The sequence below is a fragment of the Muntiacus reevesi genome, chromosome 9, assembly GCF_963930625.1.
Source record: "Muntiacus reevesi chromosome 9, mMunRee1.1, whole genome shotgun sequence".
In the NCBI taxonomy this organism is placed as follows: Eukaryota; Metazoa; Chordata; class Mammalia; order Artiodactyla; family Cervidae; genus Muntiacus; species Muntiacus reevesi.
In genome coordinates, this window is record NC_089257.1 from 41,617,945 (window position 1) to 41,729,254 (window position 111,310).

A 111,310-nucleotide genomic window follows, 5' to 3' on the forward strand; every position below is an offset into this window, starting at 1 on the left:
GAGAATTACCACCATCATGAAAGTGGATTTACTCCACACTACCAGGAGGCTATCATCTTAATGATGTGAAAAGACTGGAAGAGCTCATAGGAAGGGCTACAGTGGCGTGTGTTACTATTACAGCTTTCCTTTGATGTAGTCCACTCCCTAATAAAATTAGAACTTTTTTGGTCCCTTTACTCAATATTGTATGAGACTTCAAATCACTGTGCAGAACAGCTACATTAGACAGATAAAATGTATTAGAACAGTATTTCTGGGGATGAATGTGTGTGTGCATGTGTGTGTGTGTGTGTGTGTGTGTGTGTGTGTGTGTGTGTGTGTGTTTTGAAAAGGTGTCTTGTAAGAGTTTCCTAGTGGTCCAGTGTCAAGTCTTGGTTTCCACTGCAGGGGGGTGTGAATTTGATCACTGGTGGGGAACTAAGGTCCCGCATGGGCAGGGTCAAAAAAGAAAAGAAAAGGGTTCATTGCAGCTTGAGTTTTGACACATAATTAAAAAAAAAAAATTCTATAAAGGAGAATTTAATCCTCCATGTGGGAGAGAAGATAACAGATGTGAGTTAACATATTTAGTCAAAGGTAAAAATAATGATAATAGTAATTACTCAACTGAGAAAAAAGAAGTGTTTCAAGAAAGAAATAAGAATTATCTAGAAAACTATCCCTAATTTGAATATGGATGACTGTATGCAAGGAGTGGTTTTTAAATTGAAGGAATTTGGGAAGGAGATGAAGTAGAATACTATAATCATATTTCTTTTTTATGACTTAGATTCAGCTAATTTAGAGTTTAGTGTGTGGGAAACCTCATAGTATTTAGATGCATGCATTAGAAAGTAGTGTCAAGTTCTGCTGGTCATTGCCATGTAAATTTGATTAATTTCCCTTCTGTAAGTCTGAGATTTCTCACCTAAGAAATGAAGCTAAAATGCCTACTTGCTGGTGGTTGCAAGGTTTACATAACTTAAGATGGGTCAGCAAAAATATAGTTACTGGTTAACCTGTTGATAAGAGAATGATAAATTAGAAAGCTGCAGTGAACTTGGTTCTGACATATCTCAGCTTGTTGGCTTACTCTTACATCAGGAATCAACAGACTTTACATCCCAGTCCTCACTGCATATGAATGTTTGGATGAGTGTATAATATTCATAATGAAGTGCATCTGTTACCCTTATCCTTAGATATTTTCACAGACATATACATTACATATTTAGAGATTACACCATTCTAGAATGATTTAGGACTGCCTTCTGCTTAAAGGAAGAAAACAAGTGATATGCTTGTGTTTACTAGGTTGTAATTGGTGAGGATAATTTCTGAATAGTTTAAGGTAAGTTCAGTTACCTTTCTCTCTCTGTGCCAAAAATAGGCTTAGGATAGGACATTTATCCAACCTTTAAATTTGATTAGAAAGGACTGAAGAAGAGGTAAAAGTGAGAAAGAGAAAGAAAACATGAAAAAAAGAAAGCTTGATAAATCAGTAAATAGGATATAAGACAGTAAAGAGTTCAGGTGCATAGAAAGAATAGCAAAGGTGTCAACAGATTTGTGAACTGCACATAGATTATATAGAATATATTAGAAAGAATTAAGGTAGCAGTTGCTCAACTATATTCAAAAGTTTATGCCAACACATTCTTACAGTCAGTTCCCTTATCCCCTCCCCTCAGTCACAAAGTTTTCCTTTCTTCTCCCTATCCTACCAACTTCCACTCTTTTTTCCTTGTTCTCAGCTGGCCACATAAAGGATCTGCATTTCTAAAACCTGACAGGGACTCTTGGAGAAGTTAGTAAATCTCTCCTAACATCCTTCTGAACTCCATTTGATTTGACGGGAGGTTTTTTGGTAGCATGGACACAGTCTCCAGAGTGAGACTTTGTTGTACTGGAATACTCTAAAGGATAGGGGACAGAGAAACAACAAAACTCTGAGACTGAATCAACTCCTTGTCTGGTGAAATAATGTAGAATGTCCCCAAGCATAAATAGTCCATCTAAGACTCAAACTTTCAAATTTAGGATTAGCTTATTTCCAGGGAGGGAATTATTATTATTGTTAGCTTTATAACATCTTTAAACATTTTTTTTTTCCTGCTAAGTTTCCTGGGATTGGTCCTAGGCTTTTAATCCTTAACTTCTCAAGGTGGGTGGTGCTGTTCCAGTTCTCATAATGTATATATACACACTAATGACTACATTAAATTTGGTATATCTTCTTACTGTTGTGCACCAGCATATTAGCTCAATATTTAATATAACTGAAGAGCTAAAAAGTAAAAAATGTACACTGTAATTTCATCACAGTGACTCAATATCTAGTCTAATTGCACTGTCCTACTGTGCTTATGGCAGAAAGTGAAGAAGAACTAAAAAGCCTCTTGATGAAAGTGAAAGAAGAGAGTGAAAAAGTTGGCTTAAAGCTCAACATTCAGAAAACTAAGATCATGGCATCTGGTCCCATCGCTTCATGGTTAATAGATGGGGAAACAGTGGAAAAAGTGTCAGACTTTATTTTTTTGGGCTCCAAAATCACTGCAGATTGTGATTGCAGCCATGAAATTAAAACTGGAGCCCATTATACAGACTGAAGTAAGCCAGAAAGATAAAGACCAATACAGTATACTAGCACATATATATGGAATTTAGAAAGATGATAATGATAACCCTATATGCAAGACAGAAAAAGAGACACAGATGTACAGAACAGACTTTTGGACTCTGAGGGAGAAGGCGGGGTGGGATGATCTGAGAGAACAGTATCGAAACATGTATATTATCAATTGTGAAACAGATCGCCAGTCCAGGCTGGATGCATGAGACAAGTGCTCGGGGCTGGTGCACTGGGATGACCCAGAGGGATGGGGAAGGATGTGGGAGGGGGGTTCAGGATGGGGAACACATGTAAACCCATGGCTGATTCATGTCAATGTATGGCAAAAACCACTACAATATTGTAAAGTAATTAGCCTCCAACTAATAAAATTAAATAGAAAAAAATAATAAAATAAAAACAAATAAAAAGACGCTTACTCCTTGGAAGGAAAGTTATGACCAACCTAGATAGCATATTAAAAAGCAGAGATATAGTAAAGAACAGACTTTTGAACTCTGTGGGAGAAGGTGAGGGTGGGATGTTTCGAAAGAACAGCATGTATATTATATGTGGTGAAACAGACCACCAGCCCAGGTGGGAGGCATGAGTCAAGTGCTCGGGCCTGGTGGGCTGGGAAGACCCAGAGGAATCAGGTGGAGAGGGAGGTGGGATGGGGGACCGGGATGGGGAATACGTGTAACTCTATGGCTGATTCATATCAATGTATGACAAAACCCACTGAAAAATAAAAAATAAAAAATTTAAATAAATAAATAAATAAAAAGCAGAGATATTACTTTGCCAACAAAGGTCCATCTAGTCAAGGCTATGGTTTTTCCAGTGGTCATGTATGGATGTGAGAGTTGGACTGTGAAGAAAGCTGAGCACCGAAAAATTGATGCTTTTGAACTGTGGTGTTGGAGAAGACTCTTGAGAGTAACTTGAACTGCAAGAAGATCCAACCGGTCCATCCTGAAGGAGATCAGTATTGGATGTTCATTGGAAGGACTGATGTTGAAACTGAAACTCCAATACTTTGGCCACCTCATGCGAAAAGTTGACTCATTGGGTAAGACCCTGATGCTGGGACAGATTTGGGGCAGGAGGAGAAGGGGACGACAGAGGATGTGATGGCTGGATGGCATCACTGACTCGATGGACATGAGTTTGAGTAAACTCCAAGAGTTGGTGATGTACAGGGAGGCCTGGCGTGCTGTGATTCATGGGGTCACAAAGAGTAGGACACGACTGAGCGAATGAACTGAACTGAACTGAAAGTGAAAAGAAATGCATGTAGTTTTCCATCATAATGAAGTCTATGATGTCTTCCCTGGTAGCTCAGATGGTAAAGAATCTGCTTGCAGTGAGGGAGACCTGGGCTCCATTCCTTGGTTGGGAGGATCCCCTGGAGAAGCGAATGTCTACCCACTCCAGTATTCTTGCCTGGAGAATTCCATGGACAGAGGAGCCTGGCAGGCTACAGTCCATGAAGTCTATGATGGATTACAATAGATGTTTCCTGTCAGTAATGGAAAACAGGGGTGAAAATCCAGAGAGAAACTTGTCACTTTGTCATCACTCTCCCACTAACTACTTATATGAAACCATGAAATATGGTTTTACACCCCATTCCACTATGAGGGAGGAGAGGTTTTCCCCACATACCACCAGCTGGGTGTCCCACAAATTAATTAAATTTTGACACTGTCTACCTGGAGATATTTTCAAATTCCACAGGTCAAGGGTTCAGTCCTATAAGACTTACTACCATGGCCCCCTGCAAACCAAGGTATCATCTGGGCTTCTGTCTGATCAACTGTACATTGGCAGTTCCAATGAGCCCTTCCTTGGGATTGATTATTTTGCTAGAGCAGCTCACAGAATTTCAGAGAATTATTTTACTTAACTCGATTACCAGTTTATTATAAAAAGTTATGACTCAAGAACAGTCAGATGGAAGAGAGTCCTAGGACAAGGTAGCCAGAAAGAGTAGGGATCTTCCACATCCTCTGCAGGCATGTTCACCAACCCAGAAGCTCTCTGAACCTTTTTTTTTTAATTGTTTTTTATGGAGACTTCAGTCTCCTCTCCCTGGAGGTAGCAGGGGGAGGGAGTGAAAGTCACATCTCTTTAATAACATTATTGGCTCCACTAGCAACTAGCCCTGTTCCTTAGGCTGGGTCCAAAAGTCACCTCGTTAACATAACAAAAGACTCATTTCTTCCTCTCACCTTTCAAGAACTTTCAGGAGTTTTAAGGGCTCTGTGCCAGAAACAGAGACTAGGAACAAATACTTATTTCTTATTATAAAACACAGTATCACATCTATGTACAAATTGCCTTATTCTCCCACTCTCAATTATTTTTATTTAATTATAATTGACATATGATGTTCTGTAATTTCAAGTTGTCCAGCATGTTGATTAGATTACATTTATTTATATTGCTTACTCTTTCCCTTTGCGTGAATTTTTTTCCCTAAATTTTCAAAAAATGTTTTCATTATATTTCAGATCACTTCTCAGAGACAATGTGATCACTCCATCTAGAGTAGCCTTAACTTCTGTTCCCTCAGAGTGCCTCATATATATATATTTTTTTAAGTTGGAACTTTTATTTATTTATTTTTTCATTTATCTTCACTAGTTGGAGGCCAACCACTCCACAATATTGCAGTGGTTCCTGTCATACATTGACATGAATCAGTCATGGATTTACATGTGTTCCCCATCTCGATCCCCCCTCCCACCTCCCCCTCCACCCGATTCCTCTCATATATTTTTATATCACATTTTCACAATACAAAATTATTTGCTCACTGTGTGTATTAAATAGTTCATACAGCTTCCCAAATGTCCCTTCCTTTCTGCATACACATTATATAATATAAGGAATCTGTATGTTTCATATCAGTCTTGTATGTTACTGCATCCTAAACACATGAGGTCATATCTGGGCTGTAGTAGAGTTTTAGTGTATATTCACTCATTCAATCTTCTTTAATTAGGCAGCTGGCTGAACCACAGTGTGATTGGTAGCCTAGGTTCCTGACTACTCCAGGATATGTGTTGGCATCCCTCTAGAAATAATCAAAGATATTTTTCAATATTAATTATAATTCTCACACATAAAAAGCTTTGCCTCTGAGGGTTGATCCATGAGCCAAAAGCATTAGTTTCTTCTTAAGACTTGTCTGAATTCAGTATAAACATAACTATGATAATGATTCTAAAAACTCATTAGCTTTTCTAACTGGACTCTTCCTATTTCTTGAATCTTCCTGTTTTCTATTCGCTGGCAAGTTTTTATTGTACATCATCAGAATTAGTGAAAATAGACCTTAAATGGTCCAATTTTTCCAGTTTACCATACTGGATTCCAAAGTAAGCAATTTTGCTGGATAATGTTTCTTAATTCCAGGCTTTCACTTATCAAGCTCTTGATAAATTAACTTCAATAGAAACAAATCACATCCCCATCCCATCCCTCTGGGTCTTCCCAGTGCACTAGCCTTGAGCACTTGTCTCATAGGCATATTCTTAAATGTCAGGATTACTTTCTGAAGTAATTGCTGTCGATATCTCCATTTTACCATTCAAAACTGAGAAAGACAGATAATGTAACTTGATGAGAATCAACATAGTTAGAAAGTAGTTGTTTTTGGATTCAAAACTGAACAGTATCACTTGAGAACCAGTTGTCTTAAATAGTAAATTTTTGCTTCTCTTAGAATTTAGAATATTCAGGTAATTTTTGTACTAACCAAGATAAGATGAAATGGATGACAATAAAATAAGTTTATACAACCAAATATGAGCACAGAGTTAACACTTTATTACTGAGGGAGGAGGTATGAAATCATAGGGTAGTCAACAGAAAGGGGTCATGTAGACCTGATATCTGATAACCCACTTGCTCAGAAAGAAGAAAACAAAAAGTAAAGAAAATAAGTAATGTGATTCTGAAGACCTGCTAACTGAGAGGGGTTACAAGAATTTGGTAATATATGCTACTATGACCTCATGACAAAACTGCTTAGGTCATTATCAGGAATAGTGTATATCTTAAAGAAAAGCACTGTATTGTATTAGGTACCTGTAATGACTTGGTATGCTCCAAATGAGTTATATACCTATGATAAATGCACGATATTCCATACAAAAGTTTAGTCTGTTACTAAACTTCAGAGAGGAAGAGGAATGAACAATATCACAGTCAAGAGTAACTAGAAAGATGACTTATAAGGAAACATCAGAATACAACGTTTCTGTTTTATAATACATATTGTGAGTAAATAGAGTATGCAAGATCACAAAAGAATGGTAGGGAGAACTATATATATTTTCAGTGAATCAATTGAATCAGTTTGAACCAATTGAAATAAAAGGGAAAATGGTAGGATAGTATTGGATTAATTAAGTATTCTGGAGAAGTTTTTGTGGGACTAAATATTATTTAGAAAATTTATAAGAATTCTAGGTAGATTGAGGAAATAGTAATATGCCACACAAAATTCCAGGAAATAATCTGGAGGGAATAGTTTCTTCATCTGTTTTCTCAGAAGATATTTAGCTAGAACTATCCTGGTTTCTGAGGTTTTAGATTTAAAATATTTTCAGTTTTCTTGTCTATGAGAAATAGACAATTCCATTAATTAAGCTTAGTGAAAGTAAGAATAATGAATCAATACTAGTGTCTCTTGAAGTTCATAGTACTGAACAACAGAATAGTATTGTGGAAGCAAACATAATGAAAAAGATCACAGAAATGTGGAGAAATTGAATTATCAAGCAGACATGTTAAGAATAAACACCTAAGTCAATCAATCATCTTCTAAGCAAGTTTCCTGAGAAGAATGACATTAAATCAATGCCAATTAATACTTTATATTGCAAGTAGAATATGTAGGGATTCAGACTTCTAGAAAGAAGGTTAATATCTTTTTTTTTTAAATAAGTCTTAGAAACTTATTCCATAAAAGCTGATCGTTTTAGAATTTGTGAGAAGTCAAAAGTTGGAGAGGTCGTTCTCTGATCCTCTTGGTTTTTATGCCATAGATTGTTGGGTTCACCATGTGTGGGATGAGGACAAAGGTGTTAGCCAGAAAGATATGAATATGAGGAGCCACGTGGTGCCCAAACCTGTGAGTAAGGAAGGAGAAAAACGCTGGAGTATAGGCCACCAGGATCACACACATATGGGATCCACAAGTGCCCAGGGTCTTGAGCCGAGCAGCCTTGGATGGAAGATGGAAGACAGTGTAAAGGATGACAACATAGGAACAGAGGATTAATATGAAATCTAAACCTCCAGTGAGGAAGGCAACAGTTAGGCTGTATATTCTGCAGATCCTGGTCTCTGCACAAGCCAGCTTGATCAGAGCCATAAATTCACAGTAGGTGTGAGGGATGACATTAGTTCTGCAGTAGGGAAGCCACTGAAGCATAAAGGGTTGAGGACTGTAAAGCACAACTCCACGGAAGACAATAGCCAGCCCCAAGTTCTGGATGACTCTGTGTGTCAGGATAATGGAATGTCTCAGAGGATTGCAGATTGCCACGTACCTATCAAAGGCGGTGAATGAGAAATACTTGGACAAGGCGGGCATCAAAATAGATCTCCATCATGAAACCAAAAATTGCTGAGGATTTTGGACATAGCAGTAAGGATCAAATCGGCCACAGAGAGCACACAGAGGAAGAAGTACTTGGGCTTATGCAGGTTGGAGTCTGTTCTGATAATAAATAAGGCAGAAGGGCATTAATATCCAAGTGTGAATGGCCTCCATCCCTGGAATGTTGAGGAGAAGAAAGGTACTGGGATGAAAGCTGATGTTGTTTTTTGCAATGACATGATGAAAAATATGGGCTGTGTTCAGTTGCAGAATATGTGTATGCTTTTGTATTCATATGACCATTTATTTACTGATGACTTCATTTATTAATTAATATCAATCTTGAGAATGTTTTATACTATAAAAATAAAATGATAAATAGGACCTAATTCCTAATTTCAGATTGACATTCTAATGGGGAGAAACTGATATAAACCAGTGATTAATTTCCCATGTGAGCAATGTAGTAAAAGGTTTATGAACAAACCATTTTATGAACAAAGAGGTAGAGATATTTATTCTACTTCTGTGAGTCAGAGGATTCACAGATAAGATGTTTAGTCTTGGTTCTGAAGCACTCTGGACCTTTAAGATAAAGAAAAATTGTAACATAAGTAGATTCACAATCAGACAACTTAACCTTAAATGTGTTAGCCCTCTTGAAAATTAATCTGTTCAAGACTATTTGTGAAATGGGTCTTCCTTGGTGGCTTGGATGGTAAAGAATCCTCTTGCAATGCAGGAGACTTGGGTTTGATCCCTGGGTCAGGAAGATCTCCTGCAAAAGGAAATGGCAACCCACTCCAGTATTCTTGCCTGGGAAATCCCATGGACAGAGGAGCCTGCTGGGCTCTAGTCCATGGGGTCACGAAGAACTGAACTCATGACTAAGTGACTAATACTTTCATTTGTGAAATACAGTGTTCCCTCGGTATGCATGGAGGATTGGTGCCAGGACCCACCATGGATAGTAAAATCCTCAGATGCTCAAATCCCTTAGTCAGCCATCTGTATCCTCAGTTCCACATCTGTACATGAAACCAAACCTGAATCATGTACTAGTATTACATGTATTTATTGAAAAGAATCAGTATGCAAGTGGACTTCTGCAGTTCAAACTCATATTCAAGTGTCAATTGTCCCTTGAAATGGCAGTGGCATTGCAGAATGAAGAGAACATAAGACTCTGTTCTAAATTTCACTTGACTGTCCACTGTGCCACATCAGTTAGCATGCTTTGATGAATACTTTTAATTGCACATATTCTAGACTCTTTTTCTGTGGAATGAGAACTATAAAAGTGATAGCAGAAGGTTCTAAATTAGGACACATTCTGCATTTGTCTCCTCAGATTATGTTAAAATTAAGAGGCACCCTCCTCCTATGGAAGGTAACTATTTTGAACCAGGTAATAATCATCCTCTTTCAACCAATATCTCATTTCTCCTTCAAACATCGCCTCTTTTCTCCATCCTTTTCATCTGATAAGTTCAAACTTCAGAGTTCTGGAGGTATCAGAATTTAGCAATATATAGCTAAATTGTGTCATGCTGACAAGTACCACTGTTAATTCTGAGGACAGTTTATAGACCAGATATATAAGGGCAACAATGGCAGCACGTTGTACCCATGGAGAGATATAAATCAAAACAAGGACAAACAGCTGAAAATACAGGGAGTAGAGCCTGCAAAATAATAAGTGCATATTTTATCACTCATATTCCAGTATGACCAGAGAGCTAATTAAGCAGATAAGTACGCTTCTGTTAGGAAATATATAGATGTATAACTTCTCATAATTGTGCTGTTTGCCTAATTCAAATGTAGGCCAGGGAGCTAAAAAGGACTAGAAGTCCTAACACCTAGAAGATGGCATGGGGGCAGAAATAAACATATCTCTCAGTTTTGGACTTGGCAACCACTGAGGAGCTTTCTCATTTGAAATTGAATGAGATAAGAGAATAAGGGAAATCTAAAATTATTTGCTAATGAAGCTGTAAATTGTCTTAATACATATGGTTTAAGATTTACTTTGAATAATAGCTTTACTTCAACAAATAAAAGTTTAGAAAGTAGATATTAGCATGTAACGGATAGGCAAAACACATACATTATTGTGCAGTTAAGTTTCCTCTTCAGAATAGCTCATTTAAAGAATAAATCAAGTTCAGAGCAACACCCCCTTATGTAATTATAAAATATGAAAACATAGCATCTGCATGGCCTAATTCCAGTTCTAAAATTTGTAATAAATTCCTGGACAGCATTGTTTTTGTTATAAAATGATAGAATCAAATAACAAAACTTTGAATTAAGAATTTCAAAATAACACCAGTAATAATTTTGAGTAAATAGGAGAAAGTAAATGATGAGAAGAAAGAGAAAAAAATAAAAAGTGGGATATAGCAAAAAAGTGAGAGAAAAAAGCAACAAAAAAAGTAAGAGCAAGCCCATACATACTTGCTTGGAATTTTTATTTTTCCTTTGTCCCATTGCCACTATAGGAACTGAGTTTTCTTCAGTGGATCACAAAGCTCCTGCTTCTCACTTCAGTAATAATAATATATACTTAGATTTCATGTGCAAGTAGCATCCCTGTTGCAGAATCTGAGAAGAAAGTAATACACAATTTCTGTCCTCCCAGGTACCTCTTTCTGTAGCACAACCTAAATTTCTTCAGTCTTAGCTCCCAGATAAATACATTCGATAGCATGGCTTATTCTTGAGTTTGTTGTACAGAACAAATGCTGATGTGGGTATTTGCCCTGGGGTTTGATTGAACAGGTCAAGGAGCAGTTACTGTTATGTCTTCCCTTTTCAGTGGCATTACTTATCCTTAGAGAACCTCAACTGAGGTTCTACAGATATGATCAGATAGGAAGACCAAACTCCTGGAGAAAAGGAAAATCCTAGAGGAGTAAGATCTAATGGTCAAGGAATAACAGCTTTGATACAAGCCATGAATTGATAGAAATAAGGAGAGAGATGTAATAAAAAATATTTTATAACATCTTGTCAATTCAATGAGGATGTTTATTTATAGAAGATACTAATCATCATTCAATCCTTTTCTCACCACCTACTATTCTAGAGCATTAATTTTAAATTAAGTTTAATATCACTGTCATTGAATTTTAATATCACTCTGTGTTCTGATCCCTTTGGCCTTAATGAAAAACCCAGGGCCTCTTGCTCCACAACTCTAGTTGTGAAGAAAGATGCTGAGGTGGTTGTATTATCCTTCACCCCACCTGTCCTATATCATCAGAACAGGTTTGTCAATATTCAAACCTACTTCTTCTCATCTAACCTCAGTTATATTAATAGTGCTAAGATTACAGGCTCCCAGGAGCCAAGAAAGTGGCCCAGGTGTGCATGGGTTCCCTGTGGAACCTAAGATACTACAGAGCTGAGCTTCTTGAGTAGGGAATAGGGTTATTCTCATACCATTTTCATAAGAGCCAGGAAGATAAGAATAAACAGATATTTTTTCAATGGATTATGTCTCACTGTAAAACTAATTTCAACAGGGATATATTGATTGGTCACAAATACTTAAAGATATGCTTTTTTCACAAAATTCTTTCAAATTTTTGACAACATTGGCTTTATGTAATAGGTTATAACTTGTTTGAGTACACGTAATTCCTAATTTCCTCTGAGAAAGCATAATGGAACAGAGATCTTTCTTAAAAGAAATGATAGAGTTTTCATAATTGTAATTTTAGTGGTCACAAAATATGTCATTGAATTTTCTTGCATAGTTTACTTAACCATTCTCCAGTACCTGAATATATGTATTACTTTATTGTTTTATTAACTAGGAAAAATTATCAAGATTAGTTCTTCATGTAAGTATGATAGAAATAATAAAGAAAAAATTTACAAACCTTGTGCATCAACTGCTCTGAACATTGCTGTGCAAAGAAACTTTATGACCTCTAGCTCCAACATTATACATATGGAAATTTTTCACATTACTGAATTTATTCATTAAACCAAATCTTTTATTTATCAAATCAACTCTTTTATATGTACTAGGACATAGTAATATTCTAGAGACTGTAAATGTAATAAAGCAGACAAGATCCTTCATATTAGGAATATTTCATGTATTGGTTAAAATCAACAATAAACAATAAGGAAACATAATATTTCAGGAAATAAAAAGTTCTTTTCTGACATGAATTTGCTGTCTAAAAAACTTAGAATTTTTATCTTGAGTTTGATAGCAGTTAATTTTTTTAACATTGAAATTTTTTAAAAATCTATTTTCTTTGCTATACCATGTGCCCTATAAATTTGAATTTTTTTATGTTTCCCTAATTCTAGTAATTATCATTCATTTTAAAAGTATTTTCTCCTCTCATTTATTATTTACCTTCTACCTTTCTTGATATATGTATTTTTGGCCATTCTAGTTCACTCTTCCAACTATTCAGATTTTTCCATTTTCTGATGATTATTAATTAGTAATTTCATAATTACTTTATGATCTGTTACCTGACAGCTTTTTGGTGTGTGTGTGTAAAGTAAAATTGTAATATTTTATGTGCAATTTCATAAATAGTGACTAGATCAATTCTACTAACTATCTTTTTTCTTCCCAAATACTCTTTAGAATCTTATCAGAGTTAACTTTCCTATTGCTGCCATAGTAAGTTATCACAGATTTCATGGCCTGGTGGTGGTGGTGGTTTAGTCACTAAGTCATGTCTGACTTTTGTGACCCCATGGACTGTAGCCTGCCAGGCTCCTCTGTCCATGGGATTCTCCAGGCAAGAATCCTGGAGTGGGTTGCCATTTCCTTCTCCAATTTAGTGGCTTAAAACAGCATAAACTTTATTTAATTCTGTATGTTAGAAATTCAGCACATGTGTCACTGTAATAAAGGTTTCATTCTTTCCCAGAGGTTTTAGTATAGAATCAATTTTATTGACTTTCCAGCATTTAGAGGCTGCTCCTTGGCTTAGAGTCTCCTTGCATCTTCAAGGCTGACAATGGATAATTAAGTTTTTATCACCCACCATGTATCACTAAAACATTAATTTCTCTGCTACTTCCAACTTCTACTTTTAAGGACCCTTATGATTACATTGGACCTGCCTAGATAAGCTAGAACATTTCCATATTTTAAGATCAGGAGATTATTAGACATCAGTAACTTAAATACCTCTTTACCATGTGAAGTAACATTTAAGTTCCTAGGACTCAGATGTGGATATACTTAGGAAGCCACTATTCTCCCTGCTAAAGGGGTTGCTTTTATTATTTTTTAAAAGTGTGTTTATGTTTTATCTCAAGTAAGATTTTAAATATATATGTATATGTATTAATAATTAATAGATATAGTATAATATATATTATATATACTATATATAACATTACTTATATATTCCATAAATATGTATATTCAGTTCAATTCAGTCACTCAGTCCTGTCTGACTCTGCGATGCTGTGAACCACAGCAAACCAGGCCTCACCAGCACACCAGGTCCATCACCAACTTGCGGAGTCCACCCAAACCCATGTCCATCGAGTTGGTGATGTCATCCAACCATTTCATCCTCTGTCATCCACTTCTGCTCCTGCCCTCAATCTTTCCCAGCATCAGGGTCTTTTCAAATGAGTCAGCTCTTCCCATCAGGTGGCCAAAGTATTGGAGTTTCAACTTCAACATCAGTCCTTCCAATGAACACCCAAGACTGATCTACTTTAGGATGGTCTGATTGGATCTCCCTGCAGTCCAAGGGACTCTCAAGAGTCTTCTCCAACACCACAGTTCAAAAGCATCAATTCTTCGATGCTCAGCTTTCTTTATAGTCCAACTCTCTCATCCATACATGAACACTGGAAAAACCATAGCCTTGACTAGTCGGACCTTTGTTGGCAAAGTAATGTCTCTGCTTTTTAATATGCTGCCTAGGTTGGCCATAACTTTCCTTCCAAGGAGTAAGCATCTTTTAATATCATGGCTGCAATCACCATCTGCAGTGATTTTGGAACCCAGAATAATAAAGTCAACCACTGTTTCCACTGTTTCCCCATCTATTTGCCATGAGGTGATGGGACTGGATGCTATGGTCTTGGTTTTCTGAATGTTGAGCTTCAAGCCAACTTTTCACTCTCCTCTTTCACTTTCATCAAGAGGCTCTTTGTTCTTCTTCACTTTCTGCCAGAAGGGTGATGTCATCTGCATATCTGAGGTTATTGATATTTCTCCCTGCAATTTTGATTCCAGGTTGTACTTTCTCCAGCCCAGCGTTTCTCATGATGTACGCTGCATATAAGTTAAATAAGCAGGGTGACAATATAAAGCTTTGATGTCTCGTTTTCCTATTTGGAACCAGTCTGTTGTTCCATGTCCAGTTCTAACTGTTGCTTCCTGACCTGCATACAGGTTTCTCAAGAGGAAGGTCAGGTGGTCTGATATTCCCATATCTTTCAGAATTTTCCACAGTGTATTGTGATCCACACAGTCGAAGGCTTTGGCATAGTCAATAAAGCAGAAATAGATGTTTTTCTGGAACTCTCTTGCTTTTTCAATGATCCAATAGATGTTGGCAATTTGATCTCTGGTTCCTCTGCCTTTTCTAAAACCAGCTCGAACATCTGGAAGTTCACAGTTCACGTATTGCTGATGCCTGGCTAGGAGAATTTTTAAGCATTGCTTTAATAGTGTGTAAGGTGAGTGCAATTGTGTGATAGTTTGAACATTCTTTGGCATTGCCTTTCTTTGCGATTGGAATGAAAACTGACCTTTTCCAGTCCTGTTGCCACTGCTGAGTTTTCCAAATTTGCTGTCATATTGAGTATAGTACTTCCATAGCATCATCTTTCAGGATTGAAATAGCTTAACTGGAATTCCATCACATCCACTAGCTTTGTTTGTAGTTATGCTTTCTAAGGCCCACTTGACTTCATATTCCAGGATGTCAGGCTCTAGGTGAGTGATCATACCATGGTGATTATCTGGGTCATGAAGATCTTTCTTGTACAGTTCTTCTGTATATTCTTTCCACCTCTTCTTAATATCTTCTGCTTCTGTTAGGTTTCTACCATTTCTTTACTTTATTGTGCCCATCTTTGCATGAAATGTTCCCTTGGTATCTCTAATTTTCTTGAAGAGATCTCTAGTCTTTCCCATTCTATTGTTTTCCTCTATTTCTTTGCATTGATCGCTGAGGAAGGCTTTCTTATCTCTCCTGGCTATTCTTTGGAACTCAGCATTCAAATGGGTATATCTTCCCTTTTCTCCTTTGCTTTTCGCTTCCCTTCTTTTCACAGCTATTTGTAAGACCTCCTCAGACAACCTTTTTTTTTTTTTTTTTTTTTTATTTCTTTTTCTTGGGGATGATCTTGATTCCTGTCTCCTGTACAATGTCACAAACCTCCATCCATAGTTCATCAGGCACTCTTGTCTATCAGATTTAGTCCCTTTAATCTATTTCTCACTTCCACTGTATAATCATAAGGGATTTGATTTAGGTCATACCTGAATGCTCTAGTGATTTTCCCTACTTTCTTCAGTTTAAGTCTGAATTTGGCAATAAGGAGTTCATGATCTGAGCCACAGTCAGCTCCCAGTCTTGTTTTTGCTGACTGTACAGAGCTTCTCCATCTTTGGCTGCAAAGAATATAGTCAGTCTGATTTTGGTGTTGACCATCTGGTGATGTCCATGTGTAGAGTCTTCTCTTGTGTTGTTGGAAGAGGGTGTTTGCTATGACCAGTGCGTTCTCTTGGCAGAACTCTATTAGTCTTTGCCCTGCTTCATTCTGTACTCCAAGGCCAAATATGCCTGTTATTCCAGGTGTTTCTTGACTTCCTACTTTTGCATTCCAGTCCCCTATAATGAAAAGGACATCTTTTTAGGATGTTAGTTCTAAAAGATCTCGTACATCTTCATAGAACTGTTCAACTTCACCTTCTTCATCGTTGCTAGTTGGGGCATAGACTTGGATTACCGTGATATTGAATGTTTGCCTTGGAAATGAACAGAGATCATTCTGTCATTTTTGAGATTGCATGCAAGTACTACATTTCAGACTCTTTTGTTGTCAATGATGGCTATTCCATTTCTTCTAAGGGATTCCTACTCACAGTAATAGATATAATGGTCATCTGAGTTAAAGTCACCCATTCCAGTGCATCTTAGTTCACTGATTCCTAGAATGTCAATGTTCACTCTTGTCATTTCCTGTTTGACCACTTCCAATTTGCCTTGATTCACGCATTCCTGGTTCTATTGAGAGAGTTAATTCCTAGGCAGATTGATAAGAAGTCCAGGGGTCCCCAAGGAGAGAGAGGTCTGGAATTCTCACTCGAGTTAAGAGGTGACACCCTGACCAGAACTAAGTGACTTCATTTTATGTCTTTACTTTCTATGCTCTGACTTTGTACTTTTCAGATGGGCCTGATAATCTATGTGAGCCTAGTTATGCTGACTGCAAAAATCCTGAGTCTGCCATTTGGTCCTCAAGACAATGCCTTCGTGTCCTGGGCTCACTGCTATCCAGCATTTCACAATCAGTCTAACTGCTGGGTCTGTGGCGAGCTCCCCTCTTCATCAGTGGAAGGCTTCCCATGGTGGACATCTCCATTTCAAGGAAAAGACTGTCTCCAAGTCTGGGAATACCTTCGACAACAATCATATGCAATGCTTCTTCTTCATCTGATGACATCTAACAACCCTAAAATGGACTAGTGCAACACGTTGTATTTTAACTATGGACATAATGTGACTTTTAATTTTGATTGTACATTGTATCAGTTCAGTGACTGTTTTGCAACACATAAGGTAAATAGGTCTAATCTAATGTGTTTTTACCTGGCGTTTATCAAATATGGGATGAGGTTATATGGTTAACTCATGAAAAACGACGTCTAATATCTACTGCCCCTATATGCTGGGAACAAATAGAGCCATCCCAGAAATTAGTCAACAACTTAATTATAGTGATTGGAAACACTTGGGATTTTTGCCTCAGGAAATATGCAATGTAATCATTCCTGTGTTTTCCAACCCCAATTCAGGTCCTCCCTTTGTCTGGCCAGGCACTTATTGGGACTGGATATCTCAATCATGCTGACTTGCTCCAAACGGGACTTATTGGATATGTGGTTCTTACCTATGGGCATGGCTCCCCCCTGGTTGGATAGGGAGATGCACCCTGGGTCTAGCCTTTACTCATGCCTTTATATTTTCAGAACTTCCAGAAAAGCCCACTAATTTACCCCACCTTAAAACTCAGTGGGCAAGGTCTGTATTTCACTGGTATGATTATTTGGCTGCAGTGTTTGTTTCCTCTTTGGAAACTATAGATGTTATGCTACTAGTGGATTCTTTGATTAATTTTACTCAACAGGCATTACAAGATTCTCAAAAAGCTATTTCAGCTCTTAATGCAGAACAAGGATAAATTCTAAAGGTGGTTTTACAAAACAGATTAGCTTTGGATATTCTGACAGCTGCGCAAGGAGGAACTTGTGTATTATTCATACCCAATGTTGTACTTGTATATCTGATATGAGTACTGATGTTACTCATTTTGCTAAACACATGACCAAGATGACTAGGGCTATGGATACTCCTGAAGCCTCAATTGCCTCACTTTGGGAGACGTTAACCAGTTCCCCATGGTGGAGGACTATCTTAATGACAGTAATTCTGATTGTTCTATTTTTGCTGTTTGCTCCCTGAATCTGTAACTGTGTAATTGGATTTGTTTCTAGTCGCATGAAGGCTTTTAATTTACAAATGGTTGTCTGAGCTCCGACGAGTGCCACAGCCTCCTCCTACTATTACTTGGGGCCCCTGGATCAGAGACCCTAAATATGAGGGTTAGAAGAATATGTTGCCCTAACAATTTAGGGACCATGCCCCTAAACAGCAGGAAATAGTTATGGAATGAAAACAATGCCCCTTTCCCTTGGCAACATAATTCTCCTAAAAGAAAAGGGGGGTATGAAAGAGTCATTTCCTAGGCAGGTTGATAAGAAGTCCAGGGGTCCCCAAGGAGAGAGGGGTCTGGAATTCTCAACAAGGAAGAAAGGACAAACTTTTTTTGTCCCTCTACATCCCTTAGGCTTATATAACAATAATGTACCCTGCTTGAGGATAGTCTCTGGAAAAAACTTTCTGGCTAATCCTGTTATCTTAAGGTATAAATTATAGGAATAGGTCTAGTAAGGTCTTTACAACCTCCAGACATTCTTTTGATTCACTGTAATTAATTAGAGAGTATATAACTTCATGGCTAAAACTAGCAAGGGACTACTCTTTCTGCCCCCTTCTGATGCCTATGTCAGAAGCTTTCCCTATCTCCTTTATACTTTAATAAAACTTTATTACACAAAAACTCTGAGCTATCAAGCCTCATCTCTGGCCCCAGATTGAATTCTTCTCCTTTGGAAGCCAAGAATCCTGGCATCTTTGCATGATTCAGCAACAACCTTTCAGAAGGACTTAGTTGAAGCTGAAACTCCAGTACTGTGGCCACCTCATGTGAAGAGTTGACTCAATGGAAAAGACCCTAATGCTGGGAAGGATTGGGGGTAGGAGGAGAAGGGGATGACTGAGGATGAGATGACTGGATGGCATCACCGACTTGATGGACATTGGTTTGGGTAGACTCTAGGAGTTGATGGACAGGGAGGTCTGACGTGCTGTGATTCATGGAGTCGCAAAGAGTCGGACACGACTGAGCAACTGAACTGAACTGAACTGAAGTGATCCACATACTACATAGAAAAACAAGCTAACTCTATCGATCTTTGTGACCAGTGACTTTCATTTTCTCTCCATTTCAAAAGGCTCTAAATCTCTACATTTATTTTCTTCCTTAGAAACTTAGAGTGTTTCTCTGTTACTCTCTGGCTTACATTTATGCTTTTTCTCTTATGTTATTGTTCAAGTAAAATTTCTGAGCAATTTGAATGTTCTGAAATCTCCAGTTAACTTTCAAATTTTCATGTTCAATCCAGATACCTTTTCTGAACAGGTGTTCAACTGATACAAAGACATATCTAGCCAGTTGCTTCACCGGAAATTAAAATATATGCCCTAAGCATAAGAGTTAATTTAACCCTTTCCAACCCATACAACTTTTTCATGTATTTTATTAAAAAATATCATTGATGAACTATGTTCTCAGTCATGTCTGACATTTTGTGACCCCATGTACTGTAGCCTATCAGGCTCTTCTATCCATAGAATTTTCCAGGCAAGAATACTGGAGTGAGTTTCCATTCCTTCTCTAGGGGATCTTCTTAACAGAGGGATCAAACCCAACTCTCTTGTGACTCCTATATTACAGGTGGATTCTTTACCACTGTGCCACTGGGAAGCCGTAGTATTGATGAGACTATCATAAATGTAATGCTAGTTTATTTTACTGTTGGTAATGTAGCTGTGAAAAGCAAAGTCAGGAGCCAGACTGTCGAGTTCAATAAATGGCTCCATTCTAACCAGTAGTTTGTCTTTGGCTGTGATCTGTCTGTGCTTACTTCCCTCTTTGTGTAGTGAGGATATCAGTATCTACTGTCCATAAGGTTCTAATGGGAAATGAATGAAAAAAATGCCTCACACTATAAAAGAAGCATCTTGCAATGTAGGACACCCAGGTTCCATCCCTGGGTCAGGAAGATTCCCTGGAGAGGGAAACGGCAACCTACTTCAGTATTCTTGCCTGGAAAATTCCACAGACAGAGGAGCTTAGCAAGCTCCAGTCCATGGGGTCACAAAGAGTTGGACATGACTAAGCGAGTAACACTTTCACTTTTTTCACTTCATATATATAGACCTATATACATATATATGTATACATACAGATACATCTATACATAAATAAGATAGGATTAATTTCCAAAATATACAAGCAGCTCATACAACTCAATACCAGAAAAAGAAACAATCCCATCAAAAAGTGGGAAAAAGACCAAAACAGACATTTATCCAAAGAAGACCTATAGATGCCTAACAAACACATGAAAAAGATGCTCAACATCACTCATTATTAGAGAAATACAAATCAAAATTACAAGGAGATATCACCTCACACAAGTCAGAATGGCCATCATCAAAAAGTCTACAAACAATAAATGCTGGAGAGGTTGTGGAGAAAAGGGAAGGCTCTTGCACTGTGGGAATGTAAATTGATACAGCCACTATGAAAGACAGTATGGAGATTCCTTTAAAAACAAGGAATAAACCCACCATATGACCCAGCAATCCCACTCCTAGGCATATACCCCAAAGAAACCAAAATTGAAAAAGACATTTGTATCCCATTGTTCATTGCAGCACTATTTACAATAGCTAGAACATCTAATCTAGATGTCTATCGACAGATGAATGAAGAAGTTCTGGTACATATACACAGTGGAATATTCAGTTCAGTTCAGTTTAGTCGCCCAGTCGTGTCCGACTCTTTGCGACCCCAGAATCGCAGCATGCCAGGCCTCCCTGTCCATTACTCAGCCATAAAAAGGAAAACATCTGAGTCAGTTCTAATGGGGTGAATGAATGTAGAACCTATTATACAGAAGTCAGAAAGTGAAAGATACATATCATATTCTAATGCATATATATGGAATCTAGAAAAATGGTACTGAAGAATTTATTTACAGGCAGCAATGGAGAAACAGACATAGAGAAGAGACTTATGGACATGGGGAATGGGGAGGAGAGGGTAAGATGTATGCAAACTTACATTACCATACGTAAAATAGATAGCCAACAGGACTTTGCTGTATGGCTCAGGAAACTCAAATAGGGACTCTGTATCAACCTAGAGGTGTGGGATGAGGGAGATGGGAAGAAGGTTCAAAAGCGAGGGGATATTTATATATCTATGGCTGACTCACGGTGAGGTTTGACCCAAAAGAGCAAAATTCTGTAAAGCAATTATCTTTCAATAAAAAATAATTTTAAAAAATCTTCCTCTGCTTCCTCATATATAAAACCTACTCTGTCTAACATTTAAAATTTACCATGCCAAAAGGCCATTTGAAACACTCAATCAGCCAGCATTAGCTGAAAAGGGATAACATTTTTCTAAGCCTGAAATCTTGACCATTAATTTCTTTGGCTTTCAATCACTCAACAATGATATCCGCTATGAAGATTTGTCAGCTGTCATCTCATGAATCCACAAATTTAGCTGCTGTCCCCTTTACTTCAAGCTTCATGATGTACTACAGATGTTATTCTAGCACTTTCTGGAGGGTCCTTATATATGGATGCACGTATTTTCTCTCTCTTTTTTTTTTTTTTTTCCTGGATGTAATCTATTGTGGATTCATTGACTTTGAACTCACAACAGCAGTATGAATCACACTTGAAGAAAGGTTGTGTAACACACACATTTTCTCTGTAAGGTACATCCTAGCCTTCTTGCTGTTATACTTGACAGCACTATGTTTGGAGGCATTTCAAGCAGAAAATTTATCATCAACAGTTCAGAAATGTTTAAATGATGGTACAAAATAGATCATGAAGATTATTTGCAGTATGAGAGCTGAACCAAGAAAGGAGAATATTACATCAGGGACATGTATTTACATCAGGAGACTCACTCTTCTCCCTCTGAGCATGTCCACAAATAACCACAAAATCTCTGAATACTAATTTTGGGTAAAAATTGGCCCCCTCTTTCTTTTTACTATGTCATGTTCTACCTCATCCATGATAGTTTTCACTGTTCTGAAATCAATTTTGTCTGAAAACGATGTATTTAATTCAGATTTCTTTTTATCAGTGTTCATACAATGTTGTTCTTTAACTTGTAACCTGTGCTTTTTTCTTTTCCATTTATTTTTATTAGCTGGAGGTTAATTACTTTACAATATTGTAGTGGTTTTTGCCATACATTGACATGAATCAGCCATGGATTTACATGTGTTCCCCATCCCGATCCCCCCCTCCACGTCCTTCTCCATCCCATCCCTCTGGGTCTTCCCAGTGTACCAGCCCTGAGCACTTGTCTCATGCATCCAACCTGGGCTGGTGGTCTGTTTCACCCTTGATAGTATACTTGGCATTGAGACAAGTAACCCGTGCTTTTAAAGTGGTATCATGTAGACAACATGTAATTATATGTTTTTAAAATAGACGCTGACAAGTTATCCCTATTACTTTTGATATTCAGATGTTTCACACCTAAAGTGATCTTTGATTTAATTGGATTAAAATCAACCATGTTTGATATTGTTTTCTATAAGTTATACTTGATCTACTTTTCTTTCTTGTTTTTGTTCCCTTCTTCTTCTCTTTTTTCCCCTTCCCTAGTTTTAATTGAGCACATTAGATGATTACTTTTTATCTGCTTACATATCATTTTTACCTATTTTGCATTTTTGTTTAGCGAGTGCCTAATCCAAGTTCACTTTTACACAATAGTATATCATTTTATGTGCTTCCCTGGTAGAGAATTCTGCAGCAGTAGAGCATCTACCAGCTATGCAGGAGATGCAGTTTCAGTCCCTGGGTCTGGAAGATCCCCTAGAGAAGGAAATGGCAACTCACTGCAGTATTCTTGCCTAGGAAATCCCATGGACAGGGGAACCTGGCAGGCTATAGTCTACAGGGTTGAAAATGAGTCAGACATGACTTAGTGGCTCAACAACATGCCACTTTATGAGTACCGAAGGTAACTTACATTAGAATATTCCCAACTCCCAATTTCTCTTTCCTATGTTTTATAACATTGCTGTTAATCATTCACTTATCCATATAATCATAAAATATATTCTTACAACTATTTCTTTGAATAAATGGTTATCTATTACATCAATTAAAAATAAAAATCTTTTAGCTTCATTATTCCATTTCTGATGTTTTTTAATATGGATATAAATTTCTGACAATATCATTTTTCATTACTTTGAGAAACTTTTAAAGTAATTCTTGCAGTGTCAGTTTATTACCTATTGATTCTCTGTTTCTGCACATCTGAGAAAATATTTCTCTTTCACTTTTGAAGTATAATGTCACTACATTTAAAATTTAGGCTTTTTTTCCCCCTTAGAATGCTCAAATATTTCATTCCACTCTATTCTTGCCAAAGTGTTAAATATCTACCATATGATCTAGCTATTTCTAACCCAAGATCAAATGCAGACTTTGGACTTTACAGTCTAAAGTGCAGGATTTATATTTTATAGAAAGACATAAAAAGTAAAAATATTGAGAATGTCAGAAAAGTTAGAAAGCTTTTAACAGGATAAAGAGATACATGAACATAGAGAAGAAAAATAAAGTACAACTAAAATCAGTAAATTATTAGAAGCTAAGCAGTGTGGAATGCACCACACAATTCTGATTCCACTTATTTTGTTAGATTTATTTTGGCTAACTTTAGTTGATGCAAAGTTAGGTTACTTTAACAAGTGTATCTCCTTTGGGATCTTTTGATACTTTGGTGATAGTAAAATGATCAGCTGTTCTACCCAAGGGAAAAATCACACATGCTTTTCACATTTTCCCAGTGGTGCTGCCAGCCATGGCAGCATATGCTCCTATGTTCATATATTATCTTCCTTTTGAAATAAACAGAGATCCCAGAAGTGTATCCCCAACCGAGTCCTATGAGCCTATTAACATTATTGTTTCTGCATAAAACCCTCTAGTCTTCTGACATTCTTAGTCACTAGTACTGGAATAGCTATGTTTAGACAACTGGTTCTTGACCTAAAGAATAACAAATCAGATCTCTATTTTGCTGAGTTCATGATACTTGAGGAAACTGTATTATATTTTCTTCTCAAAAGCAGACAAACATTACTAGAAATTAAAGGGTCATAAAGTGATCTAATTTTTAATACCTCTCTAGAAATATTTTTGAAGAAGGCAATGGCACCCCACTCCAGTACTCTTGCCTGGAAAATCCCATGGATGGAGGAGCCTGGTGGCCTGAAGTCCATGGGGTTGGTAAGAGTCAGATATGACTGAGCGACTTAACTTTCACTTTTCACTTTCATGCGTTGGAGAAGGAAATGGCAACCCACTCCAGTGTTCTTGCCTGGAGAATCCCAGGGACAGGGGAGCCTGGTGGGCTGCCGTCTATGGGGTCGCATAGAGTCGGACACAACTGAAGCGACTTAGCAGCAGCAGCAGAAATATTTTTAATCCTCTATTAATGTCTGCTAGTTCCAGATTTACTCTCCCTGGTTTTCCTGGCTTAGAAGTTGACTACCTCTGGCTCTCCATCCCTTTCGCCTCCATTTATGCCATGGTTTTCCTGGGGAACTGCATGGTGCTCCACGTGATCAGGACTGAGCGGAGCCTACACCAGCCCATGTTCTACTTCCTGGCCATGCTGGCCCTCACTGACTTGTGTGTGGGGCTGTCCACTGTGCACACAGTGCTGGGAATCCTATGGGGGGTCATTCAAGAGATCAGCCTGGATTCCTGCATTGCCCAGTCCTATTTCATCCATGGTCTGTCCTTCATGGAGTCCTCTGTCCTCCTTACTATGGCTTTTGACCGCTACATTCCCATTTGCAACCCATTACGCTATTCTTCCATCCTAACTAATGACAAAATCATGAAGATTGGGGTGGCAATCTTATGTAGGAGTTCTATGCTCATACCTCCAGTCATTATTCGCCTAAAGTTCTTAAATTATTGTCACCCCCACATCCTTTCTCACTCTTTCTGCCTACACCAAGACTTAATTCGAATGGCCTGTTCAAACATCCGCTTCAATAGCATCTATGGTCTGGCCCTGGTGGTCAGCAACCTGTTGTTGGATGCAGTGCTCATCATTATCTCCTATATCATGATCTTGCATGCAGTCTTAGCAATTGCATCACGAGAAGAGAGAATCAAGTCTTTGCAGACCTGTGTATCTCACATCTGTGCTGTTTTAGTTTTTTACATCCCAATCATTGGTCTGACCATGGTTCATCATTTTGGCAGACACCTCTCACCCTGGGTTCATGTTCTCATGGGCAATGTCTATGTTCTTTTCCCACCCTTGATGAGCCCCATTATTTATAGTATCAAGACCCAGCAAATACGAAGAAGAGTCCAGAGATTGTTTTATGTGAAAAAATGTAAGTCTTAATATCAAATGTGAATGTATTTAAAAGTCAACAAAGGAGTTCCAAAGGATAAGAGTCAGTGAATATTTAAAATATGTTTAATGACTTTCATTTGAATGAGGCTTTCCATTTTACAAATACCTTCCTCTGCATTTTCCTTGAAGCTGTCATATCAGTGAAATTGACATGTTATGCTGCCAATGATTTTTGTATATCTGAAAATACACATATAATAGCTTCAGAATCATAATAAAATCTGAGGCAGATTAGCTATTAAAATTCATCTCACTATGACCAGTTTGGGATTCATTCATTATAAAAAGATACATTTTGCTGATTAAAATGCCCCAAGTAATTACTTAAGGACCAAAAATTATCTTACTTATTCTCCCTATTCTAAACGACACTCTTGCTTTTTGTCTACCCATTTTCCCAGTTTAGCCACATGGCCAGTTCATTGAATAAGCATAATAGAGAATTTGACCTTTTTGAATAAATTAAAAAAACAATGAAACATGCAAACAAACAAAAAAAATTAATCTTGATGCTTTTTGCCCGCCAGCCAATCTTCCCCACTCCCACCCTACTGAACTGGAGATAGGGACAATCAGTAATTGCCAGAGTAGGGAAAAAAAAATAGACTTTTGTGATTATTTTTATTTTCTTAATCCAAAGAACAATACAAATAGCTACTCCATTTGAAAGCCATTTGAAAATATTTCCTATGAACCTATAGATCATATAAATCCAATGGGGATAGAGGGTTACTGTGATCAAAGAAAAATGTTTCTAATTTATCTTATCATCAAGACTCTGTGGTAGATGCTATTTTCTAATACATATATGATTTGTGGTTTAAAACACACAAAGATTAAATGATACATCAAGTTTTTAGGTGGTATTAGGTAATGTGACTTGAATATATACTCTGTTGTATTTTCAAATCACATGAAAAGTCTTTCTTTCCTATCTCCCCTCTGTGCTTTTAAACATGAAGTTTGTTAAATGGTTCCACAACCATCATAAGATTTTATAAAATAAATAAAGTGAGCAAAACCACAAATAATCATGGGTAGCAAAATAATGCACACATTTGGACTCTTGGTATGCGTAAATTTCCTTAAGATATTACTGTTGCAGGGATATTTATATAATCTTCTTGATATGTTTAAGGCATGTTCTGTTAATGCATACTTTCAAATAGTAGCTCGCTCTGTTTAGATGTACGTGCACTGTCTGATAAATTCTCAAAAATATTTACAGTCATGAAATCACCACCACAATCAATCAAGATATGGAATATTTCCTTCACCACACAAGTGCCTTTTATCTCTTTGCAGTCACTGTTCTCCCACAGCCCCAAATTCTCCACGGCCTCCAAACTAATTTCTATCATAGATTTTGCCTTTAAGAGAGCCCCTATTTGTGTGCTCATTTGTGTCTAGCTCTTTTGCAACCCCATGGACTGTAGCCCACCAGGCTCCTCTGTTCATTGGATTATCCTGGCAAGAGTACTGGAGTGGGTTCATTTCCTACTCCAGGAGACCTTCCTGACCAGGGTTTGAACCCTCATCTTCTGTGTCTCCTGCATTGGTAGGCAGATTCTTTACCACTGAGCTACCTGGGAAGCACCTTTTAGGGAAGATCCCATTAATTGAATCATAACTAATGTAATCTCTTTTAGTCCAGATCCTTTCACTTGCAATAACACTTTTGAGATTCACCTTGTTGTTCTTGACTGCATCCACAGCTCATTTTTATATTTGAGTTTTATTCCTTTGTACTACATAGGGAAAGCTATTCATTAATTGATTGGGTTAGAATTTTATAGTTTTGATTTTGAAAGAAGCAGTTATAAACAACTACACCATACAATTTTAAAAATGACTCCCTAATAATGTATTTATTTTTAATCATCACAATAACAATAATGATCATAAAATAATAATTCGTTTATATTTATCAGATTCCTACTATATGCCAGGCACTGTGGATGGACACAGTAACAATTCTCACTGTTGATCTTTAGACCCAGTCCATGTGTAAATCATAATCAGTCAATTTTGGAGATGAGGAAATTGAAGTAAAGGGATTTTTAACAAGTAGAAAATAATTGTGGGGCACTTTAGTTTCACAGCACTTTTACCACTGCCATTACTCTTCCATTTTACACTGCAGTTATCTCCCCATCATTCTATTTGTTTTCATTGTTGGTAGTGTCCATGGTGTGAATTAAAAATTTTAAATTGTGTGTTGCTGTAAATATAAATTTTCAAATGCATTAGCTCTTGAAATAATCATTTAGTAGGCCATTCTTTTGTCAGCCAGTGTTATGATATATAAAATTCTAATGTAACAGGTTTTGTACTTTTTACTCAAATAAATAATAAGATGTGATGAGTTTAGTTTTTTTTTAGTCTTATCTGCTCTCAAAGAGCCAATGGTTCTTCCACTTAAAACATCAATTAAAGTTTTCGAGCTTAAAAATTATGTTTGTTGTGGTGTCATATTTTTTGTCAATTGGAAACTAATATTCTCTGCCAGGATATTTCCTTCTTCCACAGGTCTCTGCCACTAACTGTCACCTCCCTACAAACCCCTCGTCACTGCATTGAAGGGGAAGCTGACATGGCCCTGGATTCAAAAACTGGATGGGCCTCTCTTCTAAGTCTGTAACACTTGGCAGACCCTTGCTGAATGAATCTTATCTTACCTCCTCACTCTGTATAGAACACTGATTTTTCTCATCCTCTGCTGCATTTTGACTGATTTTCTCTGCAATCTAGTTAGCAATCCAACTGTAAATGGCGCTCAGTCTACAAGCTCTGAAAACAGACCCATTTTCTCTTATTCCCCTGACTCTAAGTTGTTTTTTTAATTTGTTTGTTTGTTTTGTTTTGTTTTTTAGCCTTTGGCTGCAGAATCACTTTTTCCCAGGCATTAACAGTTCCCTTGACAACTCCACTAGTCAGCATTCACCATGATTTCTGTGTCCCCCACAATGCTGTAAAGAACACCTAGATCCATGTGCTGCATGGTGGAAGAGCAAGAAACTGGTTTCCTCTCTGAATATGCCATGTGCTAGTTTTTACCCTAAAGCTGGTCTCTGATGATGGCATGAGATAGTTTGCATGGAAATCTCCCTCAGGTGATAAGCAAATATTAGGTTATTAATCTCCTTCTGCTTTTAACTTCTCCCTCAAAAGACATTGGGTTTCTAGCTTCTCATGTCCTGACACTCTGAGTGAGGGCCAAAGAACGTGCAGCTGAAACTGAGATCTTGAAGATTATTTATTTCTGTGTTTCTGTATTATCTGTGTTTCTCTTCTACATCTCATACTGAAAGGGGTTCCATTACTCCTCTTTTGTTTTAATATCTAAAAGAGACTTCCTCTACATCCCAAACTCTTTGCTTTCTATCCTTGTTCTAGCTGGCACCCTCTAACAGAAGTAGCTGATAATAGTAGGATGCTAGTGAAAGAAAAGAAAAATCAATAATATCCAAAAGGCAAAATATTGCATACATTATATTATATATTATATTTTTTTATATTATATATATATAGGCACACACATATATACAAATACACACACACATATATATTCTGAATGGTTTCAACTACCTCTTTTTTTATGGTAATACATATGAATTTTAGCAAATTCTACTTGTTATAAAATAATGCTAATACATTTTGGCATAAGTTAAACACTTTTTTCCACAGTACTACATTTAAATCAAGTCCCAATACCAACATGACACTGCAAAAGTGCAAACTAAATTTTACTATTATATTTGTAAATAATTATTGACATTTCAGTTCAGTTCAGTCACTCAATTGTGTCTGACTCTTTGTGACCCTATGGACTACAGCATGCCGGGCTTCCCTGTCCATCACTAACTCCCGGAACTTGCTCAAACTCATGTCCATTGAGTCGGTGATGCCATCCAACCATTTCATCCTCTGTTTTCCCCTCCCGACCGGCCTTTAATCTTTTCCAGCATCAAGGTCTTTTCTAATAAATCAGTTCTTCGCATCAGGTGGCCAAAGTATTTGATCATCAGCTTCAGAATCAGTCCTTCAGTGAATATCCAGGACTGATTTTCTTTAGGATGGACTGGTTGGATCTCCCTACAGTCTAATGGACTCTCAAGAGTCTTCTCAACACCACAGTTCAATAGTATCAATTCTTCGGCTTTCAGCTTTCTTTATACTCCAACTCTCACATCCATACATGACTACTGGAAAAGCCATAGCTTTGACTACATGGACCTTTGTCATCAAACTAATATATCTCTGCTTTTTAATATGCTGTCTAGGTTTGTCATAGCTTTTCTTCCAAGGAACAAGCAATTTTTAATTTCATGACTGCAGTCACCATCTGCAGTGATTTTGGTGCCCAAGAAAATAATGTCTTTCACCGCTTCCATTGTTTCCCCATCTGTTTGCCATGTATTGCTGGGACCAAATGCCATGATCTTAGTTTTCTGAATGTTGAGTTTTAAGCCAGCTTTTCACTCTCCTCTTTCACGTTCATGAGACTCTTCGCTTTCTGCCATAAAGGTGATGTCATCTTCGTATCTGAGGTTACTGATATTTCTCTCTACAATCTTGATTCCAACTTGTGTTTCATCCAGCATGGCATTTCACATGATGTATTCTGCATATAGGTTAAATAATCAGGGTGACAATATACAGCCTTGACATACTCCCTTCCCAATTGAGAACCAGTCTGTTGTCCCATGTCCACGTCTAACTGTGTCTTCCTGACGTGCACACAGATTTCACAGGAGGTAGGTAAGGTGGTCTGGTATTTCCATCTCTTGAAGAATTTCCCACAGTTTGTTGTGATCCACATAGTCAAAGGCTTCAGTGTAGTCAATGAAACAGAAGTAGATGTTTTTCTGAAATTCTCTTGCTTTTTCTATGATCCGACAGATGTTAACAATTTGATTTCTGGTTCCTCTGCCTTTTCTAAATCCAGCTTGAACATCTGGAAGTTCTCTTTTCACATACTGTTGAAGCCCAGCTTGGAGAATTTTGAGCATTATGTTGCTCGCGAGTGAGTCTACCTCAATTGTGAGGTAGTTTGAACATTCTTTGACATTGCTTTTCTTTGGGACTGGAATGAAAACTGACCTGTCCTATGGTCACTGCTGAGTTTTCCAAATTTGCTGGCATATTGAGTGCAGCACTTAACAGCATCATCTTTTAGGATTTGAAATAGCTCAACTGGAATTCCATCACCTCCAGTAGTTTTAGTTCTGGTTATACTTCCTAAGGCCCACTTGTGTTCTGACTGCAGGATATCTGACCCTAGGTGAGTGATCACACCATCGTGGTTATCTAGATCATGAAGATCTTTTTTGCATAGTTCTTCTGTGTATCCTTGCCAGCTCATCTTAATATCTTCTGCTTCTGTTAGGACCATACCATTTCTGTTCCTTATTAAGCCCATTTTGCATGAAATGTTCCCTTGGTATCTCTACTTTTCTTGAAGGGATCTCTAGTCTTTCCCATTCTATTGTTTTTCTCTATTTGTTTGCACTGATCACTTAGGAAGGCTTTCTTATCTCTCCTTGCTATTCTTTGGAACTCTGCATTCAGATATATCTTTCCTTTTCTCTTTTGCCTTTAGCTTCTCTTCTTTTCTTAGCTATTTGTAAGGTCTCCTCAGACAACCATTTTTCCTTTTTGCATTCTTTTTCTTGGGGATGGTTTTGATCACCACCTCCAGTACAATATTACAAACTTCTGTCTATACTTCATCAGGCACTCTGTCTATCAGATCTAATCCCTTGAGTCTATTTGTCACTTCCACTGTATAATCGTAAAAGATTTGATTTAGGTCATACCTGAATGGTCTAATTCCCTATTTTTTTTAATTTGAGTCTGAATTTGGCAATAAGGAGTTCATGAGCTGAGCCACAGTCAGCTCCTGGTCTTGTTTTTGCTCACTGTAGAGAACCTCTCCATCTTTGGCTGTAAATAATACAATCAATCTGATTTGGTATTGACCATCTGGTGAAGTTCATTTGTAGAACCGTCTCTTGCATTGTTGGAAGAGTGTATCTGCTATGACCAGTGTGTTCTCTTGGCAAAACTCTGTTAGGCCCTATTGAAATTTCTGGACACTTATTATGTTCCAGGTATTGTTATAAGTGCCTTGTATATTTTTTCATTTTACAAAATATCCACACATATAAAATAAGCTTCCTAAGATTTTATACTTAGAAGCCATCTAACCAAGATTTGATTATTAGAAATCTGACTCCAGAGATTGTCCTCTTTAGTCACAAGCTTACACTGTGTCCTATGCTTCAAACTAGTAATTCCAATTAATTACATGAAAATGATTGCACACTTATTTTTTTTAACTTCACTCTTAATAAAAGTATTTAAAACCCTATGCTTTTTCATTCTTAAGTTTTACTATGATTCTATATAGTCTCTGCACTATATTGTCTTATAACTGCTAATCACAGTTACACTTTCCTGACTCCTCTATAACAGTTTCTTTTGTGATATACATTTCTTCAGTTTCTGCCTGATATGTCACATGCACATTCTTTTGTCAAATGTAGTAATTTATTTTTGCCACTCTGTGCTGCTTGTGGCAGGATCTTAATTCCCTGACCAGGGACTGAACCCAGGCTCTGGCAGTGAAAGTCCTGAGTCCCAAAACTGGACTGCTAGTAAATTACCCAGATACACATTCTAAAGTTCATTTTAAGTAACATGATATTCAGATATCTAGGAAGTTTTTTGAATGTTGTTTTAAGACTCCTAAGCAAGGGAAAGAGATTATTCTTAGTCATTAGCTTCTGCAAGAAGACTTACATAGTTCCAGAACACATTAACTGACCTTGTCTCTGTGAAGAACTCTTATTTTTTTCTGAACTCTTGCTGAATTTTATAGGGCTGGTGCTTTCCTCTTGGAATGGTAAATCCTTGCACTTGCTGGATCCACTCTGAGGCCTCATTGATTCTCTCATTGCATCATTAGTTCTCACAGCCCTCCCTGGGTCTATGGCTGCAAGGCAATTTTGGAAACAATCGCAACCCCATTGTTTTTAAAAATAAGTGTTTGGATGTTGGAATAGCTTTTTAGAATTATTGCCTTTGTAACTTGTAGTCTGTTTCTTTAACCTTGTCCTATATTATAATTCAAATGCATTTATTGCTCTTTTTACTTTTATTATCTTACCAGTGGACCATCATATTTTTAGATGTTTTGAGCTTCTTTACAACCTGGAGGTTGCTAAAGAGTTCCTGTGGACTCTTATCAATTTAAAGAAAACAACCAGAGTTCACACTGTGCCAAATATGCAGTATTTGACAGTGACCCATGCTTTATCTATTTATTTTAATCTTCAAAAATCCTGATATTTATGAGATCTTGAAGTTTGTGCCTGCTAAGTTGCTTTAGTTGTGTCCAACTCTTTGCGACCCTATGGACTCTAGCTCACCAGGGTCCTCTATCCATGGGGATTCTCCAGGCAAGAATACTGGAGTGGGTTGTCATGACCTCCTCCAGGGACCCTCCCCACCCAGAGATCCAGTCCACTTCTTTTGCACGTCCTGCATTGACTGGGGGATTCTTTACCACCTGAAAGTTCAGTTCATTTCAGTCGCTCAGTCATGTCTGACTCTTTGAGACACCATGGACTGCAGCACACCAGACCTCCCTGTCCATCACCAATTCCCACAGCTTGCTCAAGCTCATGTCCATCGAGTTGGTGATGCCAGCCAACCATCTCATCCTCTGTCATCCCATTCTCCTCTTGCCTTCAATCTTGCCCAGCATCAGACTCTTTTCCAATCATCCCCTGTGAAAAGGTACTTGCTATCACTGTGTAAGGCTGACAATGTGGCTAGAACTTAAATTTGTGAACTAATGTATGAGGAGGTGATCAGACCTTGTGAGGTACTTAACTCCACAGGAAGACATGTCCAAGGATTGCAAATATGGGAACGCTCCGTGATGCTGATCCAAAGAGGAAAAAAATCCCAGGATTAGTTTGGCTTTAAATATAGATAGCTGAAGGAAGAACAAATATATGTGGAAAGAGAGGGGATTTTCTTTATAAAAATATTGTAGTGGTTTCTTTATCTTGCATACTCGCCGTTATATAGCAGCATAGAGCTGCTCTTATTAAATAATTTGGGATGGGCTTTATCCCTTACCATTTTCTGATAAAAGTTTTTATGAAATCCATATTAGTTTCATTCTTATTGTTTGGTTGTACTCATCTAGTAAATTCATCTGGGTCTGGAAAATTCCTTGTTGGAAGGTTTCAAACTACAATTTCTCCAGTAAATATTAGAGTACTTAGATTACCTATTTCTTTCAAAATGAGCTTTAGTAGTTTGTACATAGCAAGGGATTTTCTCATTTGCCTTAACTATTAGATATAATGAAGTTAATTTTTATTTTGTAACTATATTTTCTATTTATTTCCTGATAATTTTGACTAAATTTGTAATTTATATTAATCTTTTAAAAAGTCAGTTCATACTCTCATTCTTGTAAATTTCAAGGAGATATGTATGATATCCACCAATAAATTAATAAAGTTATCCTTTGTAAACAGGTATTAATAGAACAATGAATCAAATTTCAAATCCTAAAGCAATATTTAGGCCAACTAACATTTATGAAATACAAGAATTCACAATCACTATAGTTGACTGTACATGAATACACTCACAATATGATTTGTAAAGTTTAAAAATGGACTTTAAAGATAAAAACTACAGAGTTTTTTCTTCTACAGAAGAGAAAGAATAGAACGTTTTACTGAATATAATATACTTAATAAGCTTAAAATCTTTTAAAATTTTGATGTTTATACATGCATGGGAAACAAAAATTTGCCAAAATCACTTCTGTGTATTCCTGTTTTCTTTCAATATCTGGGGGAAACAGCACAGAATTTAAGCAAAATAGTAAATACAGAAAGAATCAGAAACAATATAATTAATCAGTAATCATATAAAAATCTGGAACTCATGATAAACTTATATTTCTCTTCTTCACTGCTAACTTGTAGAATAAAATAGCAATTCTATTTTTACTTACCTGAAAATCTTAGTAGAAAAATGCTCAAAATATTCTCCATCAGAGTTAAAAAAAAAAAAGAATAATTTCAAGAGACAATTAAAGTAATTAAATATAAATCCTGGATACTTAAGGAATTAAGAAAATAACAGGGACATCTGCAGGGGAGGTAGAATAATATAAAGTCATGCTAATGCTAAATATCTCACCTTGTACAGGAAAGAATCACTAGATATAATTTAATTACTTATAATTTGTTTAATTTGCATGTTCTTTTAAAAATATACACACTATCAGGAGAATTCTACATATTCTACTGGATTTTCTATGCAAATACACTTGTGTGTAAGATTCCATACATTAATATGTGTGTGTGCATTCATTACTTATGATCATCTGATATGTTTTGTTCTGCAACCTGTGATTTCTCTCTAAAATGTTTTAAGCTTATTAGCACTTTGTAGTAACATATTTAGTAATAATTGCACTAAATTTTTAAAATGTATTGCAATACATTCATCCTGTGCATTTATATTTCTAGTTTTCACTTTTGTCATCAATGCTGTGAGGATATAAACATGTTCATTAGTTTTCATTTGTACTTGTACACCGAACATGTAAAATATTATTTATTATTTATTATTTTATAAGTCATTTATATTCTCAGACATCTCATTGTTTCTTTTCTTCCCTGATGCATACCTTTTGCTATTGCTAGTAAGAGTAATAATTATTACCACTATGGTAAAATAAATGCAGTCTATAATATGATTATAAAATGATCAAGAGGAGCATTGACAGTCATTTGGGGAGGAGATGCAGATTTTTGATTCATTCCAGTGCTTTTACTAACATATGGTGCTAGTGGTAAAGATCCCTTCTGCAAATGCAGGAGACCTAAGAGACGCGAGCTGGATCCGTGGGTACGGTAGATCCCCTGGAGAAGGGCATGGCAACCCACTCCAGTATTCTTACCTGGAGAATACCCATGGACAAAGAGCCTGGTGAGCTAGAGTCCAGAGTGTCACAAAGAGTTGGACACAACTGAAACAATTTAGCATGTACACATGCTAATAATCCGCAAATTTCTACCACTGGCAAATTTTTTTTCCTGTCTCCAGAGTGAAAATTAAAATAGCTTGATGCCTCAAGATCACCTAAAATCATTATGTCCCATAATGCCTGAAATTATACTTAGGAAAGAGGAAATATGGGCTTCCCAAGTGGCACTAGTGGTAAAGAACCCTCCAATCAATGCAGGAGATATCAGAGGTGGCTGGATCCTTGGATCAGGAAGATCCCTTTGGGAAGGGCATGGCAATCCACTCCAGTATTCTTGCCTAGAGAATCCCATGGACAGAGGATCCTGGTTGGTTACTGTCCATGGGGTTATGGAGTTGGACATGACTGAAGTTATATGTGTTACACACAAGGAGGAAATATAAAGGAGATTCCTTTCTCTGTCCTGTAAATCCAGTGTATGTAGGATGCAGACTGATTACAGTAGTATTACTGGTAATAGTAACAATAGACAACCTTCCTTCATTTTCATTACAGGCTATGCAGTGTTTTAGAAGCTTTATATAAATCATTTTACATAATAATTTTAACAACTTATAAGTTACATAATATTTTGTGCCTGTTATAAAGATAAGTGTACAGAATTCCAGAAAGAGTAAATGCACTCTACCAAGAACATACATCTGAAATTCAAGGCTTGAACTTAGAGCCCAAATGCTCAGCTAATACATCAGGATGCTAAATACGTGAGCATATTTTCTCTGATTTACAGCGGTCATATTATAGGAGAATAAACTAAAATCATGATAAGTTATTTGAGATTTTTATTCATTTTTTAAGTGTGTGTGGGTGGACTGTGTCTTCAGTTATCCTGTTTGTCTATATTAACATAAAATTGAAATTAGCTATTGAATTTCTTTGCTTTATACTTGTAACAAAGCTCATTATTACACAAACTATAAAATGTCCATGGTCTGACACTTTCCTGAACAAAAGCAGTGAAACAAGATTTTAACATGATCTGATTTACTCAAATCTTAATGCTATTGTTCTCTCTTAATGCTGGCATGATATAAGATATCCAATATAATTGTAGGTACTCTTCAATTAGTGGAGTTACATAGAGAATTGAAGAACTATGCTGTTTAAACTACATCAGCAAAATTTCTTGCTCAAAGAAAAGACCTGGATAAATTTCTCCTGAATTTGCTTGGTCTTAACTCCATAAATGATGGGGTTGAGAGCGGGAGGTACCACCACATAAAGATTGGCAAGAAGAATATGTATATGGAGTGGTATACTGTGGCCCCCAAATCGGTGAGCAAAGGATGAAAAAAAGGCTGGGATATAGAACAGTAATATAACACAGACATGGGAGCCACAAGCACCCAGAGCCTTGAGCCGGGCATCTTGGGAAGGAATTCTAAACACAGTACAGAGGATTAGGGCGTAAGAGATGATGATTAGCACCACATCCAGGCCTGTGGAAAATAGAGCCACAATCACCCCATAGTAGATGTTGACTTGAATGCTATCACAGGCAAGCCTGGCAATGCCCATATGTTCACAGTATGAGTGACGAATAATGTTCCTTCCACAATAAGTAAGCCGATAAACCAGAAAAACCAAGGGAAAACAGATGAGGAAACTCCTAATTATAGAAGCAATGCCTATTTTCCCAATGACTGAGGGTGTTAGAATGGCAGTGTATCTTAGTGGATAACAGATGGCTACATAGCGATCAAATGCCATGGCTAGCAGTATGGCAGACTCTGCCCCAAAGATGAAGTGGAGGAAAAACATCTGGGACACACAGCTACCAAAAGATATACCCCCTTCTTGGAACCAGAAGATTGCTAACATCTTGGGTGTGGTGACAGTGGAGAGAAAGATATCTGCCAAGGCTAACATGGAGAGGAAAAGGTACATGGGTTCATGAAGACTGTGTTCAGTGAAGATCAGAAATAGCAAGAGGGTATTTCCTACAACAGCAACTATGTACATGGAACAAATGGGGATGGAGATCCACATGTGTGCATCTTCCAGTCCTGGGATCCCAATCATGGTGTACCAAATGTCTCTAAGATTACTGTAGTTTGAAGAGGTTGTCATCTGTTACTCTGTCCTCTGATGCTTGACCCTGAAATAGGGTGAGGGAGAAAGAGAGAGTTTGAGAATGAAGGATCAGGGCTGTTTTATCAGATTAAGTTTGACTCTTGGCATTGCAGTAATTTAAAAAAGGATGGTAATAAGTAAAGATTCAAGGATGTAAACCAAATAGACTTCACTGACATGAAAGTTACCATGACTTAATAGAGCTAATGCTACTGGTAATGATAATGAAAATAACAATAAACATTGAATGCGCTTATAATTTCATTTAGTCACTGTGACCAATACATTATATTTATTGACTTGGCATCATACAAGAAAACTTCTTTATAAGCTCTTAAGTATCATCAGCTTTCCTTCTTGTCTGACTAGTCACTTCTAGTGATTAATAGACACTTTTTTTTCCCCAAGAGCTAAAGAAAAAAGTGTTTAGAATACTGACATGGTCTTTTAGGGAGCTCAGTAACAATCATTATTCTTATGATTTAATATGAAGACTTTCATTATCAAATGAGAAGAACTTAGAAAGAGAAATATAAGTGTAGACAGTCCTTACTTTGAGCAGTGTTTTTCTAACTTAATAGTGTGCATATTAAAACCATGTTCTCTCTTTGCATGGTCCCAGGATTGCATGCATTTCAGATGAACTAATCCTGTCAAAGCAAGGACTCATAAGTCATCATTCTAAAACAGTAGATATGTCCTCTCATCACTCACACACATTACCTTCCTCCCTCCATTCTCACTTGCCTTCCCCATGTTTTTTTTTTCTTTTCCCGTTTATTTCTCCCAGCTTATATTCAAATATTTCTCCTTTCCTTTTCTTCTTCTTTTTTTTAACTCAAATTTGAATACTATTTACAGAGAAAAGGAAAAAAAAAAAAAAAAGCTTGCAGATAACAAAATAGAAAATGAGTTTCAAGCACTCAAGAATTAAACACACAAACAAGTTAATGAATATTTCTTTAAGTTCATTCTGTATTTAATACCTCAATGAGGAAGGAATTAAGTATGGATCATAAATATTTTCTATTTCAAGGATTCCTACCCTTGTGAAGGTCATGAGATGTGGACAACAAAACACCTCCCTTCAAAGATCAGGATGAAATAATTGAGGTATTCAATCACATGTGTATGACACAAAGAAGCATAACCTTCACTAGAGAGATAATGAAAAGATTCGTGAAAGTGTGGTCATTATTCTGTTTCTCAGAAACAGAAAGCCTCAGGAAAGAACAACAAAGACAAACAAAAAGCTAAAGTAAGGTATTTAAGTTACTGTAAAAATAAGATCATCTAGCTTATTGAGAGCTTAGAGATTTAAGAAATATGACTGAGCAAGTAGATTGTGTCTTGAAGAAAAAGAAATTTAAAAGTCAAGCTAATGGCTTTGTGGCTTTGAGTTTACTTTGTCACACAAATAACTAATTTATTAGTCCACAATACTTACTGAGTCTACAATGTTTTGGCAAAGTTTTAAGAAGAACATAATATTATGAAAATTTATTTTTTCAGAGAAGCTTTTGCTAGTGGGCAAGTCTTTTTTGAACCTCCTGTCTCCCAGTAGAATAGCTAAACAATTCTTAATTAAAATGTTGTAATATATTTCACTAATACATTTCAATTTCCATGATAGGTATGAGTCTATCTTCAGCATACAGTATAATGCATTTTTGTTTAGTAAATATAGTTTAAAAGTTGGTGACATTTATGGAAATGAAGGATGATAGCTACCCAGAGTTGCTCTGGGAAATTTTGCAGCAGATCTAAGCAGCCAGGAATGTAGCCTTAACAGTGAAAGCAGAGTATAGAGAAATACGTCTAGAAAAAAAAAAAAATAGACTGCCAGGCAGTAGGTTAAGTGAGGGATAAAAAAAAAGGCAATAAAATATTTTGAGACATTTTTCTGGAAAGAATAGTGATATATGTAATCAATAAAGGGAATAAGCTAGGAGATGCAAAATTCAGAGAAAGTTAATGCAATTGTTCTGAAACTATTAATATTTAACATGTCTATGGAATGACTGAGGAAATCAATGTGAGTGACTGACCCAAACCTGCTTAGTACCCTGGAAAGAGAACTGGACTAGGTATGAGGCTCTAGCTGAGCTGTAGCCTCAGTTATGCCATCAACAGACTGAGATCTTGGTAGAGGCATTTCACCACTCTGAACTCTCTATACATTCTAGATTGGAATCAAATTAACTCATAGACGATTCCCTTCTAGATACAGAAATCTAAACTTCATTTCCCACTTGTGAACAATCTCTTCTTTAACTTTTCTTTGCCTTTGATTTCCTTGATCCCATTATACCCCTGTCTTTCTCCTACATTTCCACGGTTCTGAGTCTTTTCTCCGACGCTATTCTTACTCTGATTCTTTGCAGTGTTATCACTATTGCTGTTGTTATTATTATTGTTATTGCTCTTATTGTTCAGTGCCACTTCCAAATTGTTGTGTTGAGGGTAAAACATCAAATAAAAACATTAGACCTTCACTAGTGTCTAGTGAAAACCACTGGGCTTTCATTAGCATCTAGTACAATTTCAAGAAATTAGTGAGGATAAAGTCTGATCACAGACTGCAAGACATTGGATGTGTAACAGCTGAAAACAGCAGGTGTAGGCAACTCGAGGAGATTGGGACTGAGGAAAGGAAAGAGTAACTAGAAGGATCAAAAGGTGCTAGGAAGTTTTCTTTTGAACAAAAGAAATAAACATGATGCTTAAAGTCAATGGAGTCTGACAGTAAATAATTTGAAGCAAGAAAGTGAACAGCTTTTGAAACTAAGTTCCCATCATGGAAAAAAACAAATCATTCAAGCCACCATATGAGTGTTCTGCTTCTTCCCTTGAGGCAAAACGGAGTCAGAAGAATATGGGGTATAAGGAAAATTGTCAAAAGACTCACATTTGATCCAGATATTTATAATAAATTGAAAGGCAATGCTTATTAGGGGACTTCTCTGATGGGCTTCTCTTGTAGCTCAGTCGATAAAGAATTTACCTGCAGTGCAGGAGACCCGGGTTCGACCCCCAAGTTGGGAAGATCCCCTGGAGAAGGAAATGGCAACCCACTCCAGTAACCTTGCCTGGAAAATCTCATGGACAGAGGAGCCTGTTGGGCTGCAGTCCATGGGGTTGCAAAGAATCAGGCAGGACTGAGCAGCTAACATGTACTTACTTACTTTTGATGGCTCAGCAGCAAGGAATCCACCTGCCAATGATGGAGACGTGGGCTCAGTCCTCGGGTCAGGAAGATCCCCTGGAGAAGGAAATGGCGACCCGCTCCAGTATTCTAGACTGGGAAATCCCATAGTGAAAGTCGCCTGACTGGCTACAATTCATGGGCACACAAAAGAGTTGGACATGACTGAGCGACAAAACAACAATAACAAAATGTTTATTAGAGTTAGTGTCAAAGCTCATACAGAAAAAAAAATAGAGAGGGCGAGAGAGACAGAGAAAGATACTATTGAAAACAAAAGGTATGTAGAACAGAAAACAAATGAATAAGCCATTGTCCAACAGAAGTGAAGGCTATTGAGGTGAGAGGAGAGAAATATTTTATAACAGAGTTGAGGATACCCTGGCAGGAGAGACTATACATGACTAAAGAGTCAACTGATTCTTCTTCAGGAAAGTTCAACTTTTCAGAATCAAGAAAAATTAAACAAAAAGGAGACCTAATCACAAGAGAGCATTTGAAGGAAAGGCCAGCAGTTGAAGGAAATGGTGAATGAATGCACAGGGGGGTCCCTAAGATATACAGGATTCCAAGGGACCAAAAGAGAAAAAGCAGGTTTGGTCAGGGAAGGGGTGGAGGAGGGAAGAATTTTTTTCCTGTTCACCTGAAGCCAATCAAGCTCAAAATTCTGTCCTGGATCTTTCTAATCTCTTTTCTCACTAGCTACAGGTCTGCAATTATATTCCTTGTTCATATTTTTTTTTCTCTTATGCTCACTCTGTCCACTTTCCTTTCAGAAGTACTTTCATCTTTTAAGTGAAAGTGTACTAATATATTAAAATAAATCCATAAAGATACTGAAATGAGCTGATTTTGAAGACCAGCTTAGATATCAATTCAACCACAGTTTCTAACATAAGTAGATATAGCATGACCCTCATAGCCCGCTGCTTAGGCTTCAGAAAGAAGGCTTCAGCCATTCAGTTCTATTCTAGAGATCTTCTAGAACCTCAGCATTTTCCGTTGTAATTTCCATCATTTCCCTTCTCCCCAATACTCACTGGTTACCTCACTCAAAGCATCTTCTTACTGCAGCAGTGGGATCATATTGAGGAACTGTGGTAGAAGGAGATGCCATAAATAGTGAGCCTGCTGGTCTGAGAAACCTGGGAACTTTGTCAGACACATGTCATCCAACAGTGCTCGTAGTTTTGTTACTTACCAAGATGGAAGTTGCACTAAATGCTCTCCTTTGAATTTGTTTTCTCCTTATTCCCAATGACTTAATATCTTTCTTTCTCATGTTCTCAGCTTGTGATTTAAGTCATAATTTACTATTTTCATTTGTTTTCCATTCTAATTAAATCTTGTTCTAAATAGATAAAAATATACTTTCCCATCAGAAAAAAAAAAAAAAAAAAAAAAAAGAAGCCTCTGTATGTAAAAACCACTATCAGAGCCTCCTGAGATGCCTGCTCTTTCAGCTCTGAGAAACTGGCTTCCACACCCGCTATACCTAGCCTTGTGTCTCAATTCCTTTTCTATTTTAGATAAAATAAGACAAACTCCTTCTGCACTAAACTTTTCCATAGAGAGTTTTAACCAGCAAGCTGAAAATAAATAAAGAAAACCACACAGAATAGAATGTGAGATAGAATGTTAAAAAAAAAAACCCAAAAAAAACCTCAAGAATCTGTGACTGACTACAGTCAGAGTTAAAAAAGAAAACAAACACCAGATCCTTTTCTTCTGATGATCCTGACTTTAGATTTATCCCAGGTTTTAAATCCTGAAAAATGTCTTCCTCACAGACTGACTGTTGCAAAAATTATAAATCAACCTTCAATGAGCCCTTCATTAACTTGAAAGATCACAGTTTGGCCAGGTGGCCTGAGATTCTCATTATTAACAAATATCATTTCACAAGCATTGGGCATGCCTCCACTCCCAATCTTGGATCTGCTTAAATCATGGCCCTGGGCAGGTGCTATAATGTAAGCATATATGGCAGGAAAATGATCACAGGTTCTTTGGAATAGGAGTCAGACTAGTATAATATCTGAGACTCACAGGACCCCTTCAGAATTCATCAAACACTTACCTACTATCCAATATCGGACACCAGGTCCTCATTACCTCCTTTATTCTACAGCCACAGACTCACAGACAGCCCATAAGACAGGCTGTCTATCCTTGATTTCGGTTCCAATGTTGACTCAGAGGCTGGTTCTATAGTTTTATCTATCCCAGGAGAACTAAAACCCAAGAGAATTTGGGCATATAGAAAAGTATCTGTGGTCTTCTGAGTTCTTAATCCTTTTATTAAGGCCAAGAAAGACCCACTGAATGAATAAATAGGCTTATGGGAAGATCATACTTCTTAGACACCCCTGGGAAATTAACAACAGCTGTATTAGCGGCAGCAACCCATACATAGACTGCCCTGACAGACACAAAAATTCATAGAAATATAGGATGTTGTCAAGGTTTCCATTTATTAAATGCATGAACTGTCGTGAGAATTGGAAGGTCTATTTTTTAGTGTTGAGGGAACACAATCCTTAGGAATTTACTGTCTCTCAAGGAACATAAAAAAATCCATGGAGGGGTAGAGCCATCAAATATTTCTAAAACTGTTTTCTTATTAAATATGAGTCAAATATATTAATAGTTACTTGGGCAAATTTCCGCAGATGGTGAGGGGCAGGGAGGCCTGGAGTGTTGCAGTCCATGGGGTCACAAAGAGTCAGACATGAATGGGTGACTAAACAAAATGTAAAGCAATATATGGGGTTCCTTGGTGGCTCAGATGGCATAGAATCTGCTTGGAGTGCAGAAGACCTGGATTCAGTCCCAGGTTGGGGAAGATTCCCTGGAGAAGGGAATGGCTACCCACTCCAGTATTCTTGCCTGAGAAATCCCATGAGCAAATGAGCCTAGCAGGCTACAGTCCATGGGATCACAAAGAGGCAGACATGACTGAGCTACTAACCCTTTCACTTTCAAAGCAATATACACTCCTCAACCCTGCTAACTGTTTAGTTTGGGAAGGGAGATATGCATGTGGGGGACATTAGCCTTTAATATCAGCTACTAGTGCCATAATACTTAGCAAGTTTAAAACATATTTCTGATGTATCAGTACTTTTAAAAACACACTGGCTCCTGATATTATTATGTTTCCAGTGACTAGATGAGGGCATTGAAGTCCTGAAAGTTCATCTGCACATATAGTAAGAAATTGAGCTAAAAGTTGAATGTAGGTTTCCCTTTGTTCAATTCGATGCTCTTCTTAGCATTGTCATTAAAAATTTAGAGTGATCAAGCAAAAGAAGTGCTTTTCCAACAGAACAGAAATCATTAATTTTAAGTCAAACTGTTCAAGCATAGTTTATTATTTCTATATGGAAAATACTATGCAAATGATATTGGAGTGTATGGATTATACTTACACTCTATGCCAGGGATTCAATACTCCATCATGCACCCACCTCAACCAAAACTGCAATACTAAAAAAAAAACCAAAAAACAAACAAAAAAAAACCAAACTCCAATTTGAAAGGAGTGGGATAAAAATTGTGATAATAGATCTATCAGATCCTATCTATATTTCTCTATACAGTATCACTCTGGTATAATCAGCCAGAGGTTGTTTCTGGTTTGTGCATAACTCTACCCTTGGTTCTTTCTGATGTCCACCTGTGGTTTGCCCTCAGTAATCCAATATACCCCAGCAACACAATAGAAAATGCAGGTTCATGATTAACAATTTAGCCAATATGAACTTATGGTTTTAGGGAACTGAAGGGGCAACAAGATCTACAGTTCATCAACACAATGAAATTCTTAAAGAACTATAGCATTTACAGTTTTAACTGTTTTGCTAATTTTTCTTTTGAGGGCTCCCCAGGTAGTACTAGTGGTAAAGAACCTGGCTGCCAATGCAGAAGACTTAAGAGACACATGTTCAATCCCTGAGACATGAAGATTCCCTGGAGGAAAGCATGGAAACCCACTCCAGTATTCTTGCCTGGAGAATCCCATGGACAGAAGAGATTGGCAGGCTACAGTCCACAAGGTCACAAAGATTTAGACACACCTCATCCAAGGTAAGGAGCAGCAGTTGTGCTTTGCTGGAGCAGCCGTGAAGATATACCCCACGTCCAAGGTAAGAGAAACCCAAGTAAGACAGAAGGTGTTGTGAGAGGGCATCAGAGGGCAGACACACTAAAACCATAATCACAGAAAACTAGCCCATCTGATCACAGGACCACAGCCTTGTCTAACGCAATGAAACTAAGTCATGCTGTGTGGGGCCACCCAAGACGGTTGGGTCATGGTGGGGTGGTCTGACAGAATGTGGTCCACTGGAGAAGGGAATGGTAAACCACTTCAGTATTCTTGCCTTGGAACTCCATGAACAGTATGAGAAGGCAAAATGATAGGATACTGAAAGAGGAACTCCCCAGGTCGGTAGGTGCCCAATGTGCTACTGGAGATCAGTGGAGAAATAACTCCAGAAAGAATGCAGGGATGGAGCCAAAGCAAAAACAATACCCAGTTGTGGATGTGACTGGTGATAGAAGCAAGGTCCGATGCTGTAAAGAGCAATATTGCCTAGGAACTTGGAATGTTAGATCCATGAATCAAGGCAAATTGCAAGTGGTCAAACAGGAGATGGCAAGAGTGAATGTCAACATTCTAGGAATCATTGAACTAAAATGGACTGGAATGGGTGAATTTAACTCAGATGACCATTATATCTACTACTGTGGGCAGGAATCCCTTAGAAGAAATGGAGTAGCCATCATAGTCAACAAAAGAGTCCGAAATGCAGTACTTGGATGCAGTCTCAAAAACGACAGAATGATCTCTGTTCGTTTCCAAGGCAAACCATTCAATATCATGGTAATCCAAGCCTATGCCCCAACCAGTAACGCTGAAGAAGCTGAAGTTGAACGGTTCTATGAAGACCTACAAGACCTTTTAGAACTAACACCGAAAAAAGATGTCCTTTTCATTATAGGGGACTGGGATGCAAAAGTAGGAAGTCAAGAAACACCTGGAGTAACAGGCAAATTTGGCTTTGGAGTACGGAACAAAGCAGGGCAAAGGCTAATAGAGTTTTGCCAAGAGAATGCACTGGTCATAGCAAACACTCTGTTCCAACAACACAAGAGAAGACTCTACACGTGGACATCACCAGATGGTCAACACCAAAATCAGACTGACTATATTCTTTGCAGCCAAAGATGGAGAAGCTCTGTACAGTCAGCAAAAACAAGACTGGGAGCTGACTGTGGCTCAGATCATGAACTCCTGATTGCCAAATTCAGACTTAAACTGAAGAAGGTAGGGATAACCACTAGACCATTTAGGTATGACCTAAATCAAATCCCTTATGACTATACAGTGGAAGTGAGAACTAGATTTAAGAGACTAGATCTGATAGACATTAGAACTAACACCGAAAAAAGATGTCCTTTTCATTATAGGGGACTGGGATGCAAAAGTAGAAAGTCAAGAAACACCTGGAGTAACAGGCAAATTTGGCTTTGGAGTACGGAACGAAGCAGGGCAACGGCTAATAGAGTTTTGCCAAGAGAATGCACTGGTCATAGCAAACACCCTGTTCCAACAACACAAGAGAAGACTCTACACGTGGACATCACCAGATGGTCAACACCAAAATCAGACTGACTATATTCTTTGCAGCCAAAGATGGAGAAGCTCTATACAGTCAGCAAAAACAAGACCGGGAGCTGACTGTGGCTCAGATCATGAACTCCTGATTGCCAAATTCAGACTTAAACTGAAGAAGGTAGGGATAACCACTAGACCATTTAGGTATGACCTAAATCAAATCCCTTATGACTATACAGTGGAAGTGAGAACTAGATTTAAGAGACTAGATCTGATAGACAGAGAGCCTGATGAACTATGGACGGAGATTTGTGACATTGTACAGGAGACAGGGATCAAGACCATCCCCATGGAAAAGAAATGCGAAAAGGCAAAATGGTTGTCTGAGGAGGGCTTACAAATAGCTGTGATATGAAGAGAAGTGAAAAGCAACGGAGAAAAGGAAAGATATTCCCATTTGAATGTAGAGTTCCAAAGAATAGCCAGGAGAGATAAGAAAGCCTTCCTCAGTGATCAATGCAAAGAAATAGAGGAAAACAACAGAATAGGAAAGACTGAGATCTCTTCAAGAAAATTAGAGATACCAAGGGAACATTTCATGCAAAAATGGGCTCAATAAAGGACAGAAATGGTATGGACCTAACAGAAGCAGAAGATATTAAGAAGAGGTGGCAAGAATACACAGAAGAATTGTACAAAAAAGATCTTCATGACCCAAACAATCACAATGGTGTGATCACTCACCTAGAGCCTGACATCCTAGAATGTGAAGTCAAGTGGGCCTTAGAAAGCATAACTACAAACAAAGCTAGTGTATGTGATGGAATTCCAGTTGAGCCATTTCAAATCCTAAAAGGTGATGCTGTGAAAGTGCTGCACTCAATATGCCAGCAAATTTGGAAAACTCAGCAGTGGCCACAGGAATGGAAAAGGTCTGTTTTCATTCCAGTCCCTAAGAAAGGCAATCCCAAAGAATGCTCAGACTACCACACAATTGCACTCATTTCACACGCTAGTAAAGTAATGCTCAAAATTCTCCAAGCCAGGCTTCAGCAACACGTAGACGGAGAACTTCCAGTGTGGAGATTTCTTAAAAAACTGGAAATAGAACTGCCATATGACCCAGCAATACCACTTCTGGGCATACACACTGAGGAATCCAGATCTGAAAGAGACACGTGCACCCCAATGTTCATCGCAGCACTGTTTATAATAGCCAGGACATGGAAGCAACCTAGATGCCCATCAGCAGATGAATGGATAAGGAAGCTGTGGTACATATACACCATGGAATATTACTCAGCCGTTAAAAAGAATTCATTTGAATCAGTTCTAATGAGATGGATGAAACTGGAGCCCATTATACAGAGTGAAGTAAGTCAGAAAGATAAAGAACATTACAGTATACTAACACATATATACGGAATTTAGATAGATGGTGGCGATAACCCTATATGCAAAACAGAAAAAGAGACACAGAAATACAGAACAGACTTTTGAACTCTGGGGGAGAACGTGAGGGTGGGATGTTTTGAAAGAACAGCATGTATATTATCTATGGTGAAACGGACCACCAGCCCAGGTGGGATACATGAGTCAGGTGCTCGGGCCTGGTGCACTGGGAGGACCCTGAGGAGTCGGGTGGGGAGGGAGGTGGGAGGGGGGATCGGGATGGGGAATACATGTAACTATATGGCTGATTCATGTCAATGTATGACAAAACCCACTGAAATGTTGTAAAGTGATTGGCCTCCAACTAATAAAATAATATTAAAAAAAAAAAAATAAAAAAAAAAAAAAAAAAAAAAAAAAAAGAAAAGGCAGAGGAACCAGAGATCAAATTGCCAATATCTGCTGAATCATCAAAAAAGCAAGAGAGTTCCAGAAAAATATCTATTTCTGCTTTATTGACTACGCCAAGGCCTTCAACTGTGTGGATCACAATAAACTGTGGAAAATTCTGAAAGAGATGGGAATACCAGACCACCTGACCTGCCTCTTGAGAAACCTGTACGCAGATCAGGAAGAAACAATTAGAACTGGACATGGGACAACAGACTGGCTCCAAATAGGAAAGGGAGTACGTCAAGGCTGTATATTGTCACCCTGCTTATTTAACTTGTATGCAGAGTGCATCATGAGAAATGCTGGTCTGGAAGAAGCACAAGCTGGAATCAAGATTGCCGGGAGAAATATCAATAACCTTAGATATGCAGATGACACCACCCTTATGGCAGAAAGTGAAGAGGAACTAAAAAGTCTCTTGATGAAAGTGAAAGAGGAGAGTGAAAATGTTGGCTTAAAGCTTAACATTCAGAAAACTAAGATCATGGCATCTTGTCCCATCACTTCATGAGAAATAGATGGGGAGACAATGGAAACAGTGTAGACTTTATTTTGGGGGGCTCCAAAATCACTGCAGATGGTGACTGCAGCCATGAAATTAAAAGATGCTTATTCCTTGGAAGGAAAGTTATGACCAACCTAGATAGCATATTAAAAAGCAGAGACATTACTTTGCCAACAAATATCCATCTGGTCAAGACTATGGTTTTTCCAGTGGTCATGTATGGATGTGAGAGTTGGACTGTGAAGAAATCTGAGCACTGAAAAATTGATGCTTTTGAACTGTGGTGTTGGAGAAGACTCTTGAGATCCCTTGGACTGCAAGGAGATGCAACCAGTCCATCCTGAAGGAGATCAGTCCTGGGTGTTCATTGGAAGGACTGATGCTGAAGCTGAAACTCCAGTACTTTGGCCACCTCATTCGAAGCGTTGACTCATTGGAAAAGACCCTGATGCTGGGAGGGATTGGGGGCAGGAGGAGAAGGGGATGACAGAGGGTGAGATGGTTGGATGGCATCATCGACTGGATGGGCATGTGGTTGAGTAAACTCCGGGGGTTTGTGATGGACAGAGAGTGCTGGCGTGCTGCGATTCATGGGGTCGCAAAGAGTCAGACATGACTGAGCGACTGACCTTAATTGAACTGAACTGAAAGTCACTTACAACACATGCTTGCACATTTTCTTTCTCTCATGGTGGGAGATATGAAATCAGCAAGGGAGATGGTATGTTACAACAAAGAACACAGATAGTTTTTAGACCAGAAGAAGAAAAAACTAGAGCTTAAACACTATAAAAAACCTTCACATTCATTGATTTGGACAATATGCAACATATAAATACGTCTTCTCTACCCATTATTCTAAATGTTCATTGAGAAGTAACTATGCCTCATGTTGGATTTTGCATTACATTTTTCATCAAACAGTGAAAGTCTTTATCCTGACCAAGCCCTACATCAATTAAATCTACTTTCCTATGACCATCTCTCTCTTAGAAGAGGCCCTGATGAAACCATTGCTCTGAGGTTTATACCAGCCTCCAGAGAAAACAAGAAATTCCCTGAACAGTAAAATTCTTCTGTATAGGAAGGTCAGATACGAGGATAATCTGCTTGGCCAGTGGCTTGAACACTGTCAGAAATGGGATAAGGCTGTTGAGAAGGCAGATTGGGTTTAATTAGGGACAGAGAAAACTTTGAATCTACAATGTCTTACCTTCTTGATAATTGAGTCCAAATATCCGTTCATATTGTACTTTTAGGATATATGCATTTGAGTAAAGTGTAGAACCAAGCAGAACACTTTTCTTAGCACAATGGAGGTCCTCACAGAAGACTTCCATCAAATTTAAAACTTCCAAGGAGGCTTTACAGTGAAAGTCTAGATATGTTGAGTTTCTAAAAAGGTAGGTCAAATACTAAGGAATTTTAAGATATTGGTGTATGTTTTCCTTCCTGTTGTTTGTTTGTTTACTTCTATAGTAAAGTCCTGTGGATTGATTTCCCAGGGAAGAGTATGGTATATGTCCCTTAGAACAAAGCATAGGGGCAGAGTGGTTACTAGATAGGGAAATGCTTATCAGATCCAAAGAAAAAATAGAAGCCCTTCCTGTAAACAGTGATGGTCTGAAGTTTAGTAAGAAATGAAATGTGGAAGAAGATGAAGCCCAGTGCTCTCCTCTTATCTAGTCTTCATTCACGGAGTTGGTGAACATGCTGGTAAATATCTAAAATATGTTAAGGGAGGCACTGAATGCAAATTGTTCAGTTTCAAATAAGAAATTTGAAATAAAATTGATTTGCAGACAGCACTGTGCTAACCCGGAACAGTGCCTTAGACTGTAAGTGGCATGTGGCATGTCTAACTAGAGTATCTCGAAAGACATCTGCTGAATTTCCAACTTCCATATGCTGTTTATGTGAAGCAGGGACCCTTATGTGTCTCATTGAAGGTGGTTGACAAGAGCTGTGAGTACTGCACTAAACTTGTTAGGTGAATGCCAAGATGAGAAGAATGGTCTTAAAGTCAAGGTCTGTTAGCAGTATAGTCAATATTGGATCTTCATTGAAATCATTAGCAAGTCAGTAAAGCTACAAAACCAAGGCAAATAGTAGATTGATGACACTAATGTTTCTGTTGTTGTTGTACTTAGACAAGAGACACAAGCTACAGAAAATTCATCAGTGGGTACATTTCAGGATCCAAGAAAGTATAAACAGTTGTGACACTGTTTTATGTTGAATTTTTCTTTCAGTGTAGTGAAATTTTTAGAAGGAAAATGTTTCAATATAAGGATTCAATTTTGAGTTGATTCAAGATACTCATAGCAAGAATGTTTAAGTTTAACACAGGCTTTCTTTAACTCAAAAGACATGATCTACCCTTAAGCAAGAGATTATTTCATGGAAACTTCCAATTGCTATTACATATATATGTATTAACATAATAGTGATCAAGTTGAGAACAGCATTATTCGAAAAAAAGCCCCACAAAATTTCATGTTATTATTTAAGATGTAGTTGAACACTTTTGATACTGATAAATATAAAGATTTAGTTTATTATAAAGTTGCTACTATATTCTTAAATCAGGCTTCCCAGGTGGTGCTAATGGTAAATAACCCGCCTGCCAGTGTAGGAGATATAAAAGACAGGGTTCGATCCCTGAGTGAGGAAGATCTCCTGGAGGAGGGCATGGCAACCCATTCCAGTATTCTTGCCTGGAGAATCCCATGGACACAGAAGTCGGGTGGGCTCTAGTCCATAAGATAGCAGAGAGTCTGATATGACTGAAGTGGCTTAGCATGCATGCATACATATTCTTAAATCATTTGTTAAATTGGTAAGCCATTTGAAAATACTTAAGTGTACTGTATAAATTAGGATTTTTCATCATGCCGCATGGAAAAATGAGAATTATATGCCATTATAAGGACACAACAGACCTAGAAAAATAGGTGCAAAAGCTAGTTCTGAAGCCAGATTGCCTGGGTTAATATTCCTCTATCATCATTCACTAATGTTACTTAAACTCCTTGGTCCTTAGATTCTTTCTCTGTAAAGTACACATAATAGTAGCATAAATTTCATGAGGACTAATTGAGAAAAATGCAAACAAGTATAGCAGTGTTTAATATGCATGTGTATGCATGCTAAATAGCTTCAGTCTGTGTCCAACTCTTTGTAACCCTAATGGACTGTGACCCACCAGGCTCCTTTGTCCATGGGATTTGCCAGGCCAGAATACATGTAGGATTCTTTAGTATACCATTCTGTGTATGGGGTGGGGAGTGGGTATGGCTAATGCGCCTAAACATGGCGCTGGGTCCTAACAGTTGTGAGGAGGGTGCTTTGTGAGGGGTAGACTAGCATGGGACGTCAGAGCAAGAGAGAATGATAGTGATGTTCAGATGGGAGTGGAAGGGAGGGTATCAGCCGAGCAGGAAGTTGGATTCTAAATGTAGTCCAAGTGATGAACTCCAGAGCCTGAGCAAAGTGGGAAGGGTATATATCTGCGAGAGGTGTCCCAAGATGAAATGTGGACCTGTGTGAGCTAAGGAGGATGTTCTGGCACCCAGACATGGCAGCCTGACACGAAGTGCTGGAACACAAGTTGGTGGAGGAGTCCTCCACGTGGTAGGGGGAGCCGTACACAGGATGTCAGAGCCCATCTTGAGTGAAGAGGAAATCTGTACTGGAGAAAGTACAGCGTTACCAAACAGAACTCTCCACTATATACAGTAGTTCAGACTCAGTATTACTCCACTGTCTCTATTTAATTTGACATGCAGAATACAGTTATAACTATTTTAATGTCCATGTCTGCTGTTGCTAATAGTGTGCATGCATGCCCAGTTGCTAAGTCATGTCTGACTCTTTGTGACCCCATGAACAGTGCCTACCATGCTCCTCTGTCCAATGGGATGTTCCAGCCAAGAATACTGGAGTGGGGTGCCATTTCCTTCTCCGTTTGCTAATGTTTAAATGAGCTGCAGAGTGTGTTGGGGTAGCTCAGAATTTTATCTTTATAAGAGAGTCTCACATTAATGCTGTGAGGCGCAGTGTGTTGAATGCCTGTGGATAGTTTCTGTGGTATGATTGATGTCCTTTCTTACGAACCATGGCTTTCTTCTTCTCTTTTTTAAACATGAGTGACTCTGACACTTCATGTAGTCTTAAAAAATTATAAAACTTAAACTTCTAAGTCCCTAAGAAGTCAACTTCTTTACTAGTTATCTTTATGATAGACTCAGTCCCTGTCTGAAAACATAAGTAAAGAGTTGTAGAACACTCTTTACTAAGCATACTAAGAGAGAATGTAGGAGAATATAGAAGACATCACTGCCAAGAATACATGAATGGGTGGCTGACTGTAGACTGGATGACTAACTGTATAAGTATAGGTCTTGATACATCAATGGATGGAAATGTATACATTGTGATTCATCTGGGATCTGCTCTTCAAAGATAAATTTACATCTATAAAAATATAATTTTGTTTGTTCACATCAACATGATTTTAAAACATCACTATGGTACTAATTTTTCCTGAGGACAAAAACAGAGTATTGTTTTATCCCAATCCACCTTGTCTCTCACTTTCTTCCAGAAGGAATACTTTATTAATTTTTTTAAAAAAATTTATTTCTAGTGTTTAATTTTTGGCTACACTTTTAAGTAATATGATTTTATTAAAGAGTGTGTATTTATTTAATATTTTTCCAGAAAAGGTCAGTCATATTAGCTCCCTTACATTCTCCCCCATATCCAAACATAGTTGCTTCACTATTTTGCTGCTGCGTCCAAATTTAAAAAAAACACTTAAATATAACTATTTAAGCAATAATATATAATCTCTTTCTACTCATCTTTGGAGGATAAACACATAAATATTAATACCATTTCCTCCAATTATGCCATGCTTAAGATATTTATTGAAATGTGGTTTTTTATTATCTCCTAATATATTATATGAGTAGGGCATGGCAACCCACTCCATTATTTTTGCCTGGAGAATCCCAATGGACAGAGCAAGCCTGGCAGGCTATGGTCCATGGGGTCAAAAGAGTCAGACACAACTGAGCAACTAAACACACACACACACAATATATATTACATATGTGTTTTTGAAATAGAGATATTTCAGATTTATTCAAGAAATTATTTGTTAATGTTTGATACTACTCTAGCACCAATTAAAAAGTAATGACAATACTCATTTTGATGATTTTATCACTGTCTCATATTTTGAAAAAACAACATATCATTTTAAAAGAGCATATCAAATAACCTAGAAATTAATTGTGAAAATGAACAGTATCTCTTGAAGTATTTATTTAAATAGCTTGAGGTTTATGTGGTTTATTGAAATATCTTATTCTTTATTTCTGCAGGTATAATTAACAGGAAAATGTTCAGGTTTCAGGATGCTTAAATATTGTTTTTGTGTGTGGCCATACTGCATGGCATGCGGGATCCTAGTTCTACCACCAGAGATTGAATATGCACCCCTTGCAGTGAATGAATAGACTCTTACCCACTGAACCTCTGGGGGAGTCCCCAGATGCCTGAATATTTACAGGTGTGACATAGATGTGGGGAAGGTGCAGAAACTTCTTTCAGAGTCATCTTAGCCAAAGTAAATATATTCAACATAAGTGGATATATTAAGAAACAGAATCCAAGAATGAAATTTTTCTAAGCATTGGGATAAAAATAGAGAATAATATTCTTAATTTTCATTGCTACTTAAATCAATGAATGAAGCTTTCTAGACTGAAATAATTCTAGTAGATCTTACATTTAATAGCAGTTATTCATTGTCCTCACTCTGAGTAGTTATTTAGAAAGAGTTGAAAACATTCAAAAGATCCATTCCTTGATGTAAAGATGACTAGAATTAATGCTGCCCCACAAGAGGTAAATGCATTATATTCTGTGTTAAAAATCTGTGTTTTTCTCCCAGTAGAAACATTTAGAAACTGATTTGGGCTGTGCCCCCCAAGCATATCTTATGGAGCTTATAAACTGTAGCTATTTCCAGCCACCCACTCTCCTTTTAACAGGCATCCCTGGACTTGAAGCTGTGCAAATATGGATCTCTATCCCACTGTGTATCATGTACCTAATTGCCCTCCTAGGAAACAGCACTATCCTCTTCATCATCAAAACCACCTCCAGCCTTCACCAGCCTCAGTACATCTTCCTGTCCATGCTGGCAGCCACAGATATTGGTCTGTCTTTATCAACTCTGACTACAGTCCTCAGTGTCTTCCTCCTGAATCACAGAGAGATTGAGTTCCACTCCTGCCTAATGCAGATGTTCTTTATCCACACCTTCTCCTCCATGGAGTCAGCCATCCTGCTGGCCATGGCCTTTGATAGATTTGTAGCTATTCGCAACCCACTGCACTACACAGTAATCTTAACCCATTCTCGGATTATGGGGATGGGGCTTGCCGCCATGATTAGGGGTGTGGTGTTGATGGTACCTTTGCCAATACTGCTCAATCGATTGCCCTTCTGCAAGGACATCATTCTATCACATAGTTATTGCTACCACCCTGATGTTATGAAGCTGGCTTGTGGCCCTATCACAGTCAACATCATATATGGGTTGTCCCTTGTCCTGTGCTCCTTTGGAGTTGACTGTATGTTCATTGTCATTTCATACATCCTAATTTTGAAAACAGTGCTGGGTATTGCCTCCAAAGATGGTCAGCTCAAGGCACTTAATACCTGTGTTTCCCACATTTTCACTGTTTGCATCTTTTATGTGCCACTCATTGTGTTGGCTCTGATTCATAGGTTTGGCACATTCACATCTCCTCTTCTGCATGTCACCATGGCCAACCTCTTCCTCTTCTTGACTCCTGTTCTTAACCCCTTGGTTTACAGTCTAAAAACAAAACAGATAAGGTTCACAGTGCACAAGGTATTCAAGAGCAGGGAAAACTTGCTAATATAATCAAATATGAGTTATATAATAAAGCTAAACTGATAAAAACAGAGAGTAGAACGGTACTTGGCAGGGACTGGGGAGATGAGGAAATAGGAAACCTTTTGTCAGAGTGCACAAACTTCTAGTTATGAAATGAGTAAATTCTGGGTATCTAATGTATAACATGGTGATGTAGTTAACAATGCTACATTATATACTTGAAAATTGCTTAGAATACATTTTAAGGGTTCCCACCACGAAAAGGAAATGATAATTATGTGACTGTGTAGATTACAAAAAGCTGTAGAAAATTCTTCAAGAAATGGGAATACCAGACTACCTGACCTGCCTCCTGAGAAGTCTGTATGCAGATCAAGAAGCAACAGTTAGAACTGGACATGGAACAACAGACAGGTTCCAAATCAAGAAAGGATGTATATTGTCACCCTGCTTATTTAACTTATATGAAGAGTACATCATGAGAAATGCTGGGCTATTCAGCCCAGCAGAAGCACAAGCTGGAATGAAGATCACCTGGAGAAATATCAATGGCCTCAGATACGCCGATGACATCAAACTTATGGCAGAAAGCGAAGAAGAACTAAAGAGCCTCTTGATGAAAGTGGAAGAGGAGAGTGAAAAAGTTGGCTTAAAACTCAACATTCATAAAACTAAGATCATGGCATCTGATCCCATCACTTCATGGCAAATAGATGGGGAAAGAGTAGAAACAGTGACTGACTTTATTTTGGGGGGTTCCAAAATCACTGCAGATGGTGATTGAAGCCATGAAATTAAAAGATGCTTGCTCCTTGGAAGAAAAGTTATGACAAACCTAGACAGAATTTTAAAAAGCAGAGACATTACTTTGCCAACAAAGGTCTGTCTAGTCAAAGCTATGGTTTATCCAGTAGTCATGCATGGATGGACAGTTGGACTATAAAGAAAGCTGAGAGCTGAAGAATTGATGCTTTTGAACTATGGTGTTGGAGAAGACTCTTGGGAGTACTTGGACTGCAAGGAGATCCAACCAGTCCATCCTAAAGGAAATCAGTCCTGAATATCCGTTGGAAGGACTGATGCTGAAACTGAAACTCCAATACTTCAGCCACCTGCTGTGAAGAACTGACTCATTTGAAAAGATCCTGATGCTGGGAAAGATTGAAGGCAGGAGGAGAAGAGGAAAACAGAGGATGAGATGGTTGGATGGCATCACTGACTCAATGGAGATGAGTTTGAGTAAACTGCAGGAGTTGGTGATGGACAGGGGGGTCTGGCATGCTGCGGTCCATGGGGCCACAAAGAGTCGAGCACTACTGGGTGACTGAACTGAACTGACTGAATTATGTGACATAATGGCGGTATTAACTAACTCTACTCTGATAATTTTGTAATATATAAGTGTATCAAATAGATACATTATATGCCTTATACTTGCAGAATGTTATATGTAAATTCTAGTTCAATAAGACCAGGGAAATTTGTTTTGTGATTTTTAAAAAGAAGAAAAAAATAAGCCTAAACAATAGAATCAAGGGCACAATTGGCAGACAGCAAAGAGTCATAATAAAGTTCATGCTTCTTCAACAACAAAAATGGATATATTCAAATAGAAATTTTATATAAAATAAATTATAGAGTCCAAAAGTCTGTTCTATACATCTGTGTCTCTTTTTCTGTTTTGCATATAGGGTTATCATTACCATCTTTTAAAATTCCATATATATGCATTAGTATACTGTATTGGTGTTTATCTTTATATTTAGACTCTGTGGGAGAAGGTGAGGGTGGGATGTTCTGAGAGAATAGCATTGAAACAAGTATACTATCAAGGGTGAAACAGATCACCAGCCCAGGTTGGATGCATGAGACAAGTGCTCAGGGCTGGTGCACTGGGAAGACCCAGAGAGATGGGGTGGGGAGGAAGGCGGGAGGGGGGATCGGGATGGGGAATACATGTAAATTCACGGCTGATTCATGTCAATGTATGGCAAAAACCACTACAATATTGTAAAGTAATTAGCCTCCAAATAATAAAAATAAATTTTAAAAATTATAAAATACAGATACAGTCAATGTCCAAATATGAGGCAGACAAAAATATGTCATACTGTTGGAGTGCAAGAAAAAGGGATGATCTCACCTACACTTTAAACACTTTCCTTCAAATTGCACGGTAATTATGATATAAGATCCTTATAGGAGATAATCAATCCCTAGATAAATCTGACTTAGCTCTATCTAAAAGTATAATGATTTAAATGTGGATGTAATCTAGAGATTAAAATGGAGCAAAATTCATGATAAAAGAGATTAGAATTTACAAATACTGTGAGGTAAGGGCCTTGGAGAAATTCTTGATGAAATAACAATTGTTTGCTAGGCCAGCAAATATGCCTAATTAAGTGCATGCTGTCACTCAGTTGTGTCTGACTCTTTGCAGTCCTCTGGACTGTAGCCCACCAGGCTCGTCTGTCCATGGGATTCTCCAGGCAAGAATACTGGAGTGGGTTGCCATGCCCATCTCCAAGGGATCTTCCCAACTCAGAGACTGAACTCGAGTCTCCTGCACTGCAGGCAGATTCTCTACCATGAGTCACCAGGAAAGCCCCTAGTTAAGTGATACATATACAGTTCTAAGAAACAACTGGATGTCTTTTTGTTTCCTGTCAAGAATACTACTCTTTCCACTCCAGTCAAGTCATTTACAGGCCACAAAAGAAGCAAATGATAGCTAAGATATTAAGATGTGAGGCTTATAAAGATATGCTCAGATTATTACTAAATTCCATGTATTATTATGAGAGGATAAATGCTTCAGCACCCTGCACACAACCCTGGCCAAATACTGAGCTCAGAAGCTTGGTGTTTGTCTTCTGTCTTTTTTAAAATTTTTTTAATTTTTGTATATGTATGTTGTCTTATTCATCTTAGATAAAATTTTAATTTTAATTGTGCTTGCATATTTCTGTTTGAGAAACTGAGATGCTTTTTAATACATATTTTTTCTTGTTTGGTTGATTTTTTGGGTTTGTGATAATCCAAACATTTCCTCTGTAATTTTTTAGTGGAATTTATGAAGAGAATTTTCTCTCTTCTCATTCTCCAAATTGCTTTAGCACACAAAAATTGGACCTCCAAGTCTTTGGTGTTATACTGTTTTGTTTATATCTCATTTATGGGGAAAGCAGGATCCTTTGTCCCTTCAAAAGCAGACATAAAAATCTATCAACTCCTATCTTCATTTGCTGCTGCAGTAGGGGGTCTGTATTTAAGGGTTACTTCAAATATTCACTTAGCTTTTTGAAAATATTGAAAACCATAAATTGTATGCTTTAAAATGATATTATGGAATATGAATTACATATTTACTCTTTCATTAATAGTTATAAGTTTTTGAAGAATGCTTAAAACTGTATATGATTGAAACTATAATAAACTAAACTATTTACAAAAGGATGGAGGATGATACCAAGTGTGATAATAATTGTATTAGGAGTGGGGAGATTGTGAGTGATTCATGCACTTTTAAATGTTCTAGACTTTTAATAAACCTGTTATGTTTGTTCATATTTGCCCATCTAAAATTATAGTTATGTTATTTATAATAATTTAAATTTTCCATACATTTACACTTAAAATCTTAAGTTAAAATTCTGTGAGCAACCTAGAGTGGTGGGAAGAGGTGGGAGGTGGCAGGGAAGTTTAAGAGGGCGGGGACATATGTGTACCTCTGACTGACTCATGTATGGCAGAAGCCAATACAATATTGTTAAGCAATTATCCTTCAATTAAAAATAAATAAATTTACTTAAGAAGTCTGTAAGCCTAGTTTATAAAGATTCTAATAATATCACATAGTAAAAATTGTCATAAGTAATACCTTTATAGTCTTTGACCTATGTCAGGACATTTTTAAATATGAAACAAACTCTGTACTTACTTTAAAGGATTATGGCAAAGGCAGGAAAATTTGATCAATGGAGACAAAATAGCTCAGCTAATCATTTATGAGATTTTTTTCAAAATGGGGGTTTAAATGGCCTGTGTCTGGCCTTGTCACAGGTAAGGAAGAGGGAATCACTGAACCTCATCTGTGTCGTATGGGGAAGGGTGGTTACTTGCAGTAAGCCGCTTCCTAAACTAAAAAAAGTTAGAAAACTCTTAAACTGTGCTGTGTGCAAATTAATCATGGGAAACCTCACAAAAATGCAATTGGAAAGCCAAAAGGGGCAGCTCTCAGGCTTGATGTCAATACAGATCCTGACCTGAAGATATGCTTTGTGTATCCGGCAGGAAGTGACAGTAATTTATTATTAGCAAGAGGAAGAAATATTTTCTCCTTGCCTGGCAATATCTCAATCAATGAAGACTGTTACCACGTAGCCAATAAAAAGCTGCTATACTATAAATTCCTTTTCCTCCAATGTTTTTTTTGTTTTTAATACTCCCCCGTCCTGCCCCCGACTTCCCCTTCTCTGTAAAAGTTTCCTCTGTTTTGTGTTATGGGGATTGCATATTGTTTGCCATAATTTCAAGTGCATGCGTGTGCTCAGTCGTGTGTGTGTCTGACTCTTCGCAACTCCATGGACTGTAGCCCTCCAGGCTACTCTGTCCATTGAATTTTCCAGGCAACAATAGGGGAGCAGGGTGCCATTTCCTACTTTAGGGGATCATCCCAACCCAGGGATCAAACCCATGTTCTCCTGTGTCTACTACATTGGCAGGAAGATTCTTTACCACTGAGTCACCTGGGACACACTTAATTCCATGTAACCAAATTGCAATTCTTTATTGCTTCTGAATAAACCTGCTTTCCTGGTAAAATAACTGGTTACTTTATTAATTTAAATTAACAGCTGTATTCCATGGTCACTGGGCTCAGATAACATACATGCATGCTCATTCTTATCTGATTCTTTGTGACCCCATGGACTGTAGCTTACCAGGCTCCTCCGTTTGTAGAAATTTCCAGGCAAGAATACTGGAGTGGGTTGCCATTTGCCAAATATACTATACTCTTATATATATATATATATATATATATATATATATGTAAAATGCATTGCTACTCATAAATACCCATTTCATAGATAAGCAAACGAAGGCACATTTCATTAAAATAATTTGTTAAAGGACACCAAAGTTCCCCAGTTTAGTGGAGTTTTGACTCCAGGCAGTTTGGCTACAAAATCTTGGGTTTATGATTGAACTCAGTGACTCTATAAACTCAGTCAAAAAACTTGGACTTATATTTTTAAATATACTACAAATATATCTCATGAGCATGGACAACTCATTTTTTTTTTTTTTTTTTTTTTTTGCATTTAGCAAGTTCACAATTTTGTGAGTTTTTATGTTGTTGTTCAGTTCTCAGTCGTGACCGACTTTTTGCAACTGGATGGATTGCAGCATGCAAGGCTTCCCTTGCAAGTCCTTCACCATCACCCAGAGCTTACTCAAAACTCATGTCCATTGAGTCGGTGATGCCATCCAACTATCTCATTTTCTTTCATCCCCTTCTCCTCCTGCCTTCAGTCTGTCCCCAGATCAGGGGCTTTTTTAATGAGTCATCTCTTATTATCAGGTGGCCAAAGTATTGGAGCATCAGCTTCAGCATAAGTCCTTTCAATGTATATTCATGGTTGATTTCCTTTAGGTGTGATCTCCTTGCAGTCCAAGGGACCATCAAGAGTCTTCTCCAACACCATAGTTCAAAAGCATCAATCCTTTGTTGCTCAGCCTTTATGGTCCAACTCTCACATCCATACATGACTACTGGAAAAACCATAGCTTGGACTATATGGACCTTTGTTGGCAAAGCAATGTCTTTTCTTTTCTTTTTTTTTTAAATTTTTTAATTTTTCAGTGGGTTTTGTCATACATTGATGTGAATCAGCCATAGAGTTACACGTATTGCTTTTCAATATGCTATCTAGGTTGGTCATAGTTTTTTTTTTTTTTCCCCAAGGAGCAAGTGTCTTTTAATTTCATGGTTGCAATCAATGTCTGCAGTGATTTTGGAGCACAAAACAATAGTCTGTCACTGTTTCCACTGTTTCCCCATCTATTTACCATGAAATGATGGGATCAGATGCCATGATCTTAGTTTTTTGAATGTTGAGTTTTAAGTCAGCTTTTTCACTCTTCTCTTTCACTTTCATCAAGAGGCTCTTTGGTTCTTCTTCACTTTCTGCCATAAGGGTGGTGTCATCTGCATATCTGAGGTTACTGATATTTCTCCCAGCAATCTTGATTGCAGCTTTTGTTTCATCCACCCTGGCATTTCACACGATGTACTCTGCATATAAGTTAAATAAGCAGTGTGACAATATACAACCTTGACATACTCCTTTTCCAATTTGAAACCAGTCTGTTTTTCCATGTGTGGTTCTAATTTTTGCTTTTTGACCTGCATACAGGTTTTTTAGGAGGCAAGTAAGGTGGTCTGGTATTCCTATCTCTTGAAGAATTTTCCACAGTTTGTTGTGTTCCACACAGTCAAAGGCTTTAGCATAGTCAATGAAGCAGGTATTTTTCTGGAATTCTCTGGCCTTTTCTATGATCCAGTGGATGTTGGCAATTTGATCTCGGGTTCCTCTGCCTTTTCTAAAGTCAGCTTCAACATCTGGGAGTTCTTGGTTCCCAAACTGTTGAAGCCTAACTTGGAGAATTTTGAGCATTACTTTGCTAGTGTGTTAGATGAGTGCAATTGTGCAGTAATTTGAACATCCTTTCAACATTGCCTTTGACATTGCCTTTCTTTGGGATTGGAATGAAAACCGACCTTTTCCAGTCCTGTGGCCACCACTGAGTTTTCCAAATTTTATGGCATGTTGAGTGTAGCACTTTAATAACATCATCTTCTAGAATGTGAAATAGCTCAGCTGGAATCCATCACCTCACTAGCTTTGTTCATAGTGATGCTTCCTAAGGCCCACTTGACTTCATACTCCAGGATGTCTGGCTGTAGGTGTGTGATCACACCACTGTGGTTATCTGGGTAACTAAGACTTTTTTTGTATAGTTTATGTGTTTTCTTGCCACCTCTTCTTTGTATCTCCTTTTTCTGTTAGGTTCATACCATTTATGTCCTTTATTGTGTCTATCTTTGCATAAAATATTCCTTTGGTATCTCTAATATTCTTGAAGAGAGCTTTCGTCCTTCCCATTCTATTGTTTTCCTCTATTTCTTTGCATTGTTCATTTTACATTGAAGTATAGTTGATTAACAATGTTGTGATAGATTTAGATGTACAGCAAAGTGATTCAGTTATATGTATATATGTATCCATTCTTTTAAAAAATCATTTCCCATTTGGTTGTTACATAATATTGAGCAGAGTTTCTTGTACTATACTATAGGTCCTGTGTTTATCCATTTTAAATATAGCAGTGTGTACATGTTGATCCCAAACTCTGTAACTATCCTTTTGCCCTCCTTCCAAACCCACATAACCATAAATTCATTCTCTAAGTCTGTAAGTCAGTTTCTGTTTTGTAAATAAGTTCATATGTATCATTTCTTTCTAGATTCTGCATATAAGTAATATTATATGATACTTCACTTTGATTTACTTCACTCAATGTGACAGTCTCTATTTCATTCATTATAAAGGCTGAGTAATATTCCACTTTATATATGTACCATATCTTTATCCATTCCTCAGGGACTCATATCTATAAATGAGAAATCTATGATAATCTACAATTCAGTTTTGTTCTAACAGTCTATGTATGTATGGCTCTAAAGGAAATCTCATCAATAACTGAATTGGTATATTTTTGTCTGTTTTGGGATATCTTCTTTCAATAATCTTGAATTCTTTAATCTATCCAAAAGAAAACTAACTAGCATGCTTTAAATTTTCTGTCAAAATTGATCTGGCTCAATTTGCATTGTTTCAAATGTGTGACAGTGTTTATCACAGAGCATAATTGAGATTGACATTTTTAAAGAAGGTTCTTGAGAAACATATTTTTAACTAAAAATAATAAGTCCTAATTTCTAGTCCTCATACTACTCCATTCACAAAGGCATACACTCTCACACATATGCACACACTCAGACACAACACTGAATCTTATTGTGATCTAGCTATTTCCATTATCTCTTCACAGGAATGTTTGCACATTGAAACTGTTTTCTCTGTATGAAGAAAATGAAAGGATTTTTTTTTTCTGACCTGATTTCTTTTCACTTTATTGCCCCAACCTTATTCTATGAGGAATTCTGTGATCTCCTAAGACATTGTAAGACCCGGCCAATCCTCAAGGGATTTGGAAGAGCCAGATGGCTTTTTAATTGAGCTTTTCCACCTGGAACATGCTCCAGCATTGCCAAAACACTACAGCATGTGAATAAATGCTCCAACCATTGTCCAGAGTTCAGCTACCCTGTCGTAGGTGCTGTGGCCCCAAATGTAACCTAGGACTTTTCTGACTAAACTTTAAGTATGAAGACCTGAAGGCAGTAATTTATTACAACTCAGAGGAAGTTCACAGGAAAAGGTTGGTTAAAGCTGAAAGGAAAAGTATTCTCATAGTGGTTGAATTTAAGGTCAATGAACCATTAATATTGCTTATGCTCTTATATTACTTCCTGTCATGATTATCATGTTAGACTTTATTTTTCTCATCTTCTCACATCCTGAAGTCCTGCTTTGAAGCTGATATCCTTCCTATTTTTTGAACATCTCCATTTCCACAAGCTCCCATTATTAACTTTTTCTTTTTCTCAAATAGTTTTATCTTTCCCAACATTAATTCTCTACCATGGAAGGGACAGATACAAAGTTATCTAAATATTAAATGTAACATAGTTTATGATAGTACTATCTACCCTTCTATTATGAAAGGGAGGCAGATTCTCACATTCTTTATTCTGTAGGGATATTTGAGGATAACATATAGGATGAGAGTTACTAGGTAGTTTAGTCTTATTGCTCCTTGCACTGGGTCCATGGAGGCCTTTTGCCACTTCCAAAAACAAGTAAAGTCCTTCCTGTCTTCCTGCCCCAGGAGTAGTTCAGAGAGACCACTGCTCCACAGCTCTAAAATGACCTAGAAAAAATAAGATTCTATTCCTAAGTGTCTTCTTTGTTTCAGGTTCCCCGAGGGAAATTATATGATACCCTGTGTATTTTCTGAAATTTAGGAGAAAAAGCAAGCTCTCCTATGTGTGTATTGCACAGCATGACAAATGACAGAGTTGTGATTTAACAGTGCAGTTGTTCTTTTGTGTTCTACAGTGGAAGGACTTTACAAAACTAGGGCTTTGAAAGGAAGATGTCCTTGCTTTCCAAATCCCCCTCTTTCCTGCTAAGCCCTATCCACCTTCCTTCTTACAGCTCTCAGCTTCCAGCAGTGCACTCTTTGCTTATCTCCTTAGCTTAAAGTCTTACTTTAGTGGCAATGTGATAGGTTCCCTCTGGTTCATTTTACTGAGGAACCAAATGGTTAAGCTGCTAACCAAGATCACAAATCTAATATATTTTAGGCATGGTGGGAGCAGGAGTCAGATTTGGGGATTTCTGATTCCAGAGCTTAAGCTCTTAAACCCTGTTCTGAATTGTATTTTTTATCCCTGCTATCTTGCAAAACTGACTCATTGGAAAAGATCCCGATGCTGGGAAAGATTGAAGGCAGGAGAAGGGGATGACAGAGGATGAGGTGGCTGAATGGCATCACTGACTCAATGGACATGAGTTTGAGCAAGCTCAGGGAGTTGGTGATGGACAGGTAAACCTGCATGCTGTAGTCCTTGGGGTAAAGAAGAATCAGACACAACAGAGAGACTAAACTGAACTAATCTTGTAAAAATCTAGTGCTGTTCTTGCTGTAACTTATACTTTATAATTTATATTTTTCCACCACCAATTTTGCACTACCCATTAACTCCTAGACACCATCTCTCATACTTGATTCCTGGTGCTCTAGTCTAAAACCACTTTTACCAACAATCTTTCTAGCCATCAGCTACAATACTTAGGGTTTCCTCAGTTTTTCATCTTCAATTATAGAATATTTTTCTTCAAAAACAACTGAAACACTTTCGTTTTTTGATTCCTAGGAGAGTTGTTATTCAGTTCTCTTTTAATCTTAACTTACTACTATTATTTCTTAATAGAAACAGTTGATTACTCTTGCTCTTTTTCCTTCTCCTAATTCCTGAAAACTACAACTACTAAGCATTTCTAGCCCTAATTCTCTTGACTAGCCTTTCCATTATAGACATCACTTATTGCTAATGTTAGTGCTAGCTCTCAGGGCAGGCCTTCCCAAAATATGGCACAATGGCATATTGATTATTTTGAATTAAATTTACTTGAGAAACAGCCAATGTAAGAAAACCTTTCTGTCTGCCCCCAAAAGCAGGAAAGTCTCTGATGTGAAAGGTACCCTTTCCTCACCAAGAGAGTTATTCGATCCCCAGAGATAGGGATTCAGGGTGAGAAGACTATGTTAATAAAACTTTCCACTTCATTACTAATTTACCATCCCAAGCCCAAACTCTGTTTAGATTCTTCATTAATTAAGCAGTGAAGGCTAAATTTCTTTGCTCTGTCAATTCCTCTCAAAGGTACTGTTTCTTTGTTTAAAAAGTTTAAAGCTGCCTGCTGTGGCCACTTCTTATGTCCCATATCTACTAGACCTCTATACACAATTAATTTTTTTCTTGTTAATCTGATTTGTCACCATTTAATTGTTAGAACAGCCAAAAGAACCCAGAAATCAAGCAGTGAAATTTCCCCTCCTTGACAGTAGTTATGACCTCTGTGTGAATGATGTCCCCTTTTCCATAACCAAGTTCTACATCTGCCCAGTCCAGTCCTTCTAACTCTCAACAAGGAATTAAAGATAATGCTAGAAAATAAATGACTGATACAATGTTTTTAAGATGGAATTTTTTTTTAGCTGAACCCTCTCTCTGAAAAAGTTTAGTTCTTGTTATGAATGGTCTAAAATGTCCTTTCATGTCATTCCCTAAGCCCAGAAACCGGGCTCAAAATCTTGATGTAAAATGAGAGACAGGGAACTTCTCCTTTATCTTGTCATTTGAATCCTGTTTGTTTTTGTCGCTTGTTTTGTTTTGCCTCCACTTAAAACTGCCCTTGTCTATGTCTCTCTCTGGTGGATCAAATACAATTGTGTAGGTTCTCACCACTTGACCTCTTAATGGCTATAAATGTAGCCAAAAAGTTTGCAATAAATCCAAGCTGCCTTTAGCACTGATGATTTTGCATTCTGATACTCATTAAAACCCTAATTATACCACATCCTCTTTACCCCTGACACTATGGTTTCTAACAAGACTCCATACTACCTATTATATCTTATTTTATTTTCTTTTTCAACTCTTCTTTTCATTCAGAAGCATATTCCTTGTGTCCTGCCCTGATATGTCTTATTCTGATGGCCATACCTTTGCTATCTTTTGTTTGATCATTTTTGTTTTGTTTATTCCTTTGTTCATATAAGTGAGTCAGCCTGGAATTACTCAGCCTAGAACAAGTGACTTGTTCTAATTTAAATTTTTCATCACCCAAATACGAGCTCATATTTGATTCTCTACTTGAATTCTGCTATGACTCTACAACTCCTCATTTAGTACCCTGCCACTGTATGCCTACTATCTTTTTGCTTATATTTTATAACTTAACAAGGGTATTATTGAAGGAACAGAGTAGTAGGACAGAAAATTTAAGTTCTAATACTGACTGACTCAAAGTCACGTGAACTTGGGAATTTGTTTACCCCTCTAAGTCTGTTATAGAGACGGAAATGGCAACCCATTCCATAATTCTTGCCTGGGGAATCCAATGGACAGAGGAGCCTGGTGAGCTACTGTTCATGAGGTCACAAAGAGTCGGACATGACTAAGTGGCTAAGCGCACACAGTCTATTAGGATTTTAGTTTTTGCTTTCCTCTGTTTTCATTTTTGTTTGGGCTTTGAAACAATAAATCTGGCTTCCTCTTTGTTGAAGTCAAGTCATCAAATAAAATAATGTTGGAGGAAAAAATACTGAATAAATTTATGTAAATAACATAGTGAGAGATCATTTTATAATGTCTTTATTTGTTCCTAGTTTTGAATAGATGCTTTTTCCACCAAGTGTGTCATACTCTGCAAGGAACTTTAGAGAAGGGATCATAAGTTGCATATCATTTCTTTCACCTAGAGAGTCTATCAAATTTTATGGTATAAATTAAGTGCTCAACAAATATTTTATGGTACAAATTAAGTGCTCAACAAATATTTTATGGTACAAATTAAGTGCTCAACAAATATCTGTGTTTCTCAGGTTTCTATTGTTCTGTCTCTCATTGTACTTATTTGAAAGAGTTTTGGTCACAAACAGTTACCAATTTATTTCTCTTTTATCAGTTTTGTCTATGTCAATCCTTGTTTATTGTTTCTTTTGTTTATACAATTTTTTCTCTATCTCTTTTCAAGCAAGAACTTTCATATCCCCAGAAGTAGTCATGAATATTATGATTGGAAAATATCCAATTCAAGTATAGAAAAGAAGGCAATGAAGTAGATGAAAGCTATGATCTGCATTAAGCATAGATATTGAATAGTATAGTCCTTTTGAGATTTAGGTAGGATGCATGGTATTTGTGAAGTATTATTATGAAGAACAAACAAGTAGCTTATAAAACATAGGCAACACTAATAAGTTATAGTAAATATAGATAGTGGCTAAGTGGTAGGTCATGTTAGGACATGTTAAATACAGAATATATGAAATATATGATAGAACAAAATATGTTATTTCTAGATAGAAAAGGGAAAAAAATCAGAAGGTATGATAATGCCATGCCTAGAATGACAGTTATGTTATAAATACCTAAATCAATCACCCATTAATAACATTGATTGTGGTTATTCTCTGATCCCCCATGTTCTCAGCCCAAGAAATATGGGCAGAATTTATGCATGTCAAACAGCCTTAAGTAAAAAATTAAAGCTGTGGCCATGCATATATGATGCTATCATGTCCCTGATAGAGTGAGCATGAGTGTTGGCTCCAAGGAGTTTTCACTTGTGGGGTTCCCTTGCTCAGACCTCACCTCATCTTTCTAACGCCATCAGCAGAGAGATAGGATATATGGATATTGCATGATCCAGTATTCAGGTACTGCAGGCTTTCCTCCCATTTGTACACTGTTTTAAACATGCTAATGAACCCCTTCTGTACCCTCGTTTCCAATACATTGTTTTGTTTTGTTTTTTTATAAAAGAATTTTTTGATGCATACAATTTTTAAAGTATTTATTGAATTTGTTACAATATTGCTTCTGTTTTGTTTTTGTTTTGTTTTGTTTTGTGTCTTGCCACAAGGCATGGGGGATCCCAGCATCTTGACCAGGGACTGAACCTTCACCTCCTGATTTAGAAGTCAAAGTCTTAACCACTGAACCACCAAGAAAGTTCCCCATTGCATGTTTTAAAGTGACTAAATTAATTATGTGATTTGTGAATCTTCATTTGTAATGTGAAAGCTGTTTAAAATACTTTGGTATAGTTCACCTGGCAGTGTTTGGAGGTTACCAGTGCATCAACAAATATACTCACAAAACAGTTGCTGCTGCTGCTGCTAAGTCACTTCATTCGTGTCCAACTCTGTGCGACCCCATAGACAGCAGCCCACCAGGCTCTGCCATCCTAATTACCTAAAAATACTACATAGGCTTTTTTAATTAAACTAAATTTAACCCTATTCAATTTTCTCTTCATGCAACAGAAATTACCTTCCTCTGCCTCTAAATTATCTTTTCAGTTATGGAATGAAACTGAGTTAACTTTACTGCTTGAATTTCCACACATACTCTCTTTTTTCAGGTTTCACCATCATGTCTATGCTCAACAGCACCCACCATCAACCACCCTTCTTCCTTCTGTCAGGAATCCCAGGACTGGAGGCATCTCATATCTGGATCTCCATCCCACTGAGCATCATGTATGTGACTGCCATCCTGGGAAACAGCATCATCATTCACATAATACACAAGACTCCCAGCCTTCATGAGCCTCAGTATGTATTCTTGTCCTTGCTAGCCACCACTGACATAGGCATGTCAGCATCTACACTGCCCACTGTTCTTAAAGTCTTTATTTTCAACCACCGAGAGACTGAGTTCCATGGTTGCCTGGCTCAGATGTTCTTCATCCACACCTTCTCTTCCATGGAGTCAGCCATGCTGCTGGCTATGGCTTTTGATCGTTTTTTGGCCATACGCAACCCACTACGCTACACCACAGTCCTGACTGCCTCCCGCATTACTCAGATGGGCCTGGCTGCTGTGGCCTGAGGGGTAGCACTGATGATGCCCTTGCCCATCCTGCTCCAACAGCTTCCCTTCTGTAGGAATATTGTTCTATCCTACTCATTCTGCCTCCACCCTGATGTGATGAAGCTGGCATGTGGGTCTATTCGTGTGAACGTTATCTATGGGCTGGTCTTGGTACTCTGCTCCTTTGGGGTTGACTCCATCTTTATTGTTCTGTCTTACGCTCTAATCCTGAAGACGATTCTGGGAATAGCTTCCAGGGAAGGATGCCTTAAGGTGCTCAACACTTGTGTCTCCCACATTCTCACTGTCTTCATTTTCTATGTCCCACTTATTGCCTTAGCCTTGATCCACAGAATAGGCAGGTACCACTCCCCTCTCCCCCACATCACCTTGTCCAATATTTTCCATTTTATCACACCTGTCCTTAACCCATTGGTTTATAGTGTGAAAACAAAGCAGATTAGAAGTGCACTAGGTAGACTGTTCAAATGTAAGACAAGATAGAACAGAGTAGAAGTATTTTGAGTAAATGATCAAAAGGCCAGGGATATTGTAAAAAGAAACAGGAATAGACATTTATTTCTTGTGTGTTGAAGTCCTGGGGTATGTTTCTGTGTGATTTTGCTTCGTAGGTGACTCAAAATGGTAAAGAATCTGCCTGCAAAGCAGGAGACCCAGGTTCAATCCCTGGGTCAGGAAAATCCCTAGGAGAAGGGCATGGCAACCCACTCCAGTATCCTTGCCTGGAGAATTCCATGGACAGAGGAGCCTGGAAGTCTCCAGTCTTTGGGGTCGCACACAGTCCGACACAACTAAGTGACTAACACTTTCACTTTGTGTAATTTTACTACAATCTTTTTGGAAGTAGGAGATTCCCTTTTAGTTTTAAATATCAGATCAGGGAATATGTTTCTAAAGGTTCCTTCACCCTCACTTTATTTTTCTCCTCCCTAAAGTTCACATCACTTATCCAGGAGCCCCATTCCAATCCAAACAGTTTGACAAATATTTCCTATATGAGAATCCCTCATATATAGTTATGTGACTCAAATTTGGTTAAAAGCAAGATATTCATATTATTATACAGAGAGTTATTATCTTTGGTGGGTTTGAGATATTATAAAGGGAAATCGTTCAAATGGGAGACAAGGGGTTTTATTTTTACATTTTTTATTGAAATCTATTTTATGACTTTTCCTGAAACCACATTAATCTAAACTTCATCTGATACAAAAATATAATAAGATTAAAGCAAAAATATAACAAAGCTTCTGTACCTAAAATTTGCCATCTATGTAATCATACTTAATTTTCTCAGGTTGTATTAAATTGGATTTCACATTAATTTGAGGAAAATATGCATCAATTAAAGTAAAATCAGGACTCTATAATTTATCTGCTATGTATCCAGGGAACACGGTGAGTGACTCTTTATGTGCTTCAATGTGAAAAGGAGTTGATACTGATGTCTATCTTCTAAGGACATTGCAAGAAGAAATGTGCTATGCTCCACATAACTTATTTAATATGCTTACCACAATGTCTGGTATATAATAAATGTTCAATAACTATTAACCATTATATTACAAGCTAAAAATATGATAAGGACAAGGGTCAAGCCAGGATTTAAAGATAAATATGAAAAAATAAAGTCTTTATTGCTCAGATGGTGATATCAAAGATGACCAGCAAATAATACAGTTGCTCTGAAGTTCAAAGACACATTTAGAGGTTCATTTTAATATATGTTTCATATGTTGAAATATAAAATCTATGTATTTGTAAATGTTTACGAGAATTCAGGCTAGATTGCCTGTATTATAACTGTGCATATCATATATTTATCTATTCAGTATTGTTACCTTAAATCAAAGACAGACATTAAGTTATTTATTTATGCTAATGATGCCTGAAAATTAACTATCACAGAGTAGAGCCATATGTTATTATTCCATTCACTTTTAATTAGCTATGTGGACATTAATTCATGAATCTATTGATTCAATAGTCATGTATAATTGTTTTTACATATCACCTTCTGTCCTTTGTTTCTTACACTCTCTCATGTTCCCCCTTATTTCGTATCTTTACATAGCTATTCTTGGCATCCACTACATGACACACATTAGGGGACAAATGAATGAGACAAAATGCTCTCATTTAGATTATTAGTACACGGTGAGTGAGACAACCAAGGAATAAAATTGTCATACTTTAAGGCAACATTAAGACAGTTGTGCCATTAATTGCTTAATTATTTAACTTACACATAAAGCAATTTATAAGAATACCAGAATGGGTCACAGATTAAATTAAATAATCTTAGGGACCCAAGCTTTAGCACTCAGTGTCATTATGTCCTTTTTTTTCTTTCTGAAGCAATCCCTCATATCTGCTTTTATCTTGTTTTTCACTCATTTTTTTTCCCTAATGTAGATAATCACATAACTGGGGAAGATGTTCTGTAAATGGTTTTGTGTCCTTTCACTGTCCAGTAGAAAGGGTAATCTTAAACTCTTAATAGCATATTATGTAAAGGGGAAGAATTTTTTTCTTCAGTTTTTAATCTCTGTGGTTGAAAGGTCAGGAGAGGGATTTATTAGAATATTGTTATTATTGGTCTCACTCAAGCTGTACAGAGAGGTAAGGAGTTCCTCAAAGGAAATTTACCTGCAGTCTTCAAAAAATGGAACAATGTTGAGAAATGATCCCCATTTCCCTATCATTATACTTAAGAGTGTCAATATTAAAACCCTTTTGAATGGAAAGACTCAATAAAGAAAAATATTAAATCAGATTTTAAAACTTGTAGAAACATACTAAGAATCAGAATTTCATTTTATGTTTTGAAGGTACTCATGATATTTCTCAAATGACCTCTCAGTAAGATCAAAGATTATACATTTATATATATTTTACTCCCTCTATTCAGTTAATATACAACAGATTTCAGCTAGATGAATGCTTTTGAAATCGAGATAGAGGTTAAGCTTCCATGGTCTTTCTTTTCATGATTGTTTCAGTCTTGCAAGCAGAAGTTTCTAATAAACCCAGTCTTCACTGGCTCACTTTCCTCCTAATTTACATAATTTAAACCGAGTCTCCAATTCACTAATTATATATAGGTGCATGATCTACTGCTGTTCCATGATTTTCATTAATAGAATGGAAGCTATGTGAATATTATAGTTTTGCGTTCTGTATGACTCTGATGCTTTACTAAATATGCTAGACAAATATGAAAAATATTTTGATAACTTTAGAGATCATTTTGAAATTTACTTAGAACTTCCATAAATTAGTTTGAAATTCTTGTAAAACTACTGCATGTTTATTCATTGCCACTTACAATTAAGTCTTTTATTTGTTTCCTAAGCTAATTCAGCTAGACAGGTCTTCATTAGTTTATGACTAATCTCAAGAGTTGACCCAGGAGAATAATTCATTTTTCTTTTGGAAAGTTAGAGAAAGAAGTTGCATCCTTGTTTCAGAAACCAAAATGTAACCCTATATATTCTCAGTATGGAGTGGGACACCAAACAAAATCCAAATAAAGTATGAATTCTGAATGAAGTAGCACATTCTTATATATTATTTCTTTTCATACAGCTCCTTTATTTTTTTGTTAAAGACCATCAGATTGAGATATCAACTAGTTCTCCAACCTTAAGAAATGGTAAAAAAATATTAAGCATATAGTCATAAATTTATCACCAATTTTAAATTTTGTAATGCTTCCACTTAAACAACATGGGAAATTAAGAATCAGGTGAAACCTTGTTTTCTCAGTAAAATCAGCCCCTCTTTGATCTTTTAAAATCAAGCATCATACACTTCAGTTTAGCAGTTGTGAATGTATGATTTCATCCGATTCATACAGCAAAAACACTGAACTTGAGTTTCTATTGCCCTTTCTCCTTACCACTACCAAACTGGCATTACTCATGATCAGTTGTGACCATTTATTTAAGCCCTCTGCTTCTCTTTCCCTCCATAGTTAGATTAGCTTGAGGGAAAGGCCTGAGTCTTTTTATTTTTCAATTCATAGTGCCTAACATACTATTTGACACATAGCAGATCCTAAACAGCACTTTTTAAATTGGTTGTCTCTTCTGATATAGACAAAAATCTCATTCTCCAGCAATAACACGTTGCACCCAAAATCGCTTGCGCAGAGCAGCCTGGATCTGCCTGGATTTGAGACTGTAGACAAGAGGGTTGAGCAGTGGTGTCATGAGGAGGTAGGTATTACTCAAGCTGGTAAACAGAATTGGGGAAGTGTTCTGAGTGTAGCGATGCAGCACCGCCAAGCTGATGAGGGGCAGATAAAACACAAATACTGTGCATAGGTGACAGGCACAGGTATGCAGTGATTTCCAGTTTCTGTCTTGATTCTCCAGCTTTATAACAGTGGCCAAGATCTTCATGTATGAAGCTAAGATGAAGACAACATCTACTGCAAATGTGAAGAGCACAAAGACCAATCCATAGACACCGCTAAAAGTGGCGTCTCCACAGGCCAAGTTCAGGATATCAGGGAGGTAGCAGTAAGAGTGAGAGAGGATATTGGCCCCACAGAAAGGGAAGGTCCTGAGGAGGAAAGGCAGAGGGGCCACCAGGGTGGCACCGCGTATGACAGCAGCTCCACCAAGGCAGGCGACAGCAGAGTGGGTCAGGAGCCTGGTGTAGTTCAGCGGAGCACAGACAGCTACCAAGCGGTCAAAAGCCATGGCTACAAGGACTCCTGATTCTACTGAGGAGAGGGCGTGGATGAAGAGCATTTGGGTTAAGCAGGCATCGAGGCCAATGTAGTGGACATTGAACCAGAAGATAGCCAAGACACTAGGCATTGTAGACAATGAAAGGCCTAGGTCAGTAAGGGCCAGCATGGCCAAGAAATAGAACTGAGGTTCATGAAGAGTCTGTTCTGCTTTAACTAGGATAAGCAGAACAGCATTTCCCACAAAGGCTAGGAGGTACAGGAGGCAGAAGGGAATGGAGATCCATATTTGGGCAGCCTTCAGACCAGGTATACCAATGAAGGAGAAGATGGGTGAATTAGAAGCAGTGTGATTAAAAGACCACATGGAAAGGTGTAGGTAAGACTGAAGTCCAAGACGCTTCTCACCCTATAAAAGAGAGATTGCGTGTCAGGAAATCTGATTAAAAGCAAACTGATTACTTATACATAGAGTTACAAAATTAAGATATGAAGAACTCAAAATTGAGTTTATATTTATAACTTCATAATTATTCTTCTTGATATTATGAATGGCAACTAAGCACATGAAAAAATGTTCAACATCTTTATTTATTTGGAAAATGTAAATGAGAAGTACAATAAGATACCAATAGAATGGCTAGAATTAAAAATGCCTGAAAATACTGTGTTGGTGAGCATATGGAACAACTGGAATTTTGAAGGGATACAAATGGTCCAGAGCCTCTTTGGATATAAACTTGGCAGTTTCACATAAAGTCACATACAGGCTTATCAAACGTTTAACAGTACCCAGCAATTTGCCCAAGAAAAACAAAAACACATATCCATACAAAGACTTGTACATAATCAAATAAGCTTTATTCATGATAGCAAAAATAAATAAATAAATAAAAAGAAATAAGAAAGAAAGAAACCAAACATACACCCAGTGTTGAATGGATGAACAAATCGCAAAGATCCATAAGCTTTAATTTGAAAAGGAAATAATTCCTGATAGAGGCAATAGCTTGAATGGGTCATTTGTGCTCTGTGACAGAAGGTAAATACAAAACACCACATACTGTATCATCTCATTTGTATGAAATTTTGGAAAAGCCAAAATCAGTGATAGTGTATCAGAGATTTCAGAGATGGAAAGGAAGTATAAAGAGACTGAGTACAAAGAGGCAGGAAATGACTTTTTGAAAGATCAAAATGTTCCATATCATGGCTGATGTACTAATCACATGATTTTACATGTTATTTAAAACTCATCAAGTTGTAGTTCATTAAAATGCATCTCATTAGGGATATCTTCTCTAATTCTATCCTTTCAGTCGTTCAAAAAGGAAATGTCACTGTAGTTTGTGAAATAACTTGATCTCCACTACTAGAAATTGATTAATATCTGAGATGGGTATCAGGCTCTTTTATTTTATACATTCACCTATTTGATTCCCTCTAAATGGTCCAACCTAGGTAGCATATTTAAAAGCAGAGACATTACTTTGCCAACAAAGGTCTGTCTAGGCAAGGCTATGGTTTTTCCTGTAGTCATGTATGGATGTGAGAGTAGGACGGTGAAGAAAGTTGAGCACCAAAGAATTGATGCTTTTGAACAGTGGTGTTGGAGAAGACTCTTGAGAGTCCCTTGGACTGCAAGGAGATCCAACCAGTCCATCCTAAAGGAGATCAGTCCTGGGTATTCATTGGAAGGACTGATGTTGAACCTGAAACTCCAATACTTTGGCCACCTCATGGAAAGAGTTGACTCATTGGAAAAGACCCTAATGCTCGGAAGGATTGGGGGCAGGAGGAGAAGGGATGAAAGAGGATGAGATGACTTGATGATATCACTGACTTGATGGACATGGGTTTCGGTAGACTCCAGGAGTTGGTGATGACAGGGAGGCCTGGTGTGCTGTGATTCATAGGGTTGCAAAGAGTTGGACGCGACTGAGTGACTGAACTGAACTGAAATGGTCCACATACTACATAGAAAAACAAATAAACTCTATCCATTTTTGTGAGCAGTGACTTTCATTTTTTCTCTGTTTCAAAGGGCTCTAATTCTCTACATTTATTTTCTTCCTTAGAAACTTAGAGTATTTCTATGTTACTCTTTGGCTTACATTTATGCTTTATCTCTTATGGTTCATGGAATACTTCTGAGCAATCTGAATATTCTAAAATCTCCAATTAACTTTTAAATTTTCACTCTCAATCCAGATACCTTTTCTGAACATGTGTTCAACTGATACAAAGACATATCTAGCCAGTTGCTTCACAGGAAATTCAAATATATGCCCTAAGCATGAGTTAATTTAACTCTTTCCAACCCATACAACTTTTTCATGTATTTTATTAAGGAATATTATTGATGAACTATGTTCTCAGTCATGTCTGACATTTTGTGAACCCATGGACTATAGCCTATCAGGCTCTTCTATGCATGGAATTTTCCAGGCAAGAATACTGGAGTGAGTTTCCATTTCCTTCTCCAGGGGATCTTCCTAACCGAGGGATCAAATCCACCTCTCTTGTGACTCCTGTATTACAGGTGGATTCTTTACCACTGTGCCACCTGGGAAGTCCTAGGATTGATGAGACTATCGTAAATGTAATGCCAGTTTATTTTACTGTTGGTAATGTAGCTGTGAAAAGCAAAGTCAGGAGCCAGACTATCGAGTTCAACAGATGGCTCCATTTTAACCAGTAATTTGTCTTTGGTTGTGATCTGTCTGTGCTTACTTCCCTCTTTGTGTAATGAGGATATCAGTATCTACTGTCCATAAGGTTCTAATGGGAAATGAATGAAAAAAATGCCTCACACTATAAAAGAAGCGTCTTGCAATGTAGGACACCCAGGTTCCATCCCTGGGTCAGGAAGATTCCCTGGAGAGGGAAACGGCAACCTACTTCAGTATTCTTGCCTGGAAAATTCCACAGACAGAGGAGCCTGGCAGGCTCCAGTCCATGGGGTCACAAAGAGTTGGACATGACCAAGCGAGTAACACTTTCACTTTTTTCCCTTCATATATATAGACCTATATACATCTATGTGTATACATACAGATACATCTATCCCAGGTGGCACAAATGGTAAGGAACCTGCTTGAAAATGCAGGAGACTAAAGAGAGTTGGTTCTATCCCTGGGTCGGGAAGATCCCCTGGATAAGAGGAGGGCAACCCACTCCAGTTTTCTTGCCTGAAGAATCCACTGGACGAGGGAGCCTGATGGGCTACAATCCATGAGGTTACAGAGAGTCGTACATTACTGAGCATGCAACAAGACAGATATAAATGCTGTTTAAAAAGTGAAAGTGAAGTTGCTTAGTCGTGTCTGACTTTTTGTGACTCCAGGGACTCTAGCCTGCCGGGCTCCTTCATCCATGGAATTTTCCAGGCAAGAGTACTGGAGTGGGTTTCCATTTCCTTCTCCAGGGGATCTTCCCAATCCAGGGATCGAACCTAGGTCTCAACTGAAGGCTATTGTTATTAACTCTTAACATTGTTCTTCACCTTAAACAAACTAGTAATTTCTTATCTGAAAACTCTGTCTCTAGTATTTCTCCTTTAATACATTGATCCTACACTTTTCATAGTAAGTTTCTAAAAGGTCAATAAGACTACATTGTACCCTTTTACATGTTTTCCCATAAGCAACAAAATTAACTTATTTCCTTTGCTTCTTTATTATGAGGCACAATACGTTTACAAAACCGATGTGTATAGTTCTCTAAGTTCATCATTAATATAAATGACATCCCTATGCTCTGTATTTTGTTGCAATAATTCTGAAGGTGCTGGGAGCCCTAGCCTTATGCGTTATTATTCTGTGTCTTTATACCTTTGCTCAAGACAAGCCCTCTGCCATCACTTGCTCCTTCCTCTCTCTTAAATACCCAGTGAATTTCTATTTATTCCTGAAAAATTAATCTGAGATACTGCATCTTCTAGAAAGTATTTCTTATATTTCTGCCCTATTAACTAATCTGCACGTATTTGAGATCACATGCCTTTTTCTCTAGTGAGATTTTTTTCTGAAAATATTTTATGTACTATGATAAATTTTTTTATAAATGAGTGACTTAATAAAATGACTGAGGCAAGTTGTTTGATTTCAATAATTCCCAGCTTTCTTTTTAATAAATTTATAATACAGATCCTATATTAAATGTTGCTATGAGGATTAATTGTATAAGACAGAGCAAAAGCACACTGCATATTGCCTAAAAGTTAGTCAGCATTTGTTTTTGAGCTTTAATAGTATTCAGTTCAAAACAAATACATGCATAAGTAAATTGTAAGCATTATAAAATAAAGTCCCATGCTGATTTGACAAGAAAATACTAATTGGTAAGAAATTGTAGTTTATCAAGTCAATGTTCCAGCTCAATACATAGCAGCTTAAACATGTGTTGGATAAATGAAAAAAGCAGCAGAGGCAGCAGGAAAGGCAGAATAAGACAGTGATACAGGTGGAAAGCAAAACAGAAGAGAAGAATGGAGAGAGGGTGGAAGGAAGGAAGGGAGATGGAAGGAAGAAAGGTGGGAAACTTTTAGAAAAAATGATTAAAGAACATCTGATGCTCATTGCAGTGCTGAAACCAGAGCATGTTTCCTAGATCCTAGTACTTGAATTTCTATAAGTAAGGTACTTAATATATATAAAATATTGTATATCAAAATAATATAAGAATGTTGAGTGTTTTATGTGTGTGTGTTCACTTTTCTCTTCAAAGCCCAACCAGAAGCCAAGTTCTTACACACAGTTTTAAAAAGTGCCACTTTGATTTTAAGCATTCTACCTTATACAAGTAAAAATGACTAATGCCCTGGTAGAAGCAGGTTAAAATCACATAATGCATCTTGTTATAAAAATATCCTACATTTACACATAAACATACACATAAACACACTCATTCACATACATATGTCTTGCATATATCTTTGTTATTAGCATAAAATCTTCTTGCTTTATCATAATGTCAGCTTCAAACAGCTAATAGAATATTATCGTTTTGATTTCAGCTTTTAGTCCTGCTTTGTCTATTTTTTTTATTTCTTTATTTATTTTGGTCAAAGAAAAAACTTGGTTATAAACCCATCCTTATAACAGCTTCTGAAAGGAATATTCTATTTTGCTTGCGTTCCCTTTGAATTTATACTCTGTTGTGTCATGTTGTCATGTGATGTTATATTATACCTCCTTGTACCAATCATACAGTTTTTAATGAGAAGCCTCTCTTGTGTCAGGTACTATTCTAAACATTAGAGAGTCAAACACGTGTGAGAAATAAAGCAGTATTATGGAAGAAACTTAACCATTATGATTTAAAAATTAGCTTTATAATTTTTTTCCTCATATGATCCCGAGGGTAATTCAATCTTTCTGAGAACTAATATTTCTTGTCAAAATATGTGTAATTATACCTATTTTAATGGGTACTTAGAAGGATTAAACATAAAACAGAAAAGAGCTTATAATAATACCAACACAATTGGAAAACAAAGTTTACATAAAAGTTATTGTAATATATCAAGGTCTGATTTAGAGTTACATACCAAGTTTACATCTATATCTAGATAACTATATATATTTTAACTTGGGAATCTAGAGGAAGGTTTTTCTGATAAGTTGAAATATAGGAAGTCTGAAGAAGCATCAGTTGGGATAAAACCAGATATATTGTTTATGTGAAAGAATGACATCATTGAAATTACAGGAACTTTAAAGAGAACTTGGATAAAAAATATTGTGACTGTCAAATTTTATTACTGTTTCAAAATACTAGTGGAACAGTTCTTCACCTGGGTCAATTCTTTATTTTTTTAGTCTGGAAAATTAAGTTTGATTTTGAATGACTATTTTTGTAAAGCACAAATTCTCATTCAAACATCTTGGAACTTGTTTAAAAAAAGATGACAAATATTTCTAGTGAGCACAAGCTCAATTTAGAGTGGAAAAAAAAAAACAAACCAAAACCTCTTTTGTTTCATGGGTTCAGGTGGAGAGGACAAAGAAAAACCTCCAAAATTTGCAAAAGTATTTATGTTCTTCATGGTTTACCACCTAAAAACAAAATATGCTGATTTAGTTAAATCTAATGCATGTCTGCAAATTATATTTATGAGACTCTGGCCTCAGGACTCAGAGAAAGCTATCAAAACAAGAAACATAGTTTTAAAATTTGGAAATCTAAAAATGTAGCTTATGTAAACATATATGCACACATAGCATTAACAAATATCCTTTAAATTGGTCATGACTACAGTAATTATTAATTAGGAGAAAACAAAAATAAAATTAATCATTTAACTTTAAAATGTACTGATTATCAAATGAAGGATTCTCCAAACAATTTAATCCCACACATCCTAACTCATCAGCACTAGCCATTCCTGTTGGTCCTTTTATCCTGAAAAGCTGATTATTGTTGTACTAATTTACTTGAATGGACATCCTCAAGTTTACAATTGTAGCTGATATTATTTATGTCTGAAGGACTTTACTTACTGTGCAATGAATGACTTTTTCACTCTTGGGTGTGCCTGGTGGCAGGACTCCCTGTAAGGCACAGAAGCCCAGAGGACGTTCTCTATGAAGAGCCTTACGTCTAGTACTGGGCTGTCGAATGGCACTTTACAAATCACGAGAGGATCTCCTAGGGCCTAAACCTCTGCTAAAATTTAAGAAGCCCTGGGAATTCCCAACTTTCTGAGCCAGGGGCTTAAATTTATTTTCACCCCAAGGGATCTTTGAGAAACAAGTGAGCATGTAATAAATATTATACATCATAGAACACCTTCTGTACTGGAGAAACCAAAAGCTCTCATTTAATTGGAACCCATTGGCTCTGAGCCATTTCTTTCTATATTGTATGAAAAACAAATTGGAATGACAGCATACAAACAGAACTATATGATATTGACTGTTTCTGAAACAGTAAGCTATTTAGTAAATGAAATAATAAATGCCTAAAGAATATGCAAAGAGAAAAAGACAGTCTCTTCAGCAAGTGGTGTTGGGGAAGTTTCACAGCTGCATATAAAGCAATGAAGTTGGAACACATTGCCGTATCATACACAAAAATAAACTCAAAATGGATTAAAGGCTTAAATATAAGACACGACACCATAAAGCTCCTAGAAAAGAACATAGACAAAGCATTCTGTGCCGTAAATTGTCCTGATGTTTTCTTAGGTCGGTTTCCCAAGGCAATAGATACACAAGTAAAAATAAACAAACAGGACCTAATCAAACTTACAAGCTTTTGCACAGCAAGGAAACCATAGACAAAGTGAAAAGACAACCTACAGACTGGGAGAAAATACTTGCAAATGATATGACAAGCGAAGGCTTAAATCCCAAAATATACAAATGACTCATACAATTCAACAACAAAAAAACAAGCAACCCAATCAAAAAACACAGTCAGATATCTCTCTGAAGAAGACATACAGGTGGTCAGTAGGCACGTGAAAATATGTTCATCAATGTAATTTGCTAAAGTGCAAATCAAAACTAAAATGAAATACTACCACACCCCAGTCAGAGTGGCCAGCATTAAAAAGCCTACAAATCAGAAATGCAGGAGAGTATAAAGGGAATCCTCTTACACTGTGGATGAGAATGTAAACTGGTGCAGCCATTTTGGAAAACAATATGGAGGCGCCTCAAAAAACTGAAAATAGAGGTGCCATATGATCCAGCAATTCTACTCTCGGGTATATACCCAGACAACATTATAATTTGAAAAGATACATGCACCCCTACATTATAGTACAACTATTTACTTAAATGTACATTGACTGATGAATGGATAGAGATGTGATACCCACCCACACACAGAATATTACTCAACCTTAAGAAAGAATAAAATAATGCCATTTGCAGCAACATGGATAGACCTAAAGATTATCATACTAAGCAAAGTAAGTCAGAAAGAGAAAGGCAAACACCACATGATATCACTTATATATGAAATCTAAACATGACACAAATGAACATATCTAAGAAATGGAAACAGACTCACAGACACAGAGAACAGACCTGTGGTTGCCAGTGGCAGGGGTGGGGGAGGAAAGGATGGGGAGTTTGGGATTAGCAGATGCAAATTATTATATATAAGATGGATAAATGATAACATCCTACCATACAGCACAAGGAACTATAATCAATATCCTGTGATAAACCATGATGGAAAAAATATAAAAAATGTATATATATATATGTATATAAAAATGTATATATTTATATATATATATATATATATATATATATATAACTAAATCGCTTGGCTGTTCAGCAGAAATTAACACAACATTGTAAATCAACTTTACTTCAATAATATAAAAAATAATAACTAAAAGTATTCTGTACAAATATGCGCTTGCACATTGTCAAAATTTAAAATATGCAGGATTGCTTCATGTAAGTTAGGGGCAAAAACATCAATTATTTTCCCCAGAAATAACAAAACAAAACTCTCTAAATTTATTTTCCTGAGTAGATAATAAAATATATTAAAGCAATTTAGTACAGGACATCATTTTTATTCTTCCAAACCTTGTTTTTTTCTTCTCTCAAGAACTTATCATAGATGTATTTCCTGATAGTATAAAAAAAAGTCCCTGTGAGTTTTAAAAAGATACTAAATATTGCATAATAGGAAAGAAATATAGTGCATTAACTACTTTCCTGAATTTTAAATTGTTTCTAGTTCACTAATATGATAATTATGCCATCTTGGTACATATAATTTTTGTGCACTTTTTGTATGTTTCTGTGGGATAAAATGTTCAAGTTAAATTGCTGGACCAAAGTATATCCATTTTATAAATTCAATTTTTGTCCACTTTCCTTTCAAAATTGTTAGTTAACTTTAAAAAATATTAAAATATAGTATATACATAAGTATAAATATTTGTCTACTTTCTTTCACATTTGTCAAACTCTTAAATTTTCTATCATGCTAGACTGAAAATAATACAATGTTATTCCCTTAATTTATATTGTTGTATTGATTATTAGTGAAGGTAGGAATTTTTTGTATATATTGTTGGAGATATGTGCGTTTTCTTTTGTACATTTCCTGACCAGGCATTTCAAAAGATTAGTATGTATGGTTCAGCTTAGCTCAGGTCTACTTTTTAAAAATAATTAATTAACTAATTTTTTGCTGTGCTGGGCCTTCGTTGCTGCTTGCAGATTTTCTCTGGTTACCCTCTTCGTTGTGGTGCACGAGTCTCTCACTGAGATGCCTTCTCTTGTTGCAGAGCATGGGCTCTAGGCGCACGGCCTTCAGTAGTTGCAGATCATGGGCTCCCTAGATCGTGAACTCAGTAGTTGTGGTATACCAGCTTAGATGCTCTGAGGCATACGGAATCTTCCCAGAGCAGGGCTCGAACCCATGCCCTCTGCATTGGCAGGAGGATTCCTTTCCACTGTACCACCAAGAAAGTCTAGGTCTTCTTTTATATTACAAAATAGAGGCATGTCAATTATTTTTTTTCAAAAAATGAGTCCATGTACGTATTTGATTAGGGAGCATGCTTAAATCCAGACTTCAAAACCAGGACCCCCTTCATAATCGACCTTGCAATCATTTTAATATCTTCATATCCTTGTCTTGATTCTGCCTCAATTGTGACAAAATATTTGCATTTAAGATTATCTGTGGAACACTGTATGATAAAACTCACAGTTATTATCTTTTTCAAGAGCAGTTTATTGAGATATAAATTAAATATAATAAACCTCAGTATTTGTAGGTGCACAATTCTGACCCTTAACAAATATGTACACTTTCACATAAACATCATTAAGTTCAAATGTATATTTTAATCACACCAAAAATGCCCTATGCACTGTTTTGAGGAACCCATTGCCCCACAGACTCTAGGCTTTGGAAACCACTTCTTTCGTTTCTGTCTTTACAGCTTTAGTGTTTTCAGAATATCATAAAATGGAATTCTACAGTATATAGCTATTCTATTTTTATTTCTTCACTTAGCATTATGCTCTTAAAATTCATCCATGTTGTTGCACGTTTAGGAAATTCACGGATTTTTTTTTTCCCTACCCAATAACATCACAATATTAGCTACAAAATGCTTTGTTTATTCATTCACCATTTTATAGACATTTGCATTGCTTTGAGTTTGGGACAGTTATAAACATTTGAGTAACAGGTGTATCAATGACCATGATTTGATTTTAGTTGGTTAAATACCAATGAGTAAGGATACTATTTCTGACACACCATTTTGCATTCTTATCATAGATATGTAAGTGTGAGAGGTGCTCTAAGTTCTTTTGAGACTTTATACACTGTAAAATTTGAGCACTGCAAAGAGGTATCAGTTTTAATTTGTATCTCCTTAATGACTAACAACATTGAGTACCTTTTCATATCTTATTTTCTCTTTGAACCTTTGCAACTGAGCAAAGGGCTGATAGAAGCCAATACTATAGCACCATCTGTTGAGGGAAGAAAATACTTTATTGAGAGGTCAACCCCAAGGGAGACATGAGACAAGATTCCATCAGAGGTTTAGTCAAACTTTCATGATTTAGGGGAGGAGGATTGGTATGCAGAAGTATTGGCTGGGCAAGTTCTGATTGAAGGGCTTTGGGACCTTTCATTTATGGTAAGGTGTGGTAAAGGGACTTTGGCACAGAATCTTCCTGGACAATGGACCCTTTGCTGCTGGAAGGGTTTCAGTGTTCATATTCAGGCCATGTCCCAGTTCTTTGACTCCTTGCAGAAGAAACTTTGGTTCCAAGTGTTGTTTGAGGTCAAAATTTTCTCCTCTTGCTCATCCCATGGCTGCATGACTTAAGGTTTTACTCCGTTGAGTCAGAAAAAAAAAAAATCAGCATCTTGTTAGAATCAGGATACGGCCAGCTTGGGGCTTGTTCTGCAGGTAAACCTTTCCCTTGGTAAACTGTTTTTTTTTTTTTCCTTTTTGCCATTTTACAGTATTTATTTTCTAATTATTGATTTGTGGCATTTTATTACATTGGGTTGGTCAAAAAGTTCCTTCAGATTTTAAGTAAAAAAGACACATTTTTCATTTTCTCGAAAAACTTTATTGAACACTGTATTTACTATTTTGTTCTACTACCTTCTGCCATTTTTCAGGCAACTTGGTAATTCCATGTTCCCAAAAGTTTTTATCTTTTTGAGTAAAGAGCTGTCCCAGGTGCCTTTTATAGTTTTTCCAGGAATTGAAATTATTTTTTTTTCTTCACAGTGAGAATTTTGTAAAGATCAAAATAAACGGAAATCCAAAGTTGCATGTCTGGTGAATATGAATGAATCAGAACTACCCAGGCAAGCTGTAGCAGTTCTTGCCTGGTCATCAAAGAAACATGTGCCATCCTGATGGAAGATATGTGTTTTCTGTTGACTAATTCGGACAATTTTTGTCGAATACTGCCTTCAGTTTGGTCTAGCTAGGAGCAGTACTTGTTGGAATTAATTATTTGGTTTTCTAGAAAGTGAAAGTGAAATCGCTCAGTCCTGTCTGACTCTTTGCGACCCCATGGACTGTAGTCTACCAGGCTCCTCTGTCTATGAGATTTTCCAGGCAAGAATACTGGAGTGGGTTGCCATTTCCTTCTCCAGGAGATCTTCCCAACCCAGGGATTGAATCTGGGTCTCCCGCATTGTAGGTAGATGTTTTCTGGAAGGAGCTCATAATAGAGGACCCCCTTCCAGTTCCGCCATATACACAACGTTACCTTCTTTGGATGAAGACTGACCTTTGGTGTGATAGATGGTGGTTCATTTTTCTTGTTCCATGATATCTTCTGTTCTACATTATTGTACAATATCCGCTTTTCATCACCCATCACAATTTGTTTTACAAATGGAACTTTTTTTTTAATGTTTAAGTAGAGAATCACATGCAGAAATATGGGCAAGAAGGTTTTCTTCACTTAACCTATGTGGAACCCAAACATCAAAGCAATGTACATAACCAAGCTAGAGCAAACAATTTTCTTTTTTCTTTTTTTTAAATATTAATTTATTTATTTGGTTCTGTTGGGTCTTAGTTGTGGCATATGGGATTTTCCTTGTGTTTCATGGATTCCCTAGTTGTGCTCTGTGGGCTCCAGAATGCAAGGGTTCAGTGGTTGTGGCGCTTGGGTTTAGTTGCTCCACGATATGTGGGATCTTATTTCTCTGACCAGTGATAGAATCAATGTCTCCTCATTGCAAGATGGATTCGCAACCACTGGACAACCAGGGAAGTCCCCATTTTCTGTATTCTTAACAAAGCAACTTTACAACAAGGGAAAGCATTCTAATTCATTAAAGTATGAAAAGTTTACTTAAAAACAAATGTTCCTCATTTATAATAAAACAAATAATCTCAGTATCTGGGAACTAAATGCAAAGAAACTGGACCTTGCACACATGAGATTTAACCCACTATTACTTCACAGAGATACCTAAACAAGTGACTCAAGAGTTATGGCTCTTGAATCACAGTAGGAAGACAAATATAAATTAGATCCATAATTTGGTAATTGCACTAAGAGGGAACACTTTAAAAAATAACTTGTTTACTTTTAATTAAAGGATAATTGCTTTACAGTATTATGTTGGTTTCTACCAAACATCAATATGTATCAGCCATAGGTTAATCCATGTTCCCTTCCCACCTAAATATCCCTTCTCCTCCCTCCCCATTACACCCCTCTAGCTGGTTACTGAGCCCCAGTTTGAGTAAGGGAACACTTTTCTAGCATAGTTTCATTAGTGTTTTAGAAAAGGTGGTCAGGTTCAGATATCTGTAAGGCTTGCGAATCTGAGCTCAAAACCTGAGATATCCCTTTTAATGTGGGAACTGAATGGCAGTGGATAAAGTTTAAGTCATAACAGCTGAGACTTGGTGGATATGATGTGCTCTGGAAAGTGAAGGTCATCTTGATAAATTAATTAGCTATTGTCTAAGTGAAATGGCAACCCACTCCAATACTCTTGCCTGGAAAATTCCATGGACGGAGGAGCCTGGTAGGCTGCAGTCCATGGGGTCGCTAAGAGTCGGATGCGACTGAACGACTTCACTTTCACTTTTCACTTTCATGCATTGGAGAAGGAAATGGCAACCCACTCCAGTGTTCTTGCCTGGAGAATCCCAGGTAAGGGGGAGCCTGGTGAGCTGCCGTCTATGGCAGTTGGACACGACTGAAGCGACTTAGCAGCAGCAGCAGCAGCAAGTGATATAAGCTGTTTTTCTTTCTTTTTATTTTTTTAAGGTCTTCTTCTATGTGAGAAATCTATTATTCTCAACTAATTTTCACTTGCCCAGAAAAGCATATTAAGTATTTGAATAAATTTATATTCAGGAATTCAATGAAATAAACAGTGATATTATTTATTGTTTGACATCTATATCTTTTTGGGCAAGAATTTCCTTGAACAAATAAGAAAGTTGACACAAGTATCGTAAGTTCATAATCTGGTTACAATCTATGTGGGTGTGGGTGGACTCAGTTCTATTTATCATTTCACTGATAGGAACAGGGGTTTTTACATTTAGTAGAGATGGAGTTGGATGGTATATGTTGTCTGTCCAATTCCAAGGTTTTGTATATCTTTAGTTATTCTCAACAGCTCCCAAGAGGTTAAATTTATCGATGAATTCTGCAATGCTATTTCATACAGTCATTATTCACTACAACGTCTCAAGTACAGTCATATTATTAATACACTAATATGCACAATACTTCAATACATGTTGTAAATAATATATTCCTGAATTTGTAAGTATCAATATAAAATTTAATATCTTTTCTGTGCTAGGCCTTGTTATATCTGATAAAAAAACAAAATAAAAAAAATGTAGGAGTAAGAAATATTTCTTTTTTTGGAGGTGATCAAACTCTATAAATTTGAACATCTCATCAAAGAATTTGTCCTCACATTTTAGGAAGAACTTATACGGGAAACCTCTGCCTTGTACCCAGTTTTTTACTTAACTTATACTTTTTCCAAAGGTCATGGGTCCTCATCAACTTTGAATAGAAAGGAAATTGTTTATTTATTTTACTCTAAGATATGAAGAAAATTTAATGAGTTAAGAGTTTATGAATATAATGTATATTTCAATATGGCTAACTTTAACTAGACAAATGTTAACAAAAACACCTTTAAAAATGGCAAGTTGTTTCTTCTTTTTGGATGATACACATTTCTCAGCAATTTCAATACTTTATTTTACATACGTTAGTAGCTTCAATTCCAGTGTTAGTATGGCCATAGAAAGCTTCAGCTTGAGAAGAACCGATGAGGATAACTATTCAGCCTACATTTTCACTGATTTCCTTATAATTATTTCTGCTCCACAAAAGAGAAAAATACATACTCTGCAATCAGGGAGGAGATACTTTAACAATAACATTCAGACCTGCACCAATGATAATATCGATGTTATTTTAAAGTATATTTTGATAGAAGGGAAAAAATGCTCTGGATCATGAATGACCTTTAAAACCTAAACTGCTTACATATTAACTGTCTGACATGAAGTAAATGAATTAATTTATTTTAATTTTTGTTTCTTCAGATATAGCAATAATTTGTTTGGTTGATGTGAGGAGAAACAGTGACTTTGTATGTAAAAAAGTAAATGATAAAAGACACATGAAAGTACCTTTTAAATCCCTGGTGTGACTTATAAGGAGGGTCTACTCCTATAATTACAATATTCCTAGCTGAACCCATGAAAATTTAAACACCCCTGTTGCTGAACTGTGGGTTTTGCTAGCCTAAGAGGTTATTTTTATTTTAAACAATGTAACAAAAGTCTTTTAATATTCAGTTGTGTGTTTGTGTTTGTGTAAAGTGAGTGGTGTGTATATGGATAGGGTGTTGCATAATGACAGGAAAGTATATATAGTTTATCATTTCATAAGTCTAAGGCAATTTATATATATATACATATTCAATTTGGTTTCATATCTTAAAACATATAATATGAATTTAAAAATATGTGGTGTGCTTTGGACTGTAGCCCACCAGGCTCCTCTGTCCATGGGATTTTTCAGGCAAGAATAATGGAGTGGGTTGCCATTTTTCTTCTCCAGGGAATCTTCCTGACTCAGAGATAGAAACTGCATCTCCTGTGTCTCCTGAATTGCAGACAGATTCTTTACTTGCTAGGTTATTGGGGAAAGGAGAGTTCAAACGCCTGTAATTCAATTCACTTTTGAGAAATCTCAAAATATATGATAGAAAATATTAATAACTCCAAAAAATAGATATTACAATTAAAAAATAACTTCAAAATAAACTGAGATGACACCAAAACTTAATGAATGATTGATTTTAAAAACTACCCAGTACTGGGGCCATTTGTGGAACATTCTCTGCTAGCAATGAAAGGTAGACTTTAAATCAAGAAGGGGACTTCCAGGAGATTACTATCGTCAGGGGATAGCTGCATCAGTAATAAAGAAATTCAAACTGGGGGACAGGGATTCTTGATTTGAATTTGGAAGAGAAAGCTGCTCCTATAGGACTATAGCAAACACCCTGCCTTGAGATGCCAGGTAAAATAGAAAACATTGTTTACTTGGATTTGGGGGAAAAAAACAAAAAGCAAAAAACTAAGATTAAAGATATTTTGAATAAATTAGTGAATAGAGAAAATCTAGCCTGCTATATAAGGAATTACAAAGGTCTAGAGGTGTTTCTTTCTGTGAAAGTATCCCTAAATTATTTCCTTCAAGAGCATGAGGTATTAGGACAATAAAATTGAACCAAATAAAAGGAAGCAGGTTTAGTGCAGTCCTGAATAGGGGAAGTGCAGAATTATCCAGACCCATGTCATCAGTGAACCTGGTATTCAGCCTTATCCCAGAACACCAACACCCTTCTACTGGAATATAGATCCAAAAAATTCTTAAAGATTCATGGATAAGCAAAGGCATTGAAAAGACATCTGTCCCCAAATCCTTAACACTGGAAAGCACAGTGAGTGATCTGAGCAGAATGTGCTCTTATCCAATAAAGGGTGCACTTTCTAGAGCCTCTCTCACCTTTTCCACTTATTGCAACAAAAGTTAAGATTGAAAAAAAATTCTAATTTTCTTATTTTCTAAAGATAAATGTGTAGAATTTTAATGGATACCTTATTATTTCTGAAAGTCTCATTCAAATTGACTCAGATTGACATTTTTGAAAACATGACCAGCCTATCAGGTAAAGCAGGGACAGGTAGAAAGGACCCTTGTGTTTCTTGTCCCCAATATTAGAGCAAACAGTGAGACTTAAAAAAAAAAAAAAAAAAAAAAAAAAGATTTTGTTTTGTTATTTTTCCTAAAGATCTTACCCTCACCCAAGTTTAGACTCATGGAGAAATTTCAATAGGAGCAGCTGGGAAATACTCAGACCATCACAGTGAAAGTCTGTATGTTCCATGCTGGGAGCAAAGATTTCAAATTGTTTATCCCTACAAAGACTCAAGAGCAATATGAAGAATGCCATTAGTGAGTGAGAATAGGTGAGACTTGGAACAGTATGTGTAAGCAAAATTTGTAAGGTTATTATTTATTCTCATAAACACAGAATGTGGTGAGGGATGGTCTCAGAAAAACGTGTGTACTTTGCTGTCTGTGGGAAGAGCATTCAGTATGCCCACAGTTGATTTTATCTGGATAAATAAGTTTGGGTAAAATAGACCGTGAAAAAGGTCTCATCTCTGACATATGGCATATTACATTTGAATGTTAAACAGATTTCTTGCTTAATCAATAAACATTACTTACTAACTGTGCTTTATTGTATCTTTGTTATAAACTCAAATAAAGTAGAAAGCCAAACATGTAAAGAAAAAATCATTATTGGATTTTGGGTAAATAAGCATACTCATGTTGAATTATATCAGCAAAATATGCATTCTATGCATTCTAAAATATTTATTGGTACTAAAAATGAATTATTTGCTAACATAAGTATACCATAGCTGTGCAAAATGTCCCTGATGATGTTTAGTCACCACACCATATCCAACTCTTTGCAACCCCATGGACTGTAGACCACCAGGCTCCTAAGTCTATGGAATTTTCCAGTCAAGAATACTGGAGTAGGTTGTCATTTCCTTCTCCAGGGTATCTTCCCAACCCAGGAACTGAACTCGAGTCTCAAGCATAGCAGGCAGAAGTCCCTAGATTTTATTAATTAAAATTAAATTTTTAGATCTCTAAAAAGAAGATGAAAATGATTTAAAAAATAATCTGCTAGAGATTTTACCTTTTTTAAATAAACAATTGTTATTCAATATGTTAAATTATCATTTTTTATGATCAATTGACAAAAGTATGTTTATATTTAGCAATAAATTATCATAAAACAGTGATTCATAAACTATGTAAAGAAGGATACTTTTTAAAACTTTTGGTCAATCACAAAATAGTTTTTAAATATAACTAAAATATTTAAGAAAAATGAAATAGAAACACACCCAAATATGATAATATTAGTATTGTACACTAACAATACTGTACACTAATAGTAACTGTTATTATTGGATATTAATAATAATGTTATTATTAAATTCAAGAATTCAATTAAACTCAAATTTTGTCAGATTAATGCAAAAGTTTCCAATTGTTCAGTTTAAATCTCAACACTGTTCTCATTGCAGAAGAAATAGGATATAAAAGGCGTCCATGAACTTCAGTTTGACTTGTTGCTGTTGCTTAATTGCTAACGCCTGTCCAACTCTTTGCAATCCCATGGACTCTAGCCCACCAGGCTTCTCTGTCCATGGGATTTGCCAGGCAAGAATACTGGAGTGGGTTTTCATTTCCTCCTTCAACAGATCTTCCCAACCCAGGGATTGAACCCACATGTCCTCCATTGGCAGGTGGATGGTTTACCAGGGAGCCACCAGGGAAGCCCCCTTAGTTGGAGTAGCACTATCAACTATGTTGGAGAAGGAAATGGCAACCCACTCCAGTATTCTTGCCTGGAGAGTTTGTGGACATAGGAGCCTGGTGGGTTGCTGTCTATGGGGTCACACAGAGTTGGACACGACTGAAGTGACTTAGTATGCATGCATGCATTGGAGAAGGAAATGGCAACCCACTCCAATGTTCTTGCCTGGAGAATCCCAGGGATAGAGGAGCCTGGTGGGCTGCCGTCTATGGGGTCGCACAGAGTCGGACATGACTGAAGTGACAGCAGCAGCAGCAGCATCTAATATGTATCATGGTTGACGAAGGCAGTAAGAAATACCCTCGAATGTTAGACTACTGTAATTAAAATTACAGGTATGAATTTGCATAAAATAAATTTATTTAAAGAGCATTATTTTTGGTATATCACTTTAAAATGCCATTATATCAATTAAATGACTTAGGTACATTAAGTATCAAGTGTATTTTTCTCATTTTTATTCAATAAATTACAATATCTGTGGAAATTGATCAAAACAAAGTCTCGCTTCCTAGTCCAAAGCCTCAAGTGCTCTATGTTGGGAAACATCATTTACTCTCATATTAAACACATATCAGGGCCAGATTAAAAGAAGCAGTATTATAAACAGTCAAATGCTCAAGTAAAATTTTAACATATGTGGAGAAAATGCATTTCATTTCAGGAAAGACATGCACTTCTGGCATCAATAGCTCCAGCTCCACCTTCTCCACCTTTCTGGTGACAGGCATACCTGGGTTGGAAGCTGTTCACATCTGGATCTCCATACGCTTTTGTGCCATGTTCTTGGTAACCCTGGTGGGCAAAGTGACCATGATGACAGTTTTCTGGAAGGGATATGCCTTCCATGTGCCTATGTACCTCTTTCCGGTCACACTAGCTGCCTCCGATCTGGGTCTGTCCCTCTTCACCTTCCCCACAATGCTGAGGATCTTCTGGCTGGATGCTAGAGAACTCACCTAACCTGTTTGCTTCACCCAAATGTTTTTTATTCACACTTTGCAGAATTTTGAGTCGGTTATCATACTGGCAATGGCCTTTGACCACTATGTGGCCATTTCTCGTTCTTTGCACTATTCTTCCATTCTCACCAGCAGTGTAATTGCCAGGATAGGTTTGGCCATTGTAGGGAGAGCCACAATGCCCAAGTGCCCCTTCCTATCCTCTTGAGGAGGCTGTGCTTCTGTCATTTTAATGTATTTTCTTATTCCTACTGCCTGCATTCTTATGTCCTAAAGCTTTCTTACTCGAGCACTAGGATCAGTAGCATTGTTGGACTCTTTATGGTGCTTTTCAACGTGGGCATTGATTTTCTCCTTTCTTACATGTTGATTCTGAAAACCACCCTGAGTATTTTATGCCATGATTGCTACCTCAAAACTCTCAACACCTGTATTTCCCACCTCTCTGCTGTAGCCCTCTTATTCACACCTATGATCTGCCTGTATATACTTTACCAATTTGGCCCAAGACTTTCTCAAACATCTTTGTACTCATGGCCAACATGCATTTTCTCATTCCTCCTGTGATGAACCGCATTGTCTGTGTGGTGAAAATCAAGCAGATCCGAGATAAAATCATAAAGCTCTTCATCAGAAAAAGACCTGAGGAATCCTGAACAAAATTTATAACATGAATTTTGGAAAATAGATTCTATTTAATAGTCACTATCCCAACTCTTCCAGATGAAATTGCTTTTCTTCATTGCTATATACATAAGGAGGCAAGTAAAATGGCTGAATGTGTTTTATTTTCACAACTTACACTGGCCATGATTCTCCCTTTCAGCACCAGCCTTTGGTTTAATTTATCATGATAATTTTCTGTTCCCAATGACTTTATGAATTGATGATTACTTTCACTTCAAACTTTGGAAGTTGTTAACAGTTTTTTGTGCTATTCCAGTTCTATAAAAGACACTTTTTTTTTTTTCATTATCCCTTGTTCCATGCTTCTTTATCATTCTAATATAATAACAGTTCCATTAAATACTTCAGTATTTCAATCCAGATTTTCTACACATGTAAAATTCTCTCTTTCTTGAATTTTCACTATCCATGATAATTAAGTTTGAGACATCTCATAAAGCAACACTGATTGATTAGATCAGGTAAGTAGAAGCTTAGGATATAGTGTAGTTAAATGAAGTGAAGTTGGGATGGTTAACTCTGGTGGAGACAAAATGGCAAGGTGAAAGTAACAGAACTCAAATAACAGGAAATTGTTTCAAAATGATAATAAAGTCAATTACACAAAAATTGTAGTCTCTTTATTTTTGATCAAAAACAAAAAAAATAATCTTGATTGTACAGTAACATTTGTCACATTAGATGTGGCCTGATTATTTCCATAATTGCATCGAGTATTAACTTATTATTTGTATCTTTTAAAACCACTTTAATGGAAATTTTCAGAAGTAATTTCAGGTTGGACTTCTGAAATCCTCTTTATCTGCTATACTGATGCCAGGAAACCGAGATAAGAATTTATCATCAGGTTCCACCTACAGTATAAGTAAAATTAGGAAAATTACTCTTTTCTTGCAATCCCCCAAATACCCTAAGATTTAAATGTTTGAGAGACAGTAAAATTCCTTAACTCACAAGATAGGCTAGAAACTCTGTATGTCAAAACACCTGCCAACTAATGTAAGATACCTTTGCAAGCACTGGCTACCTAAAGTCCTACTTAGTTTCTTAAAAGCTTCTTTTCACACCTGATTAAATGAGAATCATTTCAAATATGATATTTTAGCAAGGGAGTGATTTCATTACCAATATTTCCAATTCAGTTCAGTTCAGTTGCTCAGTCACGTCACACTTTTTGCAACCCTGGGAACCACAGCACGCCAGGCCTCCCTGTCCATGACCACCTCCTGGAGTTTGCCCAAACCCATGTCCATTGGGTCGGTGATGCCATCCAACCATCTCATCCTCTGTCATCCCCTTCTCTTCCTGCTCTCAATCTTTCCCAGCATCAGGGTCTTTTCAAATGGGGTCAGCTCTTCGCATGAGGTGGCCAAAGTATTGGAGTTTCAGCTTCAGCATCAGTCCTTCCAATGAACACCCAGGACTGATCTCCTTTAGGATGGACTTGTTGGATCTTCTTGCAGTCCAGGGGAATCTCAAGAGTCTTCTATAATACCACAGTTCAAAAGTATCAATTCTTTGGTGCTCAGCTTTCTTTATAGTCCAACGCTCACATCCATACATGACCACTGGAAAAACCATAGCCTTGACTAGACGGACCATTGTTGGCAAAGTGATGTCTCTGTTTTTTAATATGCTGTCCAGGTTGGCCATAACTTTCCTTCCAAGGACTAAGCGTCTTTTAATTTCATGGCTTCAATAACCATCTGCAATGATTTTGGAGCCCAGAAAAATAAAGTCAGCCATTGTTTCCACTGTTTCCCCATTTATTTGCCATGAAGTGATGGGCTGGATGCCATGGTTCGGTTTTCTGAATGTTGAACTTCAAGGCAATTTTTTCACTCTCCTCTTTCACTTTCATCAAGAGGCTCTTTAGTTCTTCTTCACTTTGTGCCATAAGGGTGGTGTCATCTACATATCTGAGGCTATTGATATTTCTCCCAGCAATTTCGATTCCAGCTTGTGCTTCTTGCAGTCCAGCATTTCTCATAATGTACTCTGTATATAAGTTAAATAAGCAAGGTGACAATATACAGCTTTGACGTATTCCTTTTCCTGTTTGGAATCAGTCTGTTGTTCCATGTCCAGTTCTAACTGTTGCTTCCTGACCTGCATACATGTTTCTCAAGAGGAAGGTCAGGTGGTCTGGTATTCCCATCTCTTTCAGAATTTTCCACAGTTTATTGTGATCCACACAGTCAAAGGCTTTGGCATAGTCAATAAAGCAGAAATAGATGTTTTTCTGGAATCCTCTTGCTTTTTTGATGATACAGTGCATGTTGGCAATTTGATCTCTTGTTCCTCTGCCTTTTCTAAAACCAGCTTGAACATCTGGAAGTTCATGGTTCACGTATTGCTGAAGCCTGGCTTGGAGAATTTTCAGCATTACTTTACTAGCATGTGAGATCACAACAAACTGGAAAATTCTTCAAGAGATGGGAATTCCAGACTACCTTACCTGTCCCCTGATAAACCTATATACAGGACAAGAAACAATAGTTAGAACTGGACATGGAACAGTAGACTGGTTCCAAGTTGGGAAAAGAGTACATCAAGGCTATATATTGTCACCCTGCTTATTTAATTTCTATGCAGAGTACATCATATGAAATGCTGAGCTGAATGAAGCACAAGCTAGAATCAAGATTGCCAGGAAAGATATCAATAACCTCAGACAGGCAGATGACACCACTTCAATGGCAGAAAGTAAAGAGGAACAAAAGAGCCTCTTGTTGAGGGTGAAAGAGGAAAGTGAAAAAGCTACTTTAAAACTCAACATGCATAAAACGAAGATCATGGCATCTGGTCCCCTTACTTCATGGCAAACAGATGGGGAAGAAGTGGAAACAGTGACAGATTTTAGTTTCTTGGGCTCCAAAATCACTGCAAACAGTGACTACAGACATGAAATTAAAAAAACACTTTCTTTGTGGAAGAAAAGCTATGACAAACCTAGACAGCATATTAAAAAGCAGAGACATCACTTCGCAGACAAAGGTGCATATAGTCAAATCTATGGTTTTTCCAGTAGTCATGTACAGATGTGACAGTAGGACCATAAGCTGAACACCAAAGAATTGATGCCTTTGAACAATGGTGCTGGAGAAGACTCTTGAAATTCCCTTGGACTGCAAGGAAATCAAACCAGTCAATCCTAAGTAAATCAACCATGAATATTCATTGGAAGGACTGATGCTAAAGTCAAAACTCCGATACTTTGGCCACCTGGTACAAAGAACCGACTCATTGAAAAAGACCTTGAGGCTGAAAAATATTGAGGGCAGGAGGAGAAGGGGGCGACAGAGGTTGAGATGGTTGGGTGGCATCACTGACTCAATGGACATGAGTTTGAGCAACTCTGGGAGATAGTGAAGGACAGGGAAGCCTGGTGTGCTGCAGTCCATGGGGTCACAAAGAGTCACACATGACTTAGCAACTGAACAACAACAACAACACAAAGAAAACAGACACCTACTGAACCTGTACAAATAATCACTGCCCTGAAAATAAGAATATTCATTGGTCAATATTTGACAAGATTGACTGTTGACTTGTTCTTAGATATCTGTGCTTTCTCAGCAACTCCAACACCTCTCTATACTGGCTATTCTTTGGTCTCTCTGGGTAAATCTGTTCACTGTATTTTCTGGTCAGTCTCTAAATACAAATGTTGCCTTTTTCAATTCCAAGCACCACTCTCTACTAGGCTACACACAAATTGACAACTGACAGGGGTAATTATATGTGTCTGCTATACAGAAATCTTAAATTCCACAAGCCCAAGATAGAATTTCTTCTCTGCTGCTCCATCCTCAACTGCTACTTCCTCCTGCTCCAACTTTAGAGTCCTCTCTTTAGGTGAATGGCATGTCTGTTCTCTTCTTCACTCCAATCAAACTATATGAACTATTGGCCCTAGATGATCCTCATTTTCCCATAATTGTCAATCACTTACTAATATTGTAGATTTACTTTCTTAATATTTTTCCATAAATCTTCACTTCTACATTTCCATTGCTCATGCCTCAATTTTGATAGGGAACAATTGCCTCAATTTAGATATTGAACTATTCCACTGGTTGGCTTCCTTGTCTGCATGCTCAAACCACTCCAAACAGAAGTGAAAAATCTAAGCATGATTATGCTGCACATGTACTTAAGTTATTCCATCATCCCTCTTCCCTTGCAGGTTTCTCTTTGCTCACAACTACCACTACTATTCATTGATAATTTTCTAGCTCAAAATATTCATTTCTGATTATGTATTCTATACTCTGAAATAAATAACCTTCCTATTTACCCTTCTGATGATCTCTAGCAAGTTACTATAATTGTTCCTGCTATACTCTCTTTTTAAAATATATTCCTTATTATTTAGGTGTTCACAATAGTACCCATCTAGCTTTGAATTGATAAGCCATATTAATTCATGGCCCTTGACCAAACTCTGAGAACAAATCCTCTGAAATATTCATATAGTTATTGAGTAATAGATCATTATCTATGCCCAAAGTAGTAACGCAGGATGAACCAGATTGGCAGCATGTTTAACATAAACACAGAATTTATTATGTGTACTTGTTGCTTAGTTTGGGGTCATATAACCAGAAACTTTTAAGAGCTCTCTCGCTCCAGGCTTACCTGGATAGAGACATTTCTCATATGTCTCTGAGATTTGCTGATAGACTGATCCTTCAAGAGACAGGAACACTGAGAAGACTCTTACGTGACCTCTCTAGGCTTCCCTGGTGGTGGTAGTGATCAAGAACCAGCCTGCCAATGCAGGAAACATAAGAGATGCAGGTTCAATCCCTGGATCAAGAAGATCCCCAGGAGGAGAGCATGGCAATCCACTCCAGTACCCTTGTCTGGAGAATCCCATGGACAGGGGGGCCTGGGAAGCTACAATCCATAGGGTTGCAAAGAGTCAGACAGGACTGAAGCAATTGAGCACTCATGCATGAGACCTCTCTAGCCTTCACCAAAGTATATCTTTTTCCCACTGCCCTACAGAGTGTCCCTTGTTACCTTAAATCTCAGCCATAAGACTAGCTTTATGGTGAGTTGCACAAGTGCTTTTAGTGAATCACTGAACTAGGGAGTGGGTGTGGGACTCTTGAGATGGCCCCTCTATATCATGTGCAATTTGGTCCCTACATTACTTGCCAAACCAATTCTATATAGCTCCACACATTCTGTGACCAGGATCTGTATCTTATATCTCTCTCCTTTAAAACAAAACCCAGACCCCATTTCATATGCTCCTGCTGAATCCTTTTAATTACTTCCACCATCATAATCATTTCTTAGGAAAAATAAAGAACTCACTTTTAGGAAGGAGGGAAGAGGATAGGGAACTCACAATGGAAAAGTAAATATATATTATTATATCAAAGATCAAGAAGTACTAAATGAATTTATTTTGGAGGATATCTGTTAAGATAATCACTTATGGAAGTAATGCTCTAGATATTCAACTCTCATCCTTCTGGATATTTATAAGTTAAGAAAATATTATCTGGATTTGGAGGAGGAGGGTTGGAGGATATAAAGGATTGTATTTATGGCAGATCTAAAATGTATATGCTAAGTCACTTCAGTAGTATCAGACTCTTGCAGGGACTGTAGCCTGCCAGACTCCTCTATCCATTTGACTCTCCAGGCACGAATACTGGATGGAGTGGGTTGCCATACCCTCCTCCTCAAGGGGATCTTCCCAACCCAGGTATCAAACATGCATCACTTATGTCTCCTGTATTGGCAGGTAGGATCTTTACCACTTGCGCCACCTGGATCTAAATATGATATCAGATATTTCTGGGGCCAGAAAGCTATGATCTATATGATAACTTTCATCTGCATGGAGTTAAGAAAGTAAGCCTAAAGCAGAGCTGGTTGTGTGTTCTAATCTTATACCATACATCCTTTGGAGAGCTGGCAAAGATTCACAAAAATTAACAATGGACAGTTCTGTCTGCCACATGTGCTTGTTATGCTTCTCTGAGAACCTATACCACAGGGACTGAATGTAAGCCTCCAGGGAGAGCCAGAATCAGTGCTTTATAAACCTACTCACTTGAAACTATGCTCAAGGCAGGAGCCAGACAAGGTTCCAACTGCACTTGATTTGCAGAAGTTGCATCCCTGCACTGGGGTCAGGTGAGTGATCAATAAATCTTGAGCTAACTTAGCTGAAATCACACTATGTATATTGGGAATGGCAGTCAAGAGAAGTCATGGGCTATCCTAAGTATAGTTGCAAACTCGATTGTGAAGATTTCTGAGGCAGGATGGACATTTGTTGGAGGTATACAGCATCTCTTTTCCTCAGGTATGATACATTCTATTTTTGGGAAACCATCCCTGGCCCCTCTTTCCTCACTCAATAATCACTCAATTCTTGCCATTTAGTTTAAGATCAAATGCAAGTCCATAATTAATGTAAGGAAGAAGTAATACCTCAAAGAAAAGAAAAGGAAGGCAGGGAGGCAGGGAGGGGGGTAAAGATTTACTCAGTGGGTAAAGATTTGCCTGTGGTACAGGAGATGCAGGAGACATGGATTTGATCTATGGGTTGGGAAGATGCCCTGGCGGAAGGCATGGCAACCCACTCTGGTGTTCTTGCCTGGAAAATCCCCATGGAGAGAGGAGCCTGGTAGGCTACAGTCCACAGAGTCGCAAAAAGTCAGGCATGACTGAAGCTACTGAGCGTGCATGAGGAAGAAGGAAGGAGGCAAAGAAGAAAAACAGGAAATATGATTTGTAATTCTCACACTGCATTGTAATAGAGGTGACACAAAGCATTTACCAATGAAGCCTTTATGATCAAGAGCTATGTAGAGGTCTTGTCTTCAAAGAAATCGTTTACAAGACTGATAATATTAAATCTATACTATAAGATTCTTTAAAAGCACAATAGCTCTGCATTTATGCTTTGAAGAACTGATATGGTTTAGTTTATCTAGCATTTCTCACGGCAGTGCAAGAAACTCCAGGACTCTGTGCAGTTTTAGTGCTCTGAAGCAACACAACCTTTAAAGATCTGTATGGCCAGAAGGCCACTTAGCATATTGGCAATGTAGCAACATTTCTCAGAAAGTTGAACATTAGGAAAAAAAAAAAAGACTTTTTTAATTTGACTTACACTATTTTCTATAAATAATAGACACAGATCAATAAATGTCATAACCCTTTGGTTTATAATGATGAGATACTTAAAGAAGAAACTATGGGTTATCCAGAAACAAGCATGCATTGGCTTGTATTGCAAACTGACCTTTGTATAGATGTGCTCTTTCTTCCATTGTTTGGTAACTCCTGTCATTTTAGCATTTCTTTGTGAGAAGATCCAGACGTTTTTAGTGTATCTCTCTTCTGAAACTATTCTCTCTCTCTCTGTGTGTGTGTGTGTGTGTGTGTGTGTGTGTGTGTGTGTACACTCAGTTGCTCAGTCATGTCCGACTCCTTGGGACCCCATGGACTGTAGCCTGCCCCTCTTTCCATGGATTTCTCCAGACAAGAATATTGGAATGGGTAGCCTATCCCTTCTCCAGGGGATCTTCCCAACCCAGGAATCAAACCGGAGTCTCCTGAATTGCATGCAGATTCTTTACCAGCTGAGCTGCTAGGGAAGCCCTTGTATAACTATACTTCCTCAGAATTTGGCTTCATATATACCATTACCTCTCTCAAAGCCCATTTATGTGGCAGACCCATAATAATCACTGAATTATGCTGGAAGAACTAGTTCATACCACTAACCAAATGCAGTACCCACTGCTGTTTTTCTTTCATGTATTCCTCTCTCTGGTAATTCTCTGCATTCCTAGTGTTTCTGTGATTTTAAACATACTGTGATTAAAAGCATGTGTAGCACAGGAAATTCTACTCAATGCACTGTGGTGTTCTCAATGGGAAGCAAATCCAAAAGGCAGAGAGATATACATTTATAAGTATGGTTGATTCATTTTGTTATCAAGTAGAAGCTAACACAACATTGTAAAGCATCTATCCTGAAATAAAAGTTAATTAATAAAATAAAACTTATAAGTAAAATTTGTCAAAGGCAGGTGGATGATACTAAGTCCACTCATTGCCCATCTCTCCCTCTGTAACCACAACTGAGAAAAATTTTACTAGGACAATATAGATGAATCATAACACTCACCCACCCTCCCATTTCAGAAGTTTACCCATTAAAAAAATACAGCTTTCCTTTTTCTACTACAGATCCTTTCTCAAATATAATAGCTTGACACATGCCATCTTTGCCTTTCTTACACATGTTTCTCCTTCTTATTCTCCTTCTTTTTCTTCTTCTTTATCTGCTACTTGTCCTACCATCAGTGCCAAAATGTTTTCACTATTCAATTGCCATGCCTTGTTCTGGTTTTTACAACATTGCTCACCTTTCACAGAATATCTTTTCTGGATTTTCCCTAGACTAAGAGTTAACATGTGGAGTGGGGACGGCAGGTATTCTTCATGACTTCATAGGGCAGCATTATAGTTGGTTTATGAAAAAGAAATAGACTATAATGAAGATTAACTGTTCATAATCGCCACATACATAAGACGGCCCAAGAAGATGTTGACAAAGAGAAGTATCATTCAATGTGAACAAAGTCTCATTTGAACTCCATGAATTGAGATTCCACACTTTATTCCTTTCTTTCATAATCATCTGTGAGGGACCCAGGATCATTAAAAAGGTGAGTCATGGAGAGCAGGATGCAGATACAGATTTGGAATCTTTTACGTGTCCCATGTTCAGTGCCCTCATGAATTAGTTTATGGATGTGTTCTCCGTTGACCCATGGGTTACTGGACCTTCAAAAACATAAGTTATACATCATCTGTCAGTATATTATTCAAACTGAGTACATAGCAGGAACTCAGTAATTGTGCAATGGCATTGAGAATATACTGTATTTCTAATGACAAATATTATCTAGTTTTGAATTTCCTTCTCTCACATGTCTGTACCAGATATTCAAATACTTTTTAGAGAACTGTAACTAGGATTAAGAAGGGACATAAATCCAGTAAAAACACAGATAAAACTCAAACTCTTCCTGGTATTTGTCACAGGTATTAGTTCTGATGTCCTAACTGTCAGAGCAAAAGATAGATCTGGTTATATCAGGAGTTCAGAGTTACTATTAACATTCTCATACACTTTATTTTCTAATTCCCAAAAAGTCATTAAATACAATTATACAAATCTCGATTTCTTTAGAACCCTATTATTATGGTACAAAAACTGATTTAGATTATGAACTGCACTCTCAATACAGTTTCTCTTTGCCTTTTTTATCCATTAAAACATCTGAATATGAGGAAGAAATTTTCTATAAATAAAAGGTCTAATTTGCTTCTGCAAACTAGAACAAACCACCCAGAAGAGAGTGTAGCATTATACCCTAGGCAAATGTCTAAAGGAATAGGATTCAGTGTTGTGAGAAGAGAAAAAGAGCAATATTAATCTGAAGGCATGAACCAGGGGTGCTGTATGGGAGGAGATGATAGAAAATGCTACGAGAGAATAACTTTTTGCTGTCTCCATAATTTTTAAAGGGCAAAAATCTCTCAGAGTTATGACAATTCCTATCAACAATAACGCCAGCAGTTTCTTCTTCATACTGATGGATTTCCCAGGACTGGAGACTGCTCATTGCTGGACAGCGATTCCTGTCTGCATAATCTATGTTCTCTCTCTGCTGGGTAACACCACCATCCTGCACATTGTCAAGTCTGTTCCCAGCCTCCACACTCCCATGTACCTCTTCCTCTCCATGCTCTCAGTGGCTGACCTGGGGCTCGCAGTTTCCACACTGCCTTCCATGGCAGCTGTTTTTCTCCTGGGCCAGAGGAAGGTGGGAGCTGCAACCTGCTTTGTGCAACTTTTCTTCATCCACACATGTTCAGTAATTGAATCTGCTGTGCTGTTGGCCATGGCTTTTGACCGCTGTGTGGCTATCCGAGCGCCCTTACGCTATGCCACCATCCTGACAACCAAGCGCATCGGGGCCATTGGGCTGGCCAGTGTGACCCGTGGTGCTGCCCTCCACCTGCCTCTGCTTGTACTCCTTGGAAGACTGCAATTCCAACCTGTGAATGCACTGTCACATTCCTACTGTGTTCACCCTGATGTTCTGAGGCTGGCCAGTTCCAGCACAGTTGTGAACAGTGGTCTTGGGCTCTTTGTGATGCTCTCCACACTGGGGCTGGATGTGGTCCTCATTCTCCTCTCCTATGTGATGATTTTGAAGGCAGTATTGAACATTGCTTCCAATGCTGAGAAACTCAAAGCCCTCAATACTTGTATTTCCCATATTTGTGCTGTACTATTATTTTATACACCACTGGTCAGCCTGTCCATGATCCATCGCTTTGGGAAAAAGAAGCTGCCAGCTCAGGTATACATGCTTCTCTCCTATTTGCACTTTCTTGTACCTCCAATGCTCAACCCAATTGTTTACACTGTCAAAACCAAAGAAATTCGAGTATGCATTCTGAAGATGTTTCAACCCAGAAAGTTCTAAGCCTCAGGGATAAAACACTTGTTATGAGAGCCAGCCTGCTGCCTGAAGATTTCTCAGAGAGGAGGCAGAGATTTCCTTCCATCTGACCTGTCAATTAATTTTTTAAAAACACTGACTGAAATACATTGAAATGTTTTTCTAACCATCAAAACAGTGCCTGCTTAATGAAAAAAAAAAAAAAAGAATATGTTTCTTGTTTGAGATAGTCATTACCAGTCTGTTAAAAAACTCAAAATTGTTATAGAGGAAACTGACAGCCTCCTGAGAGTATCATTTTCATGTAAAAGCAAGCAAATTAGATAGGATTCAAAAATTGCCTCTAAGATTTCATCCAACTAAAAACCTTGAATCATACAAAATTAAACTCAAGAGGAACTCACTTGGTTTACCATCTGAAAATCTGTCAAAAAAGTGAAATCAAACTATGTTTTTCTCTTATCTGCATACTAACTAGAGAGATGAGTTACACTGGAAAATGTAAACCCAGTGGAATTCTTCAAAAATTAAACTGCACATAATAAAATGAAGTGTGTCACAATGTCAATATTATGCAACCCAGAATTTCTTTAAACTCCAGGACATCTGAAAAGCAGACACACCTCTAGTATTTTCCAGCCCTTTGAATGTAGTTAAAGCACTGCTCCTCACTTCCTAATAGAGACATAGGATATTTTGTGCCTTCAGAAACTATCATTTTATAATCTTTGAATGATGAATACCATGTATAAGTGGATTGTCTCTGAATTTTAAGGAATATTTTTAAAAAAATTAGCAAAGTTGTCATCCTGTGAGGCCATTTTTATAACTGACTGGATTTTTATAAACAAGTCAAAGCTAGAGAAACTGATTTACTTTGTCAGAGTCTCTTTCTTTCTGGACTAAATCATTAGCTAACTTCTCTGATGAACTTTTCTTTGCCAAAATAAACATTATCAGGTCAAGTAAGTCTGTCACTCACATGCTAATATTTTCCATCAAGTTGTACCATATTGGGGCTTCCCTGATGGCTCAGATGGTAAAGAATCTGCCTGCAATGTGGGAGAACTGGGTTCAGTCCCTGAGTAGGGAAGATCTGCTGGAGAAGGGAATGGCTACCGACACCAGTATTCTGACCTGGAGATTTCCATTGACAGAGGAGCCTGACATTCTATAGTCCATGGGGTCGCAAAGAGTCAGACACGACTGAACGACTTTCACTTCACTTTTCTGTACCATATTAATAGTTTCTTACAATGTTGGGATGGAAAGGAAAAAGGACACACGTTACCCATATTTTATTTCTCCCTACAGAGTCATTCATTTAAATCATATTTATTTACCTATGCTGAGCTAATCCTGAGTCAAAGTATAAGGAAACCAAATTGAAATATGACTTTCTCAGTGTGAAAGTTTGTCATCAGAGGAAATAATATTGTAAACAAATAATTCTCCAATAATTTAAGGTGCTTTGCTGGCAGACAGTACAAATTAGAATGAGGACACACAGAAGAATGGGTCCATCTCCTTATTGGGATATGAAGAGACACACCTTTGAACATTTACTAAGATTTCCCAAAATCTGGAGGAGTTAGGCATGGAGAATAAGATATCACTTACAAATATTGCATTTCAACTTACAAAAATTGAATCTACTGAATTAGTGTGACTTACAGATAGCTTGAGAAAAGAGAAAAGATTTCAGTATATATCCAGGATACCAAATTATGAAGCATCAACAATATTTGAAGAAAAATCTAAAATCATCCCTCACCAGTATATTTAGTCCTGTGTAATTAATTCTCATTCTGCTGGAACTTGGATTGGCAAACTCGTAGCTCCATCTGCTATACTAATGTGCTGGAGATTGTTATTCAGTTCATCAGTAAAATCTCAAAATTGTTTAAATAATGTCATCAGAATCCTCTACTCAAGAGTATAATTGATACAGTTATTCATGGGCTTCCCAGGTGGCTCAGTTGTAAAGTATTTGCCTGCCAACATAGGAGAGAGTGGTTCGATTTCTGAGTCTGGAAGATCCCCTGGAGAAAGAAATGGCAACCCACTCCAGTGTTCTTGCCTGGGGAATTACATGGACAGAAGAACCTGGCAGACTGCAGTCCATGGGGTCACAAAAAGTCAGACACACTGAGTAACTAAGCGTGCACTCACAGTTATTCCTGGGGGCTCTGAGACAGTCTTTGTTAGTTGAAGAAGAAGCATCTGTCCTGTGGTTGATTTCAAGAGCTCCCAGGGAAGTGTCAGAGTAAAACAACAACCAAAACAACAAAACAATTTGCAAATAATGAAATACTTAAAATGTCTATATTCATTTTATTATTGACATTTTTCAAAAGGGAAAGATCAGATAAGAGGTCATGATAACACAGGGAAGTTTGTTAGTTCCTGTGGCATTCAAAACAAATATAATAAAGTCAACTTAAGCACAAAAAATAAATAAATAAAACAAAACTGGGTATGAGTTTGGGCAAACTCCAGGAGATAGTGCAGAACAGGGAAGCCTGGAATGCTGCAATCCATGGGGTCACAGAGATGGACATGACTTAGAGATTGAACAACAAAAATCTAGACAAAATGTCTATATGGATAATAATTTTACCTATTTTCAAAGGCATAATATCTAATTTATAAAAATTAATGAATGCAATCTTTACTGAGAAAGAAATCTTGAGCTGTAACAATATTATACTGAGACATAAATATGTATAATTTACAAAAATTTATTAAATACATATCCAAGACATAGAAGTTCAGAATTTCAGAATATCTTCATAGGTACTAAATGCCTGCATTTTAATTGAACTGACAACTGAAAATTACTGCTACATTCAAATTAAAGAAGTAGATCATGACTCAATAAACATTTTTTAAATAAATTTAATTACTATTAATACACTGTAGTTCCCTTCTATCAGGCAAAGCATCTTTAGGTTTCTGACAAATAGATATGGATTATGAAGAGCAAGACATTAATAAATCTCTAGGAACTACCATACATACAGAATAGAACTTATGAGATATTTATATTAATAGCATTTTAATTGCACCAGTTTAACCTAGGGAAAACAGAACATCTCTACTAATTTGACAATTCTTCCTATTGAATCCATTATTCGTAACATACCAAATAAACTTAAATACTTTTAGCACCTTCCTTTTTATAAGGTGAAATAACAAATCTTTGTGATTTTCCAGTGGCCAATGGGAAATCTGAAAGATTGTTTTAAGAGGAAAGATATTCTGAAGTTTTTTTTTTTTTTGACTGCAGTAAAATTGAAGGCTTTAATTTTATTTTACTTTTAGGATTCAATTTTGGGAAGGCAAAAGTCAAAACTTGTAAAATATTTGTACATTTAACATAAGATCCTAGGTACTTGAGAAATAATACTTGCTTATTTATTTGCAAATGCCAACAAAATTTAAAAAAAAATAGAATGTAACTGACTGTAAAGAACCTTAGCTGTTTTCTAGCTGAGGAATCTTTTTAATAATCAAAAACATAATAAAGTCAACATAACCATAGAAGGTTATTCTGTCAATAAAAAGAATCTTTCCTATATAGGGAGATCATATATGTTAAAAGTATGAACCTTTATACTGCAGGTTAAGTAATGAACATAAAGAAAAAAAATCTCATCAAAATCTATATTTAACCAAATTGAACTATAATTCTGACTAACTTGTGTTTTATTATATTTTGTAGTATGTTTCTGAAAGATACATTTCCAGAATATGGAAATATTGAAAACCTAGAATCTTGCCAGAGGAAACATAAAATAGTGCAGCTACTGTGGAAAAGAGGTCAGTGGTTCCTCAAAAAGTTAAAAAGAATTTCCATGAGAGCCAACCATTCCATTCAGGTATATACTTGAAAGAATTTAAAACAAGTATTCAAATGACACTCATATGTGAATGTTCATTGCAGTATCATTCTCAAAGGTCAAATGATAGAAACATCACAAATGTTCATCAACTGATGAATGTTAAACAAACTGTGGTATACATAAGAAATGGGATGCTATCCAATTAAGAAACGGAATAAAATTCTGATACATTCTGTAACACGGATGAACCTTGAAAATTTTATGCTGCATGAGACAAGCCAGATATAGGAAAAGAAATACCGTATGACTGAAACTGAGCAGGACCCTGAGGGAGCCCTTTTGGATGAAAAACAAAACAAAACGGCTCCGTTGCCTGTTTACAGAAAGAAAACAGAAAGAAAGAGAAATAAAAGACTTCAATCTCTTAGGCCTTCTCCGATTAGAATGCTCAAGCAGTTACTGATTAGGACAATAGTCACAGGACTCCTATTTCCTTCTGAAGGGATACAGATAGCAGTCTGATGCACATCTTTGAGCAGTTCTATAGAAACCAAGGCTTCCCTGGTGGCTCAGCAGTAAAGAATCTGCCTGCCAATGCAGGAGACACAGGTTCCATCCCTGGATCTGGAAGATCCCCTGGAGAAGGACATGGCAACCCAATCCGTTTTCCTTGACCCAGACCCGCTCCCCCTGAAGGTGGAAGATGTGACTACATGCTGATATCTGGGAGCATGATTGGAACCAGAAATTGATGATTGAGATTCCAGAAACAGCATGGTGTTGCTATACCACCAATCAACCAGAAGGTCCATAAGCTGAACACATGTCTTAAGACCCTCTACCCTACACTTTTTGCCTTTAAAAAACTTGATCCTGGGCCAGCCAGCAAAATGTATTTGAGATAAGCCTGTGTTTCCCGTGGGCTTCCCTGATAGCTCAGTTGGTAAAGAATCCACTTGCAATGCAGGAGACCCTGGTCTGCATGTTTCCCGTCTTCAAAGTTGGTGTCTACTTGGCTAATGAATTTGCTCCAGGCTCTGGTGCTGCAGTTTTTTTTGGTCTCACTGTGCATCAGGCACACAAACCTAGTTTCAACAGCATGATCCAATTTATATTAAATATTTAGAATATGGAAATTTATCATTTCACATTGGGGATATACTTATTATTACTGAACTGTATAGCACTTAAAAATGTGAAATTCTAATTTGAAATGTTTTGAATATGAAGATAGAGAGACTATATCTGACTTGTAGTGAGAAATTAAATTAAGTTCAAATAATCCTTCAAAATAATTTAGGTCTTAGTTAAAAGGTAGACAAAATTCCCTTCTTAGTTACTCACACCATTTGACTATCTCCTTTCACATTTTTTGTAAAAAATTGACTCAAAGTCTACATTTTAATGCAACACTTGGGATTTGGGTTTGGTCACTAACCCATTTTAAAGTGTAATCCAAAGAAATCATCCCAAATTTTTGAATTAATAAATAATTTCATAAGTAATTATACTTTCCAATTTAAATAACTTATGCAATCTCTTATTTTTTATTTCTCCACTTTGCTTAAAATTTGCAATGTCAGCAATCTGTTACTAAATTCATTATTATCAAGATTTTGATGACAAGTTAAATGTCATCATTGTTAAAAATGAGTGTAAACCTCAAATCCAGTATATCAGTCTTTGTTATTATATTCTATCCTTCAAGCATATTCACTCCTTGACTTCATAGCATCTGGACTTTACCTTTTTCTTTAGTCCCAGTTTTTTTCATTGTCTTTCATATTCACTCGGGATCACACATACTCCTAAAAAACCTCCATCAGTATCCTTTCTTTCTTGTTTTTTATACTTTGCAATTCCCAAATTTGGAACCATTTTAAATAGCTTTATATTTTCTACTATTAACACCTGTATGTTTTAATTCTAGTTAAGAATAACATTAGATTCTTTCATATTGCAATAGCTAAAAGTTAATAATATTAAATTTATTTGGTCATTTGGTGCCTTAAATGTATATATTTGAAACCCTTGATGACTTTCTTCATAATCCACAGTTTAATATCAAATGTGAGCAATTCTTCACTTCAAATGCATAAAAAAGTCTGTATCTAGAATACCATCAAATTCTTCTTTCCAATATCAAAGAAAAATTATAACATCCTATATTCAAAGAATATCAAACTATCATTACTTTCAAATGTATTTATTTTAATATTATCTGAGATGTTGGATTTTGCCCTCAATCCAATCCTCTTTTTCTCTTGTTTATATATTATTTTTATTAGAAAATATTTCAAGCATGCAAAAATGCAGGAAATGATACAACAAACCTATATATATTTTTCTTTACTTGATTCTTCTGAATTATAATTTTTTGCCACTATTGAATCCAAATTTTAAAATAAAAAGAGTTACAATAAAGGGAAAGATTTCTTGCTGAATCAGACCTCAAACTCAGTTCCCAAAAGTAGCCACACCAATTTCAGTTTGTTGATTATTTTTCCCTTTCTCATTGAAAGTGAAAGTGTTAGTCATTCAGTCATGTCCAACTGACTCTTTGTGACCCCATGGACTATATCCCACCAGGATCCTCTATCCATGGGATTCTCCTGGCAAGAATATGGAGTGGGTTGTCATTTCCTTCTCTAGGGGATCTTCCCAACAAGCGAGCTTGAACTCAGGTCTCCTGTATTGAAGGCAAGTTCTTCACTGTCTGAGTCACCTGGTAAGACTATATTTAGTGAATATGTATGTATATATAATA

General features: G+C 37.1%; 5 protein-coding genes and 3 pseudogenes across 5 annotated transcripts; 5 read left to right on the forward strand and 3 right to left on the reverse strand.

Moving 5' to 3' along the window:
• Positions 1-7,586: 7,586 nt before the first annotated feature.
• LOC136175804 (olfactory receptor 52D1-like) lies at positions 7,587-16,892 on the reverse strand (annotated as a pseudogene).
• Positions 16,893-24,347: 7,455 nt separating this feature from the next.
• LOC136175805 (olfactory receptor 51V1-like) lies at positions 24,348-25,277 on the forward strand. Its single transcript, XM_065946018.1, has one exon. It carries the CDS (start codon positions 24,348-24,350, stop codon positions 25,275-25,277), a length of 930 nt encoding a protein of 309 aa, XP_065802090.1.
• Positions 25,278-36,489: 11,212 nt separating this feature from the next.
• Positions 36,490-37,446, reverse strand: LOC136174570 (olfactory receptor 52Z1P-like). The gene has a single exon (XM_065944745.1). It carries the CDS (start codon positions 37,444-37,446, stop codon positions 36,490-36,492), a length of 957 nt encoding a protein of 318 aa, XP_065800817.1.
• Positions 37,447-54,637: 17,191 nt separating this feature from the next.
• Positions 54,638-55,591, forward strand: LOC136175807 (olfactory receptor 51A4-like). Its single transcript, XM_065946019.1, has one exon. The coding sequence runs from the start codon at positions 54,638-54,640 to the stop codon at positions 55,589-55,591; it is 954 nt and encodes a 317-aa protein (XP_065802091.1).
• A 13,834-nt stretch (positions 55,592-69,425) lies between these two features.
• Positions 69,426-70,370, forward strand: LOC136175808 (olfactory receptor 51I2-like; annotated as a pseudogene).
• A 3,626-nt stretch (positions 70,371-73,996) lies between these two features.
• On the reverse strand, positions 73,997-86,432 carry LOC136175809 (olfactory receptor 51I1-like). The gene is made up of 2 exons (XM_065946020.1): positions 86,322-86,432; positions 73,997-74,995 (listed from the first exon to the last, which is right to left on the reverse strand). Exons 1-2 carry the CDS (start codon positions 86,430-86,432, stop codon positions 73,997-73,999), a joined length of 1,110 nt encoding a protein of 369 aa, XP_065802092.1.
• A 6,745-nt stretch (positions 86,433-93,177) lies between these two features.
• On the forward strand, positions 93,178-94,147 carry LOC136175810 (olfactory receptor 51G2-like; annotated as a pseudogene).
• A 9,627-nt stretch (positions 94,148-103,774) lies between these two features.
• Positions 103,775-104,722, forward strand: LOC136175811 (olfactory receptor 51G1-like). The gene has a single exon (XM_065946022.1). The coding sequence runs from the start codon at positions 103,775-103,777 to the stop codon at positions 104,720-104,722; it is 948 nt and encodes a 315-aa protein (XP_065802094.1).
• Positions 104,723-111,310: the final 6,588 nt, after the last annotated feature.

Excerpts from the sequence above, each read along its gene's own strand:
- LOC136175805 (XM_065946018.1), top strand. The coding sequence starts at position 24,348 with ATGTCTGCTAGTTCCAGATTTACTCTCCCTGGTTTTCCTGGCTTAGAA.
- LOC136174570 (XM_065944745.1), bottom strand. The coding sequence starts at position 37,446 with ATGACAACCTCTTCAAACTACAGTAATCTTAGAGACATTTGGTACACC.
- LOC136175807 (XM_065946019.1), top strand. The coding sequence starts at position 54,638 with ATGGAGCTTATAAACTGTAGCTATTTCCAGCCACCCACTCTCCTTTTA.
- LOC136175809 (XM_065946020.1), bottom strand. The coding sequence starts at position 86,432 with ATGGGTGATGAAAAGCGGATATTGTACAATAATGTAGAACAGAAGATA. Across the intron at positions 74,996-86,321 it reads TCAGTCTTCATCCAAAGAAG|GGTGAGAAGCGTCTTGGACT; the intron begins GTAACGTTGTGT and ends TCTCTTTTATAG.
- LOC136175811 (XM_065946022.1), top strand. The coding sequence starts at position 103,775 with ATGACAATTCCTATCAACAATAACGCCAGCAGTTTCTTCTTCATACTG.